General features: G+C 41.6%; 1 protein-coding gene across 1 annotated transcript; it reads right to left on the bottom strand.

Annotated features, from left to right (window-relative positions):
- Positions 1–11,620: 11,620 nt before the first annotated feature.
- TMEM255B (transmembrane protein 255B) lies at positions 11,621–80,253 on the bottom strand. The gene is made up of 9 exons (XM_089688093.1): positions 79,912–80,253; positions 70,510–70,652; positions 66,508–66,570; positions 52,555–52,644; positions 44,959–45,039; positions 37,170–37,255; positions 27,657–27,816; positions 16,259–16,399; positions 11,621–11,951 (listed from the first exon to the last, which is right to left on the bottom strand). The coding sequence occupies exons 1-9, from the start codon at positions 79,952–79,954 to the stop codon at positions 11,784–11,786; spliced, it is 975 nt and encodes a 324-aa protein (XP_089544219.1). The 5' UTR covers positions 79,955–80,253; the 3' UTR covers positions 11,621–11,783.
- Positions 80,254–127,195: the final 46,942 nt, after the last annotated feature.

Raw genomic sequence — 127,195 nt, 5'->3', positions numbered from 1 at the left:
ATTCAACTAGAAACAGATTAAAAACACTTACAAGCATGTGCTGAAATATGGCCTATCAGCGGGATAAAATCATTAGGTGTGTCTCCCATCTAAGGCAGCAGCAACAGCATCCCCAATCCTCTTGGCCGGCTAGCAGCTCTGGATCCATAAGTCGGCAAAAAGGGGGCCTCAGCAACTTCTGGGACCAACATGGAGCGCAAACTGGAAGTGATGTCACGCCGCGAGGGGCAGTTACGCGTTTTAGAGGATGCCCAGTTCTCTTGTTTATCAAAATAAAACTTTTGGCTGCTGTACTTACAGACACTTTTTCTTATATTTCCTTCGGGAGATTGAAATAAAGAACCTGGCTATTTTCTCTGAACAATTCTTGTTTTGGGATTTTTGATTATGAAGCTTGGAGGCACTCAGGGAATACTTTGGCTTTCAGCTTGACTTCCATTTTTTTTTCAGAGATCACAGGTGAAGTACTCAGTGTGGTTCAAGTGGCATGGCAAATTTGCCAGCAGCAGGATTGCAAAGACCTTCATCTACTTAAATGACATTGCTCAATTGCTACACCATACCAGTGAGGTGTCACTCCATTTTAGCTCTCTCAATATTGGTCCAAAGTCAATTGCCAAAGTGACATGGCTCTAAAGTTGACAATGTAAGTCTGCCCATTCTGGGCAAAGTTAACAGGGCTACCTGATCGCCCAGCTTCCAGCAAGGTATACTCACGCATCCACACTCCCTCGCCAACCCATTATTGTAATGGAGCAGGGCGTCTGAGTATAGAGGACGAAATGCTTAGGCCTGAGCATCTACTCGGCAGACAGGGTCACATGAGTGAGGCAAGTAATGTCATCCACAGAGGTAAACCAGAGTTTCATCAGGGTGGTTTTCTGCAGTGGACCTTTGTTTCACAGTGTATATCTAGCTGAGGGATGAGCTATCAAAAGGCACTATCACTCTGCCCTATGACCTATCTTACTAATACACTTGTGTTCTGTGAAAAAACAGAAAAACATATTGCTCATAGCAATTGGTCCAGCTGTCATTATTTAAGCCAGGTCTTAATGCACAGTAGTTGGATTCTGCTTTCAGTAACAACGCCATCTTTCCATCCTTTAGAGGTCCCTGGAGAGCATTGGTCAATACAGGAAATGTGATCTACTATTACTGCTGAGAAATAAAGCAATATTCAGTTGCTGAAAGAACTGTGAGCATTTTAAAAGAAAACTAATATTTCTTAAACCTGCATGATATCACTTAAATTTAATGTGATACATTTAGCATTTTAACACATGAAAACCTGATGTAACAGTTCTATAACATAATATCACATCCAGGGCTGAAAGCCCAGACTGAAATCTGTTGCCAATTCTTTGTATATTATAGTCATTCACATGGGCCCATCTCATTACTGTATATGGACATGTTCCACCAAAACTAGCTTTAGTTTTCAGTGGGGATTTATACTTCTGGCATACCTGCAGACACACCATAAATCTGTATTTATTCACTGTCATAGAAAAAGCAAAGGGTTGATTTTCTAGAACATGGAACAACAAATCAAATTCCAGCTGTTATTCTTCCAGTGTATGACTAAAAGAGGTTTGACTGTGTCTTGCAGCATTGACACTTCTTTCCCCCAGTGTCCAATTTCAATTGTGACTTTAGCTGGCCATACTTTCAGATAATTGTATGACGGTGATAACAAATCACTTTAAAGCCAGTCATACACTGGTTGTTTGTTTTTTTTTTCATTTGTTTTTTTCTTTTTAAGTTCAGGCTGTAGGTATACAGCAAAGATGGATCTCTGGATGAATATCTGGGTGTGCTTATTGTATTTTGATAATGGCTCCCAAAATATCCAAAGAGCAGCTGCTGATTTGATGCAGCCGCTTTTTGGCTGCCCAGCTCCTTCAATTTTTCAATCTAAGGATAGTGTCCGGAATCTCATACAGCAAGTGGTAATTTCAGTGCATCAGGTGCTTATTTCCATATGCAGGGTCATAAGCATAGCCCATAGCACAGGCCTTTGCGCACACGGGCGTCCCCACAGATTCTGGTATCCAGCGGCCTATTTAAACCTGAGATCTGCCTAGCCTCATTGCTGGATTGTCTTCATCTGTGGTTCCTACATTCCGAGTTCTTGAAAGCCTTACCTTGTTACTGACCCGGCTATACCTGACACCTTTCATTGGTTCAATAAACCACTAGGCATTGTATGAAAAAAAGAGAGAAGGGCTGGTCCCACAGCTGCTCCGATGACCATTAGGAGTGATGTGTGAATAAATAAAAACACGAGAACAGAGTGCTCATGGTGAAAGCTAGAATGATAAGGCGATGACATATCCAACCGACAACCAATATGTCCAAAACAAAGTGTTTAATAGTGCAATAAAAGCCAACAATGTAAAAACCATACTCCAGGAAATCCAGTGTAGTGATATGGCACTATGTAAAAACTGGCACAAGTCACGTACTGGTAAAGAGTAATGAGAGCAGCTAATTGCAACGATGACATGGCTATGGAGGGTCCTGATGATAAGCTCAATAGATGGAAAGGTTGGAGAATGGCAGCAGATGGTGATGTGTGAATCCACAAACAAATACCCTATGTTGTATCTCCCGAGAAAGCCACAGTGTCACAGAGGATCGGGCATTGAAAGTGACATCACAGCGTGCCAGAAGTGACCTCAGTGAAGCGCAAGGAAACCAGCAACAGCTACCATAGGACACTAAGATGGCGTAGGACTGGCCAAACAAACAAAAACATTATTATTACACTTGATTTCCTGGAGTATCGTTTTCACATTGTCTGCTTTTATTGAACTATTAAACTTTTGGATTTTGGTTGTCAGTTGGATATGTCATCACTAGAGATGAGCGAATCGAACTTGGCGAAGTGGAATTCGTTTCGAATATTAGGAAAAATTCGATTCGCACCGAATCCGAAAATTAGCAAACTTCGGATGCACGAATCGAATTTTTCCCGATCGGCCGATTTTCATCCCTTCTACAGCCGGCAAAAAGTGTCCCTGCAGAGAGCTCCGCTATTTCTGACAGTTCTCTGACAGTTCCTTCACATTTACAGCGGTTGAAACATTGTATCTATTTGTTTCCATTTAGGATACAGATGTTTTTATTCGGAAACAAATAGATACAATGTTTTAACCGCTGTAAATGTGAAGGAACTGTCAGAGAACTGTCAGAAATAGCGGAGCTCTCTGCAGATACACTTTTTGCTGTACTGGAATTCTTCTTATTTTCATCCTACTTCTTCTTCTTCTTCTTCTTCCTCATCCTCTTCTTCTTCTTCATCCTCTTCCTCTTCTTCTTCTTCTTCTTCATCCTCATCCTCTTCTTCATCCTCATTCTCTTCTTCATCCTCATTCTCTTCTTCTTCTTCTTCTTCTTCTTCATCTTCTTCATCCTCATCTTCTTCTTCTTCTTCTTCATCCTCATCCTCATCTTCTTCATCCTCATCTTCTTCTTCTTCTTCATCCTCATCTTCTTCTTCTTCATCCTCATCCTCATCTTCTTCATCCTCTTCTTCTTCTTCTTCTTCATCATCCTCATCTTCTTCTTCTTCTTCTTCATCATCCTCATCTTCTTCTTCTTCTTCATCATCCTCATCTTCTTCTTCTTCATCATCCTCATCTTCTTCTTCTTCTTCTTCATCCTCATCTTCTTCTTCTTCTTCCTCATCTTCTTCTTCTTCTTCTTCTTCCTCATCTTCTTCTTCTTCTTCTTCTTCTTCTTCATCCTCATCATCTTCTTCTTCTTCTTCTTCATCCTCATCATCTTCTTCTTCTTCTTCTTCATCCTCATCATCTTCTTCATCCTCATCTTCTTCATCATCTTCTTCTTCATCTTCTTCTTCTTCTTCTTCTTCATCCTCATCTTCTTCTTCTTCTTCTTCTTCTTCCTCATCCTCTTCTTCTTCATCCTCCTCATCCTCCTCCTCTTCTTCATCCTCCTCCTCTTCTTCATCCTCCTCCTCCTCCTCCTCTTCATCCTCCTCTTCGTCGTGCCCCGTGACTGCCCAAATGAGTGAAGTGTGCGGTGATTCTAAGATCGACGGCACTCATCTGCATGTCATACTGACTGTCAGTATTATTTCTCTTCCCCAGCAGACTCCAAGGGCATTTAAATTAAAGGTACAGTGTTCTGCACTAATATAAAGGCTCTCTGAAGCCTAGAAACCCTTTTAATAAGTTAAATTCGCAGCAAATAAATTCGCATCGAATCGAATTTATTCCGCAAATTCGGCGAATCAGCCGAATCGAATTTTTGAATAATTCGCTCATCTCTAGTCATCACCTTATCATTCTGGCTTTCATTATGAGTGCTCTGTTCTCTTCTTTCCTTGGATCGCCCTATTTGTTATGCCTGCTGCTCATCTGTGTTATCAACCTGGCCTTGGACTTCTGACCACGTTTCTGCCTCCTGACTTGTTACCTCACCACCAGCATGTTTCTGACCTTAAACTTGATCGTGACTCTGAACCTGGCTGCTGCCATATATACAGTAGCTTGTGACCTGCCACTGGGAAGTTTCCTGTGTATCTAAGCTCAAATTCACTGCTCCCACATCCAGGCACCTACACCCTTTTTCCACCCTTGCAGTCCTTGCCTACCAGGGATGCATAAATGGGTTCTGCTCAAGAGACCACCTTCGTCATCTTGGTCTCCACGTTCTGGTATGTAACAGATAGTAGGCAACAGGTGGCAGAGATTGCCACCCACTGATCACATTTCTACAGGTTCATCAGGAACTGGCCATAATGAATACAGTGTATGTTCAGCCTAAAGTGATGTTAACATGTCACACTTGCCTGCTTTGTGCAGTGGTATTGCACAGAGCAGCCCCAATACTCCTCTTCTCTGGTCTCTCATGGGCGATCCTGGCCCCTCCCTAGTGCCAAGTGCCCCCAAAGCAAGCAGCTTGCTATGGGGGGCACATAAGCAGACTTGCTTATAAGTCGCTGCTCTGTGTGTTCATTCACACACACAGTCATGGCTCAGCCCCGCCCCCTCTCTCCTCATTGGCTGTGATTGCCTTCTCATTGGCTCCCATTGTCAGAGTCCCTGGAGAGCCAAGGCTCTAGTACACATCGCTGGATCACAATGGGGCTCAGGTAAGTATTAGGGGGGCTGGGAGCACTGATGCACACAGAATGTTTTTTACGTTCATGCATAAAATGCATGAAGGTAAAAAACTTGTGCCTTTAAAACCACTTTAAGATATCTTCTTGTTCTACACAAAAAAAATCAGTAGTTTGTATTGTACAGTTGTAATCATTTGCTCATTGCCATGACGAACAATAGTTGTCTTGTACTGTAATATTTGCTGCATGCAAACTCTGGACATCTACTCCAACCAATGCTGACATTTTGAGCATGCCAGTCGGTTGTAGCACGAACCAAGTTCTTTTATTGTAGTGATATTTGCTACAAGATATCTACAACTGATGTTCCAGCTGTCTCACTGTATGAAATGATTCCACTTTTGCCTTTGATGTCCCCAAATGCAAATGAAGGCTAATGCACACTCCTGAGAATGTGCCTTCAAAAAAAATCAATAATAGCTTATCTTTAAAGGATCCTTTTAAGATCTGCCATAACATGTTCACAATCTGATGTATGCAATACATTCCACAGTGAAAGATTTTGTGAAAGTGAAAGAAAAATGCTGAAGGTGATAAAGGTAATATTTCTAAATACATATGATTTGGAAAGAGAAGGGAAAACAATCTGAGACAGAGGGGAAAAATCCTTCTGACCTAAAAAGAGTTGATCAAGAAAGTCCCTGAATAAAAATATCAGCATGCTGTCCTTTTATAATTATGCATATCATTAGGTAAAGTTATTTGATTCTTTAAATTCCACTGGTGATTATGTCAATCCTGCCATTCTACAGCTCAACCACCATAGAGTTCCCTTTTCCTATACTATTGGTAAAGTCTTTCTTCCATTTACAACTTGTGTCCCAATGTATAGCCATTGTGATAAAATATTTAGCCAAACCTTTTTTACTGGCAGTGGAAAATGTTTGCTTATGAATTAAATATCTTCAAATGTTTCTAATTTTTCAGTTAAAGTTGACTTTGTGTCTAGTAATCTCATACAATAAATTACCAGCTGTCATGGTGTTGTGGTGCATCTGTTTTGACACAAGTGGCTCCTCATATGCTGCATAGCAAAGTTGCATAAATAAAAAATGTCTGCATAGGTATGGGTATCAATACATTCACAGGGGCTTATAAGTGGGAAAAAAAAAGTGAGCACAGGTGGGCAGTTGTGACCAATCAAGATCCTTGTTTGAAGGATGAACACTGATTGGTTGCTACAGCAGAGATGAGTCTAGAGTTCAGCTTCTGTTTGTTGTATTGACTATATTGAAATTCCTATAGGATTTCTACTGTTAAAGTATATGTATAGCAAAAACTATTTTGTGATAGAATAGGAAAGGGTTAAAACTTCATGCTGGTTTAATTTTTTTGCTGTCGATGTCCCATTGGGAGAAAATGTCTGTTTGCTTCCTGCCTGAGATACACAACAGGGAGTTAAAGAAAATTTCCCAGAGTGAGGGGAAACCCATTCTTAGACACTTGTCTCTCTTGCAGTTTAAATGGGTAAATCTCTCCATTAGTAACACAGGTTCTAGGCCTTCCCTGCTGTATTCAGCACTGAAAAAAGGTTTTACCTAGAAATATACTTTAAATTATGAAAAAAACATCCAATGTATTAATATTATCACATATTTTTCATTAATTGCTTTCCCGATGCCCTATAGCAGATACGTTAACGGAAATAAGTATTTGATCCCATGCTGATTTTGAATGTTTGCTCACTCACAAAGAAATGATCAGTCTAAAAATTGAATGGTAGGTGTATTCTAACAGTGAGACATGCATTCCTTTTTGTTGTTATTCTCCAACAAATTATGCACTGATTTGCATGTTCATGAGGGAAATAAGTATTTGATCCTCTATCATTCAGCAGGATTTCTGGCTACCAGGTGTCTTTCATACAGAAAACAAGCTGAGATTAGAAGCAGTCTCTTAAAAGGAGTGCTGCTAATCTCATTTTGTTACTTGTATAAAAGACACCTGTCCACAGGAGCAATCAAACAATCAGATACCAAACTCTCCACCATAGCAAAGACCAAATAGCTGTCCAAGGATGTCACAGACAAGATTGTAGACCTACAAAAGGCTGGACTGGGCTACCAAACTATCGCCAAGCAGCTTGGTGAGAAGGTGATAACGGTGCAATCATTCGCAAATGGAAGAAACACAAAACAACTGTCAGTCTCCCTAGGTCTGGTGCACCATGCAAGATCTCACCTTCTGGAGTGTCGATGATCATGAGAACAGTGAGGAATCATCCCAGAACTACATGTGGGGATCTTGTCAATGATCTCCAGGCAGCTGGGACCACAGTCAGCAAGAAAACAATTGGTAACACACTAGGCTGACAAGGATTGAAATCCTGCAGTGCGCACAAGGTCCCTCTGCTCAAGAAAGCACATATCCAGGTCCTTCTGAAGTTTGCCACTGAACATCTGAATGATGCAGAGGAGGACTGGTTGAAAGTGTTGTGGTCAGATGAAACCAAAATCGAGCTCTTTGGCATCAACTCAACTCGCCATGTTTGGAAGAGGAGGAATGCTGCCTATGACCCCAAGAAAACCATCCCAACTGTCAAACTTGGTGGTGGAAACATTCTGCTTTGGGGGTGTTTTTCTGCTAAGGGGACAGGACAACTGCACCGCATAAAAAGGACGATGGACGGGGCAATGTACCGTCAAATCTTGGGTGAGAACCTTCTTCCCTCAGCCAGTTCATTGAAAATAGGTCGTGGATGGGTGTTCCAGCATGACAATGACCCAAAACGCACAACCAAGGCAACAAAGGAGTGGCTCAAGAAGAAGCACATTAAGGTCTTGGAATGGCCTAGCCAGTCTCCAGACCTTAATCTGATTGAAAATCTGTGGAGGGAGCTGAAAGTTCGAGTTGCCAAACATCAGCCACCAAACCTTAATGACTTGGGGAGGATCTGCCAAGAGGAGTGGGCCAAAATCCCTCCTGAGATGTGTGCAAACCTGGTGGCCAACTACAGGAAACGTCTGACCTCTGTGATTGCCAACAAGGGATTTGCCAGCAAGTACTAAGTCATGTTTTGTGAAGGGGTTCAAATACTTATTTCCCTCATGAACATGCAAATCAGTGCATCATTTGTTAGACATGTATTTCTTTAGAATTTTTTGTTGCTATTCTGTCTCTCAGTGTTACAATACACCTACCATTCTATTTTTAGACTGATCATTTCTTTGTGAGTGGGCAAACATTCAAAATCAGCAGGGGAGCAAATACTTATTTCCTTCACTGTATACTGCTACAGGGCGGCAGGGGTGTGCAAAATCAAATGTACATATACGTGATTTTGCATCTCCGCATAGGGGGCGCACGTGAACCCTACCCGCGCCACTGTTCATGGCCTTGGCTGTCAATCACTGGGTCCCGGCTGGTGATTACTCGCCAGCACCCAGTGATCGCCGAGCATTACCCACAGAGGGAGAGAAGTGTATGTAAACAATACAGTTCTTTCCCCTGTCAGCTCCTGCACACTGCTTTGTATGGCTGTGCATAGCACAGCCATACATAGCAGTGTGCTTACAGTTGAAAGCACTAACACAGCACACAGTTAACCCTTTGATCACCCCACATGTTAACCCCTTCCTGCCCAGTGCCATTAGTACAGTGTCAGCGCTTTTTATTAGTACTGATCACTGTCTTGGTGTCACTGGGGATGTCAGTGACACCAAGTCAGTTCCCACCAGTGTCAGAATGCCCCCCCGCAGTCCCGCTATAAGTTGCTTATCGTCACCATTACTAGTAAAAATATTTTTAAACATCCCAGTATATATATCGCCATTTGTAAATGCTATAACTTTCATGTAAACCAATTAATTTACAGGTATTGGGATTTTTTTTTAGCAAAGACATGTAGCAGAATACATTTTGGCCTAAATTTATGATGAAATTTGATTTGTAAAATTTTTTTTACTCGACATGTTTAATAGCAAAACGTCAAAAATATTGTTTCTTTATCAAAATTGTCAGTCTTTTTTTTTTTTTTTTTTTTTTTATAGAACAAAAGATAAAAAATGCAGAGGTGATCAAATACCACTGAAAGAAAGCTCTATTCGTGGGGGAAAAAAAAGGACGTAAATTTCATTTGGGTGCAGCGTTGCACGACTGTGCAATTGTCAGAATAACGCAGCGCCGTAAAACAAAAAATGGCCTGGTCAGGAAGGGGGGTAAATCTTCTGGAGGGCAAGTGGTTACAGTTTATCTGTGGTCCAGATTTAATATCATATATTCATTTCAATATTGTATTTCAGTTATTTCTAGCTTACTCCTATTAATCTGAAAGATCTTGAAGTTTGCAATCTACAGGTGAAACTCGAAAAATTAGAATATCGTGCAAAAGTTCATTTGTTTCAGTAATGCAACTTAAAAGGTGAAACTAATATATGAGATAGACTCATTACATGCAAAGCAAGATAGTTCAAGCCGTGATTTGTCATAATTGTGATGATTATGGCTTACAGCTCATGAAAACCCCAAATCCACAATCTCAGAAAATTAGAATATTGTGAAATGTGCAATATTCTAGGCTCAAAGTGTCCCACTCTAATCAGGTAATTAAGCCATAACACCTGCAAAGGGTTCCTGAACCTTTAAATAGTCTCTCAGTCTGGTTCAGTAGGAATCACAATCATGGGAAAGACTGCTGACCTGCCAGTTGTGCAGAAAACCATCATTGACACCCTCCATAAGGAGGGAAAGCCTCAAAAGGTAATTGCAAAAGAAGTTGGATGTTCCCAAAGTGCTGTATCAAAGCACATTAATAGAAAGTTACGTGGAAGGAAAAAGTGTGGAAGAAAAAGGTGCACAAGCAGCAGGGATGACCGCAGCCTGGAGAGAATTGTCAGGAAAAGGCCATTCAAAAGTGTTGGGGACTTAAACAAGGAGTGGACTGAGGCTGGAGTCAGTGCATCAAGAGCCACCACACACAGATCCTGGACATGGGCTTCAAATGTCGTATTCCTCTTGTCAAGCCGCTCCTGAACAACAAACAACGTCAGAAGCGTCTTACCTGGGCTAAAGAAAAACAGACCTGGTCTGTTGCTCAGCGGTCCAAAGTCCTCTTTTCTGATGAGAGCAACTTTTGCATCTCATTTGGAAACCAAGGACCCAGAGTATGGAGGAAGAATGGAGAGGCACACACTGCAAGATGCTTGAAGTCCAGTGTGAAGTTTCCACAGTCTCTATTGATTTGGGGAGCCATGTCATCTGCTGGTGTTGGTCCACTGTGCTTCATTAAGTCCAGGGTCAACGCAGCCACCTACCAGGAGATTTTGGAGCACTTCATGCTTCCTTCCGCAGATGAGCTTTATGGGGATGCTGGACTTCCAGCAGGACTTGGCACCTGTCCACACTGTAAAGCACCAAAACCGGGTTCAATGACTGTGGGATTACTGTGCTTGATTGGCCAGCAAACTCGCCTGACCTGAACCCCATAGAGAATCTATGGGGCATTGCCAAGAGAAAGATGAGAGACATGAGACTGAACAATGCAGAAGAGCTGAAGGCCGCTATTGAAGCATCCTGGTCTTCCATAACACCTCAGCAATGCCACAGGCTGATAGCTTCCATGCCACGCTGCATTGAGGCAGTAATTGCTGCAAAAGGGGCCCAAACCAAGTACTGAGTACATATGCATGCTTATACTTTTCAGAGGTCCGATATTGTTCTATGTACAATCCTTGTTTTATTGATTGCATGTAATATTCTAATTTTCTGAGATTGTGGATTTGGGGTTTTCATGAGCTGTAAGCCATAATCATCACAATTATGACAAATCACGGCTTGAACTATCTTGCTTTGCATGTAATGAGTCTATCTCATATATTAGTTTCACCTTTTAAGTTGCATTACTGAAATAAATGAACTTTTGCATGATATTCTATTTTTTTGAGTTTCACCTGTACATCCTTGAATTCTGTGGCATGTATTCACGAATCTGTGTAGGCAGGCACTGCTGTGTCACAGAACCTGCCTTCTGAACTATGAGGTGCTAAGAGGAGAAATTTCAGGAGATGAAATCAGTACAGGAATCACTGCTTGCAGGCAGCAAGGTACCATGGGATATGTAGTCCTTAGAGTAAACAGCAGAGGACAAGCTGCAAAGTCTGGGAATTTGTGGAAAGTGATTATCAGCAGATAGGCAGCCATAACAACATGAAAAAAGATTTTTCAAGTAAGCTTATATTGGATTTCCAAAAATGACTATTGTTTGTATTGCTATTTCAATGATTATGTTCTAAAATGACAGTGTATGCCGTGACTATCAAATTCTTTTAAGGAATGTAATACTTGTGAAAGTATAGTACCATTAAATAGGAAACACTTCTTACTCAAATCAATATTGGAATTTTCAAGCAACGTGGATTGTTGTATTTCATAATCCACCTTACCTACATTATGTTGTAAAATAATAGTTAAATATAAAAATGACAGTTAAAAAAAACACACACACACAAAAGGACTCACTGCAGCCAGTAACACATAGTAAACTGTATTGTAAATCTGTTGTCTAGACTATTAAGTTTACACCTGGTATATTTTGGAAGTTGGAAGGAATGTTTCACTTTTTCTCCAGAAAGCCCTTTTAATCCTTGGTTTCCTGCAAGTTACACATGGTCCTTGCATCAGAGCATTGAGCCTAAGGAACATATGGAGGCGGCTTCTCAACAGGTAAGACCATGTTAGAGTCGTACTGTGAATGCAGATTTGAAGCCAATCCATTCACAGAGTTGGAGTGGGGTGGATGAGGAATGTCATCTGATAATGAGATATCTGCAGAGGAAGTTGCTGGATACGAACCTGAAGGCTGTGAAACAGTAACAACATTTTACATTAAACATGCTTGTACACAATATTGCATTTTCTTTAAAAATATTATTACTGAATATGTTGCACCAATAAATTTACACATGCTATTTATGAAGGATAAAGTGCAAGTTCATGTTTCAAGTCCAGCCCCCCACCTTTGGGTCCCTACTTTCTCTGATGGCTGCAGCCCGGCCAGTATAAATTTAGAGCTGGGATGCCAGTGCCTATGCCTTCACATTACCATACCATAGACTTGAATGGGACATACTATCAAGAACCACATCAAATTCAAGCCTATATAATGTTAGTGCACTGACAACCCAGCACTAGATTTTCTCAGATGGCACAAGAGGAGGTAAATAAAGGCCTCGGGGTAAAGGCTGGCCTGCTGGTTCCATTGAGAGGATTAGGTAGGGTGATTGGAAGGACTTTGTCCCAAACTTTAATTGTACTTTTATTATATAGTAGTTTATAATAGAGATCAAAAGTAGCAACATTAAATTAAAAAAAAAGCCTATTAATTTGATTTTGTATATATTTTTCTTTGTATTTTTATATCCAGTCATTAGGTGGGGTTGTTGGCTTTTTTTCAGATGTTTGCCAGGGACTCCTTTGCCCCTCTTTTTAAAGTGGTTCTAAAGTTATAAGATTTTTTTACCTTGATCATCAGTTAAAAAAAAACCTTACACTTGTTTTTAATGTATTCCTATTTACTTATTATATTAACCTATTTATTAACCCTTAGCTAACCCTAATCAACCCTAATTACCTCTGCTCCCCCCTTTAGATATTATTTTTTGATGATTTTTTTTATTTCTTCTTTTTTTAACCTTAATATTTAAACTTTTTTTTTATTTTGTTCAATAAATTGGTAAAAATATACAAAAATAACTGGTCTTTCAAGTACAGTTCAGAGGCCTAGGTTTGGTGCTTGGACATAATAAGGCTGCTGGTGGACTCCCTGGGCCCACCCAGATTATCTGGACTTGCTGTCTCAAGGACCTGTGAACAATCCTGTTTCTTCATGGCTGTGGAAACCCAGGATCTAAACGATGGAGGTCTTTCGGATTTGTTTATTCCTACCCTTCTGAATACTAGGAAGTCACCTTTCTGAAAGATCTACCATCACACTTGGAAAACATACTTTGGGGCAAGGCATAGATGTTTTTCTCCAGGAGTTGTTTGGATCAGTCCTTGCCCTAAGTACTACTAAGGATGAGTTCTCAGCTTCTTCTAGGCCCTCTTTGCATCTCGTTCCTAGGAAGAGTGTTTGCTCAGGGGGTTGTACACATTGTTCTTTCTGTGTGTACTCCATTGACTCTGTGGAACCTAAGTATAGTTTTGCTGGTTTTCAGAAACTGCTGCTGAAAGCCTCCCTGCCCTTAAAAATTGATCTTCCTCATTGCCATTACTTCTGTTTGCAGAGTTTCTGAACTTTTGGCTTTGTAAGGTACAGTTCCTTGTGTTACATAGGGATAAGGTTGCTCTGAGGCCTTGGACCTCCTTTTAAACAAAGGTAATTTCCTCCTTACACCTTAACCATGACATTGTCCTTCAATGTTTCTGTCCTAAACACCCTATGGAAAATTGCTCCTCATTTCTTAACTGTTGTTCAAGAGGTGAGAGACTACTTTTCTGCTACAGCATCCATTTGTCAGTCTGCATCCCCCTTTTTAGCTTGAGGACCCTTATGAGGGGCAGTCCGCTTCTCAATCCACCATTGCTAGGTGGATTCATCTCCTAATCACTTAAGCCTAAGACCTTAGTTTTCTCCTTTTATTGTGCAAGCACATTCTACTAGAAGTCTCAACCCTGCCATAGACAGACTGTATCGGCAGGCTATTTGTACTGAAGTTGATTGCGTGATCGACTTCAGTACAACCAGCCAGAAGTGATCATTGTATTCTGCCGGCTGCTGTCAGAATACAAAAGCTCCGCAGGAGGGATTCCCCCATTGGCACAATGTAATTTTCTTACCTGCAACCTGTGATGGAAGCAGAGAAAATGGCTTAATGTATGGCCTGCCTCAGGGCTTCTTGAGCCCTTCAGCATCAGGTCTCTGTTTCTCAGGACTGTAGGACTGCCACCTGGTCTTCTGTAAATATATTTGATAGTTTTTACCAGTTGGATGTTCAGGCCTCAGCAGATGCCAGCTTGGGCTGCAAGACCTTCTGCTAGCCCTGTAACTGAATCTCTCCTTCTTTTATTTTTTTGGTTTGGAGTTCTTGGGACTGTTGCCCACATCTCCTGATTGCTTTTGGGTGTCCCGGTGATCTAAGAATTTAGCTAATCCTGTGTCTTGTGATGTACAATAAGAAAATTGGATTTTTGACTTACCCGTGAAATATGAAGGACATCACTGGACCCATCCCTCAAAAATCCTATTTTTTACTTTTATGTCTTTTTGTCTATAGATGACATGGAAAATTTAATTTTTGTAAGACACTGGGGTGGAATTATTAAAGGCAAATAGACTGTACACTTTGCAAGTGGGATTGCTCCAGAGCTTAGTACATAAGGTGAAACTTCACTTTGCCAAGAATAACCAACCACATTCAAAGGAAAAAAAAACACCAATTTTGCTTGCACATGATTGGATGATGGAAATTAGCAGCGCTTCCCTCAAAAGCTCTGGAGCAACTGCACTTACAATGTGCACAGTCTATTTGCCATTAGTAAATGAACCTCAATATTTCTAATAGCCTATCCCCAAAACAATTTGTTTTGCTTTTTATGTTTAATAATGGCATGGAATAAAGATATAAGGGCTGAAGTGGTTATTATGCAAAATTTGATATTTACCTGACAAAAAAAAAATATTTTTGTTTAAGTTTTATAAAAACAAAGATGTAACTTGCGAGCCACTCACTGCTATTACAGGATCGCAAACATACAACACATCCTCATTAAATGTGCAAATAATTAAAAAACATAAAAACAATATGTTGCGCTCCTTCTTTGAATATTAAATAAATACAAATTTCCAATAAATATATAAAAAAAATCAATATTAATAAACTTGTAAAAAACAGAAAATCATGTGAAAATGTCATCCCGTGCTCATCATACAAAAAAATATATAATATAAAAAATATAATATATATAAAAATTAATCAGTCTTCAATGAAAAAAATATATGTGACTTCCCAGTGAATCAAATCAATAATTCCAGGTGACGACCCCTGATGAAGCCGCGTGACCAGTGGCGTAACGTGTAGGGGAGGGGCTACGACGTCACTGGCTATTCGAGGACGACAGGTCTACACAAGGCAGGCAGTGTTTGGGATGCTGTTGATGTATTGTTTGGTGATATAAAAGCGGTTTTTACACTATTTAAATGTGAGTGCAACTGGTACTTTAATAAAGCACTGTTTTTTAAAAAAGATAAAAGCACCATTTTTGGCAATTTTCTTTCCACTGAGGGCACTTGCCAAGGAAAGGAAAGCAGGAGATGAGCAGTATAAGAGGGAGATCCCAGCAGGAATAGGAGATGGGAATCAGCCTGAGAAGGACCCACCACTCTTTATATGGTGCAACAAACATCAGTCCCATTGAGTGGACAAAAAGCGTTATTAGCCTTTTACAGGCTAATCTGGAGAGGGCACCTGCCAAGGAAAGGAAAGCAGGAGATAAGCAGTATAAGAGTAAGATCCCAGCAGGAGTAGGAGACGGGAAGCAGCCTGAGAGGGACCCACCACTCTTCATATGGTGCAACAAACATCAGTCCCATTGAGTGGACAAAAAGCGTTATTAGCCTGTTACAGGCTAATCTGGAGGTGAGCGCACATCTTATACTCACTAAGGAAGTTACCTGGATTTGATTCACTGGGAAAAGTCACATATATTTTTTTCATTGAAGACTGATTAATTTTTATATATATTATATTTTTTATATTATATATTTTTTGTATGATGAGCACGGGATGACATTTTGATTTCACATGATTTTCTGTTTTTTACAAGTTTATTAATATTGATTTTTTAATATATTTATTGGAAATTTGTATTGAGTTAATATTCAAAGAAGGAGCGCAACATATTGTTTTTATGTTTGTTTAAGTCTTAGCCATAATAAAAGGCAAAATTGCTAAAAATATTTTCTTGAAATATCCAGCTTACATTCTTTGTATAAGTACACACACACACACATTTGAAGACAACCAGGCTGCTGAAAATCAACACTATGAAAAAAGTGCAATGAACGATGCACATAAAATTAACCATTTAATGGACTGATTTAAATATAACATCAAAAAACTGCCTTTTGGATCCACCTGCTAAAGACCATCAATGATCTGAGGTTACCTGCAGTGGTAGTGGATATGATGCATAGGAAGGAAGGGAGGAGGATGGAGAGCAGAAACCAGTGTACGTCAGGATCTGTTGTGCTGGGTTATAAAGTATCTGTGGCGGAGGTGAATTAAAGTTGAGTTGTGAAATTGGTGCCTAGAAGAGAGAGGGAGAAAAAAGACATAAAATTAGAAGTGCATTATGGAAAATAAGGATAAACAAACATCTTTTGCACACCAGGGAAATGCTTTACTGAAGACTTTAATATATTTACTATCAATATGTACCGATATGTTTCAGGCCGCTTATGATCCCCCTTATCAGGTAAGTTTTACAATATTTAGTATAAAGTATTTTTTTTTTTTAATCCTTCCCATGTTTTAACCTTTTCACGCCTAAGGGTAAAACAAATCTTAATGCCTAAGCACAATTTTGCAACGTTGACATGTGTTAGTAAAACTGTACATATCACAACAACTTTGTACATCCAGGTGAATAATACCGCATTTTTTTCAGGACAAATTGGGCTTTCATTTGGTGATAAATGGTAATGGATATCTCATGATCTTTTTTATTATCAAAGGAAAACTGGCCCAAATAGTAAAAAAAAATAATTTTTTTTATTTAGCTGTGTGTTTCTTGTTACTACCATAACCTACCACCAACGAACAACCCAAAATAAATTCTCCAGCTCCTGATGATCGCAGCGATATCATAAATGTGTATGTTATTTGTTGTTTGTACCCGTAGTACAGCCCAGAAACAATAGAGCGCTTTTTTTTTTTACCCAAAACACACTGACACTAATACCAATTATTTTTAAATCCTGACCTTGACGCAAACAATAACCCTGGCACTGAACTAGATCAAACCTTGATCTAGGTATTTTTTCTTTATTTTTTATTTTATTTTGTAATATTTATTTATTTATCTTTTTTTTTTTTTTATAAAATTTTTTTATCTCTATGCCAGGATTTAGAGAGATACAATGTATCTCTCTTCTCCATTCATAGAGAGAGAAAAAAAACAAGGGGGCCGGGCTGCACAGTGACTGATCACTGTGATAGCCAATCAGAGCCTATCACAGCAATCATGTGACCCAGAATCAGGAGTCCCGGGTCCTGATCGTTAGAACGTGACCCGGGGCTCTCAGTGACACTGTGGTCTTTGTGCTGGGAGCGCGCTGAGCAAATATGCGGCCCCACGGAAAAAAGCCCAGTTCTGTGAGGCCGCATACTTGTGTGATGTCGGCGTCAAGGGGTTAATGATACTAGTTGCATATTTTTGTTCTCACTCTGCTTAAACTGTTACTAAACCCAGGACCCTGCATTCACTATATCTGCTCTCCCACAGAACACACAACATGGAAATGCAATTATTTGGTAAATATAAACTGCTAAATACATTTTCCCATCAGCAGTTTAAGCAGTCTTGTGAATTCTATCAGTGTTCAGCAGAGCACTGGTTAAACTTTGTAGGAGGAATTTTCTTTCTGCTCTAAGAGGATGCAGAACCCCTGACCTCTGTCTGAACAGTGCTGATTTGCCCTGTGCTGATCACATGATCTCTCCCAAGAAAAAAAAAAACCCTCTAGCAATATACACCAAGGTTCCACAGTGAGTATAACAAGCATGCTTTACTGCATATACAGACTGATTTTACTGTTGTGGGTTTAGTAACACCTTTATCAGCCACATAAGCAGTGGGTTTTTTTTTTTTGTTTTTTGATTTGTAGACTATGAAGGAACAGTAAAGTAGAAATGTTGTATAAAGCATAACACAGAGCCTAAGTATGAAATGAACGAATAAGGCTGCCCCCTTGCACATATAAATAACAAACTAAGCAAAAAAAAGGTTTTTACATTATTTACACTCCAGTAACATTATCAAGCATAAATTTTTATCCAAAAAGCATTGAAAACTGTACATTCTCTTTATTGGCAAGTATACAAGAGTTTTGTAAACTCAAAAAAAATTGTAAAGACAATAGAATCTAATGCTTTTTGTGAGTGTAATATGTCAAGAAAACAAAGAGTAGGGGGATGTGATATATATATAGGCCAGGGATAAGTGTGCAAAGTGAGGTCCATTGATATCATGTAAGAAAACAAATCTAGCAGAAACTAAAAAAATCAGCAAAGCCCCAAAGTTTACAAAGTGGAATAAAAAAAGAGAATAAAAATAGAGACCTTCTTTGTCATGAGTGGAGTCTGCACACCACCTGATAGTGCCTGGACTTTGTGGGTAATTATTCAATATGGATGCTGCAAGACCACATTTATTACATAGAAATATTTAATTTGATGTTGACAGACTCCTTTTTTTTTTTTAAGCGAAGTTTATTGAAACAAAGTCAAATCCAGGGTAGAGAAATGACATATGAGAACAGAACAGTTCACAGTGTATGACAAGCCAGAAATGCTACCAATCCATTTTTGAGCAAACAGGTACAGAGCGAATGTCACATCACTGAATGAAAGCATGACTTTTAATAAATCAAGACAGCCTATGAAATAACAGGTCAATAGGGGAGAGGACAATCTTCCATGGTCGCTGACGCTTGCCACAGACAGGGTCTGACATCAAGCACATTTTATGTAGATTAAAGTGTTACTAAACCCAGGACCCTGCATTCACTATATCTGGTTTCCCACAGTACACACAACATGGAAGTGCAATTATTTTAGTAAATATAAACTGAATAAATATGTTTTCTCATTAGCAGTTAGAGCAGTCTTGTGACTTCTATCAGTGTTCAGCAGAGCACTGGCTGAAGCTTGTAGGAGTTTTCTTACTGCTCTAGGAGGATGCAAAACCCCTGACTTCTGTCTGGACAGTGCTGATTGGCTCTGTGCTGATCACATGCACTCTCCCAAGAAAATAAAACCTCTCTAGCAGTACACACTAAACTGAGCATGTGCAGAATGGCTACGGTTCAGCCTGTCTTATCAAAAGATAAGACATGGACATTTGAACAAGAGGAAGAGCAAAGAAGTCCGGATCAAACTGCCTTTTTACACAATGCAGAGGATTAAACCCTTAGGTTCAACAGTGAGTATAACAAGCATGCTTTACTGCATATTCTGACTGATTTTACTGTGGTGGGTTTAGTAACACTTTAATAGGGGTATGATTTTATATGCAGTAAAATGTAAAGCTGGGAAAGTTTTTGGGGGGCACTAAGAGAATGCGAATTGTAAAGCCTCTTCTCGTTGACCATCATCTAGGTCGCCTACATCGGCCTCCCACTTCTCCAGAGCTTTGCTTGGGTAATCATCCAGCTACATATTTAAAGCATGGCATACGACGATGCAGGCAAATGGGAACTTTGTGTCACACATGGTGGCAATGCCCTATAGCAGTGATGGCGAACCTTTTTGAGCCCGAGTGCCCAAACTGCAACCCAAAACCAACTTATTTCTTTCAAAGTGCCAACACTGCAATGAAACCTGAATATCGAGCTTTTGGTTTAGAAAAAACAACTCGTACAGTAGTGCAAACTAATTAACAGTACAGAGATGACCAGAGACTGCGGACACAGTACAGGGATGACCAGAGACTGCGGACACAGTACAGGGATGACCAGAGACTGCGGACACAGTACAGGGATGACCAGAGACTGCGGACACAGTACAGGGATGCCCAGAGACTGCAGACACAGTACAGGGATGCCCAGAGACTGCGGACACAGTACAGGGATGACCAGAGACTGCGGACAGTACAGGAGATGACCAGAGACTGCGGACAGTACAGGAGATGACCAGAGACTGCGAACAGTACAGAAGATGACCAGAGACAGCGGACAGTACAGGAGATGACCAGAGACTGCGGACAGTACAGGAGATGACCAGAGACTGCGGACAGTACAGGGATGACCAGAGACTGCGGACACAGTACAGGGATGACCAGAGACTGCGGACAGTACAGGGATGACCAGAGACTGCGGACACAGTACAGGAGATGACCAGAGACTGCGGACACAGTACAGGGATGACCAGTGACTGCGGACAGTACAGGAGGTGACCAGAGACTGCAGAAAGTACAGGAGATGACCAGAGACTGCGGACAGTACAGGGATGACCAGAGACTGCGGACAGTACAGGAGATGACCAGAGACTGCGAACAGTACAGAAGATGACCAGAGACAGCGGACAGTACAGGAGATGACCAGAGACTGCGGACAGTACAGGAGATGACCAGAGACTGCGGACAGTACAGGGATGACCAGAGACTGCGGACACAGTACAGGGATGACCAGAGACTGCGGACAGTACAGGGATGACCAGAGACTGCGGACACAGTACAGGAGATGACCAGAGACTGCGGACACAGTACAGGGATGACCAGAGACTGCGGACAGTACAGGGATGACCAGAGACTGCAGAAAGTACAGGAGATGACCAGAGACTGCGGACAGTACAGGGATGACCAGAGACTGCGGACACAGTACAGGAGATGACCAGAGACTGCGGACACAGTACAGGGATGACCAGTGACTGCGGAAAGTACAGGGATGACCAGTGACTGCGGAAAGTACAGGAGATGACCAGAGACTGCGGACAGTACAGGAGATGACCAGAGACTGCGGACAGTACAGGAGATGACCAGAGACTGCGGACAGTACAGGAGATGACCAGAGACTGCGGACACAGTACAGGAGATGACCAGAGACTGCGGACACAGTACAGGAGATGACCAGAGACTGCGGACACAGTACAGGAGATGACCAGAGACTGCGAACAGTACAGAAGATGACCAGAGACTGCGAACAGTACAGAAGATGACCAGAGACTGCGGACAGTACAGGAGATGACCAGAGACTGCGGACAGTACAGGGATGACCAGAGACTGCGGACACAGTACAGGGATGACCAGAGACTGCGGACAGTACAGGGATGACCAGAGACTGCGGACACAGTACAGGGATGACCAGAGACTGCGGACACAGTACAGGGATGACCAGAGACTGCGAACAGTACAGAAGATGACCAGAGACTGCGGACAGTACAGGAGATGACCAGAGACTGAGGACAGTACAGGAGATGACCAGAGACTGCGGACAGTACAGGGATGACCAGAGACTGCGGAAAGTACAGGAGATGACCAGAGACTGCGGACAGTACAGGGATGACCAGAGACTGCGGACACAGTACAGGAGATGACCAGAGACTGCGGACACAGTACAGGGATGACCAGAGACTGCGGACAGTACAGGGATGACCAGAGACTGCGGTAAGTACAGGAGATGACCAGAGACTGCGGACAGTACAGGAGATGACCAGAGACTGCGGACACAGTACAGGAGATGACCAGAGACTGCGAACAGTACAGAAGATGACTAGAGACTGCGGACAGTACAGGAGATGACCAGAGACTGCGGACAGTACAGGAGATGACCAGAGACTGCGGACAGTACAGGAGATGACCAGAGACTGCGGACAGTACAGGGATGACCAGAGACTGCGGACACAGTACAGGGATGACCAGAGACTGCGGAAAGTACAGGAGATGACCAGAGACTGCGGACAGTACAGGAGATGACCAGAGACTGCGGACACAGTACAGGAGATGACCAGAGACTGCGGACACAGTACAGGAGATGACCAGAGACTGCGGACACAGTACAGGAGATGACCAGAGACTGCGAACAGTACAGAAGATGACCAGAGACTGCGGACAGTACAGGAGATGACCAGAGACTGCGGACAGTACAGGGATGACCAGAGACTGCGGACACAGTACAGGGATGACCAGAGACTGCGGACACAGTACAGGGATGACCAGAGACTGCGGACACAGTACAGGAGATGACCAGAGACTGCGGACACAGTACAGGGATGACCAGTGACTGCGGACAGTACAGGGATGACCAGTGACTGCGGACAGTACAGGGATGACCAGAGACTGCGGACAGTACAGGAGATGACCAGAGACTGCGGACAGTACAGGGATGACCAGAGACTGCGGACACAGTACAGGGATGACCAGAGACTGCGGACAGTACAGGGATGACCAGAGACTGCGGACACAGTACAGGGATGACCAGAGACTGCGGACACAGTACAGGGATGACCAGAGACTGCGGACACAGTACAGGAGATGACCAGAGACTGCGGACAGCACAGGGATGACCAGAGACTGCGGACACAGTACAGGGATGACCAGAGACTGCGGACAGCACAGGAGATGACCAGAGACTGCGGACAGCACAGGGATGACCAGAGACTGCGGACAGCACAGGGGTGACCAGAGACTGCGGACAGTACAGGGGATGACCAGAGACTGCGGACAGCACAGGGATGACCAGAGACTGCGGACAGCACAGGGATGACCAGAGACTGCGGACAGTACAGGGATGACCAGAGACTGCGGACAGTACAGGGATGACCAGAGACTGCGGACAGCAAAGGGATGACCAGAGACTGCGGACACAGTACAGGGATGACCAGAGACTGCGGACAGCACAGGAGATGACCAGAGACTGCGGACAGCACAGGGATGACCAGAGACTGCGGACAGCACAGGGGTGACCAGAGACTGCGGACAGTACAGGGGATGACCAGAGACTGCGGACAGCACAGGGATGACCAGAGACTGCGGACAGCACAGGGGTGACCAGAGACTGCGGACAGTACAGGGGATGACCAGAGACTGCGGACAGCACAGGGATGACCAGAGACTGCGGACAGCACAGGGATGACCAGAGACTGCGGACAGTACAGGGATGACCAGAGACTGCGGACAGCACAGGGGTGACCAGAGACTGCGGACAGTACAGGGGATGACCAGAGACTGCGGACAGCACAGGGATGACCAGAGACTGCGGACAGCACAGGGATGACCAGAGACTGCGGACAGTACAGGGATGACCAGAGACTGCGGACAGTACAGGGATGACCAGAGACTGCGGACAGCAAAGGGATGACTGCTGACCTTTGGGGAGGGAGGGGGAGCGGGTACCTGAATTTGACAGGTACCCGCTCTTACTTCCGCAGAGTTTTTTTTTTTATCTTACCTGTTCCTTTATCCAGCCGCGCGTTGTCTTCCCGGCTTCTGTAGTGTGGGCGGACAGCCGGATGCCCAGTGCGCATGCGCGAGAAGCGCTGCGCTTTGTGATTGGTCCGGCGGCTTCTGGGATCTGTCATGTGTCCCAAGTACCGCCTTACCATTCACAAAGAGCACTGCTTCTTGTGCATGCGCACTTGGGACCCGGCTGTCACGCACACTACAGCCGGGAAGACAGCGCGCCGCTGGATTCTCCTGGCGTGCCCACAGATAAGGCTCGGCGTGCCGGCTGTGGAACGCGTGCCACGGGTTTGCCATCACTGCCCTATAGTGACTAGAATTTGGATCAGAATATTTAACTTTATCTAATAAGTGACGGGTGTAAATATCCGCAGATCACCAGAAGCAGCCCTTTTTCATAAGCTACCTGATGAGGTTCGAAAGAAATCTGTGAAACGTATTACTTACATGTTCCTGGCAGCACGTATCACTATAGCTAGGCATTGGCAGCAGTTGGTTAAACTATTTGATTATGTAAAGCAAAAGCTCAATCGGATAATGGTCAATGACAAACTCACCTGTACCCTTCATAATAACACTAAGAAATCTGACAGGGTGTGGGACCCATGGATTCGGTACTTGCCAGCTTCATAATCGGCTTCTGGATTACCTCTCTTTTTCTCCACCTTCTTTGTTTTGTCCCTCTCTTTTCCTCCTCTGCCTCCCCCCCCCCCCCCAAATCAAATTACGGCTTGAACTATCTTGCTTTGCATGTAATGAGTCTATCTCATATATTAGTTTCACCTTTTACGTTGCATTACTGAAATAAATGAACTTTTGCACAATATTCTAATTTTTCGAGTTTCACTTGTAGTTGGCATGGGACATTAGGAAGCCAATGCTGGGCAAAGTTACATAGTTCAAAAAAAAAAAAAAGAAAAAAAAAGCAGTAAAAACAGAGCATGATGATGTCACGTACTTAAACTCAGTCCTACACGTTTTTCTGCAAATGGCATCTTCTGGGGCAAGATGTTACTTGGTTTATATAACTGAGAAGCATTTTTACTAGTTTTACACCATGCAGTTCCCCTGGTTTTTCTTTTAACCATTAGCCGCCCGGCCAATGGCCGAATGGTGGCGTGCAAAATTCATTAGCGTTCCGGGTGGACGCCATATGACATCCTCGCAGGCATGCGCAGTTTGCACGCCTGCAGAGCCGCGCAGCGGCACGATCTGTCACCGGCCGTGTACCTCGGATATAGCCGATGACAGATCTGAGTACCGGCACCGTTGCCGATACCATGTGACCTGCTGTGACCAATCACAACAGGTCACATGACAGTTGTATACAATGGATGACTTCATTCATGCCATCCATTGTATACTAGAGTGTGTAGCTGTGATTGGTCACAGCGATCACATGCACAAGCTGGGCTAATCACAGCCCAGCTGTGTCATGTGATTAGCTGTGGCCAAATTACAGCTAAGCAAAAAAAAACCCTGAATGAATCGATGTCATTTAGGTAAATGCTTGCTTATAGCAAAGTATTTCTTTGCTATAAGCAAATTGTGTAAGAAAAAATAAAATAAAAATACTGATCACTTCCCCAAAGTAGTACAATGTTACTATGGTAACATTGTACTACTTTGGTCATAGTGAAATATGAAAAACAAATGGCAAAAAAAAAGAAAAAAAATGTAATAAAAAATTTAAAATAATAAAAAAATGATATATTTTTTTTTCATACTGTCACCAGTCAGTGTCCCTGATCACCGCCATGCCAGTAATATGATGACGCTGTACTGCACTGGTGACAGTATGTAAAAAAAAAAAATAATGAAAATAATTTTTTTCATTTTCCAAAAAATTATGACAAAAAAATACAACTTCAGAAAACTCGCCATGCCTCTTATGAAGTACGTCAGACTGTCTACTCTGCAAAAAGGGGTCATTTGGGGGATATCTGTACTGTCCTGACATTCTTGGACCTCAAGATATTAGATTGGCTGTCAGTACTTCAGGATTGATCAATATTCAGATCTATCCCATAGTTTGTGAACTCTATAACTTTCCTACAAACTAAAAAATACATCCTAATTTGGGTTATTTTCACCAAAGACATGTAGCAGAATACATCTTGGCCTAAATTTATGAAGAACAATAATTTATTTGCAAACTTTTATAACAGAAACAAAGAAAAACGTGTTTTTTTTTTCAAAATTTTCGGCCTTTTTTTGTTAATTTAGCAAAAAATAAAAACCCCAGTGGTGATTAAATACCACCAAAAGAAAGCTCTAGTTGTGTGAAGAAAATGATAAAATTTTAGTTTGGGTACAATGTTGTATGACCGCGCAATTGTCATTCAAAGTGTGAGAGCGCTGAAACCTGAAAAATGGCCTGGGCAGGAAGGGGGTAAAAGTGCCCGGTATGAAAATGGTTAATTATGCTACACTGTTGTATTGGAGGATGATCCGTAAGTCCTGACCTGAAGTGGAGATAGTGGGCAGCTCTGTGGTGGAAGCCTGGCCATATAACAAGCTCATTATTACTGCTCTATAATAGGAGGTCAAAGTGTTCTGGTAAGCAGAAGCCACTTAGTGTTTGGTGGAGGTACACATTGGTGTATGAATATATGGACACTTGCTGAAGATTTCATACTGTTCATATTTGGCACTTTGTTGGACTTTTTTCACTTTCACTGGACTTTATTGATAGAATTAAATTCACTAGTTTTATTTGTTATTTACAAATTGCACTATATTGTATACACAGCACTTTTTTTTATATTAATAACTTTATTAAGCCAGAAGGCCAAAATCTTTGCCAATATTTTTTCATCAGTTTATAGAAAGGAGATACAGTATATTGAGTTAATGAAGTTGGTGAAAAATGTGTTTTGGAGGTGTATATATATTGGAATAGAATCTTACCAGTTCTGCCATTACCCTAGCTTCCCCTCTGGAGTTTGTGCAGCAAACCTCCCATGCACCAATGGCATGGGAGGTTTGCTGAGCCCTAACAATTTTTGCTAAGTAGCATTTTGTTTGCTTCCCTTCTTCATAGAATGCCTGCTCATTAAAAAGAAAAATTTCTACTGAAGAATTGGCCTATCGGACCAGATTGGTTGTGTGGAAAGCTAAGCCTGCTGTGCAGAGACAGTAGGATCGAATATATATTACTACTCAGGTTTTTGCACCTGTTGAGATATTTGTGATTCATGTTCCCTAGAGGTATTTTGAACAGCCCTGATTTTAGAGATAAATACTCTCAGGAGAAATGCTTTGAAAGTGTCCCACAGGAGTAAATAATCAGGAAACTGTGCATGATTAGCAAAGAAATCATCTGTTTCTCAATCACTTCAGGTGAGGGAAAAAGATTTAGCCAAAATGCATTTAATTTCCAGGGAGTTTCAGGCAAATTGATCAATGGTTTGCAGAAATTCATGCTATCAATGGAGAATGGTCATAAATGCCTCTTGGGGCGTAACAGAGGTTAGTTGACAGGGGGAGTCTCTATACATAAGCCTATCCTGGAATAGGTTTTAGAGAAAGTTGACATTCATGAGAGTGTTGATCCCTCCAGAAATCAGTCCAGCCCACTTCCAAAAGAAAATGGTAACGTGTGATACCTTTTATAGTTAGGGCCTGTTTTAACCAGGGAGGAGGAAAGGGGGCGGTTGAGTGCTTGTCCAGATTGGGGTTGATTTACCCATTGAAGTCACTCAAAAGAAAGAGTGGTACATCTGTTTTATCTAGTAGAAAGGACAGTATTTGACTTAACACCATAGTAGATAAGCAAGGAGGAATATACAGTTTGCAATGTATAAATATATCTACCCTCAACCTCAGCAATATAGGCAAGTTCTTGAAAATATAAAGATTTACAGTATATATCAGAACACTGACACCTCTGCAATATTATGAACAAACAGAATGGTATGCATGACCTATCCAAGAGTAATGGAGACAACTTAAGCTATCTTTCATAAATTGAGTCTCTTGGAGCCCACAGATTGCAGGGTGATATTTGTGGAGAACAATGTTGACCATGTGGTCAGTGCACATATCAAGAGTTTATTTTCTGGTTAATGTAACATTATATCTCTTTATATATAGTCAATGGAAAACTCATTCTTAATTATACACCCTATTATTTGTATTGCCCCACATATACTTTAAAACAGAGTTGGACAATGTACAGCAGTGGTCTCCAAACTGCGGTCCAGGGGCACTATTAAAATCACTGACACCAACTAATTCCAGTTTTACCAACGATGGGGCACAATTCCCACCGATGACACCCAACGATGGGGCACAGTTCATCCCAATGATACCAAGAATGCTTAGAAAGTTTGGAGACCCCTGATGTACAGTTTTATAGCCAGATTTCTTAGAAAACAAATCCTACCATATCCTTAAAAGCTCCAAGAACAGCCGCAGTGATACTGCCAAGGAAGAGGCCAACAATATTCAGGACAGTGCAGGTCCACAGCAGACGGTATAAGTGAACAACATCCTGGCAACTGTTTACACCAACAAATTCATAGTAGCTGCCAGATTGTTCTGAACTGCCAAATAAAAGAATACAAAACACTTGTCAGATTACTTCTGAGATGTTAATGAACTTTAAAAATATATCCAAGAAAACAAGCAACAGCATATTCCTCTACCATAATGTTTACCATGGTCCTTGCCATAAAATTTTGTTATATACAGCACTATACAAAACTTTTAGGCATGTTATATGGTAAAACAATATTTGTACTAGATGGGTATTTTATGTCTTCTGGATTAGTGTGTAAAGTGTATTTCAGAGTTCCAAACATTACTTTTGCAACAAGTAAAGCAATGCAGTAAGATATTTGAATATCCCAACACAGCAATGGTAACCTAGTATTAGACGATTTCCAGTTATAAAATGTAAGATCATTGTAGGAATATAGCCTGATGCTTGATTTAGTAAATATCACAGGTGCTAATGATCAAGGACATAATGAGGTAGATTTACTAAAGGCAAATAGTCTGTTCGCTTTGCAATTTTCAGTTCAAATTTAAAATTTTCTTTTAATATTTTCATTTTAGTGAATGAGCTGAAGCTTTGCTGACTTTCATCATCCAAACATGCGCAAGCTGAAAAACTGTGTTTTAAAGTATATAAGAATAAAATAAACAAAACAAAAGGAATACGTTTTGTCGATTGTTCATAAATCTATACATATAGAACACTATAGTGAAAGTTGAGTCGATAATATTTTATAGATTTACTAGTAAAATGTTGGCAGATAGTTTATAGCTAATGGTTATTTTGGTTGAATTTGTAGATTTCAAATAGTAGTACACCCAAAAAATTTTATATTTCTTGTTGATCCCTAGCAGATCCATATCCCAACCTCCATTACTCTTTCTGCCTCTCGCTTCCATTCTTGAAGTGTGGGACAGTGGGTCTGTTTCTGGAATTTTGGTGTAAGACTTTTTGCTGCATTCAGAAGGTGCGGTGTAACACTGTTTTTATATAACTTGAGGAAAAGAAGAGGTGGCAAGGAACAAACAGTGGAGGGGAAAATTGAATGGGCTTAAGTGTGGTTTTCTGGATCCAGGGTGAAAATTATTTGCAGAATTTTTGGAGTTTGGGACAGTGCCACCATAGGTGTAGATATGTGCCTTCCTGGGCGCATCCCTGAAACATTTATGATCTGTTCATGGAACAATTTTGGCCAATTGTGAAGGTGTTTTGTACCAGTGGGAGAAGAGCTCGTAGCAAAATTCTTGAGCCATAGAGCTAATTGAAGATACATGAGATGCAATTTTCACCGCATTCACTAAGCTAATGGAAAATTCTCTTTAAAAGTGCAAATTCGCTTTCAAAGTAAACAGCCTTTTGCCCTTAATAAATCAACCCTAATGTGTAAAGTGAAGCAAAGTGATTTATCCAACTAGAAAAGGCTGTGTACGGGAAATGCAAATGGGAAAGTGACAACTATGGTGAAAAGATTGTTGCATTGATAGTGCTTTATTATAGCAAGATTGACACAAGTTGGTCATCCAACTTCAGCAAGCTCTATCGTAAGCAGGTAGATGTGTTTTCTTTTCTTGTCCGAGTATAACTCTGTTTACCCCAACCATGTTTGAATCCACATGTTGATTGACTCACTACACTTCTGCGTCTATTCCAAAATCAACTACTCTTCTGTAAAATAATATCTCCTGAGAATAGTGTTGAACTTTCCTCTTGCTAGTTTGAGGTCATGTCCCGGTGTTCTTGATCTTAACTTCATATTTAAAATACTGCACTGTTGTGCTATCACAGTTCTTCTACACAAGCACAAATGGAGAAAAATGTAGGGGTAGAAATGTACTTTCATGTCTTCTCCTCCTCCTCTCGCTGCATGAATCAATTTTTTTTTGCAAGATCTATAGGTCTCATTCACCCTTCATTCATTTTACTATTGCTCCCTAGACACATCCAAATTGGAATCAGAAAAAGTGAGTCACATTGAAGTGGAACTCTTGGCAAACTGTTAAAGAAACAGTAATATGTTTACTGTTTAGGACACATGCAGACCGATGCTCTGTCAAAAAAAAAATCACTCAGCTACTTCCAGGTTTAGCATAAGGGTCCTGTCACGTGGGCATTCCGTTTTTTGAATCAGTTCAGTCGTGTGTGTTTTTTTTTTTTCAAAATGGAAGCTAAACGGATCAAGACTTCACTTTTTACCTCCGTTTTCATATCCGTTTACATCCGTTTTTTCAACTATCTACATATGTTTTTAATCTGTTTACATCCATTTACTTCTGCTTACATCCATTTTTCGTCCAGTCTGGTTTTTTTTAACGGAAGATCCAGAGCAGTGGTTCTTAACCTTGTTGGAGGTACTGAACCCCACCAGTTTCATATGCGCATTCACCGAACCCTTCTTAATTGGAAAAATAAAATATGATTTTTAAAATTCAAAACATAGGTCTATATTTAGGTATATATTTATACATAGGTGCACAAAATGAACAAAACCGTTAAGAACAAAGAACAAAACCATTAAAACATGATTTTCACACAAAAACAAAAACATAATAATGAATATTTACTGCACGAATCATATGAGTCGGGTGTGGGTCTTCACCTCCGCCGAACCCGCGAGACTGACTCACCGAACCCCTGGGGTTCGATCGAACCCAGGTTAAGAACCACTGATCCAGAGTTACCATAGGTCACTTGGCTGCTTCTCTGATTAATGCTCTTCTTACCTGGCTTGTTAATTTAAGTGGACGGCCACGTCTTGGTAGGTTTGCAGTTGTGCCATACTCTTTCCATTTTTGGATGGTGGATTGAGCAGTGCTCCCTTAGATGTTCAAAGCTTGGGATATTTTTTATAACCTAACCCTGCTTTAAACTTCTCCACAACATTATCTCTGACCTGGTGTGTTCCTTGGCCTTCATGATCCTGTTTGCTCACTAATGTTCTCTAACAAACCTTTGAGGGCTTCACAGAGCAGCTGTATTTATACTGAGATTAAATTACACACAGGTGGACTCTATTTACTAATTAGGTGACTTCTGAAGGCAATTGGTTCCACTAGATTTTAGTTACAGGAATCAGAGTACAAGGAGCTGAATACAAATACACGCCACACTTTTCAGATATTTATTTGTAAAAAATATTGAAAATCATTTATTATTTCCACTTCACGATTATGTGCCACTTTGTGTTGGTCTATCACATAAATTCTCAATAAAATACATTTACATTTTTGGTTGTAACATGACAAAATGTGGAAAATGTCAAGGTTTGTGAAGACTTGTTCAAGGCACTGTACTCTTGGTGAGCGCAGAAATGGGCCCTGCTGTTAAAAATGTATAATTTTTTTTGTTAATTGTAAAAATTTTTATTACATGCACCTGTCAAACAGGTGCAGAAAAATTGGGCCTTGGGTGTTAGTTGTGCCCTAAGCCAAAAACATTGTTGGAAGCTAGCATAATCAGAAATCAGGAATAGGATAGGGAGCATAGGCAGTCTTCAAGGGATCCCAGATCCCTAACAAATTTAATCAGTTACATCAGCATCAGGGGCTTGATAGCTGCTGTTGATCCAGGACTGATTCATTTCGATAATTGTCAGCCGGTGACAGGATCTGTGGACAGACGCACTCTTTTATCTATCACAAAACCTCCAGCAGCACTGAATGTCTGTTTGGAAAGCATGCTGGATGCAGGACAGGCCAGTAGCTCGATTGCATATTGAGCAAGTTCTGGCCAGTGATCCATTCTCAAGACCCAGTAACCTAGTGGATCCTCAGTTGGAAAGGTCTTCAAGTCTGCACTTTCCCGTAGATCATCCTGCACCATATGATCCAGATGCTTCCAATGGGTGCTTAAACCGAACAGCCCTGGGCACTGAGGATTAAAGAATTGTTTAAAGGCATCAATTAGCCAGCCTTCTTCTCCACCGCTCTTCCTTTGACTGAAAAAAGCCCCAGAAACATGTTGTCCATGAAATGGTAACCTCCCAGTGTATGGAAAGGTGTTACACAAATTTTTCTTCAAGGCGTCCTGAAAATGTTTCATCCTCTCTACCTCTGCGAAAGCAGGATGAGCTCTGCAACTTTAACCTTGTAATGTGATCAAGAAGGGCTGTCAACCAGTAATGATCCCTCTCCTTGATACCACAAATCCTTGGGTCCTTTTGCAAGCGTTGCAGAATTAGGGAGCCCATGTCGCATAAGTTTGAGGAGGCATGAGATTCTGAGTCCTCTTGGTCACTGAAGATGACACTGTCAGAAACTACCTCCTCCCAGCCATGTACTACTCATGGCTGGGTTTATGGGAACTGAAAACCATCCCTTGAAGACTGCCATATGTTATCCTCTACTTCCATGCTGCCACAATCCTCCTCCTCTTCTTCCTTCTGTCTGTTCTGCAGCCCCGCAGGAATGGTATCTGCATAAAGGGGGCCTTGAGAGGAAAGGAAGTCCTCGTCTTTCTACCGCTGTTCTGCTTCAAGTGCCCTGTCCATGATTCCAGGCAGTGTGTGCTCCAGCAGGAAGACTAGAGGGATAGTGTCACTGATACATGCATTGTCGCAGCTCACCATTATTGTGGCCTCCTCAAATGGTGACAGGACAGTGCATACATCCTTTATAAGCAGCCACTGGCATGGCTGCTTATAAGAAGAAGTCAAGCTCCCCTGAACCTGTCCTTGTGCCATACTCACACAGGTACTCATTGATGGCTCTCTGCTGAATGTGCAGCTGCTGTAGCATTGCCAATGTTGAGTTCCACCTGGTAGGCATGTCACAAAGGAGGTGTTAGGTGGGCAGGTTGAATTCAAACTGAATGTCAGCCAGCCGAAAACTCGCTTTGTATGACCACTGGAAATGGCCACAGGCTTTTCTGTCCTGCCTCAGAAGATCTTGTAAGCCTGGGTACCTGTTCAAGAAATGCTGCATTCCAAATTCAGGATGTGTGCCAAGAATGGAATATGTGTCAAGTGTCCCTGTCGAAGGGCGGAGAGAAGGTTGGTGCCATTGTTGCGTACAACCATTCCTGGCTCAAGCTGCTGTGGTGTCAACCACCTCTGAGCCTGCAGAGCTGACAGAATTTCTGGCCCAGTGTTGTTCCTGTCCCCTAGACAGACCAACTGCAGCACTGCATGGCATCTTTTAGCCCGACTGCTTCCATAGCACCTTGAAGTCTTACGGAACACTGCTGGTTCAGAGGACAATTCAGCGGAAGAGGCCATAGAGGAAGAGGAGGGGGTGGAGCAGACAGATGTGGCAGAATCACTACTAGCTGTTTGGAGGCATGGTGGCGGAACAAGTTCCAGCACTAAACCCTGGCCTGCATCATTCCCAGCTGCCAGCAAAGTTACCTGGTGTGCCGTGAAGGAAATGTATTCATCCCGACCATGCCTGCTGGAAGTGGACCTTGCTGCTGGCTGCCCTTTCCAATGAGATCAAAACATTGCCTTCCATATGATGGCACAGAGCTGGAACACTGTGGCCACTGTTGTACAGTACATTCAGCAAATTTACAGAAGGGGCAGAATCCACCAGTTGGAAAGGTAGCAGTTGTAACGTTAGCCATTTGGCCAAGCTAGCATTTAGATGCTGACCATGTGGATGGGTGGGACAGTATTTTTTTTTTTACAGTTCAGCAACTGGGGTAGCGAAATTTGCTTGGTGAAATCAACACGTGGTGTACTGCTAGCAGATTGGGTGTAAGAACTTGTGGCACCCATTGCCATACCATCATCCCTCTCAGTGGAGGCTGTTGAGACAACGTGAGGCATAGTAGAGGTAGAGATCCCACAGCAAGGAGCAAAGAGAAATCTGCACTTTTTTATGTTGTGGGTCTTTTAGGTGCTGTTGCCAATGGGCTGCATGGCAGGTCATCACATGTATTGTCAAGCTTGTGGTGCCCAAGCGGCTGGTCATTTGGCAATGTTTGATCTGCTTCAGACAGAGACTGCAAACAGCAACGTTGTGGTCTGCTGCACATGGGTTGAAAAAACCTACACCAATTAACTTTTGGATATTGGCAGGGAGTCTGCAGTGCCCTGCACCTGTGGAGCTCTGTCGTGTGATGCAGTAGGGTGGCTGCCCTTACGCCTGCCCCTGGAGGACATCCTACCTCCTTGGAGTTGTGCCTCCTCCTCACTTTCCTCCTCTATTCTCTCAGGCACCCAAGTACTGTCAAAGACCTCATCATCCCCTTTCTCCTCATAACTGGAGCCAACTTAGCAGTATGCTGCTGCTGGGAGAATTTTCCTTGTCCGTCATTGGTACCTCCTCTCTTTAGGCTCACATCACTTCCTTCCTCAATCTGGGAACCAACATCGGAGCATTCAAATTGCTGCGCATCCTCCAGCAGCATGTAACTGACACTATAATTGAATAATTCAGGTGACTCCTCTGTGCATGATGGTGGGGCTAGAGAGTAGCTGTGGTCAAGGAGCCTGTGGAATAGGCCGCTTTGGCAGCTTTGGTGGAAGGTGAACTAGTATGAGCCTGGGTGACAGAGGAGGAGGAGGATGGCTTAGTTATCCACTCCACCACCTCTTCTGCATGTTACGACTCAATAACATGGCCAGCACCAGAAAAAAAGGACAAGCATGCTCTGCCTGCAGAGGATACACCATGTCCATGACCACCACTTTTCACTGTGGACACAGAGGCTGCTTGCCCTCTTTTAGCTGCTTGTGAGTGTCTGCCTCTTCTTGTTGCCCTTTCAGACATGATGGGGATTTTTATAACTCTTTATGTAGGATTGTGGGATGGGAAATTGGGTGCAATACTTTTGTACTTGGTGCAATATTACTTTTTTTTTAATAAAGAAAAATAGGGGGTACAGCAATTATGGCTGCTGCTGCTGTAACAAGAAAATTAAAATGAAATAAATGTAAAAAAAATTAAGAAATCCAAAAAAAAAAGGGAACCACTGCTGACACAGATGGAGGAACACCTGTGAAGCAGAAAGGGGAAACCGTTATTGTGCCCAAAATATTTTTGCTGCTGCGGCAAAAAAAAAAAAATTCAAGAAAATTACATTTAAATTACATTTAAAAATTCACAAAGCCGAAAAACCACTGCTGAAGTAGAAGGAGGAACACCTGTGATGCAGAAGGGGGAACAGCAATTATGCTATAACTAGTTTTAGTTTAGTGCTGCTGCGGAAAACAAAAAAAAAATGTAAGCAAAAAAAAAAAAAGGGAAACCACTGCTTATGCATAAGGAAGAACACCTGTGACACAGAGACACAGAAAGGGGAATGGTACTGATGCAGCAACAGAAAAAAAAAAGGGAACAGTGGTGATGCAGAAGTGCTGTAAAAACACTGACACTTCAGTGACACCACTACATTGCTCTTCTCAACCCCGCACTACACTGCCTCTGACTACACTACACTGTCTCCTAACACACCACTAACTAACCTCACTTACTAACACCAACACACTACACAAAGCTGCTGTGTAAGCAACCTTATATAGTGTGGGGCGTGGACTTAGCCGATGAGCCATGATTGGCCAAAGTCACTGAGCCTTTGGCCAATCACGGCTCTCACAGTGCACTGGTGGTCAGATGCATAGCTTTAGCCAATCACAATGCACTGTCAGAGCGCAATGCATTGTAGGGCGCGGAGGGTGAACAGCCCATCGAATGCTCTAACCGTTCATGTGTTTGCAGAAGACACAAATACTTGATGTTCAAGTCGAACTCATGTTCAACTCGAACATCAAGGACATCCCTAATTACAGCTTCTCTGACACACAGTCTTTGTTGGAGTGCTAGCCAGCAGCTCCAGTTGTACTACCCCAGACTCTAGATGAACTCCTCTTCACTCAGTAATCTGAAGGTTTTCTTCAAAAGCAGGGGATCTGGCTCCTGTTCCCTTAAATAAGGTGCACAGTCACTAGCAGAGAGGAGCACTTTGGTTTCCTACCAGAGTGCTCCTTCCCCTATCCACCCAGGGGGCGCAGGTGTACTCACTCAGATCCTCTCCTGTATCACTTGTGGAGTTGCTGCTGCTACCAGGCCTATCAGCTGGGCTTCTCCTTCCCTGCCATACAGGTGGTCCTCTCTCAGGGGGCCAGTGAGTCCTGAGTTTGCCTCCTTTCCAACTCCAGGCTCTCAGGCAGGTGCCATCCCACCAGGCCTCCTGGCAGTCTTCCTCCTCCAGCCTCACATCTTCCTGCTTCTCATGCCTCTCCCACCACCATACTCCTGCTACTGAGCAGGCTCCAACACTTTTAAGGGAAACCAGCCATTTGCCAAGAGCCTTCTAATGGGGATTGGCTAAGGTCCCTCAAAAGTGCAGCCAACCACTCTTCAGATCCACCCACTGCCTCCAAGGCCCTCCTCTGAAAGTCTCAGAGCAGGGGGAAAGTCAAGATGGGCTGGCCTGCAGAGTCTCTCAGTCTTGACCAGAATTTGACCCCTCTGACAAACTCACCTGAACTGCTAATCAGCTCCTCACTAGCCATTAGTGTCTCGCTCCCCCTAGCTAAACTAGGACGGTGCTAAAAAAAACAACTGGTATTTTCTACATTTAAATTTAAGGTGTATCTCCAGTCACACTTTTTTGTACCTGTACTAGATAGAGTTGAGAAGGGTTAGCCTTTGGCAAGTTTTAACTGCTGTCTAAGAAACTCACCCTCTGTTCTGGTGACCCACCTCACTGGGACAGAAGAGGATGGAAAATGATACATGTTACAGTTGTCTCCAAAACAGGAATTGAGCACCAATGGATACACAGTCTTAAAACTGAAAACAAATCAAAGTAACTTATAGTGTATTGAGAAATACAAGGAACTCTTTGTAAAGCTGACCTCCAGGCAAATATAAAAAGAAACACTTTAATACAGTTATGTATTCAAAAAAATGTACATTAGGAATGGGAAAGACAATGCAATGAACAAATCAAGTTCTGTTGCATTGCATAGCCCCCGTGTTTCCTAATGCTAGGTTCACACTTGTGCAGGTCCCTGCGTACTTGTTTGTGCAAGCACAGCAGCTGTACCTGCAGGAAATGCAGCCTTCTGGGGACTGCATGGTGCTATAGTACCATGGGGTTTCACACACCCAAAAACACACAGCATTTCCTATACATGGTGGTTCCATTAATAATTAATGGCAACCCACAAGTCTGCTAAAGAGGCTCAGGAACGTGTGCAGTTATGCTGTAGCTCCTTCATTGCCCAATTAGAGACTGGTCATTTTCCAGACTGGGCTATATTGCTCAACTTAAATAGACTGCAGGAAGGTCTGGGAGCTGGATATGTTATCTGGCAGGGTAGCCTGGATTTCAGGAGTGCCCAAACAGAATAAGTAAGACAGTTCGTATAAACGTATTTCAACTGTCTCCGCTTGCCCGGAGTTCAGCTTTCAACATATGCTCTACAACAGCAGAAAATAAAATTCTATTACATACTTTTCGCAGTCATATAGATCACAACAGTAGCATGTATGAGTCCTTATTCTCAGCTGACATTGACTGCTTGAAGTAAAGCATGTTACCTGCGCCATACAGTGGAAAAAAAAAACTTGTTTGCTCATAATGCATTTTAAATTTATACAAATATCACTACAGTTTAATATTATTTTTTAAAAATGTCTGTTGCCTTGCAAACAAAAATGCACAAAATGTAAGCATGCTTATTTCTTAATTACTGTATCTTGTACTGATTAGATGCTTATAAAAAAACATAATTACGGACAGCTACTAATTATCGTTCTCAGCAATTTACAGTAATCTACAAAACGGTACCATAATCAAGGCAAATGCTTTTAAATACATTGTGCTTTTTCATTTTGGAATTAAGAATATCACAAAAAAACAGTAAATACCTATAGATCATCCCTTCATTATTTAAACTGACTTTGTCTAGGCCATGGCTTAGTCGTAGCTAGCCTACAAAGTGCTAACCAATAGATGCATGGAGATCTACCTGGTTGTAGAAGCAAAGCCTCTCAAGTATGCAACTAAATCCTAAATGTTGTCTATTTTTTGATAGCTAAATAACTACAGTAATTACAAAAGAAAATGGTCTATCAAAAATCATTGTTTTAATTACGTTGTTCAAGTATATGAACCCACAACTCCTACGTACGGTTCTCTCTACAGTGAACATAAACTCTGGTATATCTAGTAAAATGGCACAAATGGTGTCATCATCCAAAAAATACAGAAAAAAACAGTATTTAAATCTGAATCATTCAAACATTACTCTATAGTACAGATGGGAGTTTTTTTTCAGTAATGTCCTGTTTGAGAACTACTAGGCTATTCTTTCTCAAACTCAAATCAGCAGATTCATGGGTTCCACAAGATGTTGCTAGGGGCACTACAATGGCTACCAATGTAAATGGGCACAACAATTACCACATATTTAGAAGGGCATTTCTACACTGACCGCCAATATAAGAGAGTAGTTATCCAGCTATCACCAGTATACATAGCCACTACAATTTTCAATGTCTGTATTTCTTTTCTGACCATTATTATTATTACTTGTTTTATTTCATATTTATCACTGACAATATTTTGGTATCAAATATGCTAGGTATGCAACTGAATAAAAAAATTTTGCTGACATTCCCTAAACATTTATTTTAAAGCCTGAAAGCTAAAATTGACACCATTCATGTTAGGCCCTTAGATGCCCACACTGCAATTAAAGCACACAAGTGCCAGTATTGTAGTATATTATTTGAATGTCCTGAGGTATCTACTTTGTAGATAGTTATTTTATTAGGCTTTTCTAAAACATTTGGATTTTGGGTTGAGATGCATTAGATACACAATTATTTATGACCTTATAGTAGTATCTTAAGTACTAAAACACACAGATTTAGAACATATGTTATCAGGATATATATACAGTATATACACACACTATATTGCCAAAAGTATTGGGCCATCCCTCCAAATCATTGGATTGAGGTGTTCCAGTCACCTCCATTGCCACAGGTGTATAAAATCAAGCACCTAGACATGAAGACACATTTGTGGAAGAATGGGTCTCTCTCAGGAGCTCAGTGAATTCAAGCGTGGTACCATGATAGGTTGCCACCTGTACAATATATCCATCAGTGAAATGTCCTTGTTACTAAATATTCCACGGTCAACTGTTAGTGGTATTATAAAAAAGTGGAAGCAACTGGGAACAACAACAACTCAGTCATGAAGTGGTAGGCCACATAAAATGACAGAGCGGGGTCAGCGCCTGCTGAAGCACAAGGTGCGCAGAAGTCACCAACTGTCTGCAGAGTCAATAGCTAAAGACCTCCAAACTTTGTGTGCCGTTCCGATTAGCACTACAACATTGTGTAGAGAACTTCATGGAATGGGTTTCCATGGCCGAGCAGCTGCATCCAAGCCTTACATCACCAAGTGCAATGCAAAGTGTTGGATGCAGTGGCGTAAAGCATGCCGCCACTGGACTCTAGAGCAGTGGAGATGTGCTCTCTGGAGTAACAAATCATGCTTCTCTGTCTGGAAATGAGATGGATGTGTCTGGGTTTGGCAGTTGCCAGGAGAATGGTACTTGCCTGACTGTATTGTGCCAAGTGTACAGTTTGGTGGAGGGGAGATTATGGTGTTGGGTTGTTTTTCAGGGGTTGGGTTGGCCCCTTAGTTCCAGTGAAGGGAAATCTTAAGGCATCAGCATACCAAGACATTTTGGACAATTTCATGCTCCCAACTTTATGGGAACAGTTTGGGTATGGCCCCTTCCTGTTCCAACATGACTGTCACCAGTGCACAAAGCAAGGTCCATAAAGACATGGATGATGTGATTGTCTGGTTCCATGGTCAATCCACTAAGTTATGGACTCAGTTGGAGAATGATCTTTTGACCCCTGGCCTGACATTCTTGCTGTGTTTGGAACCTGGACAGAGACCTCAAAAGAGAGTTAGTACCCCTTACGGTTCATGCAACTTTAAAAACTTGGGATACTTACGTAAGGGCCTAGTGTCTTCTAGGCCAAGCCCTTTGACCCCATTGTTTGGGCTAACTTCATACCCTGCCACGGAACAGTGTTCTTGATTCCTGTGTTGGCGTCGCCAGGATGGGCCTCTACTGCGCCACACGTTGTGTGGCCGGACCCTTAAGCCTCTTTCCCAAATCCTTCCCTCTTGTCATAGTACGTCACTAGCATCGTTGGAATACACTCAACTGAAACATTATTTGAGTAAGCGGCATTGTACAGATCACCTGACACGATCTTCATCGACTTTTGAATCTCTCCTATCCCAATTGTCTAGACCTGAACACATGTTTTCGCAGGTATACCAGATCTTACTGCGAGAGACCTGTCCAAATCCCCCTCCGTTCCTTTCTAAATGGGAGCAGGAATTAAACATGTTGGTAGAGGGACTGGACTGGGACAAGATACAGGTTGTATCATACAAATTATCTGTCTCTTCTTATGCTCATGAACTCAATTACAAAATCCTGTCTAGATGGTATCTTTGCCCTACGATTTTGCATAAAATTGACCCATCTATCCCTGAGATATACTGGAGATGCTTGGGAGAATCTAGGACCATGGTCCATATTTGGGGAACTTGCACAAAAATGTTACTTTTTTGGGAGAAGATTCTCAATTTGTTTACTACATTAGTGGAAAGCTATATTCCAAATGAACCTAAGATTACTATATTGTTTATGCTGCCAGGTTTGTATAAGCAAATTAAAAGAAGTCTGGTGCAGCACTTTATTATGGCAGCTCGTTCTGTAATCGCCAGACATTGGTGACAGACTGAGGCTCCGTCTATAGCGGGATGAACTTTTGAGGTTGACAGGATTGAGTATATGGAATGGATGATCGTTTGGGATGAGAATAAATCGGAATCATTCAAACTTATGTGGACAGTGTGGTCTCACTTCAGATTGTCAATGGGCTTTGACTCTTTTATCTCAGCTTAGGTTGACACCCCCCCCTTTTTTTTTTAATTCGAATCCCCCCCACCCCCCATTTCCTTTCTTCTATGTTCTCATTATTCTTTCTCTCTTTCTTCTTTCTCTTTCTACCCTTTCTGTTTCCTATTCTTTTGTCCTATCCAATAACAGCTTCACAGTGTTATGATATCACTTATTTATAGGGCGCATTGAGGATCATACCACAATCATCTGCATATATAGTCATGGCCAAAAATATTGGCACCCCTACATTTCTGTCAGATAATGCACCACTTCACCCAGAAAATTGTTGCAATTACAAAGCTTTAGGCATTCTCATATTTATTTCTTTTGTTTGTATTGGTATGACACAAAAAAGTGGAGAAACAAAAAGCCAAATCTGACAAGTTCCACACAAGACTCCAAAAATGGACTGGACAAAATTATTGGCACCTTCTCAAAATTAAGAAATTATTGTATTCCACATTTGTGATGCTCTTGTAGTCACACTGGCAACCAATTAAAATGGTGAAAAATTTACTCAACCTTTCTTTTGTTTGTCTCTGTGTGCCACATGGAGCATGGAGAAGAGAAAGAGCAGCAAAGAATTGTCTGAGGATTGAGAACAAAAGTTGTGAAAAAGCATGGACAATCTCAAGATTACAAGTCCATCTCCAGAGATCTTAATGTTCCTGTGTCCACTGTGTGCAACATTTTCAAGAAGCTTACAGCTCATGCTGTAGCTAACCGCCCTGGACGTGCACGAAAGAGAAAAATTGATCAAAGATTGCAGCAAAAGATTGTTTGAATGGTGGATAAAGAACCTCGATCAAATTTAAGTTGACCTTCAGGCACAGGGTACAACTGTATCAACTCGCACTATACATCGCCATCTGAATGAAAAGGGACGCTATGGTTGGAGACCCAGGAGGACCCCACTGCTGACACAGAAACATAAAAACGTCAGACTGGAGTTTGCCAAAACTTACTCCAGGAAGCCAAAATCCTTTTGGAGAATGTGCTGTGGACAGACGAAACAAAATTACAGCTTTTGGTAAACCCCATCATTTTACTGTTTTAAGAAAAAGAAATGAGGCCTTTAAAGAAAAGACAGTCAAACATGATAGAGGTTCACAGATGTTTTGGGGATGATTTACTGCTTCAGGCATGGGGTGTCTTGACCGTGTGCATGGCATTATGAAATCTGAAGACTACCAAAGAAACTGGGGTGCAATGTAGAGCCCAGTGTTAGAAAGTTGGGTCTCCGTCAGAGGTCATGGGTCTTACAGCAGGGCAATGACCCAAAGCACATGTAAAAAAAAGTCAAACCCAGAAATGGTTTAAGACAAAGAGCTGGAGAGTACTGAACTGGCCAGCAATGAGTCCAGATCTCAATCCCATAGGTCACCTGTGGAGAAATCTCAAAACAGCAATTGGGAAGAGGAACCCTTCCAATCTGAGAGACCTGGAGCAGTTGGTGAAAGAAGAGTAGTCCAAAATTCCAGTAGAGAGATATAAAAAACTGATGGTTACAGGAAGTGATTATTTTCAGTTATTTTTTCCAAGGGTTGTGCTACTAAATATTAACCATTAGCCGCCCGGCCAATAGCCGTTTGGCGGCTTGAAAAGCGCTGCAGCTTTCCGGGTCCACGCCATTTGGCGTGCTCCCGCACATGCGCCGTTTGCGCTATTGCAGAGCGGCGCAGCAGCGGGATCTGTCACCGCCCGTGCACCTTGGACACGGCCGATGACAGATCCGAGTACCGGCTCCCGTTGCCGGTACCATGTGACCTGCCGCGACCAATCACAGCAGGTCACATGACAGTTGTATACAATGGATGGCTTCATTCATGATGCCATCCATTGTATACTAGTGCCTAGCTGTGAATGGTCATAGCTAATCACATGCACATGTCATGTGATTAGCTGTGACCAAATCACAGCTAAGCACAAAAAAAAAAAAAAAAAAAAAAAAAGCTGAATGAATCGATTTCATTCAGCTAAATGCTTGCTTATAGCAAAGTAATTCTTTGCTATAAGCAAATTGTGTAAAAAAAAAAAAAAAAAAAAAAATACTGATCACTTCCCCAAAGTAGTACAATGTTACTATGGTAACATTGTACTATTTTGGTCATAGTAAAATATGAAAAAAAATCTTAAAAAAAATAAAAAAAAATGTAATAAAAAATTAAATATAATAAAAAAATTAAAAAAAATTAAAAAAAAATATAATTATTTTTTTTTTCATACTGTCACCAGTCAGTGTCCCTGTTCACCGCCATGCCAGTTATATGATGACGCTGTACTGCACTGGTGACAGTATGTAAAAAAAAAAATAGTGAAAATAATATTTTTCATTTTTTCATTTTCGGAAAAATTATGACAAAAAAATACAACTTCAAAAAACTCGCCATGCCTCTTATGAAGTACGTCCGACTGTCTACTCAGCAAAAAGGGGTCATTTGGGGATATCTGTACTATTCTGACATTCTTGGACCTCAAGAAATTAGATTGGCTGTCAGTACTTCAGGATTGATCAATATTCAGATCTATACCATAGTTTGTGAACTCTATAACTTTCCTACAAACTAAATAATACATCCTAATTTGGGTTATTTTCACCAAAGACATGTAGCAGAATACATCTCGTCCTAAATTTATGAAGAACAATTATTTATTTGTAAACTTTTATAACAGAAACAAAGAAAAATGTGTTTTTTTTTCAAAATTTTTGGTCTTTTTTTGTTAATTTAGCAAAAAATAAAAACCCCAGCGGTGATTAAATACCACCAAAAGAAAGCTCTAGTTGTGTGAAGAAAATGATAAAATTTTAGTTTGGGTACAATGTTGTATGACTGCGCAATTGTCATTCAAAGTGTGAGAGCGCTGAAACCTGAAAAATGGCCTGGGCAGGAAGGTGTAAAATTGCACGGTATTGAAACGGTTAAATTAAGGGTGCCAATAATTTTGTCCAGTCCATTTCTGGAGTTTTGCATGGACTATGTCAGATTTGTTTTTTTGTTTCTCCACTTTTTTGTGTCATACCAATACAAACAGAACAAATAAACACAAGAATGCCTAAACATGTGTAATTGCAAAGTAATAGGCAAAGTGGTGCATTATCTGACAGAAATGCAGGGGTGCCAATATTTTTGACCATGACTGTATGGCTACATTCTCCTCAAGTCTATGGAGCACAAGGCCTTTAATCCCATCCTCTCCATCACCATGTGCATATTTTGTCAGTATACTGAATCAAACACATTTTCTATATCAAGTGCCACAACACCCCTGGTACCCACATTAGTATGGGAGGCTTGAAGATTAGTGAAAAGTCTCCTAAAGTTAATATCAGTGGATTTTTGTGGAATAAAACCCGTCTGATCGGAATCTACCAAAGTTTCAATGACTCTGGACAGGTGACTTGCCAGGACATTAGTGAGGATCTCAAGATCTATGTTAAGGAACGATATTGGTCAGTAGGTTTCTGGTTTCAGAATATGAAATATATGCGCCAGGTACATGGATTCAGGGAGGGTTGCCTGCCTATGAAATTCTGCATAAAGAACTCGAAGGACAGAAGCGAGATCATCAGCATTCAATTTATACCATTCAGAAGGAATATCATCAGGACCATGGTGTTGACCTTGTCTAGGGTATTGGGGGCATCTAACAGGGCTCTGCCTGAGGGGGAAACAGATGAAAATTGTATATATATATATATATATCTGGTCTCCCACAGTACACAGAACATGGAAGTGCAATTATTTTAGTAAATATAAACTGCTAAATACCTTTTCTCATCAGCAGTTAGAGCAGTCTTGTGATTTCTATCAGTGTTCAGCAGAGCACTGGTTAAAGCTTGTAGGAGGAGTTTACTTTCTCCTCTAGGAGGATGCAAAACCCCTGACCCTCTGTGCTGATTGACCCTCTGCTGATCATATGCACTCTTCCAAGAAAAAAAAACACCTCTCTAGCACTACACACTAAACTGAGCATGTGCAGATTGGCTACGATTCAGTCTGTCTTTTCAGGAGATAAGATGTGGACATTTGAACAAGAGGAGAAGCAGAGAAATCAGGATCAAACAGCCTTTTTACACAATGCAGAGGATTAACCCCTTAGGTTCCACAATGAGTATAACAAGTATGCTTTACTGCATATACAGACTGATTTTACTGTTGTGGGTTTTTAGTAACACTTTAAGTAGCGCTAGTGTTAACAAACAAATTACCGAACACATGCAGATGAGAAATTGATGAAGCTTTAAATATATTAATATTTTTTACGCCAGAATTTTTATTGATGTAGACTTACTTCTGTCTGTTGTGTGTCATAAGCAAGTCCTGATCCACTTGCATAGAAAATACATCTCCCATTATACAGAGGTCTTGGTTCCTAAAAAGAATGTCAAATATAAAATTAATAGTTTTGTTTACACACTTTCGGTTATAGGGTGAAAACACTTTCCCTGTCTCTTTCCCTCTCAATTGCTTTCTTGCATTGTCGCCCTTTCACATGTGCTTCTGCTAGGGACTATAAGTGTCATTGCCAACGCTCAATACACAGGTATGTTTCATGTTTGTCACCATCACAAAGACCTCTCTAAGCAATGGCGGTAGACAGGAAGTAGCTGCTAAAATGCTGGAGGAGGTAAGGAGCACAGAGATCCAAAAAAAAGGTTGAAAACAAGTATTATATAAAAGAACATAGCAATGTTTATACACAATGCTTTCACAAACTAAATGTCATACAGTTAGGGTTTACATTTACTTTAAAACCCAACTTTAGCCAGAACATTTATTTGGATAATATAGGTAAGGGCTGGATCCTTTGTCTATTTTTTTTATTTCTGTCTTGTCCCTATCGTAGAGAACCTCTCTCTTCCTGTCAGTTTGACAGTTGGTAAACAGAAAAAGAGGTGCTCACCATTATCCAATTAGTAGGATGGTGACAAAAGAAACCGCAAAGCTGAAACAGGCAATCATAATGCAACTGACTGGCTATGTGGAGCTGGGGGTAGTTGTTGAAGATTATTTTAATTGTCTGCATTCAACATGATTTCTTCAGCAAAGGACCAGAGAAGGGTAGCAGTAGACCAAGATTGGTAACCTTTGGGAGAGTGAGTGAACTGGACATCGAACACACCACAATATATATAGCATTCAATATGCCTGTCCTTCTCCCCACAAGAATTTATATGCCATTATATTATTGTGGGCTCCTTATTAGATTGTGTAGTGCAGGAAGAAAGATTCTAATAACTTTTGTTCCCTGATATATTCTGTACTGGTTGTTTTGTATGTTTACTATAAATCCTACAGTAGAGCTTTGCAGAATAGGGTGTGCCATTATAAAAACCCTGTGAAAGTACTGTACCTTCATACTGTGAACTCCAAACTGTTAAATGGGTATATATTGCTGTCCAAAATGACACATCCATACAGTTGAAAGCCAGTAGAGGGTTTTTTCTAAGAAAATTTAAAATGGAACTACAAACTAATGGCTAAATACACACTGCTATTTTCTGGTTTATACTTACTGACTTTTGTAGTTGCAGGAACTGTGGAGCAATTCATTGTTAAAAGGTCATGGCACTGAATTTAAGTTCTCTCAATAGCCAAACTCATCCTGCTCTTCCCTCCTAGGCCACTAGCTCTGGACATTAGAGATTAGATGGCTGGAAGACCCCCAACCCACTGCTGGGGGGGAAGCAGTGACAGCTAAGTTGCTGAGAGACTGACTTGACCAACTTTTTAAATCTTTTGCTGTGAATCTTGAGGATGCTTGCCTTTTTCAAATATGGTAATTTCCTATTTAAGAATATAAAAAAAAAAAGTACACTGTCTGACGATAGTTATACTTTAAGCTGTATCTAATCAGCAAGCTGTGCTTCTCCCAAGACTTGGCAGACACCAAGGACCAGAAATTAACATTGCTGTACTACACATGTATACATTTATGGAAAGTATGATTTATGGGAATGGCATGTTCTCTAATTCATGACATATCTGTGATCCTATAATCAGAACTTGGAAAAGACTGATAAAATTCAGCAGAACACATCAGAAAAAGATCTGTCCAATGGCATCAATTTCTGTGCAGAATAAGAGTTGGAGGGCTACAATGCGCTTTTCTTGGAGTTCCTCATGTTAGAACAACGCATAACTTGAAAGTACACTGCGTTCTGTGCTTAGATTTCTTTTCTGCTTTTTACATCAAAGTTCATTAATAAATAATAAACATATATCACCGGTTTAATTCTGTCATCCAAAGATTCACAGGATGTGATATAACTGTTCTTATAACTGCACAATAATAAAAAAAAAGTCTGCCACTGGAAATGTGAATCCTCATTCAGAAACTGCTGGACAGTTTAATAGAGATCTTCCTTCCTTTATACCTATTTTGTAATGAGCAGAGAACTATATAAATCTTTATAATCCCACCAAGTAATCAGAGCAAATGCACAGCTAGGCAAGAATGGAGACAGGTAGATTAATGTCTTCCATTCATCACATTACTTGCTGTGACCTTCTCCACAGTCAAGGAAACCAAAAAAGCTATGGATAATACCAAAGTATAGAGTGTTAGACTCAAATAATGGGGAATTCTAGGTGATCCCTCTGTTTTCAAACTAGAAAAATGTGTAATGCTACATATATATGTTGGTAAAAGAAGACTCAAGATTGGTTACACACCAATTACCTATTAATATTGTTATCTGCAACCTTAAGTTCATTCTTGGTTGCAGTCTTTCATGTCTGCCCCACATTTTCACCGCAGCTGTGCATTTTTAAAATGACACTGACACAGTGGATATTGCAAGTCCCAACACTGATCTGTGCTGGAATTGATGGCTGACACTGTCCAGCACTAAGAGCTGAATCAATCCCGCTGTGTTACAGAGGACGTGCATTGTCATTACACGTAATGTCACAGCACTTTCGCTCAGTTCAAAGGCTAATGCAGAGCTCATCCCTTTCTGTCCTGCCTCCCTGCAGCAGCAGATTCTTACAATCATAATCTGTTGATGGCTTATTATAGAAGACTTTTCTGTATTAGCTGGCCTAGCACCATGCTGGTCATGGTCTGCATGAAATGCGGAACTGGTGAACACCCCTTATCTGGCAGCCAGATAGCTGTAAATTGCAGAATATCCTTTACTAGTAGAATGTTTCAACTGTGCATAATTAGCCAGTTTTCGATTTGTAACTACTGAAATGTAAAAAAAAAAAGCAATAACACACACAAACTACCTATAACATGTCCATAAATCTATAATTTTAATTTGATAATTAATTGGCATCTACATAACATACATTTGTGGGTTTCATTTTACATGTATTAGATACTTATTTTGAATTCAAAGATATTTATAACCAAAGTTAAGTCCTCAGCTTAATGAAATTGGATTTTTGGCTTTTATGATGTATAAACAATGTGAGTTTATTCTAGCTGGCTAAAAGAAAACCTAAATCTACCACCAGCAAGTGATTTGTTACCCAAAGCAGGCAATATCTGCATTGTATACACAGATGAGCTTTCTATTTCAGGCTATTTATTTATGAAGGAGGACCCAAATGTGTAACTATAGTACTTATGGTTGCTTTCATCCGTCCTGCTTTAAAGTGCACCTTTAGGGTTGGAGAAAATTATACAAAGGAGATCGGGAAGTAGACTTTGCCTTTTCAATTTTCAGTTATGACAGTTTTAGTGTATTTTGGAAGGATGATGGTAAGTCTAACCTCTCATACCAGTTACAGCACAATGATTCTTTGAGTACATTTCTCATTTTTAAATACATAGTAAAAAACGACATTTTAACACAAGTCTAAAACCACAAAAAAAGTTTATAAATAGAAACTGGCCACCAAACAACATAGTTTGTAACTTTGCAGTTGTAGACTTTTTTATTAGCCTATGTATTAGTAATTGAGATTAGAGAGTAGAGTGAAGCAGCCAGCTAGCAACATGTGGTGACAAGCAGAGGTATTGAGACACTCATTACACTTGCTGAATGAAAGCACCATATTTCAGTTATAATAGGGTGATTTTCGTATGTTTGTATGTGTGTGTGTATATATATATATATATATACACACACACACATACATTCACACGCGTTCTGTTTTACAAATAAACATTTATTCTAAAATAAAGGATTCACAAACCACTGTGGGTTAGCTAAAGAGATAGAACAGCAGAACTGCTTGATATAAGGCTCAATTTCGACTGACACAAACTGAGTTGCCTGGTGAGAGATGAGACACTGCTGATGGATCTTAGAGCTGTGAGCATCAAAGAAGCAACAGGTAAAATATCAAAATAGGTCTAAACTTTCACCTTTTGGCTCAAAAGAAAAATACAAAATATTACAGTTCAAGTTCAGCTTTTTTTAAGTTAATTGAAGTAGTGTGTGCCAGGGGCGGACTGACTATTTGGAAACTCGGGCACTGCCCGAGGGCCCGGGGTCAGTAGGGGGCCCCATGAGATGCCCCTGGTACCTTTTTCATAGGCTTTTTTGAGTTTGGGCAAGGACACAGGGGCCCCATGATCCCCTATTGCCCGGGGGCCCCATGAGTTGTCAGTCCGCCGCTGGTTTGTGCCCTCTTGTGTTTAAAAGAATTAACTACTTACCTTTTTCATACTCCAGGGATTCTCCCTTTGTACTTACTGTCCCCACATAACAATTGAAAGCAAACTGAATTTGGGCTTTAAAATGCATTAATATAGCATATTAATATAATTAATGTGCTCAATAGAAAAAGCAATAGTAGAAGAAACAGATTTATTAGGTTATAGTCAAGCACGAACTTTATCTATAATAGAATGCCAACAAATGTACTAAAGTCCCTTCATATTTATGTTCGCTATCTCAGAGTAACATTGAAGTGTGAATTAAATAGATAAGAGACAAGTGAAAGAATACTGAAGTAAAGGCAGCTGTCATGGAGGTAATAAGAAATTTATTTTCTCTGTGCCAGGTTTTTTTCACCCCATATCAGCAAAAAAAAGAAAAGGAAAAGAAAACAGGACAGTAAATTGTGAAACCGACTTGTTCTTTAAATATGTCCCTGTTCATTGTTGGACATATGAGGTTACATTGAGTGAAACTGAACACTCTGGGTAAGGGCTACTAAGAGAAGTGAAAAACATTTTTAACATGGAATCTGTAAATTGTCCACAAAGTAAGTTGCCTCCAACGCCACAATCAGTGACAAGTATGACTTTTGATGTCTCATCAGCAGCCATGTTCTAATTGGAGCAGAATGCCCAAGTCACAACCCAATCCTTGATTTAGGGGGTAAGGCTTACGCTATTGTATTCTGTTTGAATATTTGAAAGCAACAGCTAACATTGTCAAGCGGGATCTTGGAAGCTACAAGATCTCTTATCAGGAAACTAAATGCATTCACTTTACTTTCTGAAATGGTAGATACCACGTAAAAAATGTTTTTTTGGCAGGCATGGGGATGGGTAAGAACCTCTTACAGGTTTTATCACTTCGGAAAGCTAGGTAAAGAACACCACACCAAAGGATCTGGCATTTGAAAGTGTTCATTCCAAAATAACACGCCAAAGAGTTTCAGGGGCCAGACCTTTGTCAAGGCTAAACCAACGTAGACACTTTAAATGAAATACAATGAAGATTTTAAATACAAGGGAGACAAAATCTATGTGCAGTAAAAAAATACACATTAAAATGTAATTTTATAGAAATGATAAAATCTTATAAAAAAATCTTTAGCTAACCAGTGATAAAGTGGAATTGAACCTAAAAAATGCTGGAATGCTTTCATGGTAGGTTTGATTTATAAGATAGAAGAGACTCTATTGACTCTCTCTGCCTTTTAGCATTATTGTGCCCTTAGCCACACATGAGCAATTCAGCATACATTTATAGCACAGTTCTGTGCCATGATGATGTGACTCCAGTGCACACACACGGAAGTGATGTCTTCACGGCTTGGCCAATCAAGTGGATGAACAGTCCAAACCTGGAAGGAAGACCAGGAGAAGATGAAAGCACCCCTGACAGTGGGAGCACTGTCAGCACAGTACGATTGGTGATCATTTGACAGGTAAGTCTGCCATAATGTGCTAATATGTTGTGCATACTAGCAGATTATGGCTAACAACTCCTGGGGGACCATTTTAAAATGCAACAAAAATCTTGAGAAATCTATACATACTGTATGCTCGCTTAATGAACATAAAAGATACAATACTTTTGTAATACAATATATCTCTATTGTGATGTAAAAAAACAAAAAAGGTGTGTGGATTCTGAGTGATGTTCGGGCACTAAGCCACTAGGTAAAGGGAAATAGGCATATTTAATAAACGGTGATTATAAAATACTCCAAATATTTACTGCTGGTGAATCTTCCTAGTGCATGGGTGTTAAATTACAGGACATGATTAACCACCAAGGAATGTTTGGTGACTGTCACATTCAATCCCCTTTAACTTTGTCCCTAATGCTCAGTACTCATGGGGAGTTGTTTTTTCATTCAACCCAGCGGGTTTAACTAAGCAATGCCCTCCCCACCAGAACACGCTGATCAGCACTCACAGCCATTGGCAACCCTGTTCGGTAAAAGCTGGTTGTGCTGGAATTTTACCCCTTGTGCAGGTGGTCAGTGGAACTTTGCCCCCTTGTGCTGGTGGTCAGTGGAACTTTGTCCCCTTGTACTGGTGGTCAGTGGAATTTTGTCCCTTGTGCTGGTGGTCAGTGGAGCTTTTCCCGCTTGTGCTGGTGGTCAGTGGAACTTTTCCCCCTTGTGCTAGTGGTCAGTGGAACTTTGCCCCCTTGTGCTGGTGGTCAGTGGAACTTTGCCCCCTTGTGCTGGTGGTCAGTGGAACTTTGCCCCCTTGTGCTGGTGGTCAGTGGAACTTTGCCCCCTTGTGCTGATGGTCAGTAAAATTTTGCCCCCTTGTGCTGGTGGTCAGTGGAGCTTTGCCCCCTTGTGCTGGTGGTCAGTGGAGCTTTGCCCCCTTGTGCTGGTGGTTAGTGGAACTTTCCCCCCTTGTGCTGGTGACAGTGGAACTTTGCCCCTTTGTGCTGGTTGTCAGTGGAAGCTCTGTTATTGTGTTTTTCCTTAAAACAAAAGATGGTAATGTATGGGTTGTTTTTTCCAAACTAAAACCTCAATATTCAGGTTTAATTGCAGTGTTGGCACTTTGAGATAAATTAGTGGGTTTTAGGTTGCAGTTTGGGCATTCGGTCTCTAAAATCTTCACCATCACTGCTCAAGAGCATCTACAGATAACAGTAAAAGCCTGACAAGGATTTAAATCCTTCCCTACTCTGTCCAAAGAAAAACACATATGGCTGAACATACATTTTAATGGCTGCAAAGCTATTAGCTGAATGTCCAGCCTTGATAATAGTGCTGTAACTTCCCTGCCCCTTCCTGCTTCTTGCACATTTCTATTGGGCAGTGAGGCTGCCCATCATAGTGATGGTTCAATAAGAATGTGTGGGGGTGGAGTTTAGTGGCAAGACGTGGTACAGTGGTTAATAATGAGAGAAATATGAAAAGGAGCCTAAGGCTTCCCATGCCTCTTGGATAAAAAAACTACATACAATTCTTATGCAGTATTTCATATTTACATGCCAAAAATAATGAAAATATTATTTCTTTAGGGAAGGAAAACAAGAAAAGAAAAGGAAACAAAGAAAGAAAAGGGAAAGATAGTTAAAAATATGGTACACCCCTGAATTTAGCTGTATATAGAAGGTAATTTCCCAATACCCAAACACATCCATCAATAACCAATACATTTACAAATGAAGTGGTTGGCTGACTATACAGTATATAACAATTTCTATTTCAAGTGTGTTTGTCCTTTTGCATAACTTAAAAGTAGAAAGCGTTTAAAGCATTACCATTAACGAATACTCACAATATGTCGGGCTGCAACCACTCCATCAACTATAGCACAGCAGAACGATGCTACCACACCAAAGCTGATAAATACAATGGCGGCTACAAGCTAGAAGAAAAAAATAGACTGGATCAGAAAAAAAAGCTTGTTTGTGGAAAATATTTACATTTAACCACTTGCCCTCCAGAGGATTTACCCCTCTTCCTGACCAGGCCATTTTTTGAGATATGGTGCTGTGTTACTTTAATTGACAATTGCGCGGTCATGCAACACTACACCCAAATGAAATTTATGTATATTTTGTCCTCCACAAATAGAGCTTTCTTTCGGTGGTATTTGATTGCCTCAGCGGTTTTTATTTTTTGCACTATAAACAACAAAATGCTGACAATTTTGAAAAACCCCAGTATTTTTGACTTTTTGCTATAAAACATATCCAGTAAACAATGTTAAAAAATCAAATTTCGTCAGAAATTTAGACCAAAAGGTATTCTGCTACATGTCTTAGCTAAAAATAAATCCCAATACATGTAAGTTAATTGGTTTACATGAACGTTATAGCGTCTACAAATGGTGGTATATATACTGGAATTTTTTTTTTTTTTTATACTAGTAATGGCGGCAATCAGCGATTTATAGCGGGACTGCGGGACTGTGGCGGGCATTCTGACACAGGGGGGGAACTGACTAACTGCCACTGACATCCCAATGACAGTAATACAGTGATCAGTGCTAATAAAAAGCACTGATAGTGTACTAATGGCACTGGGCAGGAAGGGGTTATCATCTCGGACGATCAAAGGGTTAACTGTGTGCTGTTTTACTGTATGTGCTGTGTGTGCTTTACTATGTAAACATTCTACTGTGTATTGCTCTGTTGTGCAGAGAAGCACACAGCAGCATGTTACTGCTTTCAGTAGAGAGACCTGTATTGCTTACACACAGGTCTCTCCCCATTAGTGTTCCTTGGCGATTGCCAGGTGCTGGTGGGGAATCTTCAGCCGGGATCCAGTGATCGTCATCCTTAGCCACCAATGGTGGCGTGGGTAGGGCGGTGCGCGCCCCCTACCCGGAAATGCAAAATCACGTGTATATATATGTACCCTGTAGCAGTAGTTCTGCTATTTGGCAGCGAGGAAGCAGTTAATAACTTTTCATGCAGATACATTTATTTGTATAGCAGATGCATAGAACAGCACCTCCAACTTTGGTGTATGAGCCCATGCAGACACATTTGGGCTGATTTACGAACGGCAAATAGGCTGTGCACTTTGCAAGGGAAGATGCTTTTTGAAAGGGAATTTTCCCCAGAGCTTAGTGAATGGGGTGAAATTTCAGCTTGCAAAAAATACCCAACTGTGTGCAAGGAAAGTTAACAGAAACATCATATTTGCTTGCACATGATTGGATTATGAAAGTCATCAAAGCTTTGCCTCATTCACTGAGCTCTGAGGTTAATTCCTTTGCAAAGTGTAGTTTCCTTTGCAAAGTGAACAGTCCAATTTCTTTTAGTAAATCAACCACACAAAGTGAGCTACCTTAGGCAGCCCACCTCTCTTGGAAGAAAAGAAAATCCCTTCCTCAGCGCTATTGTGTTCTGCTAGTGTTGAGCTTTCCTTGCTGGAAGAACACAATGATCACTGCTGGCAGCTAAGCCATCTATGGCCAGCTTTAGACTCAGCAGAGAATTTTGACTTTTGCCCTGAGTTGTAATCACTGATACTGGGCCATGCTGCAGCAGAAGAAATTGCATGTCTACAATATCAGTATATTATAGAAAAATGATAATTGCAGCTTGCACATTCACTTATCCTGCTGGTTGACAGTATTAGTACTGGGAACAAAGGCTATGTTGATTTACTTATATTTGTCAAATTAATGTTTACACATGTTGATGATAAATTTTGGCACACTTTGTACAATTACCATACACCATCTATGTCAAAGCCTGATCTAGGACTGCATTTCAAAAGCAGTAAAAAAAAGAGCCACGTATTCATTTCATGCAATATTGTCTTAGTGAACGTATGTTATACAAGCAATGACCATATTAATATGGAACACGAGATAAAAAAAACAACTGCTCTAAATAATCATTGATTCAAAATAAAAGGTTTGGACCCCAGTTCTGATCCAATCTACTCATGTCTTTACAGCACATTCCTGGGACAATGAGAGGACTTCTCTAATACCTTTCAAAAACTAATGGTAAGGATAGTGCCAAAACTGTGCAGGCAGGACATGTACCACTACATCCACAGCAGTGCAGTGTGAATAGTAGTATTCACTAGAAAGGGTTGAAGTTTGATTGCGCTTTCTGGTGAACGGTTAGCAAATCCATTTGCCAGACACAGGCTATGTGAATAGAGGTCTTCAAAGGGATTACCATCTATTAGCTGTAACCAACCTTCGCCTGTTGACCACCAACCTATAACTGTTGACAGAAGTCACTTGGGGGTCAGTTCTGAGGAAGGCTATATTAAAAACTACCAATTTAGAGGAAGACTTAATGGCATTGTAAACATTCAAATGCTTTCTTTGTTTTAACTTGGTATTAGTACAGTAATATTTCCTGTGCCATTTGTTTGCTCTACCTAGTAATAATGGGCTCACATGTTGTGGCTGCAGTTTGTAGCATCATATTTGATTGATCCCCCTGTGTCCATGTATTGCTGTGTGAGATGGGGAAACAGCTCTCATTGTTTGAACACTGTATGGAGTAAATTAAATGTTCATTGGACTGACATTCTGCGGTTTAGCCACAAGATGCCACTGTTTTCCTAACACAGCCTCAGACTGCATAGACATTTCTATATTCATGAAGAGGTGGGGTTTTCACACAGGGCTGGGAGGACAGGAAGAGGAGAGAGAGCAGCCATGTCTGGAGGATGGTGAATGGAGGGGTCGTGTGAGCAGAGAATCTGATGGCATCCAGGTGTGAGAGCATCCCTCAGTAGCCAGAGCTGCAGCTAAGTGAAGCTGATTGTGTCCAAGACCCTGATCCTGTTCAGAGAAAGGAAGATTGCTGCCAGTAATCCTGATGAGAGCAGAGGAACAAAGCAACATACACTGCAATACCGCATGCTTGTTGGAGAGACATTTGTTCTGTTCAGAGTCACCAGCAGATGCAAAGCAGACCCGGGTCGGTAAGATCGTGCACACACCTCATTTCAGTGTTGGCGCCTAGAGACTGAGGCCAGGCCTATAGTTAGTTAGGGTCTCTGTTTGTGTCAGGCCACAAGTGTTATTACTGATCATTGTAAGGACTCCATAACTTAAAGTGACATTTCACATTGGAGAGCTGATAAAATTCCAAAAACTCAAGCCAGACTGGCGTTTTGCTCAGAAGGGATACTCAGGCATGTGCTACAGGACCAGTTATGGGAGGGGGAATACTGTAGATTTGTGTAAGATTGTAAGCTGTTGTGCTGCACCGCAGGCTAGCCCATACCATACACCCATACACTGATTCCTGCTCTTTTAGGGTAATAACGGGTAAGGTGTGGCAGCTTAGTTGTGCCTGCCAGTAGGTAAATTTCTACACCTTCTACTTTCATCCATCAGGAGGCTGTGCAGCACAAGGGTCTCAGCCTTTGGGCTGGGTGTATGTAAATTTATTGTATGTTTTCAGCATTTGTGTTTGTGTTTATTTGCCACATCTAAGTAAAATTCTGTTGTGGCAAAAGCTGGTGTTGGGGTTGCTTTCCTCGTTCGTGACTTCACTGTATCCTGGCGAACCCACCCCGGTACACGGCTTACAGCTTCAGCTAGCCTGTCCCTATCCACTAAAAGGAAAAGACAACTTCTTGTTCAAGGTTACAGAGTATCCAATGCATGGCTTGCCATTTAATCTGTGTTGCATCACACATGTCGGAGTACAAATTATATGAAACATGGCATGGCAATCTTTCTGTTAATTGATCTGCCTGTTGTGTCTATATCAGATCTAATTACTGTGTAGCTGTCACCTGCAGAGCATGAGACTGACAGACCCAGGGATTGTGGGATATATAGTTGCTTTCCAGGAAATGTCAGGTCTCACATTACAGACAAAGGACATGCATTAACCTGTGCAGTGACATGCCACAGACAGGGGCATATTTAACACAAGGCATTTGCCTAGGGTGGCAATTTTCAGGGGGGCAGCACCCCCCCAGGAAGAAGGGAAATATGCAGCATGGGTTTGAGGTGGGATTCGACAGAGGCTGCAGGCTGCTTGATGGTATATGCGGAGCCCAACTCTTGTTCCTGGGGATGTCCAGAGCTGTGAAAGGGGGGGGGGGGTTGGCGAATAATCAATGCACATTTTATGTAGATGAAAAACACAAGGTGCAGGTAGGAAGGTTTCTAATGCCTTTAAAGCAAAGGAAATCCAATCAGCAGGAGGGAAAACACTACTGTGTCATTGCCTTTTTATTATTCTGTAGATTTCATTCCAACAAGTGTACATCACAAAACACGCAGAATAGCTTACACTTGGTTTACTCTATAGCTCTTTTCTTTGTTGTGTTCAGTTAAACTGAAGATACAAACTTTACTGTAATCAAAAGAAGGAGTGTAATCTTGCTCCACTCCTATGTTCATGTATCCAAAAATAAAAATACAGATGCTTTTTCCAGAATTCCAGCACCAGGGAAATGTGACCTATAATGGTTTCCATTTACCCAGTGCTCTCCAGAAGCTGTTATTACATTAGTGTTAACAATAAACGTTGTTTTGAGTTTTATTGCATTCATTGAATTCAATTTGTTGTTATATTTGTAAATGAGAAAGGATGTCTAGCTGAACAAAATGGAGTAAACCAATTAAAATGATACAAAATACAACAGGAAGACAAAATAAAAATATTTTAAAAGGCCTTGAACTAAGTCTCCCCTTTTCCTGTAAATAACAGTACTTCTTTTCTCAGATAACTTTAGTTGTTGACACAAGGGTAGTGGGGTTGATTTACTAAAACTGGAGAGTGTAAAATCTGGTGTAGCTGTGCATGGTAAGCTTCTAACTTCAACTTGTTCTCATCACCTCGTCTTCAAACACCTATCCCTCCAAGCAGCAAACAATTACCCGCCAAAACCTTCACAACAGTAACCCTTCTCTTTTCTACTCTGCAACTGACCGCTTCTATGACAGAATCTCTCCCCTGTCCTGCCCTGACCTGGCCACTGCTGTCTACAGCAGTTCTCTTTTATCCACATTAGACTCACTTGCTCCTCTAACAACACGAAGTATCAGGCCCCGACCATTACAACCTTGGTAGACTGACAACACCAGAAATCTTAAGTGACGTAGTCGTGCACTGGAGCGAATGTGGCGTAAAACCAAATCACACCAAGCTTTCATCCATATAAAGCTGCTTTCTTAACATACAATTCCTCCCCCCATGCTGCAAAACAAGCCTACTTTGTCACTCTCATCAATACCTTGTCATCCAGTCCTCATCATCTCTTCTCTACTTTTAACTCTCTACTTTCTCCACCTTCACCTCCACCCAGTACCTCACTCACTGCTTACGAGATTGCAAATCATTTCAAAAACAAGATTGATGCAATTCGTAGGGGCGTCTCCACTGCACAGACATCCATTCCACTTAGCATACCTTATACTAAACCTCCCTCAACACTTTCCTCTTTTGACCTTGCTACTACTGAAAAGGTCACTAAGGTTTTCTCAGAAGCCCGTCTAACTACCTGCCCCCTGGATCCTGTCCCCTCACAACTACTACAGTCACCCTCTTCTTCTATCCTATGCTCCCTCACTCACATCTTCAATCTCTCCCTCTCTAATGGTGCCTTCCCCACCCCTCTAAAACACTCCAATACCTAAAAATCCCTCCCTGGACCCCACCAACCTGAACAACTTAAGACCCATCTCCCTGTTCCCGGTTACCTCGAAACTCTTAGAACGCTTAGTCTACAATCGCCTGAGCTCCTACCTCACTGACAACAACCTTCTTGACCAATTGTGTAAATATAGTAAGCGCTCTCAGTAATTAAGCAGCTGAACATTCAAGGAAAACGCATAAAAAGTCCCAAAGTTTATATATGTACAAAATGCAGCGCTATTGGTAAATAATGAATGATAATAATAAAACACAGTCCGATAAAAGGTGCTCCTTGATTCCCAGTGCAAATGATAGGAATGCGCACTAACCAGAAAGCGTATAAGTAATACACATGTGAATATATATCCTGAGGATTCCCCTCTCCTTTCTGGTCTGGTCTGGTCATGGAAATAGCTGGGAAAGATGAAGATCAAGCGCCCTCATGTGGTAAAGGAGTGGTCCAGCAGGTCAAAGCAGAATCAATCAAGAAAAATTCCCCCTCTCAGGAGCTGACACAGGGATCACTCGGGGCTGTGAAAGTTGAAGAAGCTCCTCACAGGAGACACAGGGAAATACTCATAGTGTAGTAGGTAACAGACTTTTATTTAAAGAAGCATAGGTGCATGAAAAACACAATAGTGCCAAGTATGAGTGAACACACTGACCCTTTAAAAATCAAGATGTCCGCCGGGCCTCCACGTGGCACCGGCGGCTTAGTGTCAACGGCGTCCTGGGCTCCATCTGACGCGTTTCGTGCGCACGCACTTCTTCAGAGGTAGAGCATGTTCTAGCGCAGTCGGGGTCCGGTTCCGTCACAATCGCCTAATCTGCTCACTTAGGCGATCTCTGAAAACCTATCTCTTCAGGGAAGCCCATCCTGCCCTCAGCTAATAATGGAATCTTCTACTCCTCCTACAAGTCCATCCCCCACAGTTACTACCTTTTGTACCACTAGCCACTCCCTCTTAGATTGAAAGCTCCAAGGAGCAGGACCCTCCTAACCCTCTTGTATTGAACTGTATTGTTGCTCTATTGTCTCCCATTATATTGTAAAGTGCTGAGCAAACTGTTGACGCTATATAAATCCTGTATTATAATAATAATAATTGTTCAATTAAGCTTTGAGAAAAAAAACATGCAAGCCGATTAGTTTCTATGCAGAGCTGCACCAGATTTTTCACTCTCCAGTTATAGTAATGTAGCACTACTCTTGTAAGGGCGGTTGTATTTGAATGGGTCCCCCTATGCTCTGCACGGCCAGGCAACACGCATTTCCCACACTTTGCACAATGGAGTCAGTTTTGTGCTTGGTTTTGTGATATTATTGAGGGGTTAAACTTGAAAAGGTTCTAGAGGTATATGGTATGCCCAAGGAACTGTAGAACGTGAGGACAGCTCCTTAGCAACTGCTTACAAAGATTCAGATTAGCACTAGTTTCTTCTTGAAGGACACTAAAGGCTCTTAGGTGTACCTCCTCAGACCCCAGATGATTCCTTCTCTTCACCCAGCTGCCTGAGGGTATCCGTGAGCAAGGGGGCCCAAGAGCTACTGTTTGAACAGTCCCAGATGAGAAGCTAGTTGGGCATTGCACTTGACCACCCTCTGCCCTTGTCAAGGTCCTACCTTTTCCCAGAGGTTATGTTACTCCATGTGCTGGCATCCATCTTGGATTTATGCTGAGCATGGTGGGAATCTTTTATGCCTTCAGGTCTCTGAGGTCCATCCCCCAGAGGGGTGTGGCTGAGTACATATATGCCTGTGATGCGCACATGCTCTTTGCACTTGTGTCTTGTGTCTTTGTCTTGCTACAGCTCTGTGTATACACTTGTGACTCTTCTGGTATCTGACTCGGCTTGTGACTAAGACCATTCTCTGTGTTTTCCTTCGATCTGACCTTCCGTTGCTGAACCCGGCCCGTGACCTGTGATTCTCTGTCTACTGTTCTGTACTGTTTTGTCCTGTTGTTGTCGACCCGGCCTGCCTGACTACGCTATTGTCATTCTTACCAGCTACACGCCATTGGCGGCGGCCATTACCGCAGCCGGGGTGTCTCGGGGGCCGCGACCTGGTTCCTGGCTGCGTCAAGTCCATCCCCACCATCAGGGGCCCTGGTGAAGGGCAGCCTGGGACTTAGACTCTGTGCCCTGAGGGACTTCGGTCTGTTGGTGGTGGTTGTTGTCAGCCAGTGCGCTACCCTGCCACTAGGCCTACCTGTCTGTTCCACAGCCCTGCCCTGACAGCCCTTATCTGCCCAGGGAGTGTAAGAGTACTCACAGTGTCCTCTCCTTTTAGCTTGGTGGGTTTGTGGCTGCCTTCAGGCCTTACAATGGGCTGGCTCCTTCCCTGCTAAACAGGCAGTCCTCTCCAGGAGACGTTGAGGCAGTCCTCTCCAGGAGATGTTGAGGCAGTAGAGATCCTTTTCTCCAGCAACCTCCCTGTATTTAAGGTCCTCTCTCTGGAGCCCCCTCCTAGCCTCCATCAATCCATCTTCCAGATGACACGGAACACTCCCCCCAGGCTCTGACACATTTGAGGGTTTCCCTAGTCACCATGCCCAGCCTTCTGCCAGGGGGTTGGCCAAGGTCCCTAAAACATGCAGATTTGGGCCTCCTCCCCTCCTTCACCCCTCTTCCAGAAAGCTTTCAGGTTTCTGGAAAGGTAGGAGGGCTTCAGAAGCCTTGATCTGTTAGAGCCTCCCATCCTGTCCTGAGGTAACCTCACTAACTCACTCCCCAGGCTGACTCATCCCCAGGCTGCCACTCAGCCTCTAACAAAAACTACCTACTGTAACTAACGTGGAGGGTGTTAAAGTAAATCAACCCCATTGTGTTTATTGTGAAGGAGGGGCCTATGCCAACAATAAGCTAACAAAATGGATGCTGCAGACTATCAGCCAAATGCTGTATTTCTTAGAAACTTGCAAATACTGTAAGTGACCCATTTATGGGAAACATGTTTTCTTTCTCTCCTTTTATCTGCTTCAATATACTTAGGTGGGTTAAACAACACTGCCTGCTGCTTCTTTGGCCAGTGCAAGACCTGCAATTTTAGCATTTGTGTTAAACAGACTATACAAATACCAGTAGGGATGCATTGCAAATAAAATGTGCCACCGGCTACCATAGCTTACATAGAACAAATAGAATAGATACTGGCTAACATAACAGTAATACAAACCTGTCTTTGTTTTACTATGCCTAGAATTGCTAAATCACATTGCTTCCTCACAGCCAAAGAAACTTGTCCTGACATTGCAGCAATGTAACTGACCCTTTCTGAAGAGGTCAGAAAAGGCATTCCCCATATTTCTCTTATGACAGGTTTACTTTTAGTTACAGGCAATTCTTTCTGAAGAATTACAAACTTGTTGAATGGGACCATGAAAAAGACCTACAACATACTAAGTTGTATTAAGCAATGAAAGTCTTTTGAAATAAAGACAGCACAGTACATTCTACTTAAACACCGCCGAAAACAGATATTGTTATAACTGATACATATAAGTCGAATTAACCACTGGTTCCTTATATCACTTGAGGACTGTGGTGATAACCTACTAGATCTGCCATTGCCATAGTCATTGCATTTCAATAGATTGCAGTAGGGAAACTTCCACCAAACTCCACCAAACCTCCACCAAATACAGTTCTCCTGGCAGCCACCTAACCCAGACTCTTCCATCGGATTGCCAGACAGAGAAGCGTGATTGGTTACTCCAGAGAACACGTTTCCACTGCTCTAGAGTCCAGTGGTGGCATGCTTTACACCACTGCATCCAACACTTTGCATTGCACTTGGTGATCTAAGGCTTGGATGCAGCTGCTCGGTCATGGAAACCTATTCCCTGAAGCTCTCTACGCACTGTTGTTGTGCTAATCTTAAGGCCACACAAAGTTTGGAGGTCTTTAGCTATTCACTGTGCAGATAGTTGGTGACTTCTGCACACTGTGCGCTTCTCCACTAACAGTTGACTGAGGAATATTTAGTAGCAAGGAAGTTCATGGATGGACTCCTGAGAGCGACCCGTTCTTTCACAAATGTTTGTAGAAGCAGCCTTTATGCCTAGGTGCTATTTTTTACACATGTGGCCATGGAGGTGATTGGAACACCTGAATCCAATGATTTGGAGGGCTGGCCCCAATACTTTTGGCAATATAGTGTATGATGCTACAGAAAATATGTAGGTTCCTAATATGTAGCTACCACTTAGACTCCCTAGCTATATTTTTATATACTTTGCAATACTGACTACTACCTCAAATAGTGTGGTCCAGAAGCCAACACATGAAACTCCCAAGTCAAGGCACGGTAGACTTAGCCTTTGAAATATATCCAAATACCTTGCTAGTAATGCAAAATTCCCTACTTGAAAAATACATATATTGAATGCTACAGCTTTAGTGTCTGACAAACTGCAGGAAAGGATTATAGCAGTGCCAATATTGTTTTGAATCCTCAAAGTACAGTACATAAGAAGACAGTGTATGATTCATTTGTTTCTACCTATTACTGAAATATTTTTAGGGTAGATTTAAGCCTGAAAGTTTATCAAAATCTAATAAGAAACTTTTCATATATTGCAGCTTACTACTCACTACGTTTGGTGGCTGCATTAGTTTTCTTTTTTTTCAGGCTTTTTACTTTATGTTTAAATGGTTATTCCTCCAGTACCACATTCAATCCTATAGGGAGAACCCATTGAAATTTATCTATGGAGAAGCAGCCTTGTCACCCTAAAACAGGAAGTCTACACATAGAACTGATGGGCTGATGGAAAAAAAAATCTTCAAAATAAAATCTGAATAAAAAAAAGACAGGGCTGATGACAATATTTGACATTTCAGTGTAGCATTATCAGATCACTACAGGAAGCTCACAGGATTTCTGGCAGGATAAGTGTGTATTTTTTTGCACTTCATGAGCAGTGTTTATTTAATTTAACAAATATTATAGCAGATTCCTACATTTTGTTGCTGTGAAAAAATAGCTGTTTGCTTCACCAGACTAATTACATACTCATGAATGGGAGGGTCTGGTTCATTATAGTGAGCAAGTGTACTTTCTGTGTTCCTTTGAGAAAAGCTGCAGTGTCTGCATCCCTTTAGACTTACTGTAATTAACCCGTAAGGAGTATCCCACAAAAAGTGAAAAACCAAAAATCCAATGTATTGCAGCTTACCAATCCTTTGGTTGCTGCATTAGTTTTCTTTTTTAAGCTCCTTCCCTCTCACCTATTGATCTGGCCAGGAACACACGTCCTGTGTTAGAGTGCCTCCACTCTGAATGAAGGAGCTCAGGAGCGCCTTTGGACAGCAGCATTGTCAGTCTGGGGAGAGGGGAGGGCTAGATGTACTAGCAGATTTAGATACACTAACACATTGAAACCAAACTCCAGCTAATATGTCATAATCAGCAGTTTTTTTTCCTTTTGGGATAAAGGTTTCACATAAATAAAAGCTGATCATTGTAAGCACTTCTGTCAGTGTTAAAGGGTTTGGCTCATCCCTGTAAGCAGGGATGCTGTTAGAAACCAAGGGGCCCCAAACAGCCAATCTGACAGGCCCCCCCAAAGAAAACAAAGTTTACCATGCTTCAGTTATGAATCACAGTGAGTGATCGGTAACAATCACTCATTGTGTTAATTCATGAAAAAAAAGGGGCTGGTAAATGTGAGGCGGGAAGCCAGCAGCACTGTGGGGGTTGTGGCACACAGGAGGGCTTGGACAGCAGGGGGAAATGTATGGTGCACAGGGAGGGTGATGGGTGCGACGGGGGGGGGGCAATTACTGGTAACGATCCCCTGTATGACTCTCTCTGCAGCAACTGAATGCCAGCGGGTGGGAGAGAAGAAGAAGCAAGATTTTTAAATGGGGGATCGCTTCCAGTAAAATTGCCCCTCCACCATGCCGATCGACCTCCCTACTTAGATCCGATTCACCCAACTGCTTGGGCCCCATACAGGAAGACTGGTGAAACCCCCTTATCCACGGCCCTGTCTGTAACTACTATATCGCCAGGAGAGTTTGTTCTTTTGAAAGAACAACAGACTTACTGGCAGGATCACAAGGTGAAAACATAAGAAAGACAGCCTGAAAAAAGAAACAAATGCAGCCATCACATCTAAGAATTGGTAAGCTGCAATATAATAATTGTTTGCTTAAGAAGTTAAATAATGCTTGAAATTCCTATTGCAGGGAATGCCTAAAATCTCACTTGTATCTTGGTGCAAACTTCTGGAAAAATCAGTGAGCCTATCACAGAAGCCAAAAATTACATTTTTGGAGGCATGCCGAGGAGGTTGCCCAATGACAGTCCTAGAAGTTGAAAAGGAAAGGTAATTATTTTAGTAACAATCAGGGGCGGACTGACTATTTGGAAACTCGGGCACTGCCCTAGGGCCCGGGGTCAGTAGGGGGCCCCATGAGATGCCCCTGGTACCTTTTTCATAGGCTTTTTTGAGTTTGGGCAAGGACACAGGGGCCCCATGATCCCCTATTGCCCGGGGGCCCCATGAGTTGTCAGTCCGCCCTTGGTAATAATATATTATAAAATGGCTTGTGTAGCACTTTTATAGGCTATATTAATTGTATTTATTTGCAATATATTTTTTCTACTAAAGTATAGTTACTCTTTAAGTACTCATTTTAAAGTGAAGCCTGGGGTAGAGGAACCATGATCTCTAGCTCATTTGTTAGCAAAAGATGCACTGGGCTGGTTTCACTGGGAACCCTGTAGAGCTTGAGGAAGGATGGATGTGAGTGTGATAGGAACCTGTTTTGTAAACTGCTGCCATTCCAGAAAGGGACATTACCTGGAGCACATGACTTTACAACTTTGTTCAAGACATGAAATAAATAAGGCTCAGTTGAGCAGACGTTTTTGTTTAAGAAAATGGATTTTGTGCCTCTCCTATGAGCCTAGTCCCCACAAAGCAAATAACAAATGTTCATTGTTGGGCTTCATTCACATTGACATTTAGCTTTTTCAAAAGCCATCTGGTAAGGATAGACAAGTCGTATGCCTCCCAGATCACGTTACTGCATTTAGAGGTTCCTGATGTGCCTAGCCGCATTTTCATGCATTTACAGTTTGTAATCAGACACTGGATGTGCAAAATTCTAATTTTCTATGCAGCTAAACTCACCTAAAGCCAGGTAAACATTCAGTGTGAATGGCACCATTGAAAAATCATTATGTGTTTCTTAGTGTGTTCAAATGTCCTCTAAATGCATATAAATGCAGGTTTAACAGTGCCAGGGTGCATAAGACCTTAGAGTTTACAATCACCTTAATTAATGCAGAAAAGCACTAAATATGATGGAAAGCCCTAAATATAATTTCTAATTAACTGGACAGAATAGGAAACTACCAGAAATGTTTGTGTCAAATTATTGTTATTTGCATGGTGCAGATTCAGATGGGAAACTAAAAGTGTTACTAAACCCACAACAGTAAAATCAGTCTGTATATGCAGTAAAGCATGCTTGTTATACTCACTGTGGAACCTAAGGGGCAGGGGCGGACTGACAACTCATGGGGCCCCCAGGCAATAGGGGATCATGGGGCCCCTGTGTCCATGCCCAAACTCAAAAAAGCCTATGAAAAAGGTACCAGGGGCATCTCATGGGGTCCCCTACTGACCCCAGGCCCTCGAGCAGTGCCTGAGTTTCCAAATGGTCAGTCCGCCCCTGCTAAGGGGTTAATCCTCTGCATTGTGTAAAAAAAGCTGTTTGATTCTGTCTTCTCTGATCCTGCCCTTATTCCAGTGTCCCCCTCTTATCTCCTGATAAGACATATGTGCAGAGTCACTCTGCACATGCTCAGTTTGGTGTGTATTGCTAGAGAGGTTTTTTTTTTTCCTTGGGAGAGTGCGTGTGATCAGCACAGTGCCAATCAACACTGTCCAGACAGAGGTCAGGGGTTTTTGCATTCTCCTAGAACAGAAAGAAAACTCCTCCTACAAGCTTTAACCAGTACTCTGCTGGACACTGATAGAAGTCACAAGACTGCTCTAACTGCTGATGAGAAAAGGTATTTAGTAGTTTATATTTACTAAAATAATAACATTTCCATGTTCTGCGTACTGTAGGAGACCAGATATAGTGAATACAGGGTCCTGGGTTTAGTAAAACTTTAACATAGTACATACCATTTGTTTTCGGTTTTCTACTAGATGAATTCCAATAATACCTAGAAAAGATCCAAAGCCGAGCTGAGAAAGAAAAAAAAGAAAATTGGAAATCTGAAAAATATAATAGTTACATATTACATATTTGTCACAAATGTCATTATACTTTTTGGCATTTACCGTAAATAGCCACATCCATGCTCATGTCAATGATTGGCCTAAACTCACAAATAGGGATGCACTGAAATTTTGGTGGCCGAAAAGTTTCGGCAGATATGAAAAAAAGCACTGATACAGGTGCTGAAAAAACCCCGCCCCATCACCGCCGGCCGGCACTCAGTAGTTCTCAGCCTTACCTGAGAAACCATCGAATGATCTCAGCACTGAGCATAGAGATTAGTGAAGGAAAGATGGCCTCCACTCATCTCTATGCCCTTGGAGGACCGGAGTGATGTCACTTCCGTTTCCGGCCATTTTTTTCTTTTTTTTTTAAGCACTAGATCACTGCTTTTTTTTATCCAATGCTTTACATTGCAGAGGAGAGATGTGGGGTCTTATTGACCCCATATCTCTACATAAAGAGGACCAGTTACTAATTATTTCTATCACAAGAGATGCATGCATTTCTTGTAATAAGAATAAAAGTGATTACAATTTTAAAGGGACAACCCCCCCCCAAAAACATTAAATAAATTTAAAAAAAAAGTTTAAAGTGCCCCCGTGCCCCCCCATGGTCGCACGTAGTGGTGAGGTATCGCCATGAATGTCAGAGCAAGAGCAATAATTCTCGCACTAGACCTCATCTGTAACTTTACACTGCTAACCTGTAGACATTTTTAAAGCATCACCCATGGAGATTCTTAAGTATTGCAGTTTCACGCCATTCCACAAGCGTACGCAATTTTAAAGCGTGACATGTTGGTTATCTATTTACTCACCCTATTATCCTCTTTCATATTTTACAAAAAAATTGGGGTATATATTTTTTTTTTGTTTTTTTTTTAATGAAAGTGTATTTTTTTCCCAAAAATATATATTCATTTTTAAAAACTGCGATTTCGTTTTCGTTTTTCGGACAAGTGCATTTTGAATTTTCGTTTTCAGTTTCGGCAGCAGAATTTTCATTTCAGTGCACCACTACTCACAAATGTCTCAATTTTTGATAATTTCTAAGTGCTAATTTTGTGTACACCTACTGTATAAGTACACAATTTTAATGTATGGCTAGAATCACATTTAAAGTGTATGTTGTAATCATACGATGAAATCTCTATGTTCTATGGCGGTATGTGGTAGGTGTAGCTATAGCCATAGCAGTTCATGTGATGTTTGTTAGGACCAGACGTGTGTGTGTGTAGGGGTTTGGTAGCACGGCGTGGCTACAAAGTGATTTATGCAAACAATAGCAAAAAATGGAAAAAGTAGAAAATGGATAAATTGACAAATAAGATAAAATGAATGTGTAAAAATATTTTGGGAAACTCTATGCAGTTGCTTTATAGAAGAATAGCCTTTGAAATGGAAATTTGAGAGGCAGATGACCCTTTAATGGTTATAGGGCCCGTACAAAGTTGCTTGGACAAGAATTGAAAGGCAATCTCTTTAATAGGAATGTATTCAGCAATAATGTCATGCTTTTCATATTACAGTAGGGAAGGATTAGAATCTCTGTGAAATTTTACTGCTGTCTATTTTATGTTGTGGAGATTCCCCTCACGGTTTCTGTGGCCACATAAGTAGTAAGTGAGAGGTGACCCCATCAATGGGGACAGAGACAGCACTAAAAAGATAAAGAAGTTCTAACCTCCTTTGTGCTATCATACACTGAAAGAATCGTCTGTATATGAAAGACAGACCGATGTATTAACTAAACTTTCTGCACCATTACGATGGCATAGGAAACCATCAGAAGTGGTGTATGCCACATTAACTAAAGCCTAGTACACACGATCAGAAAATCGTATGAAAAATACTGCATTCGAAGCAATCATACGATAACCTGATCATTAGTACACAGTTTTCATACGAAATTATTCGAATGGACAAGCACGGACATTTTTCTCATACGATACCATATCATACGATTTTCATTTAATCAGTACAGTTTTCTTCCAAAAATACAATACAAATACATTACATCACTTTCTAATTTTTATTCTGTCGTACAAGAATTTTCATAACTTTAGTAACCTCTTCGCTTATGATATCAGACTAGCATACAAAAAATAAACCAGATGATAATTCGTCTGATGTTGTCATCTTGTGTATGGGGCTTAACACCTTCCCGCCTGCCTATAGCAGATTGACAGCCAGGCAGGACACTTGCCGTTGTGACTTTTTTATTTATTTTTTGATTTCAGGTACTTATATAGCACCATCAATTTACGCAGCGCTTTACATATATATTGTACATTCACATCAGTCCCTAACCCTCAAGGGGTGTACAATCTAAGGTCCCTAACTCATATTCATACATACACATACTAGGGATAATTTAGACAGGATCCAATTAACCTACCAGCATGTCTTTGGAGTGTGGGAGGAAACTGGAGTACCCAGAGGAAACCCACACAGGCACAGGGAGAACATGCAAACTCCAGGCAGGTGGTGCCATGGCTGGGATTCGAACCAATGACCCTAGTACTGCCAGGCGGAAGTGCTAATCATTTAGTCATATGATGTCCAGTCAAAATGAGCCACTCACGCGGCCACGGGACACAACCGATGACATATCACTACATCAGCCCGTTGCCAGTGTCATGTGACCGCTGTGACCAATCACAGCATATCACATGTTGATTGTATACAATGGATGGCTTCATGTCATGCCATTCATTGTATACAATTGCATTCACATGATACAGACAAGGCCAATCACAGCCCATCTGTATCATGTGATCAGCTTTGCCCAATCACAGCTAATCACAACAAAAAACTAAATGAATCAGTTTCATTCAGTATCAATTATTGCAAATATCAATTAAATACATTGGTATTAGCAATCGTAATGTGTTAAGAAAAAAAAAATCCTGATCACTTGCCCAGAGTAGTTCACTGTTACTATGGTAACATTGTATTGCTTTGGTCACAGTGTGCGGAAAAACAGCATAGTAAAAAAAAAAATAAAAAATGTAATAATAAAAAAAAAATAATAGAAACATTTGAAAAAAATACAAATTCAATTATTATTATTATTTTCACCAAAGAAATGTAGCAGAATACATTTTGACCTAAATTTATGAAGAAATTTTATTTATTTGCAAAATTTTATAACAGAAACGAAGAAAAATGAGTTTTATTTTCAAGTTTCAAGTGTTTTTTGTTTTATTTAGCAAAAAATAAAAAACTCAGTTGTGATTAAATATGACCAAAAGAAAGCTCTATTTGTGTGAAAAAAATTATAAAAATTTCATATGGGTACAGTGTTGCATGACCGCGCAAGTGTCATTCAAAGTGCGACAGCGCTGAAAGCTGAAAATTGGCCTGGGCAGGAAGGGAGTATAAGTGCCCGGTATTGAAGTGGTTAAGTAGATAGATCTGTTTAGGATCTATCTGTGCCACCCACACCAATTTCTAGTGCACAGTGAAGAAAAAGCAACTAATTGACAAGGGAATGCAGCAGTTTTCCATATAGAAAACTGCTGCAGAACCCCCCCTCCCCCTGGTGTGGCCTTATCATGGAGGGTGTGCGCTGTCAGAAGACAGAAGCATGGGCTGCAGGGTTGGCAACTCTGCATGCAGCTCAAGCTCTCTTGTCCTCTGTGCTGTGCTTATCACAGCTATGGCAGCAGAGAACGGATTTCTCCTAATTAGCAAAGTGGCATACACCCCTTTTGTTAAACAGGAGCAGCATCTGCTCCATTTTTTGTATTTAGAAGAGTGGTTCAAGCACTGTGCTTGCAACACTCTTTGTTAATTTCCCCCATTATGCCTATATCTTTCAGACAGTTTAAAACATATGAAAAGAAACAGTATATGTGAAGCAGCTGAATTTATAACATGAAACTGGGAGGTAGAACTTACAATGATCCCTGGATAGTAGCCTCCAACTGTTATGTTCTCTGTCCTTGTGGTTGCAGCAAGGCCGATTACCAGTATAAAAATTGATACTGCAAGAAGTGCGATGGTAAACCACAGGGAAGTCTTCTTTCTTTTAGCAAAGTGGCCTAAAATTTAATTTGGAGTTGGAATTACAGTCCACTTTTAAAAATCAAAAGATACAAATACATATCCACTTTATGACAAGATGTATTCAATAAGGCAATAAACAATATTAACTAATCAGAAATCATCCTTCACTGAACTGACTGCAGTAAATTGACATTTTGTTGGCTGAGCACATTATTTTTACTATATAATCTTTCTTTTAAATTGTATCAATGCCCACAATAAAAGAAGGACATACAGGGGTTAGACGAAAAAATGAAAACAATACAGGATTTGCAGATGTGAAAGTGACAACATGTTTCACATTGAAAGTGGAAGTGATGTAACATTCTTTTTTTTCCGCTGTGTGATGACACACCTATGGTGGACTCAGAAAAAAGAAAAACTGTTAAGTTCATGCTAGTGGAGGACTGCATCATCTACAAGGGTTGGACAAGAGAAATGGAAAAACTACATTATTTGCAGGTGTGAAAGTGACATATTTCACATTTAAAGCGGAAGTGATATACTATTCTTTTGCTTCCGCTTTGTGATGAAACACCTAGCTAACACGTGAGAAGCCTTACATTTGTCATTCACTGCGTGTGCTGCTAGTAATACAGAGTCATGTCAGAGCTTAAAGAGCTTCGCAGAGGGCAAATTGTTGCTGCACACTTAGCTGGTGCCTCTATGACTGAAGTTGTTAATTATTCGCCGTGTCGCAAGGTACCGTATCAAAGGTTGTGATGGCATATAGAGTTTCCAGGAAAGTGTTGTCTCACAAGCATAAGTGTGGTTGACATGACAAGAGAGACAAAAGTTCATTGCACAGGATTGTGCCTGCAAAAGTGACTGCAGATTTCAATCCCATTCCCTTGAGGACTGAGATTGAACTCTGCAGTCACGTTTGCAGCAGTTGTTTTCTTATTCCAGATCTTAATCCTGCGCAATGTCCTTTTGTCTCTTACAGTCTGTTGACCATGTTGACCACACTTATGTTTATTAGATGACACCAGAAGCTGTATATGCCGTCATAACCTTAACCATAACGTTCTGGCCAGCTCAGTGGATTGCTTTAAAAAAGGCCTGGATTCTTTCTTGGATACACAGAATATAACTGGATACTAACATTTATAAGTAAAGTTGATCCAGGGAATATCGGATTGCCTCTCGGGGGATCAGGAAGGAATTTTTTCCCCTGCAGGAGAAAATTGGATCATGCTTTGCTGGGTTTTTTTTTGCCTTCCTCTGGATCAACTGTGGGTGTAGGATTGTAACTTCTTTTTTTTTTTAATGGTAGAACTGGGTGGTCTTTTGTCTTTTTTTCAGCCAGATTAACTATGTAACTATGTATGTAACCTTTGATACTGTACCTCGCACCACAGCAAATAAAATGGCAACTTCAGTCACAGAGGTGCCACCTAAGCCGGCACCAACAATTTTCCCTCTTTGAAGCTCAGTAAGCTCTGACAGAGCATGCAGTGAATGACAAAAGTGAAGCTTCCCACCTGTTAGCTAGGTGTCTCATCACACAGCAGAAGCAAAAGAATGTTATATCACTTCCGCTTTCAATACAAAATGTGTCACTTTCACACCTGCAAATCATGTAGTGTTTCCATTTTTATGTCCAACCCCTGTAGATGTTGAAGTCTGCTACTAGCATGAACTCAACAGTTGTTCTTTTTTCTAAATCCCCATGTAACATATTTTAATTACTTGTTGATCCTTCCAATAGATACAGTCTTTTTCCATTTCCTGCCATAGGGTGACAGTGCAGTAAAATTGCACAGCAGTGTTGCCACCCTGTAGATACAGTACTCTGAGATGGACACCTAGGGGGTTATTTACTAAAGCTGGAGAGTGCAAAATCTCATGCAACTCTGTATAGGATCCAATCAGCTTCCAATCAGCCAAAGCCTCGTTGAACAAGCTGACGTTAGAAGCTGAGTGGCTACAATGCACAGCTGCACCAGATTCTGTGTGCACCAGTTTTAGTAAATCCCCCCTATAGTTTTAAATTGACTTTAGATAAGGAAGAAACAAATTAAAGCCCAGCTACAGCTAACATTTCTAAGCAATTGCAGCAACAATTGTTTTCTTTTAGAAAACAATATTTAAAACATAGAATAAAAACTGATAATTTTAATCACCCCCCTGAGTGTTAAATGATTTGTCCCAATCCTGTAACTTTTACTGGACAGCTTGCCTGGTAAATATAGTAAAAAAAATTTCTCTACTGACAGGATCAGCATGTAATAAAACTATGTTACAGGTTTTATGACATGATGATGTATGCCAATAGTTCCTCTTTCAAGCCTAGGTTGCTAATTACCAGTTATAGTTTTCCTGAACTTTCAGTCTTTCAGTGCCAGTGTTTCATTTAGAGACCAGTTGTTTTTTTTCATATAGCCCCTTTCATTTCTTTCTATTTGGGAGTTTGACAATAAAGGCAAGAATCTGATTCACTGTGGGCAACACACCATGTTTGTCATTTACAATGTGGCTAGTATATAACAATACATTTCAGAACAATGCAGTGCAATGCATTATATTTAACAAATTAGACATTTGACCCAACGTGGTCCCTGAACGAACTACTTCTTTCTGATGCACTTCTACAGACACTTGTTCACTCACACATTCTAGATCAGGGGTAGGCAACCTTTGAGAGGTGGAGATCTACCTGGACAACATTGAAGAGATCAAAGATCACTGGGGAGCAGCACCCTTTTTTAAAAAAATTAACTAGCGTAAACCCCCCAGTAAAAAGCATAGACGGCTTGAAAAAAACTTTCAAATTAGAAAAATCTAATAAAACTAATGTCACTGTAAAAATATAAATTTAGCCTACCTATATATAAGCTTCTTGGACATGCTTGCTCCTTTATTACAGAATGCATTTAACAACCTCTGTAACCTCTCTTAGCAAGATTACAGTGATTCCCAAACATAACACAGATGAAATAAACTGGTCCAATTTTATACCTATTTCTCTATTAAATGTCGACCTAAAACTCTTTGCTACCATTGTGGCAAAGAAGGTTAAATCAAGGTACAAGGGAACTCATTCATCAAGACCAAGTCGGCTTTCTGCTAATCAGTCAAGCCAGCGACAACATTCACAAACTGGCTTTTCCTATTGAAGCTTCCAAGCGCAGAAATATTACACTCATGCTTCTATCATTGGATATTCTAAAAGTATTTGATCCTGTGTCATGACCATGTCTCTTCTATACCCTAGAAAAATGGGGTTTTCGCCAGTATTAAATCTTCCTCATGCTCAATCTTATGAGGCACTAAACATGGGATTAGTCACTCTAGCTATTAAGCCTCTAGCCCAGGGGTCTCCAAACTTTCTAAACAAAGGGCCGGTTTTCTTCAGCCTTTAGGAGGGCTGGAATGGCCAGTGGGAGTAGAAAATGTCCCAGCGTCAGTAGGAGAAAAAAAAATGTCATAGTGCTTGTAGTCAGTGCAAGGAGGAATAGTGTCCAGTCATTGGTATTATTTGAAGGAACAGTGCCCCATCATTGGTATTAGTGGAAGGAATATTGCCCCATCATTGGTATTAGCGGGAGGAATAGTGCCCCATCATTGGTGTCAGTGGGATGAATAGTGCCCCATGATTGGTAACAGTGGGAGGAATAGTGCCCCATCATTGGTGACAGTGGGATGAATAGTGCTCCATCACTGGTGTCAGGGGGAGGAATAGTGCCCCATCATTGGTGACAGCGGGAGAAATAGTGCCCCATCATTGGTGACAGTGGGAGGAATAGTGCTCCATCACTGGTGTCAAGGGGAGGAATAGTGCCCCATCATTGGTGACAGTGGGAGAAATAGTGCCCCACCATTGGTGTCAGTGGAAGGAATAGTGCTCCATCATTGGTGTCAGTAGGAGGAATAGTGCCCCATTACTAGTGTCAGTGGGATGAATAGTGCCCCATCATTGGTATCAGATGAAGGAAGAGTGCCCCATCCTTGGTATTAGTTGGAGGAATAGTGTCCCATCCTTTGTATTAGTTGGAGGAATAGTACCTAATTGTTTATATTAGTGGGAGGAATTGTGCCCCACTATTGGTGTCAGTGGAAGGAAAAATGCCCCATAATTGGTGCCAGTGGAAGAAATGGAATAGTAAATGGAATAGTACTCCGAGGGCCTGATAGAGACAAGCAAAGGGCTGCATTCTGCCCACAGGCCGCAATTTGGAGACCACTGCTCTAGCCCAACTAATCGTGGAGTCCCCAGAAATTTCCAAGATAAGAAAAGCTGAAGACCACTATAAACTCAATCTCTTTGCAGATTATGTAATTCTTAGGAAAATGCAGGAGGTGCAAGGGGATGCACTATAGCTCTACAAGGAAGCATTAAAACGTGATTGCTACATCAGACTGGGAGTCAGAGCACCCAGGCTACAGAATAATAGATCTAAAGGTGTATGCAGGCATTTTAAGCTTGCAATGTAGTGTTTGAAGGGTACCTCCACTTTTGTGGAAAAAAATATAGCAAAAAAAAAAAAAGAACAAAAATAAATAAATAAATAAATAAATAAATATATATATATATATATATATATATATAGGATATACAGTACAATTGCTTCACACGCTATATTGTAATTTAATGTTATTAAAATTACCTTTCCTTTTCAATCTGCAGCGCTGAAATTTTCTGTAACAATCAATGCAATATGGCGACCTGGAGGTGCCCTGTACACTGCTGGCACACCAAGAGATACCAGCCCCTCCCATTCAGATTCACTCTCCATATTCTGAGGTAAAACTATTTCTTCAGAATAACAAAAGGTAGGCTGCAAAATGTGTTGAAATCCCTGCAATGCAAATCGACCACCCAGAGGGGATTGCATTTTTCCTCAACAAAAGTAGAGTTACTCTTTAAGCATTTCAGTACCACTTGGCAGGCTTACTTAAAATGAAATGTTAAATGTTTAAATGAATGTTAAACAGACAAAACCTTGTGTGCTTGGTGCCTTTGGGGCATATTTATGAAGCGGTGAATGTGACATTAACTGTAGGTGAATCAATCACTGTAATTCAAAGGATGCACCCAAAATATTCACCTGCAGTAACTGTTTACTAGATATCACATGCACTGGTTTATAAATATCCCTTTACATGACAATTACATTACAGCAAAAATAAATGCACTAAAGTGATTTTTTTTTAAAAGGGAATAAACACATGTTAGTAGCATACTGTACATTCTGTAAAAATCTGACAATGTCATAAACGTTTGCTACTGCATAGGTATGAAAGTAAATGTATCTACACATGGAGAGATTAACTTAAATGATTCATAAATAGCAAGAATAATTATTCAGGATAAAAGGCAAAAAATGTTTTCAAAAGGTTTAAAAGGATTACCAGACACTCAAATGGTCTTTTAAAGAATACATGTAAGGGCTTGATATTAATCTACAGTATATAAGAAAAGATACCGTGTCAATGTGCATGATGACAGAACTCCTTCTGGGGTAACTTCTACTACAGGTAAAAATGTACCAACCACTGTAATGGGCAAAACTAAATATAACTTACATTTTGCTTCGTCTCCAAGCAACTGGATTGTGCAGGGGACAATAGCAATGATCATATATGGATCACAAACAAACAGCAATGTAGCCCTTATAGGATCACATCTTCTGTAACCCCCCATATGTTATGCAGGCAAATATTTTTCCCCCAAAAAACCCATAAACATACACCCTGATTATCTTCTGACTAGGTTAGAAATGCCCCATTGCAGGGGTGGACTGACAACTCATGGTGCCCCCAGGCAATAGGGGATCATGGGGCCCCTGTGTCCTTGCCCAAACTTAAAAAAGCCTATGAAAAAGGTACCAGGGGCGTCTCATGGGGCCCCCTACTGACCCTGGGCCCTGGGGCAGTGCCCGAGTTTCCAAATGGTCAGTCCGCCCCTGGCCCATTGTATACATGAATATAACTGAAATAATACTTGGGTAACTGGTAACTACATCCTTACATTACTGAGGCAAATTGCATACTTTGGGAGTTATAGTTCCTCTAAATAATGTCAAGCATATAAGCCAATATTAATAAAATCAAAAGGAGTTGCACAAGATATTAATTTAACAAGACAAGAGTAAAGTCATTTTTTACAGTAGCAGGTTGCAGACATGTCAACACTCAGTGATTTGTTGGATCAATGAGAACAGAGGCTTCAGATGAGATTCTCTAATTAAATCACAACTGCACATTTCTAGACAGATGATAATGACTGATTGGCAGATCCTGCTTAATAAAAGTCCTTATGTTCAAAAACTTTTGTTTTAGCAATGTAAGATAAATAAAAAGTTATGCATGCTATTAGGAAAAGTTTATCATTCATTAAATACAGATTTCTTTTTGTTGTACATAACCACCTATTGGTTAGCGCATACAAATATTTGTATTCATTTAATTTTAATCTTACCTACTAATGTAAGGATAGAAATAGTTTTGTGATTTCAACAGTTCAAACAATGCTTTGAATTGTAATTATATTTGAGAGAAATACCTAGCTCAAAGTTAATGAACAGATTAAACTTTGTTAAAGATAGCTTTCTATTTATGAGAAAAAGTAAACTGATTCACAAATGTTTTAAAGTTTAACTAAAGGTAAAACTTTTTTTTTAGTTTTGGATGAGAGTGGAGAGGGTTTAGAACACCGGTCAGTTTGTATTGTTTTTTGTGCCCTCGTTAAGGAGATTCATCTTCTCAAATTTTGGGTGGTCCCCAAAAAAGTAACAGAGGGGAAATTTTCCAATGGGGACACTAGTTCTGGTGACCTGGGGGCCCCAAAGAATTGCCTTAATTTGCAGGAATTTCTTCTCCCTTCCTGTTAGACTATGGGACAGAAAGTGAAGTGAAATCTCTGCAAAAGGACACAGATGGCGAAAAAAAATCTTATGGGTTATAACCCTCACTTGCTGTATCCAAAACGAAAAAAAAATGTTGCCTATAGTTCTAATTTAAGTAACCTCTGTGTACTGAAAAATATCAACATTACTGGTAATGTATTAGTGAGTAACAAAATAGATATTCATCTAAATTTTGTGATATTAGTCAGTGCTGTATTGTATTGTAAAATAATATAAAGCCATGTTTCCATTTCTTAATTTTTTGGGGACTTTAAGACATTCTTAACACACATCATTAAATTCTAAAAAAAAAATGGATCAAATTGTTTATTTGATTGCTATCCTTCCATCTTTTTTTAAATAGATCAAAATTATGTCTCTATTCAAAAATTCTTAAGTTTCGTAACCTCTTAAGCCTTCTGGATATCCCTGGTATTTTAAATATTGTGAAAGCTGGGCTTATCGAATTGCTTAAACTTTGGTCCAGTTGGGTTATTAGATGATACATTTGAAGAATTCTGACCAGTTTAGAAACTATTTTAAAATGAGATACCTTACATAGTTATTCTGGCTGAAAAAAGACAAAAGTCCATCCAGCTCAATTATAAAATCATTATCTAACCATTGAAAATCTTTATCTAAAGGGATTGATTTACTATAGGCAAAGAGGTTAACTTTGCATGGGAATCTTTTTTTTATAGCTTAGTGAATGAGGTGAAGCTTTGGTGACGTCCACCCTCCAATCATATGCAAGCAATGCATGCATGTGATTGGGTATTCTTTCCAAAGTGAATTCCCCACATTCAGTAAGATAAGGGAAATTTCTCTTTCAAAGTGAGCAGCCTCCTCAAAGCAATAATGTTTTCGTTTATTTTGCAAATGTTCTGTAACTATTGCACGTGTATAATCAAACTGGCAATGACCAGTTTGACGTCACCAGAGTTGAAGCTCTGATGACATCCACCCTCCAATCATGTGCAAGCAATACATGCATGCTTCCTTGCATGCGATTGGGTATTCTTTCCAATGTGAATTCAACACATTCATTAAGATAAGGGAAAATTATCTTGCAAAGTGAAAAGCCTCTTCAAAGCAATAATGTTTAAATTTATTTTGCAAATGTTCAGTAACTATTGCATGTGTATATTCAAACTGGAAATGACCATTTTACCACTCAACTTGGATTAGTCACTACTGCAGGACAAAGATGATGTGCAAAGTGTCATGGTCTGTAGTACTAATTACATTTCACTTTATAGGAATTAGGCATTTACGAGATAAATTATTTAAATGGCTTTTGAACTTCTCCACTTTACACAGAGATCACTGTCTTTTATAATAGGCCCTATTATATCCTCGGTTAGTGTGGATCCCACATTATGAACAGGAAATATACAGTTAAAGACTAGAATGGCACACAACTGTATTATAACTATAAATTTAAGAAAAGGTCTGTCTGATGGATAATGAATTTTACCAGCTTTTTAAAATCTAGTTTTATATGATAATAAGCCATAGCAGAGTATAAAATGTAGCAGGACTTTCCAAACCCAGTCATTAAAGAATTTGTAACATGTAGAATGTGTATTTGTGGTGCCTGTAAATGATAGGGTGAAGTAACTGTATAGCAGGAACACTAGTGCTACTATTGAGTGCTAAATAAATCATTTATGGACTATCTGATCACGGGGTTTGGATGGCAGTGTTCTCTATATCAAGCAAGAAGTCCTATTTATTTTCCTAGCTCACAAGTTAGAAAAGTCTAACCTACACTGTGTCAAGGATCCCATAAAAGGCCTTTGCTGTTCCTAAAAAAACTATGAGTGTAGGAAAGCATGCTAACATTTGATCGATATTCATGAAGTCATAACAAAATATAATTAAATAACACACATTTTAATTTTATAAATATACAACAGAAAAATCAATATGTCATGGTTGACTATCTGTCAATAAATCCTAATCACATATTCACAGCTAAAGTCTGGACTGCAAGGTTTATAGATTGGATTTAAACATGTTTCTGTGTTTGTGATGTTTATGGTACACTTACTAGTGAATGTTGTACAACAATGATCATACAAGCGGGTACAACACATTATTGCAGGAGGAACAATTATTTTTTACTAAACATTCAATTGTCACCATTGGATGTCTCTGTTACAGTTTAAGCATCCTGTAAATGAATACATTTTACTGCTGAAAACACCTAAAGTCTAGAAATACACCATTATCTTTCATTTCTAAAGCATTATGTTCAACTACATCAAACTTAAGTAAAATGTTCACAGTTACACTAAGAAAAGGAGAATATAGTAGAGAAATGTTTTCAAAGCCATACAATCTGCACAGAAAAAGTAACATATTCAAACTGCATCAGTAGGAGACCATGGATAAAATTTACCTGTGGCATCAATTGCAGCCGTAGAAGCCGAGACTGGCTGCATCTTGCCAGAGATATACACTGATCACATTAACATCAGCTTTCAGTGTTCCTCTTCTATCTGTCCCTCCTAGACTACAGCTCAACCAGTCCTGCACAATTCACAGACACAGCCTGCCATTGGATTATGTTGCCTCTCTCAATGTGACCTGCTGGGCAGACAGGTGTGATATGTTACTGAGAGTGATGCTGGCTTCTTCTATTACTGTCCTACTTAACCATACAGCTTCCTCTCCACTTCAATTCTTTACATTTAAAATGCTCTTGAGCTACAGAATGCTTGATTGCAGATTTCAAATCATGAACACAATAAACAGGTTTCTGACTGTATCCTGTAGAATTAAACAAAGGCAAGTATTGCTATAGACCTTATAATTATATTAGAGTTATCACCTTATACTGTATTGCCATCTCTCATGCAGAAATCAATTCACTAAACTGTCGGAGTTATTTTAATTGCATTACTAATTTTGATTAAAGAACAAAAAATCTCATATATCCTCTTTAGATATCATATAGTTGTGACATTAGTTTAATTGTACAAAATAGTTCTTTCAACTGGTGTGATCTGGCACCATTTAAAAGTCAGTGCAATGTGAATGGTTTTATAATGGAATTAAATGCTTTTTAAGGATAAAGCACTATTTTAAGTTTTTATTTCTATGATACGGAGTGGTGATTGTGAAGGAGGGGAGCGGAGCTGTGTGTATTGATCGAAACTAATAACCAGCATCTACAGTGTCCAAGAAGGGGCAAAAAGCGTTATATGACCGAGCAGTGATGTGAGGTCATATATTTAAAGTGAGGACATCTGGTGGTGGTGTGATCACTGTGTGGTGCAGGATCAAATACAGAAGGTGGCTTGAATTAGAAAAAGTATTATCTTGTGGTTATCATGAACTATATGTTGGATTTCACCAGTATCACTTTATATTGAGTTAATATTTATTATTATTATTTATTATTCATTCTCAATTTGATATATATGAATTAAACATAATAATTTTTATTGGCAACTATGTATTTTTAATTTATTATTATGAATTTTTATAAATGTATTAGTACACTTTGTTACATAAATCTGGGTTTATTGCGGAATGGTACGAGATTCGCATTGGGTGCATGGCAGCTTGTTTTTTATGTTTTTTCTTGATATAATTTGGCTTTGTACACTATTAGTAAGGGAGGTTTTGTTTGTGTTTTTACATAGCAGTTCACAGGATTGGTCACTTCACAAAGTTAATTTTTAATTATTTTATCTCCACTTTGAGTGGTTCCATTGTCCACTCTTGGATGCCTGGGAAAGCTGACCATTAGAAGCTTTCGATACTGTAGTAGTAGTAACAAGAACACATTCAATAATTTGTGCATTTTTTTAACAGAAATGTAGCATTATCCCCTTAGGAGTTGTTGGATCATTTTCGAGCTCCCTGTTGCTATGGACTCTTCTCTCAAAGCCCAACCCTTGCTGACACCCCCATTTCCTCTTAACCAGAATACATCACCACCAGAAAGTAAACTCACACACAGATTGTACTAAACTGGTAGGAGGTTGTAGTGAATTTCAATGAAGCTTGGGTACACAGCATAGATAAGGTCAGTTGTTACTTGTGACAACTTTAAACAGAAAAAGGCAACACTTATCACAGAGTTACAGCTAGTGTTAGCAGGCCTACTTTTTCAGAAACTATCCCCAATACCTTCAACCTGAGGTGGCTTTACCGTCCCCAGTTAGCACAAGAGCCATCAAACAGGTGCACTAGCTCACTTTGGGCCCTCAGGATCTCATGGCAGGGAGATAGCCTGAAATGAGAAAAGAACTCTTTATCTCAAGACAACCAATATTCTCTTAAAAGCAGTGAAGAATCTTATTTGCGCCTCATAGGGCCCACTTGGTGCACAATGAGAAGAAATGTAAATAATGGCTCTCTGAAGAACAAATGCACTAAAGGAAGGGAGGAACAGCACTCCCCCTGCAGGAAGCAGTTTACTGCTGTAATATTCCTTTAAAGCACTGGTCCCTAGTAGATCCAAAACAATAAGATGTTGAACTGAAAGAAGTGATTATTGATACAGGGCAGCTCCTCTTTGACCGCAAGATTATTGGCACAATTGGAAAAGGTCTCTTTAAAAGGGTAAATTGATGATGTAGTGACTCGGCCATGATTCGATCTGCAGGATGGCTGTCCTGCTATCAGTGCTGGTGTAAAGACTGTGTTAAGCATGTTCAGGCAATAGCAGCTGGAGGAACTAGGCCACAACTTATAATGGCTATATGCTATGTCCGCACTGCATGGAGGAAATGGCAACTGTGGAGCAAATGTCAGTGTTCTTTTCCCTAGGCAAGGCTTTGCACTCTCTCAACGAGGTATGGCATCTGGTGGATCCTTGCAGTCTTTCCATTTCTCCAGATGGGACACACTGTAACTCTCTGATCTCGCCTGCAGCATTCCATCTGGTCTCCTGCTGGCAGATCAGCTCTCTGGATCAAGCCGCAAGGTTAGCAATCAGCAGATTCTCTTTGTCTCTCTTCTCTCTCCTTCCACGGCCTAGTCCAGTCCTCAGGTGGTCAGCACGCTCTTCTCTTGAGATCTCTCCCCTCTCACTTCCTGCCCAGTCTCCCAGGCATTGATATATATGCCCCCGTCCATACGCCAGCTCCTCTGGGAAATGTAGTTTCCAAATGCACTGCTCCTTAGTAAAGTCCTGCAATTCAGCATACAAGTTCCATATGGCTGTTTTTCAACATGTAAACGCTACTGTTCTACAGGACACTGCCATCTAGTGTTGACTTCAACATCCTGCATTAGACATTTATAGCAGGGCGTTACACATATGCCGTAGAAATCTATTATATGACAAGAAAGAATAACAAACACCATAAAAAACATGACCCATGCCATAAATTATTTTGTAAACTGAAATGTACTTTTCATAACATCTAAAACATGCCTGTATGTAAAAACATGACCATATATGTGTATTATGCTGTAACTTGGCATGTATTTTCTTTATGCCAGGAAGCAGTGGTATGTACGTATAATAGAGGTGATTCTCTGCTACTAGTCAGATGTCTTGATTTAACAGACTGCACATGTTGACACATTTATATTCAAGCAAATTATAGAATTCCAATTCACTTGCAAGGTATCTGATCTGTCTTACTAATAGCATACTGTGGACTGATTTGCGTATCTGTCATTTCCATGTGTGATTTAGAGTATATATTCAATACAAAATGCAATAATCTTGGTTGTTGTAATTGGTATGCTGTTATTTCTGTAGACAGTATCCTTGTTGAAATTGAACTTGTCTCCAGTAACCTCTTAACAGTGTGTATGGATGGGTGAGCAGCAGCAGGTGAGTAAAATCTCAATGTCACATTCTAGACTCTGGGCCAAATTACTGTTGCTGTTTTTGTAGAACAGTTTTACTCACAGAAGGGAGAGGTATGTGAAATAAAAAACTAAACTAAGATAACAGTTATTTTCTAGATGTTGGTCCTCCTGACCAATTTTCTAAAGAATGCCATGAATGTCTAAGGGAAAAATCTGTGATGGACATTTGATGCAAAAAACTACCTTGAGATACATTTGTAATCAGCTTTATGTTACCTATTGCTCGCTGAGATTTTTGTAGGCAAAATGTATCATATCTGCTGTTCAGACATGTAGGTGTTAGGATCATTTTACCTTTTTTATTATATATTGGGATTAATGTATTGTCACAAGTAAATAGCAGTGTGTCTGGCATGGCTTGATTGAAAAACCAGTAGTCAGGAATATTAAAAAAAAAAACTTACTATTATGAAAATTATGCAGCTGGATGGCACTTCAAATGTCATTATGGGGGGGAGATCAAGATACAAAATAGAGGAGCTCATCATTAATCGCTGCTAAGGAGTTAATAAAGCAAGGTAAAGTTTTCACTTTTAAGCCAGGCACTAATATAGCACCCCTCAAGTTTAGCTAAGGGGAGCTAGTTAGTTTTTTAGGTAGTGGGGGAGTACCAGCCTGGGATGGGTTATTGTAGGTCAGGGCTGAGGGCTCTGCAGGTCACTTCCCTGATACCCTGCACTAGAAGCTGGAGAGGTTTCTAGAAGGCAGTGTTTGGGTGTGAGGAGGGGCTGATCTGCATACTTAAGGGATCTTGGCCAATCTCCAAGCAGGAGGTTTGGCATATAACAGGACAGCCCTTAAGTATGAGAGAGCCTGATCAGCAAGAGGAGTAGTGTTGGGTGGAAAATGGAGTGAAGGCTGGAGTGTGGAGCCTGGGAGGGGGCTCAGGGATGGGGTCTACTTACAGGCTGGTGCTGTACAATGGAGTTTCCACTGTACCACTGTCTTCCAGAAAAGACAGGCTGAACATCAGGGAAGGAGTCAGCTCAGTGAAAGGTCTGAAGGCAGCCACCTACCCATTGAACTATCAGGAAGGACAGTGTGAGTAACCTTACACCCCCTGGGTGGGATAAGGGGAGAGGGTAGTTAGGTGGAGAACCCAGTTAGCTCCTTATCTGGGACTGTTTCTTAATTTGGCAATTTCTGTGTTTCCTTGCCCAGGGATACCCTCAGGCAGCTGGGTGAAGAGTAGGATTCATCTGGGGTCTGAGGAGGCACACCAAGTTAAAAAACCCTTAATAAAATAAAAAAAACAAGCTCGAGGACTGTTTACTGTCTCCAGCTTGCAGGTGTGGAAGAAAATACCTAAGGGGGGAGTGCTACACTAAATTATTTATCCTTTAAAGTTGGTGTAAAATGTGAATTTGCAGTGCAGGGAAATGTATTCCGAAAGCATGGTAAAAATGAATCCTTGTTGCCAACAGTAGATGGCCAAGGTTTAGAGCCTGTATTTACAATTAACTGCCATGAAGCAGGCTAGAATTTGTGTGTCAGCTTGTAGACTGGGGCCCTTAAATATGCCCATAATCAAATGGCCAGGCAAAGTATTATATAGCAGACCAGTGTAGTCAATGACCCAGGTGAAAGTTTAAGGTAGGTGGCAGACAATTCGGAACTACTGTCCATGCTGAGTTGTGACTAGGAACAGCCAAACAGAAGCAGATACAAGAGGACAAGTGGTAACCAGAGTAACAGAACAGGACAGTCACAGGAAAGTCCCGAATGACAGATGTTTGATCTTGCCACGTAGATTGAACCAGACTTAAACAGCACCAGAAAAGTGTTACAAGGGAGCTGCAGTGTACCCATGCCTGGTAAAAAGACCCACCTAAAGCACAGAAGGCACAGGGGAAGAGATACAGTAGTGTGGAAATGAAACACTGGCAGGTTGCAAAGGTGAGCAAAGAGCTGTGGCTTGTTACTTTGGTTAAGCATTTTCTGCATAAACTGACTCAAAAGACAAGAATGCAGGCCATAGCAAATCCGAATTGTTCCTTGTTTGAACTATACCATCCATAGCTACCACAGTCTACTACATCTGAAGTACATAGCACCATGGCACAGATTTTTTTTATCCCAGTGGGCTTTAAGATCCAGACAAACTTAATATATGTAGCTTCTCCTTTCTAGAAAAAAATTGGGATCGTATTTGGATAATGCTGGATGGTAAAAGAAGAGGGATGTTTAAGTAGAACAGTATATGAAAGAGACATTTTTTAGAATGCTAGTACCTACTATATATACAGTTGTACTCAAAAGGCTACATACCCTTGGAGAATTGGCAATATACAGTATTTACCATTTTTTAAAAAACATGAGTGAGCTGGCAAAACACATTTCTTTTATATGTTATAGGATTCATATTCAACTGTAGGTCATAACAGAATGGCACAATCACAAAACAAAACAAAACATGGCAACTAGTAAACAAATGAAATGGCCTGTGTTCAAAAGTCTACATACCCTTAGTTCTTAATTATGTGTATTGCCTTCTTTAGCATCAATGATAGCATGCAGTCTTTTGTAATATGAGGCCCCGAATTCTTGCAGGTGTTATAGCTGTCCATTCGCCTTGGCAAAATGCCTCCAGGTCATGCAAGGTTTTTGGTCGTCTTGCATGAACCGCACGTTTGAGATCTCCCAAAAGTGGCACAATGATATTAAGATCAAGAGACTGCGATGGCCACTCCAGAATCTTCACCTTTTTCTGCTGTAACCACTGGAGGGTCAACATGACCTTGTGCTTAGGGTCATTGTTGTGCTGGAAAGTCCAAGAGCGCCCCATGTGCTGATTTCCTGCAGAAGGATGCAAATTGTCCACCAGTATTTTCTGATAACACACTGCATTCATCTTGCCATCTATTTTCACAAAATTCCCCGTGCCTTTAGAGCTCACCCCCCCCCCCCCCCCGAAGACATCAGTGAGCCACCACCATGCTTCACAGTGGGGATGTATTCTTGTCACTATAGGCCTTTTTTACTCAAATTTGGCAGTCACTCCAGATTACAGTGTGGCAGAAGCTGTGAGGTCTGTCAAGGTGTTGTCAGGCATATTGTAAATGGACTTTTTTGTGGCATTGGTGCACTAAAGGCGTCTTTCTGGAAACTCAACTATGCAGCTAATTTTTGTTCAAGTATTGTTGTATTGTGCTTTTTGAAACAACCACAACATATTTTTCTAGAGCAGCCTGTATTTCTCCTGAGGTTATCTGTGGGTTATTCTTTGTATCCCAAACAATTCTGGCAGTTGTAGCTGCAAACTTTATTGGTCTACCTGACATTGGCTTGGTATCAAAAGATCCCCGAATTGTCCACGACTTATTAAGTTATAGAACAGTACTGACTGGCATATTCAAGGCTGTGGATATCTTTTTTATATCCTTTTCCACCTTTATAAAGTTCCATTAACTTGTTACACAGGTTTTTTGACAGTTCTTTTGTGCTCCCCATGGCCCATCTAGCCTGCTCAGTGCATCCATATGAGACCAAAAAAAACCCTTGACTATTTATACACAGACACTAATTGCAATTTAAAAAGCCACAGATGTGGGAAATTAACCACTTGCCCTCCTGAGGATTTCCCCTCCTTAATGACCAGGCCTCTTTTTGCTACTTGGCGCTGCACTAATTCAACTGATAATTGCGCGGTCATGCAATGCTGCACCCAAACAAAATTTATGTCCTTTTTTTCACAAAAATAGAGCTTTCTTTCGGTGGTATTTGATCACCTGTGCGCTTTTTATTTTTCACGCTATAAACAAAAAAAGACCAAAAATTTTGAAGAAAAACGATATTTTTTACTTTCAGCTATAAAAAATATATAGTAAACTCAAAGTTGGTTATAAATTTAGGCCAAAATGTATTCTGCTCCATGTTTTTGGTAAAAAAATCCCAATAAGTGTATATTGATTGCTTTGTGTAGAAGTTATAGCGTCTACAAACTATGGTATAGATACTGCAATTTACTCCATTTTTTGCTATACAGCGCTGCACTAGTTTAACGGACAATTGTGCGGTCATGCAATACGGTACATAAATGAAATTTACATCCTTTTTTTCCCACAAATTGAGCTTTCTTTTGGTGGTATTTGATCACCCGTGTGTTTTTTATTTTTTGCGCTATAAAAAAAATAGTCTGACAATTTTGAGGGAAAAAAAACAATATTTTGGACTTTTTGCTATAAAACATGTCTAGTAAAAAAAAATTAAAAAAATCAAATTTAGTCATAAATTTCTGCCAAAATGCATTCTGCGACATGTCTTTGCTAAAAGGAAACCCTAATACGTGTAAATTAATTGGTTTACGTGAAAGTTATAGCGTTTACAAATGGTGGGAAAGATACTGGGATTTTTAATTTTTTTTTATACTAATAATGGCGGCGATCAGCGACTTATGGCGGCGATCAGTGACTTATGGCGGCGATCAGCGACTTATGGCGGGACTGCGGGACTGCGGCGGACATTCTGACATTGGGGGGGAACTGACTTGGGGTCACTGACATCCCCAGTGACACCAATACAGTGATCAGTGCAAAAAAAAAACACTGACACTGTACTAATGGCACTGGGGAGGAAGGGGTTAACTTTATTATGCAGTGAAAGGGTTAACTGTGTGGGGGGAGTGTTTTACTAGGGGGCGGGGTGTGTACTGCACAGGGAAACACTGATTGGGAGAGATAAACTCTTCTTTCCCGATCAGCCTGTCAGGAGCTGTCAGGGAACTGACAGAAAGCACAGCTACTGCAGCCCTGCTCTCTGTCAGTGATTGCCGCTAATCGCCGGGACACAGCTGGTAACGATCGGCTGTGACCCGGCGACTGACATCCTTAAATAAGAGACATTTTTTTGGCATGATCAGTCATATTTGCAATATCAATGCTAAAATTTCATGATTTCTGCCAGGGTGTACAAACCTTTGAGCACAACTGTGTATATACTGTATGTATATATGCTTTTGTAAGGAATGAAGGGTGATTATGTTTAAAGCCATTTTTTTTCAAATATTTTCAGACCAGTAACTCCCTTCTACACCATCGTGACTTATGTCATGTCAAAGTGCCACCATTAATGATGCTTACCATGCTCCTAAGCATAACCTTGGAGAGCTCTGCTCTGCTTCTCCTGCTGGATATCTGTAAGAGAAGCCCCTGTCCTCACAGAGATCCTACATCCAATTCACTGTGCTTTCCAAAAAGGCCTCAATTTGGAAAGAACAAATTTTTAGGTAAAATACTTCTAAAGTTGTGGCTGCTAGGTAGAAAAAGAACCACAGGTATTTAGGGTACTTGCACGCAGTACTGTGTGCATATGCATGTATGCGAGTGAAATACTGACTGGCAACCCAGATTTCTATATTTTTGAACACATTTTTCCTCAGCTCATGTTTTCACACTTGTGTGCACAGGCACATTGAAAACAATGGTCTGTGTTTAGATCGGTAAAAAAGAACGGTCTGTATGCCTGGAAACACTCTGTACTTTGGCAGTAGAGTGCAAGAGGCCTAAAGTGGTTGTAAAGGCAGGTTTTCTACCTTCATGCATTCTATGCATGACGATAAAAAACCCTCTGCATGCAGCTCCTCCCAGCTCCCCCCTTATACTTACCTGAGTCTGATCTCTACCCAGCGACGTGCAGGAGAGCAAAGGCTCTCTCTCATTGGCTCAGACACAGCATTGGCTCCCAACACGGTCAATCACAGCCAATGAGGAGGGAGCAGAGGACATGGCCAAGTCGCGCTCTATGTGTTTTATTTTTTTTATAAACACACAGAGCCGACGCGGTACAGAGTACACACAAGGGCAGCCAGAGCAATGGGGGCACTCGGTGGGGGGTGGGGGAGGAGCCACGAGCTCTGGTGGGGAACGAGAAGAAGAGGATCAGGGTTGTTCTGTGCAAAACCATTGTAAGAGCAGGTAAGTACAACATGTTTGTAATTTATTTAATTTTCTTTTAATATCTACCTTTACAATTACTTTAAAGTGTGCAATGTATCTTCTTCTGGCCTATATCTACATAGCGGGTCCTACCCTTACTTACACAAAATGATTGTGTACCTCAGTAGTAGAGAAAGCACGATCTGAGAAATACTGCCTTTATCAGGTTCCCCTCACCCTAACTCAAGGTTAAGGTAAGTCCAACCAAAAGCGATATTTCAGGTACAGATTGAGACTAGCGAGCTTATTATGCATATAATTGTGCAGCTTAAGTAAAATTAAAGTAATGTAATGACACAGGATATAGGGAAAAATGTTTAAAAAATGCACAGTAACAGGTATCAACATGCATAAAAATGCATGTAAATCTGAACAGGCTATTACTGGCCTCTTAATCTCCCGCAGCTAGATCTCCTGGCTCTTTCCATCCACTATGAGGTGTATCCACTTTTTCTGTCATTTTTCCATTTTATAAAATAATTTGAAGCTTGAAATGGAGCAGTGGGACCCCAAAAGATGGAACACATGGAAGTGCAGAACTGGGAATTCAAAATGTACAGTACTTGAAAAAGAAAGTGTTTGTGTAACTTCTTAAACCGATAGACACGATAGAATATCAGACGAATGATCTTTTTTTCCTTTTGCATGCTAGTCTCATATCGAAAAATGAAGAGGTTACTAAAGATATGAAAATTGTGGTATGACAAAACACAACTTTGAAAGTGATGTAATGTATTGTGTTATATTATAATGTATTTGTTTATTTCCAAGCATGCGTGGTCTTGGTCTTCCAATTTTTTTAGACAAATACTGTACTGATTAAACCAAAATCATTGTCTCTGCTATTGTCCAAGAAAATATCTGTGCTTGTCCCTTCTGATACTGTTGCATGAACTTTCGTGATTGGCTCTAAAAAGCTGTGTACTAATCAGGTTATCGTACGATCCCTCCGAAAACAATTTTTGTCATCTGATTTTCTGATTGCTTGTGCTAGGTATAAGACTTGCCCAACAATGAAAAACATTAGTTCTGGGTATAATGACCCTTAAAAGATGTTACCTTCTCTTCTAGGTTGAGCTAAATTTTACTGCTAGCACTTTGTTAAACAAAGAAGTGTTTTCCGGTTGGAAGTTGGGTGCTTCAGTGGGAAAGCAAAGTGCATTTTCAGTGAGCACATTATTTTGATTCATTATAGAGTGTTTACTCTAAATTAATTTTTATGTGAATTTCACATGTTTACAAGCTCACTCTTATTTATTTCAGGTACTTATATAGCACTGTCAATTTACACAGCACTTTACATACATATTTTGTACATTCACATCAGTCCCTAACCCTCAAGGGGTATACAATCTAAGGTCCCTAACTCACATTCATATACTAGGGCCAATTTGGACAGGAATCATTTTTACCTACCAGCATGTCTTTGGAGTGTGGGAGGAAACCAGAATACCCAGAGGAAACCCACAAGCACAGGAAGAACATGCAAACTCCATGCAGGAGGTGCCATGGTTGGGACACAAACCCATCACCCATTTACTGCAAGGCTGACGTGCTAACCATTAAGCCACTGTGCCGCCAACACTCTTCCATTGGTTTTCCTGTTCTTGCTCAATCGTGTTTATTGACAATTTCTTATGTAACACAAAAACAGCAGGGCTGAGGCCCCATAAAAATGATACACAACAAAATATAAGGAAATATTAAAGTGATTGTAAATGCTCATTTTTTCACATAACAAACTGGTTTATACTTACCTTCTCTGTGCAATGGAAAAGCACAAAGTGGCCCTAAAGCTCTTCTTCTCGGGTCCCGGCTCCTCCCCTCCACTGAGTGTCCCCATAGAAAGCCACTCTCTATGGGGGCACTCATATAGGCTTACTCCCGATCCTCACTGTCTGCATCTATTGATGGGAAGATAGATGGGAGTAAGAGGGAAGGAGTTCTCCCGACAGATCTCAGAAAGATATAGACCACTGAAAGAGCACTTTGGTTCAGCTGGAAATATGAGATCAAGGGTGACCATATTTTCAGGAACCTTTTGTAGGTGCCCGATGAAATAGCTGATAGCTTCTCAATAATCATGGTTCCATTCAATCCTGAAGGAACTTCAGAGAAGTTTAACACAGAGGACTTCCAAGAATTTGCTACCGTCTGCTTTGTGGTGGCAACTATAAAAGTGATAAATTTCGCTGCAGGCCACAAAATACCCTCAAGGGGCTTGTTGGTGTAGATCAGGATATACGGGAATCTGCAACCTTGTCTTTTGGGTTTTTTTTGTGTTCTAATATGTTGTAAATAAAGAAGGATCCAACAGAGGGAGATCTTCATTTCACTCTGATCCTTCCCTGTTGAGATAAAAATTATTGTATTTACCATGTTGGTAAACCAATAACATACAGACTGGCACAACTGAGAAGGCATGCAGTGGCATACAGTATATTTAGAATTAGCTTTTGGTTAAAGTATGGGAGAGTTAATTAGAAACTGAAAGTTTGTGTTTTTTTAACCCTTGTATACTCATACTCACTTGTCCACATGTAAGGCATTTGAAGTAATTGTACCCCCATTAGTAGGTTACCAGCCTTTCTTTAAGGCGAGTCACCTGCTTCTGGGCACAAAGGGTGTGCATCAGCTAAACCCTTGTAAGAATAAATACATATTTTGCACATTTACTGCTGGCTTACTCATTTTAGGCAGTTCAGTTTGTATCCCTAGGCTTAACATACACTATATTGCCAAAAGTATTTGGACGTCTGTCTTTACACGCACATCAACTTTAATGGCATCCCAGTCTTAGTCCATAGGATTCAATATTGAGCTGGCCCACCCTTTCCAGCTATAACAGCTTCATCTATTCAGGGAAGGCTGTCCAAAAGGTTTAAAAGTGTGTCTATGGGAATGTTTGACCATTCTTCCGGAAGCGAATTTGTGAGGTCAGGCACTGATGTCAGACGAGAAAGCCTGGCTCGCAGTCTCCACTCTAATTCATCCCAAAAGGTATTCTATCAGGTTGAGGTCAGGACTGTGATTAGGCTAATCAAGGTCCTCCACCCCAAACTCGCTCATCCATGTCTTTATGGACCTTGCTTTGTGCACTGGTGCGCAGTCATGTTGGAACAGGTAGGGGCCATCCCCAAACTGTTCCACAAAGTTGGGAGCATGAAATTGTCCAAAATGTCTTGGTATGATGATGCCTTAAGAGTTCCCTTCACTGGAACTAAGTGGCCAAGCCCAACCCCTGAAAAACAACCCCACACCATAATCTCCCCTCCACCAAACTTTACACTTGGCACAATGCAGGCAGGCAAGTACCGTTCTCCTGGCAACCGCCAAACCCAGACACATCCATCGGATTGCCAGACAGAGAAGCGTGATTCATCACTCCAGAGAACACATCTCCACTGCTCTAGAGTCCAGTAGCGGCATGCGTTACACCACTGCATCCAACACTTTGAATTGCACTTGGTGATGTAGAGCTTGGATTCAACTGCTTGGCCATGGAAACCCATTCCAGGAAGCTCTCTACACACTGTTGTGCTAATCTAAACACCACATGAAGCTTAGAGGTCTTTAGCTATTGACTCTGCAAACAGTTGGCGACTTCTGCGCACTGTGCACTTCAGTATGCGCTGACCCCACTCTGTCATTTTACATGGCCTACCACTTCGTGGCTGAGTTGCTGTTGTTCCCAGTTGCTTCCACTTTGTTATAATACCACTAGCAGTTTACTGTGGAATATTTAGTAGCAAGGAAATTTCACAGTTGGACTTATTGCACAGGTGACAACCTATCATGGTACCACGCTTGAATTCATTGAGCTCCTGAGAGTGACCCATTCTTTCACAAATGTTTGTAGAAGCAGTCTGCATGACTAGGTGCTTGATTTTATTTACCTGTGGCCATGGAGGTGATTGGAACACCTGAACCCAATGCACAGTGACTAAATGGCTAGCACTTCCGCCTGGCTGTACTAGGGTCGTTGGTTCAAATCCCAACCACGGCACCATCTGCCTGGAGTTTGCTTGTTCTCCCTGTGCCTGCGTGGGTTTCCCTCCACACTCCAAAGACATGTTGGTAGGTTAACTGTATCCTATCCAAATTGGCCCTAGTATGAATGTGAGTTAGGGACATTAGATTGTACACTCCTAGAGGATTAGGGACTAATGTGAATGTACAATATATGTGTAAAGTGCTGTGTAAATTGATGGCGCTATATAAGTACCTGTAATAAATAAAAATAATACATTTGGAGGGGTGTCCCAATACTTTTGGCAATATGTATGCTAACAGCAATGAAACAAACAACAAACCAAGGTTCATTTAAAAAAAATGAAAATACAATTCCAGCTAATAGCATTTTTTTGCATTGCAAATAGTAAGAGATCTTTTCTCACAGATTTAGGCTAAATGTTCTAAATGTACTCATAGACATAGTTACACTTCAAGAAGTAACATTCATTGTGAGACTTTATGGATAGATTATTGTCCTTGTCTATAGCTCTCTTGCACTTGCTGTAACACCCTTGCAAATGATAGGTCTGTTAATCATAAACAACCATGAAGACATATTACGGGCACCCTGTGGTCTCTGTTATATCCTGTATTTGACAAATGTTTTGTTTTTGAGCATCTGGTCATAGCAGACAGCGAAAATTACTAGAATTCAATTGGGAAACTATTGAGAAAGTAATTAAATTACTGGCTCCACAAGGAACATTATTCTTGGGAATAATTCTACTGGCGGTTTATGAAATCCATGAAAAGGTGCACTTTTACTTTGCTAATGTGGCTCTTTAACATGAAGTCTCCAAAGTTAAATAAAAAACACAATTAAAATTTACTATATCAAATTCTTAAAGTATGTCTCAATCCTTACTGCATGACCTTCAGTTCACTAAAGCACTGTGTACCATAAAAAAAGACACAAAATAAAATACAAATTTTTGCCGATTCCCCTCCCTTCACACCGGGAGGTTGATTTACAAAAGACAAAATACTCAACTACATGAAAGGACAATAAAAAAAACAGTATTTTGGCTTTTGCTCTTGATTGGATGATGAAAGGCAACAGAACTTCACCTCATTCACTAAGCTAAGTGAACAAGAACAATTGAGTACTGTCCTTGGTACTTGGCACAATTCACTAAAGCTTATCGCATGAGTTAAGTCAGTCACATGATCACATATGCGATACTGAAAATGTCAATTCACTATTGCTAGTGTGCGGTATTTACCGAAAATAGCAAAAACACTCAGTAAGTACCGCATAAAAAGACCTTAAAGTCAATTCACAAAAGGAAATAATTAATTAAATGCATGCGGTAATTAAGTAGTGGTCCAGGCTTGCGGTACAGGTATCTGTCAGTACTGTCATGGGTTGTTAAGGAACGGGTGGCTGCCAAGTCCCTAACAACCTATGAGTCATCAGGGTTTCCCACTGACAACTGAATGTAAAAAAAAAAAAAAAAATTGCCGGCGATTAAAAAATATTTAAAAAAACGGCGTGGGTTCCCCCCTCCATCCATACCAAGCCCTTCAGGTCTGATTTGGATTTTGAGGGGAACCCCCCTGCCAAAATGTAAAAAAAATGTAAAAAGAAAATTTATTGGGGTCCCCTCCAAAATCCATACCAGATCCTTATCCGAGCTTGCAGCTCGGCAGGTCAGGAATGGAGGGGGACGAGCAAGTGCCCCCCCCCCTCGTGAACCATACCAGGTCACTTGCCCTCAACATGTTGGGGTGCTTTGGGGCAGAGGGGGTTCCCCCCAAAGCACCTTGTCCCCATGTTGATGGGGACAAGGGCCTCTTCCTCATAACCCTGGCTGGTGGTTGTGGGGGTCTGCGGGTGGGGGGCTTATCAGAATCTGGCCTCCAGATCTGGCCTCCAGATCCCGCCCCCCATGTGAATCAATATGGGGTAAATGGTACCGCTACCCATTCACAAAAATAAACTGTATTGTGAAAAAAGACAGGAGACAGTCTTGGACAAGTCCTTTATTAAAAGAAGGAAAATAAAGAATTTCCCCCAAGTAGATCCAAGGTCAATCTCGATGCCCGCTGCTGCCACTACCCGAATAAAGGGGAAAAAAAAGGCTCCGCTCCCGACCGTCTGACTGCTCTGCTGGTTTGACAGTTCCTAAATATGTAAGGGGTGGGGTCACCCAGTAACATCACATATGTGACCCCACCCCCATGTGACATCATTGACCTAGCATGACCCGGTCGATGATGTCACACGGGGGCAGGGTCATACACGTGAAGTCACCAGGTAGCCCAACCCCTTACATATTTAAGAACTGTCAAGCCAACAGAGCAGTCAGACGGTAGGGAGCGCAGCCTTTTTTTGGGGGAGTCGGACATCATGACTGACATTGGATCTACTTTGGGGGACATCCTTTTATTTTCCTTCTTTTAATAAAGGACTTGTCCAAGACTATCTTCTGTCTTTTTTCACACTACAGTTTTTTTTTGTGAATGGGTAGTGGTACCATGTACCCCATACTGATTCACATGGGGGGCCGGGACCTAAGGGGCCCTCTTGCTAAAAGGGGCTTCCAGATTCCTTTAAGCCCCCGCCCGCAGACCCCCACGACCAGGGGCGGACTGACAACTCATGGGGCCCGCGGGCAATAGGGGATCATGGGGCCCCTGTGTCCTTGCCCAAACTCAAAAAAGCCTATGAAAAAGGTTACCAGGGGCATCTCATGGGGCCCCCTACTGACTCCTGGCCCTCGGGCAGTGCCCGAGTTTCCAAATGGTCAGTCCGCCCCTGCCCACAACCACCAGCTAGGGTTGTGGGGAAGAGGCCCTTCCCCAAAGAACCCCCCCATGTTGAGGGCATGTGGCCTGGTATGGTTCAGGAGGGGGGGCCACTCGCTCATCCCCCCCTTTCCTGACCTGCCGGGCTGCATGCTCAGATAAGGGTCTGGTATGGATTTTTGGGGGGACCCCATGTCATTTTTTCATTCAGCTGTCAGTGGGAAACCACGCTGACAGCTGAAACATTAACGCATGGTTTTCACTACTAAATTACCGCATGACTCGATAAAACAACTTAACCAGTATTTTAGTAGCTTTTTTTAGTGAATTCAGATATTTTTTTTTAAATGCTGTGCGGTAAGATACCGCTTTGTGAATTGTGCACACTTTTTTATTTGCGCTAACATCCAAATGTTTAGGACAAGCCTTTGGGGTGTGCCCCCTTCTTCAAGGTCTAAGCAGCACTCAATCACCTCATGCACTAAGCTAAGGAAAAAATTCAAAGGATTTGTCATTTTGGTGAATGATGTGAAGTTCTTCTGACTTTCATCCTCCAACCATGGGCAACAACCAAAATGCTGTGGTTTTTAAATTCCTAGCATGTAATACTGTACATTAAATACTTCGAGACCAGGGGCGGACTGACCATTTGGAAACTCGGGCACTGCCAAAGGGCCCGGGGTCAGTAGGGGGCCCCATGAGATGCCCCTGGTACCTTTTTCATAGGCTTTTTTGAGTTTGGGCAAGGATACAGGGGCCCCATGATCCCCTATTGCCCGGGGGCCCCATGAATTGTCAGTCCGCCCCTGTTCTAGGCCAACCACTTTTTACTGCATGCTACACACTCCTGACCACTCCATTTTGTATACTTTACTGTATATTACATACTCTGTACTATTTACACTGTGCACCATTCTATATATTACATTGTACCTTGCACCTTATGTTACATATTACTGACCGCTCTGTCCTGTAGGATGTACACAGCAATACATATGCAGAAATGTGCCACTCTGTACTGTATGTTCCATACTCGTGGCTGCTCCACCCTGTACATTGTTCTGTAGATCACAAGCTCTAGCCCAGTCTGCACACTGTCCTGTACTACACTCAGTATACCGGGTGTCAATAAAGTCTGGACACATGGGCAAAATGCATATTTTCACTAAATTTCAATACATTTTTCAGCAACATGTTATTTCATTGGAATATTAATCAATACCATCTTCAATGTGATTTCCAGCATTTGTGATGCAAAGTTCCATGCTTTTTGCAAGATTCAAATGAACCCGATGCTGTAACAACATTTCTGTCAGTTTGAGCGCATTCGTTCATGATGTTTTCCTTCAGGTGATTTTCATTGAGTACTCCTTCTCCTTTAACATACCCCCAAAAAAAGAAGTCAAGGGGATTTGGATCTGTTCAGTTCATATAGTGATATATTATACACATATAGTGATATTTCCTATGTGTCCAGACTTCAGGGACACCCTGTACTGTGGTGTTCTTTATGTATACTATAGGTTGCTTTATTTTGTACTTTTATGTTTCATATTTCTGATCACATAATTTGTATGCTGTGCATCCTTGGGCAGGTTCCTACACTATTTTTATTAGGTGGTTTTTTTTTAGGGGGGGCACCCATTAGCACTTCACCCTAGGCCCACTTCCGGCTCTCCTCAATCTTTTCCTTTGCATGCTATCCACTGTCATATATTTTGGCACTCCTCTACTGCGTGTGTTGTTATAGTCTTCTATACACTGGCTGCTGCTATGCCCTTTCATGTATGTACTCTTTGACCATGTATACTGTGCTTTTTTGTGCACTCTTTTCCTGCACTTGATGCCACTTGTCATAATCTCTGCACTCCTCTCCTGTACATACATCCTACTATCATACCTTCTAGAACTTTTCTCACATACTATCTATGGTCGGATTATCTGGCACTGTTCACTTGCACATACTACCCAATATCATATCCTAAAACAGTCCTCTCCTAGTCCCACATGTACCATCTACTATAGTACACAGTGCTGGATTAAACTCTGTGGGGGGGGGGGGCTTGGCGCATGGCATGGTAACATCTCCTACAGGCAGGCTCCTGTCCACCTGGATCTTTTCATGGTCACAGTGGGGCTCAGAAGCTTCAGGTTTACAAGCAGGCTGTACCAATGGGGAGGCACAGCACCAGGGAAGGCAAAAGGGGTAACACTTGCACCCCCATTAACAATTTATTCACCCGCTCTGCCTCTGACTCCCGTTGCCAGCTGCCATCCAAGATAGCACTGGCTCCATCATCTCCTGCCCATTCTGACTCTGCTTCAAAGGTGCGTTCCCCACACCGCTCTCCCTCTCCACCAGGCTTCGACAGGCTATTCACCCACTCTAGAATTGCCTCCCCGAGCTCGGCCTGTTCTAGGGATGGCTGTAACATTGAAGCCTATCTGAAATTCCTACCTACTAAGCGGGACTTTGATTCACTGGTCACCAGACTAGAACATATTTACAAACAAGAGATTGCTGACCTTAAAAATTATATCGGCTTCAGGCTGGAGGACTTAGAGCAAGTCTCCGAGGAATATGCTAGGGCCCAGAATGCACATGAGGTCACTCTGAAGGAACATACAGTTCTTATTCATCAGTTGCTTTTTCAACAAGATGACATAGAGAACCGAAATAGATGCAATAACATTCACATACATGACTTACCGGAATCTGTCAACACTAAAGATCTTTCATCCGCAGCCCATGTCATATTTAATCAACTCCTGCAAAAACCCAAGGATTCCCCTATCGATATCGACCGCATTCATAGGGCCTTGGGCTCCAAGAATCCAGACGTAGCATTTCCTAGAGACGTTATCTGTAGGATTCATTTTTACAAGGTTAAGGCCGAAATCCTCCAAGTGGCTATACAAGACACAATCTTGTTCAATGACACTTCTGTTATGTTATTACCTGACCTGTCTCATCTCACCCTGACCATGTGTAAGGCGCTCATACCTATTACTACAGCTCTACTCGCTAAGAACACTAAGTATTCCTGCGGCTTTCCTTTTCATCTGAAAGTGAACCACAATGGTAAAACTGCTCTCTTCCTCACCTTAGGAGGGCTGACAGATTTTTTGGGAATGCTAGCCCTCCCCGCCATCAACTTACCTGATTGGCCCATGAAAACCACATGCCCTTGTCTACCTTTGATCTTTTCTGACCAGCAGTGGCAACGCCAATCAAGGAAGAAACGTTCTCACTAATTGGATTCAGCTTCCTGCACCCTCTGGTCCACCAAATCCACTTCCGCCAGCTGTCTGACCTGCAACCCCCCAATCAGGGTCCGATACTGTCCCCTAAGGGTAGCCTTAGAAGCCTCCCAAGCAGTATCAGGCTCTGCAGTATCCTCATTAAAGTCCCAGTATTGCTCCAATGCCTTCCTTATAGTGGGTTCTACATCAGGATCAGTAATCCAGTACTGAGATAACCTCCAGAGTTTTTCAACGGGGGCACCATTAATACTCAAGCTAATAAGAAGTGGAGCGTGATCAGAAATCCATCGTGGAAGGATGGAAATCTCCTGAATCCTCACCAAAAGTGCAGGTGTTACATAACAAAGATCAATTCTAGACATTGTTCTGTGCGATGCAAAGTGACAGGTATAGACCCTGGTCTTAGGATTTTTCGACCTCCATACATCTGTAAACTGGTAAAGCCCCGCACACCTGGCCAATTCCGACTCCTTGCTGGTGTCAGGGTATAATTTGTCAACACTAGGGTCTGGAGTAAGATCAAAATCACCAGAAAGAAGAACATGGGATGTGGGATATGAGGCCAGGAGCAGGGCTAAGGCAGCAAACAAACGTGCGGAAGCAAAAGGCGGAAGATAGAGTCCAACAATTACCATTTCAAAGCAGTTGATCATTGCATGAATCATATTTACCCTCGGGATCCAGTCTGACATGGAGAAGATTGAACGGCAACGATTTGTGTATCAGGACACTGACACCTCGAGCATAAGTAGAATATGTGGCATTATAATAGTGACAAACCCTAGCTCTCTTTAGGCCCAATACTCTACGGCCCGTTAATATGTGGATTATAGGATTTGAGAAATTGGAAGACCAAGGAATGTTTTGTGGGAGAGTTGAGGCCCCGCACGTTCCAGGAGATACATTGCAAATCAGGAGGCGCCAAAAAATAAGTATTCGAAAACATAGCTGTCACGACTCAGGCTGAATCCCGGGAAGAAAACATAGAACTGTAAAATATGCAGCAGAAGAATCAGTATATTAGCTTGATACCATGCACAGACTGAACCACAAAAAAGATCAAATGTACCTTGCAACAAAGGAAAAGGACTAAAAACTCCCAAAAAATATAATAACCCCCTCCCCGACCCCCCCCCCCCCAAAACCGGGAGAGTCATATTTCCCTGAACAAAAACAGGCAACATGCCATAGAGATGTCCTTGGAGTGAGTACCTAGAGCAAGTCAAAAGAGCTCATATGTCGTAGAGATGTCGCCTCATATTTAATGGGGTAGGTCACTTGGCTATTGACGGTGCTAGCTTAAGTTATAACTTGAGAAATGGATGATCCAGGAGTCCCGATTCAATATATAGACTGGGACAGAGGTAGCAAATTGCCTAATCATCCATTGGTATAACAAGATTAGCAGTCGTAGGGTTTCCAACCAGGAAGCTGCCTCCTCAGGAACAGTGAAGAAGAATATGGTTTCACCATCTTTAACTCTGAGCTTCGCAGGGAACAGCATGCCATAGGTAAGGCCTTTGCACGCAATTGGGCCTTAACAGCATCAAAGGATCGGCGTTGCCGTTGGGTATCCACCAAGTAGTCAGGTAACAACATCAATGTGTGGTTTTCATAGCTCAGTTCCCCTTGAGCCCTAGCCGCCCTCAGCGCCAGATCTCAATCAAGGTAGTTGGGCAGCTTAAAAATAAAAGTACGGGGTGGCGAGCCAGGTGGGCTCCAAGCTACTGGCATTCGATGGGCCCTCTCGACCATAAAGAAGCTACAGAAGGTGGCTCAAGGCAGCACCCGCTATCTTCTCTCTCCTTTACTATTCTTTTTCTTCCTCTTTTCACCCTTTTCTGGGTAAGCCTGGAATTCTCTCATAGGACCACTTGTATCTCTGATTCTACCCCCCATGGCTAACTTACATTTGTATTTTTCTTCTCTTAATTGTAGAGGGCTTAACTTTCTGGAGAAGAGACAACAAATTATGTAACACTTCCATAAAAGCAAAACTAAGATCCTATTCCTGCAGGTAACACACTTCACACTTACTACAATTAACTTTAAATACTATCCTCTATGGTTTCATAGTTCTAACCCTGTGTCCAAATCTAAAGGTGTGTCAGTGTCTTTCCATAATTCTTTTACTCCTGATATTATTGACCCTCTAATAGACGAAATGGAAAGTTTTATCTTCCTTAAATTGTAAACAGATGAGGTTATTTATACTCTTGCTAATGTTTATCTCCCTAACAAGGATCAAGTTAGTTTTTTTACCATCATCACTTGGAAACTTGAGACCTTTGGTACTCACAATTTTATACTGGGTGGAATCCTGAACCTGGCATTGGCCCCTGTGTTGGATTCCACTTCTGGTAGGATGTCCGTGTCCTGTTCCTCGCTGCAACAATTTAAGACCCTTTTAAACAGGGAACATCTTGTTTATGTGTAGCATATCTTGTACCCCTCTGAGAGGGTCTACATTTATTATTCCCCTTCTCATAATGCCTACAATAGGATTGACTATTTCCTAATTTCTAAATCTTTACTTGACTCCTCCCCCATGCTGGTATAGGGCTACGACTGTGGTCTAATCATGCACCAGTCTCACCTACTTTTGGTAGATTGTCCCCTGCCCGAAGCTCCGCATTCTGTCTTCTTAATGACAATCTTCTACTTGACTCGGTCAGCGTAGCTGACGTAATTCAAACAATATGCACTTTTGTGTGCACACACGCTCAAGATGACATTCACTCCCTGATCAAGTGGGAGACTCCCAAATGCACTGTTCACAATGTATTTATTAGACATGGGACATGCCTTAAAAAACAACGAGCACATGATATTTCTTCACTGCTCTCCACCGTAATTCGCTTTGAAGCCCTCCATAAAAAGGACTTAAACGCCTCTACTTTCTAATGCTCGCCGTGAGCTCCTCGGTCTTACTGAAAAATACTCCCTAGCAGCTAGGAATTGAACTCGTACAATTTATTATGCCCTTGCAAATAAATATCACCAGCCTCTATCTAGGTTCTTACACCCAAGACATCCTAGGACTTCTATCCCCTTCATTATGTCCCCTGCAAATGCTAAGTGACATAACAATTCTGTCATCTCAAAGACGTTTTGTTAATACTATTCTTCCCTCAATAACTTTCTTTTGTCCCTAACCATCTCACCTTTCCAGAATGTTGGTTGGTCTCCCCTCTGATGACGTGCGTGGCACGAAAGGCCTCAGGAGGAACCAACACACTGTGACGTCACTGCCGTCGGAGCCACGTGCAGGTCCGATGGCCATCTTTTAATCGGGTCAGTGCTGCGTTAACTCTGCATTACTATATACCCTGTTTTACCTTATCCTTTGGAATAAAAGTTTTTTACGTACTACACTATGGGCACTTCTTTTGTGGCTCTTTCCTGGAGCTATTAAGCCTACAGATGATTCTCACCTAACAAGCACCCAGAGGAGGGAAGCCCTGTAACCAGGCTGAGCACCCATCCATCCTAAAGGGGACCTCTGGATGAGCAGACGTCCACTTAAATCCCAAGATTTACTGCTGTGCTGGCCCATACCCTGAAGGATGCCTGACATACCCCGCCTGCCTAAGTGGTCCATGGTGGATACATTTATATGCGCATTACCTATGCACTTCTGGTGAGTGGGCAATCTTACCATTACTTCCAAGCACAAGCATTTGAATTCTGCTACAGTGGGGATCATTCATCTATACCTATTATATGAACTTTTATGAACTTTTATTATCTTATTATCCTATTATCCTATGAGTTATTTTATTAGCGCTGCACTTTTTATTTATACACCTTCCCAGAATGTCTCTACTCATTTGTCTCCTTATATACAGGAAACAGTGCTGTCAACTGTTGACCCGGAGCAAGCGGCTGAGTTGGATACTCCTCTCTCTATTCCTGAGTTCCTCACCACTATTAATTCTTTGAAAATTGGTAAATGCCCAGGCCTTGATGGGTTTGCACCTCGATTCTACAAAAAATTTGCTGATCTTCTCACCCCTTTCATGGCCCAGACTTTTAACTCCCATGACAATGTCCATTCTCCATCTTCTCAACTACTATCAGCCAACATAGCTCTCAAATCTTAAACATGGGAAGGATCCCTCTAGCTGCAGCAGTTATAGGCCCATCTCACTATTGAATGTAGACCGGAAAATCTATTCAAAGATAATGGCGTCTAGGTTGTCTCCCTTCCTTCCCAAAATTATCAACCCTGACCAAGTTGAATATGTCCCTGGTCGCGAGGCCAGAGACAATACGACTAAAAATTTGAACCTCATAACCTACATTAGGAAACATAATCTCCAAACCTGTATCCTATCATTTGATGTCGAAAAGGCCTTTGATAGGGTTAGTTGTCTTTTTTTACGTCTCTCTTTAGAACAAATTGGCCTGGGTCAAAATTATATCAACAAAATTCTGGCTGTCTATTCCTCCCCATCTGCATCAGTTTTAGCTAATGGAGTACGCTCTCTATTACCAACGGCACTAGGCAGGGTTGTCCTCTTTCTCCCCTACTATTCGTTCTTGTTATAGAACATTTGGTTCAGCCATCAGACAAAACTCTTGTATAGTAGGCATCCCCATATCCACGAATCAATATAAAATATCTCTCTATGACGATGATCTACTTTTATATATCCAACATCCCCATACCAGCCTACTGTCTCTTTTTCGTGAGTTCCAACGCTTTGGTGACCTCTCTAACTTTAAACTCAATATATCTAAGACAGAAGCCCTAAATATCCCCCTTTCACACCCCACTATTCAACTCATTTGTTCTAATTTCCAGTTCCATTGGTCGTTGCTTAGTTAAATATCTGGGCACTGCGATTCCTGCCCTACAGACTGAGCTTTTTTTACTCAATTTTAGCCCTCTACTGTCCCAGATTTGTAAGGACCTAGATATGTGGCATACTAAACCCATCCCATGGTTTGGGAGAATCAACGCGCTTAAGATGGATACGCTTCCCAAACTCCTTTATCTTTTTCTAATTCTTCTAGTAGCTCTTCCCTTCTCATTTTTTCAAATGCTCCGTACGCTCTTCTCCCATTTCATTTGACGCAAACAAGTTTCCAGACTTAGACTACACACTCTTCAGTTACCTAAATCCGCGGGCAGCCTAGGTTTACCCGATTTTGACTGCTATTACGCTTCTGTAATTTTGGCATGCATTCCGAACTGGTTCACAACTCCGTCCACCAAGGCCTCCCCTGTCATTGAAAGGGAACTATCCCCTTTTGATCTTCGGGCTCTGCTTTGAGGTTATGACAAAACTTACTCATCCCTCTCTTCCCGCTCTCCTCTCATTGCAAATCCCTTACACATCCAATATAAATATAGATCTGCTCACACTCTATCAACAGATCCTAGTCCGTTGTCTCCATTATTTGATAATCCTACTTTTCAAAGAGGTTGTCACCTGCAAGCTGTGAGGGGATTTCATAAATCTATGTGGCCCCAAGCACATCATCTATTGTTGTCTGCCATTGCAGACGACACACGAACGGGGCTAGACTGGTTAACATCACATCAGTTTGTCTTCAAATGTCTTCACTCTTCACCTCATTCTCGGCACCCCCTTACGGACTTCGAACGGTTGTGTTCTCTTTTGGAGCCCCCCAGACACATATTTTCTACAATTTATAAGATCCTACAATCTTCAGTTTCCTCGCATCCTCCTTCTTTTGTTGCAGTGTGGAATCGGAACTTGGGCCGGGAGCTGGACTCTGCCAAGTGGTCCGGGGTCTTCCATTTCACCCATAAATCCAGTGTATCCTGCTATGCTCAAGAGAAAAATTTTTAAGATTATCTCCAGGTGGTACAAAGATCCGGTTTCTCATTTCATCAGGTCTTGGAGAGATGCTGGCGGTACTTACCTCCATATCTGGTGGGACTGCCACAGGGTCAAACCGTTTTGGAAGAAAATCTTTGATGTCTATAATATCTACGGTGAGTCACTTTCTGTCAAGGTCCTACCTTTTCCCAGAGGTTATGTTACTCCATGTGCTAGCATCCATCTTGGATTTCTGCTGAGCATGATGGGAATCTTTTATGCCTTCAGGTCTCTGAGGTCCATCCCCCAGAGGGGTGTGGCTGAGTACATATAAGCCTGGGATCTGCACATGCTCTTTGCACTTGTGTCTTGTGTCTTGGTCTTGCTACAGCTCTGTGTATACGCTCGTGACTCTTCTGGTATTCTGACTCGGCTTGTGACTAAGACCATTCTCTGTGTTTCCCTTTGATCTGACCTTCCGTTGCTGAACCCGGCCCGTGACCTGTGATTCTCTGTCTACTGTTCTGTACTGTTTTGTCCCGTTGTTATTGACCCGGCTTGTCTGACTACGCTATTGTCATTCTCACCAGCTACACGCCATTGGCGGCGGCCATTACCGCAGCTGGGGTGTCTCGGGGGCCGCGACCTGGTCCCTGGTTGCGTCAAGTCCATCCCCACCATCAGGGGCCCTGGTGAAGGGCAGCCTGGGACTTAGACTCCGCGCCCTGAGGGACTTCAGTCTGTTGGTGGTGGTTGTCGTCAGCCAGTGCGTTACCCTGCCACTAGGCCTACCTGTCCGTTCCACAGCCCTGCCCTGACATTACACAAGTGCCATGAATCCTGACGGTGCAGGTACGCCTTCACTTCCAATGTTGGTCACCAGACTGGATCAACAGGATCTCCTGTTGGATCAGTTCGCTCAGGCGTTGCAAACTCTGCTGGCACGCACCGCGCACCTTACTCCTGGTGTTATTAGGCCGGTGGTCGCTCCCGCGGCTGTTCCGCTTGCTGTGCCTACCGCCGCGGCTGATGCGGCACCCGCGGTGTCCAGAGGTATGTCCGGTTCAGCCCCTCTTCCACAGCGCTTTGGGGGTGAGCCGAGTCAGTGTCGTGGGTTCCTTAACCAGGTGGGGATTTACTTTGAATTAATCCCCTACGCTTTTCCGACTGAGAGGTCAAAGGTGGGTTTCCTCATCTCACTACTCTCAGACAAGGCCTTGGCCTGGGCGAATCCCTTATGGGAGAGGAATGACCCAGTGATTCACGAGTTTTCCGGTTTTGTCGATGCCTTCCGTAGGGTATTCGATGTACCGGCTCGCTCCGCCTCGGCTGCCAAGCTGCTCATGTCTATGCATCAGGGTTCACGGACCGTGGCCGAGTACGCCATAGAGTTTCGTACCCTGGCAGCAGAGGTGGGTTGGAACAATGAGGCTCTGGTGGCTGCGTTTTCTCAGGGTCTTTCTGATGCATTGAAGGACGAGATCGCAGCCAAGGAATTGCCTGTGGAGCTGGAAGCACTAATTTCCTTCCTGATCCTGATTGATACTAGGCTCAGGGAGAGGCCTTCACTCAAGGAACGCCTGCGGAGGCCTTCCAATCGACTGGCACCTGCGTTTTCTATCCCACCCATTCCTCCCTCTCCTCCCACGCCTCCTGGGGATAGATTGTCTGGTGGTGAGCCCATGCAGCTGGGGTTTGCTCGCCTTTCCGAGGGAGAGCGGGCCGCTCGGCGTCGGGAGGGTCGCTGCCTGTACTGTGGTCTTGGTGGGCACTTTCGGCAGTCCTGTCCGGTCCGTCCGGGAAACGCTCGCACCTGAGATCCTGTCGGGGACAGATCTTGGGTGGAGTCTCCTCGTCCCCGGCGTTCCGCAGAGATAAGCCACTGATCACCGTTGTCCTCTCTTGGGCGGAGGGCTCGGTGACGGCCCAGGCGTTGGTAGATTCTGGGGCCGGCGGGTTGTTTATGGACAGCTCGTTTGCTGCCCAGCACTCCATTCCCCTGCAGGCTCGAGTTACCCCATTGGTTCTCGAGGCGATAGATGGCAGGCCCCTGCAACCACCGCAGGTTACCCACGAGACTATGCCAGTTGAAGTAGCTATTGGGGCTGTTCACAGGGAGTTGGCATGTTTCCAGGTGATTTCTTCTCCGCACTATTCGGTGGTTTTGGGGTATCCCTGGCTCCAGATGCACAATCCAACCTTCAATTGGCAAACTGCCGAGATTCTCTCGTGGTCTCCACAGTGTGGGGCCGGGTGCATCCGTGGGCCGGTTAAGGTGTTGTGTGCCTCCTCGGACTCTGCGTTGCCCACTGATTATGGGGAGTACCAGGACGTGTTTGATAAGGTACGCGCTGGTGCCTTACCTGCTCATCGTCCTTACGACTGTGCCATATCCTTGCAACCCGGTGCCACTCCTCCGCGTGGCAGGGTGTATCCTCTCTCGGTTGCGGAGAATAAGGCCATGGAGGAGTACGTTGCGGATGCACTTTCCCGGGGGCACATTCGTAAGTCTACTTCCCCAGCAGGAGCGGGCTTTTTCTTTGTAAAGAAGAAGGGTGGTGAATTGAGGCCTTGCATCGATTATAGGGGTCTCAATCGAATCACCACTAAGAATGCATACCCGATTCCCTTGATTACTGAGTTGTTCGACCGCCTTAAGGGGGCAACAGTCTTTACCAAACTTGACCTTAGGGCGGCGTACAACCTCGTACGGATCAAACAGGGGGATGAGTGGAAGACCGCGTTTAACACCAGAACCGGGCACTACGAATACCTGGTGATGCCCTTCGGGTTGTGTAACGCGCCCGCAGTGTTTCAGGAATTCATAAATGATGTCTTTCGTGACTTGTTGCAGCAGTGCGTGGTAGTTTACTTGGATGACATCCTGGTTTACTCTGCCTCCATGGAGTCCCATATCCAGGATGTCAAGCAGGTGCTGCAACGATTACGTGAGAACGAACTTTTTTGTAAACTTGAGAAGTGCGAATTCCATCGATCCCAAGTTGCCTTTTTAGGCTACATCATTTCTGCGGAGGGATTCTCCATGGACCCTCAGAAGGTTTCGGCAGTTCTGCAGTGGCCTCGTCCCAATGGTCTTCGGCCCATTCAGCGCTTTTTGGGTTTTGCCAACTACTATCGGAAGTTCATCAGGAACTTCTCCACGCTGGCAAAACCTCTCTCAGACCTAACCAAGAAGGGCAGCAATCCTCACGAGTGGCCATCCGAGGCCATCGTAGCTTTTGAGGCTCTGAAATCCGCCTTCACTTCGGCTCCGATACTGTCGCATCCCAATCCTGGATTGCCCTTCATCCTTGAGGTTGATGCATCCGAGACGGGAGTAGGCGCTCTCCTGTCTCAACGTCGGTCGCCCGATGGACCCCTACTTCCCTGTGGGTTCTACTCCAGGAAGCTTTCCTCTGCAGAGTGCAACTACCAGATTGGAGATAGAGAGTTGTTGGCAATCATTCTGGCTCTCAAGGAATGGAGGCACCTGCTCGAGGGCTCCGCAGTTCCGGTCCTCATTCTTACCGATCATAAGAACCTGACTTATCTTTCGGAGGCCAAAAGATTGACACCCCGTCAGGCCAGATGGGCCTTGTTCTTGTCGCGGTTCAACTATGTGGTCTCCTATTTGCCTGGTTCCAAGAATGTCAGGGCTGATGCATTATCGCGGCAATACTCTGAGTTGTCCAGGGAGGACTCTGAGCCAACCTCGGTCATACCTCCGGATCATATCCTGGCTGCCATTCGTACCAGTCTGACTTCTCCCCTTGGGGAGCAGATTTTGGCGGCTCAAACTGACGCTCCTCCCGAGAGACTGGAGGGTAGATGTTTTGTACCCGAGGGGTTGCGCACCCGTCTGCTGCGTACCTACCATAACTCCAAAACTGCCGGGCATCCGGGGAGGAACCAGTTGTCTTGGGTCGTCTCTCGGTTGTTCTGGTGGCCAACTCTCCGTGCCGACATCGCCTCTTATGTAGCGGCATGTTCGATCTGTGCCCAGAATATTCCAATGGGTCTTCTGCAACCCATTCCCAATGGGGAGCGTCCTTGGTCACACCTGGGCATGGACTTTATTGTAGACCTCCCTGTGTCTCGGGGTCATACGGTCATCCTTATGGTCGTCGATCGTTTTTCCAAAATGTGCCATTGTATTCCACTCAGGAAATTACCAACAGCGCAAGAACTGGCCACGGTCTTTTCCAGGGAGATTTTTCGCCTGCATGGGTTGCCCAAGGTGATTGTCTCGGACCGCGGGAGTCAGTTCGTGTCCAGATTCTGGCGCGCCTTCTGCTCCCAGTTGGGCATTAGTCTCTCCTTTTCTTCAGCCTACCACCCGCAGTCCAATGGGGCTGCGGAGCGTTCCAATCAGGCCTTAGAACAATTCCTTCGGTGTTATATCTCGGACCATCAGGACGATTGGGTCGATCTCCTGCCTTGGGCAGAGTTTGCCAGGAACTCAGCGGTCAACTCCTCCTCCGGGATGTCCCCCTTCATGGCCAACTATGGGTACCAACCCGCGGTATTACCTGAGAGGTTCTCACCACAGGACATTCCGGCTGTGGAGAACCATCTTGCTGCCCTGCGTTCTTCATGGGGGCAGATCCAGAGGGCTTTGAGGGACTCGGCTCAGCGTCAGAAGTTCCAGGCTGATCGCAGACGGTTGCCCGCTCCTTCATACCAGGTCGGCGATCGGGTGTGGTTGTCTACTCGTAACCTCAATCTTCGGGTGCCCACACCCAAACTAGCTCCCCGTTTTGTCGGTCCTTTTCGCATTCTCCGCAAGGTGAATCCGGTGGCCTATGCCCTTGCCCTTCCACCTGGGATGCGGATCTCCAATATCTTTCATGTATCGCTGTTGAAACCTCTGATCTGCAATCGCTTTACTACCTCTCTGCCTCGGCCCCGTCCCATTCGGGTTGACGGTCATGAGGAGTATGAGGTGAGCCGGATCCTGGACTCTCGATTGGTGTGCGGCCGATTACAGTTCCTGGTTCATTGGCGTGGTTATGGTCCCGAGGAGCGTTCCTGGGTTCCTTCCGCGGATGTCCATGCTCCTGCCCTCCTCCGCGCGTTTCATACCCGCTTTCCTCAGAAACCTTTTGTTGAGCCGCGGAGGGGGAGGGGCCCTTGAGGAGGAGGTACTGTCAAGGTCCTACCTTTTCCCAGAGGTTATGTTACTCCATGTGCTAGCATCCATCTTGGATTTCTGCTGAGCATGATGGAAATCTTTTATGCCTTCAGGTCTCTGAGGTCCATCCCCCAGAGGGGTGTGGCTGAGTACATATAAGCCTGGGATCTGCACATGCTCTTTGCACTTGTGTCTTGTGTCTTGGTCTTGCTACAGCTCTGTGTATACGCTCGTGACTCTTCTGGTATTCTGACTCGGCTTGTGACTAAGACCATTCTCTGTGTTTCCCTTTGATCTGACCTTCCGTTGCTGAACCCGGCCCGTGACCTGTGATTCTCTGTCTACTGTTCTGTACTGTTTTGTCCCGTTGTTATTGACCCGGCTTGTCTGACTACGCTATTGTCATTCTCACCAGCTACACGCCATTGGCGGCGGCCATTACCGCAGCTGGGGTGTCTCGGGGGCCGCGACCTGGTCCCTGGTTGCGTCAAGTCCATCCCCACCATCAGGGGCCCTGGTGAAGGGCAGCCTGGGACTTAGACTCCGCGCCCTGAGGGACTTCAGTCTGTTGGTGGTGGTTGTCGTCAGCCAGTGCGTTACCCTGCCACTAGGCCTACCTGTCCGTTCCACAGCCCTGCCCTGACACTTTCTCCTTCTCCAGATATTGCTTTGCTATTCATGTTACTGAGGTCTATTTGTCAATAAAAAAAGAGTTTGTTTCGTTTTTTCATGTCCATTGGTAGACAGTTGATACTCCTGTGGAAATCATCTGACACATCTTACCTTTTACATTGGGTACATGTTGTGAATTAGGCCATGAGAATGGAGGAACTACTGGCTCAGGATAATGATACTTCAGATTAGTGTTTTCCTCTTTGTTGGTTGTGGAGAGTTTTCTCATCTTTCACCTCGTTTAAACGATACATACATGAAACATGAACAGGGGACAACCAATCCTTGCCCTTTTATACATTGAATTAGCCATGTCTGTTGTCATTATCCCCAGAGATCCTCCAGACACCCCCTTGGTTCTTTCTTTCACCTACCCCCCCCCTTTTTTTTTTCCAGCCTTTGTTTACTTTCCTCTTTTTCCCTTTTCCAATTACCTCTTCATTCCACTTCCTGTTAGATTGGTTCAGGATCACCGTGGTATGGTTTACTGTTGTCAACCTCTCCATTAGCCTCCCTTGGGGTTAGGTAACTGGACTTTGTATAACTCCTTTTCCTGAATGATCGTAAAGGTGTATACAGCTTGACATGATGTCTATGGTGGGATCCCACTGCACCTACTTTATAGCATTCATATATTTCAGACTGTCTACATTATCATGATGTGTAACTTCTTCTTTCCTTTTTGACCTGTTACGTGATCCCCCACACCCCTTTCCTTGTTTGTGGGGTTTACGATTATTGTTTTAAGTGGTACCTTGTGGTCTACTGTGTTTCTAATTGTAAAATCTAAATAAAATTATATTCATCCATAAACTCTGTGGGGGCCCCTATGCATTTGAACCCTTGTGGCCCCTCACAGGTTTTTGGAAGTTTCTTGTGTGTGTGCTTTAGTGGGATAACATTGAAGCCCAAGCTGTTTTTTTAATTTAATTTTGGATGGAGTTGAAAGGAATTTTTCCCTCACTTTCCCTTTGTTAAAACATTGTTTCGAGAAAGGGAAAGTAAGGTAAAATTTCTCTAAGACCTCATTCACACCATACTTATAGAAAAACTGATGGAAACTGATGCGCAGATTTCACTTGCAGAGACATCAGTTTACATCAGTTTTCATATGTGCCTCAATGAGTTTTATACACATTGCAGATTTCATTGTGCCTTTGCAAAACACATGCAGAAAACTGATGTCTCTGCACCATGGTGTGAACAAGCCCTAACAGAACACTGGAATGCAGTAAAACCCGACAGAGGTTCTAATCCTTCTCTACTCTATCCAAAATTAAAAAAAAAAGTTTGGGCTATTGATACACTTTAACTTTACCCAGAAGCAATTGCTTGAAAAATCTGTTTTGCATTTCTTCTTTTCCCATTAGTTGTAGTAAAACAGCAGGGGCTAGCATATTTTAATCTTTCAGTCCTCCAGTGTTCAATTCTCTAATTTCATCTACCATTCCGCTTCTAGACTAAAAAGCAGTTCAGGCACATAAACCTTACCAGCCCACATTTCAGGAAAAAAATAATAATGGAGCATTTCAGTAAGGCCAAGTTGACATCCACACTATCTGTGTCTATGTTTATCTTTTTTAATCTGCATTTCACGCATTTTCATTATTCTATTGGGAATAATAGCGCAATGTGAAAACGTACAGAAAAATAGACATGCCTCATTTTTCTAACCTGCACTGAAAAGATCTGAACAGCTTTATTGAAAAACATTTCTTCCTAAAGTGTTACTAAACTCAGGGCCCTGCATTCACTATATCTGGTCTCACACAGTACACAGAACATAGAAATGCAATTATTTTAGTAAATATGAACTGCTAAACTGCTTTTCTCATCAGCCATTAGAGCAGTCTTGTGACTTTTATCAGTGTCCAGCAGAGCACAAGTTAAAGCTTGTAGGAGGAGTTTTCTTTCTGCTCTAGGAGGATGCAGAACTCCTGACCCTGGACAGTGCTGATTGGCCCTGTGCTGATCAGACGCACTGTTCCAAGAAAAAAAAAAATCTGTCTAGCAGCACACACCAAACTGAGTATGTGCAGATTGACTCCACGCATATATCTTATTCGGAGATAAGAGGGGGGCACTGGAAGAAGGAGAGGATCAGAGAAGTCAGGATCAAACAGCCTTTTTACACAATGCAGAGGATTAACCCCTTAGGTTCCATAGTGAGTATAACAAGCATGCTTTGCTGCATATACATACTGATTTTACTGTTGTGGGTTTAGTAACACTTTAAGACATGTTGTTTTTCTTTGCTACACATACTGTACATTAAAATGCAAAGATGTGAATAGGGCCTTGGGTAAGGGCAAACTTGCTCTTCCTTACATATAAATAAGGATAACCAGACACAACTGAGCACTGGCACCATTGTTATCTCTATTCCAACTTCTTAGCAGACGTGAACAGGGGGACAAGACAAGATATGTATTGCTCAATAAATAGAATGCTAGCACCACAATAGCCTATGCTGAAAACAGCAGATCATTATTATTATTATAATACAGGATTTATATAGCACCAACAGTTTGCTCAGCGCTTTACAATATAACAGGAGACAATACAGCAACAATACAGTTCAATACAAGAGGGTTAGGAGGGCCCTGCTCCTTGGAGCTTACAATCTAGGAGGGAGGGGCTAGTGGTACAAAAGGTAGTAAAAGGTGGTAAGGGGCAGCATAAAATCAATCTTTTTAAGCTCTGGCATTGTAATCTTAGGCCTCTTTCACATGGGCTGTTAGTACTTCAGGACCTAATTGGATGGTCCATGAATCTCTAGAGGCTTGTGTCCATTTACACCTGCCTACCTCCAATTCGATCTGGTCTGCTGAAAAAAAAAACAAAAATTGAATGGAATGGAATTGTTCCCCCTCCATCTAGGCAGGTCGGATCAAAGGGCAGCTGGGTGTACATGGACTGCATAAACTGAGTTGACACAGACCTATCATCCACTCGCTCTGCTCTGGTGAGCAGGGGATCAGTGGACAGATCCCCTGCTGAACAATCAGATCCCCTTCCCCCTACACCCATGAAAGGTGCCTTACTTGAATTGTGGTGTGTTTTGTACATTTCTTCTAGTAATGTGCAGTAATACAATGTAGTATTTTATCTCTGTATTATAGTTTCCAGTAATACAGACAACCCACTGCTGCTCTCTCTCTCCTTGTGCAGTGTGACCAGGGGTGTATTTACGACAAGGCAAACAAGGCATTTGCCTAGGGAAGCATTTTTCAGGGGTAGGGCAGCAGCATTTTTCAGGGGGGGGGGCAGTGCCCCCCTGAAAGAAGGGATAGAAGAAGGGACACATGCAGCATGGTGACCAGGTGGGATCTGAGAGAGGCTGCGGACTGCTTGATGGTGTCTGACTCTTGTTCCCGCGGATGCCCAAAGCTGTGAAGGGAAGTGTCTTATCTCTTGCCAGGGTGGGGGTTGCTAGTGTATAGGATGCAGTGGTAGTGGAAGGCTTTCTTGGGTGGGGAGTTGGGGTATTGTTGGTCAATGTCAGGCTCTCTTCGTGGGGGAGAGAGGTCTTGGTCAGTGTCAGGGTCTCTCCGTGGGGGGGAAGCCAATTTTCGTGTTGCCTAGGGCAGCACGAAACCTAAATACACCATTGAGTTTGACTGATCTTGTATCAGCCCCCTCCTATAATTTTCTTCAAGCAGCATGTAGTGGGAGTTGCATGATGGGCCAATCCCATAGCTCTGCTCTTTGCATGGTATGTATGGCACAGTGATGAGGTCACTGCTATGATTACAAGGTAGTATCTGGATTTGCTAAGATATTTGCTATACTTAAAGTGGATTTATATCCTTTGTGGTTAATGAAGAGTATATTTAAATACATTTTTTGAGGCCAGAGTTCAGCTTTAACATTGCTAAGGCCTTATGTACACTGGATGTTTTGGCCATCTCTCAGAGACACCTCTCAGCAGTGTTTTGTCAGAAAAAGGCTTGACGCTTATAGCGCATTAACGTGGTTCAAGCGCTTGGGCGCCAATTCATTTAATTGGCCAGAATAATAATTTATTCTGGCCTTTAAAATTAATTAACACTCAAGTGCAAATTGTACCTAGCACTAACTTGTATTTACATGCATTTACACATGTCAAGCGTTTTTCTGCCAAAACGCCACTGCTCCTGAACATGCTGGCAGTAAGTTTTTCTGTTTGTAAATGCTCCTACCTATGGACACATAGGCTAATACGGAGGGGCATTTAGAGGCAGAAAAAAATGACAGATGCCCCTAGAAGCAGCATTAAAAACGTCCAGTTTGCAGGACACCTGCGCCTCCTGGCCCTTTAAGGGGTTTCAGATGTCAGGAGGCAGGGCGGGGTTTTAGGGTCATGTGACCACTGCGATTCGCTGTTGCGGCGGTCACATAATCGGAAAAGGTCCCAATCGTCAGGGGGAGATCAGGACCTTTCCATGAGACATCGGCATGCGTGCTGGGAGCGCGCAGGGCGTGCGCACTCAGCACATATGTGTTTTCAAATGGTATGGAAATGCCACTCGGCATCAAGACCCATATTTGCATACAGTTGGCATCAAGGGGTTACAGTAATTCTGTACATGTGTTTATTTTTGCTAAGTATTTACATTAATAGTAGTATTAAAACACAAGTAAAGGGGAGGTTAAATATACCACCTTAGGACACTGACCTATGGACACTACAGGCAGTCCCTGAGTTACAAACGAATGACTCCTACTTACGAACAGAGGGAGAAATAGAAAGTGAGAGGAAATCTACCCCTAGGAAGGGAAATTTACTCTTGTAAGAGTTATCATGGGAAAAAGGGGTCTCCACTGAAGGTTTATCACCAATCCCTGTTTAGTAGGGTGTGTGGACTCACCAATTGGCCAAAAAATATGCAAAAAATATCATTACTGGAGTTTAGCTTTAAAGGAATGTTATACAGAAACCATACAAAAGTCTGAATTCTATATTACACTGTTCAAAAGTATTTCTGATTGCTTATGAAGTTTTGAGATTGTCTTTTATAATATTGTTTTAAGGTGTAGTATATGTTTCCCTCTAGTGGTTCATTTCAAAAGTACTGTGAATGATCATTGTAAATTGCACACATTCCCTGCACAGAACATGTACACTTGCAGTCTCCCTACAATTCTATCAGTGATGGATAACCACAGTCCAGCAAGATATAACTTTTAGACAGCTTTACATAGCATTACACAGTAATTTAAGAAATTGTTTTCATTAACTACCACCAGTCATTAACTACCACCAGACATTTCTGGCACTTTTTGTGCACATGTAACAATCTTTTTTTTTTGCCAGAAAACTACTTAGAACCCCCAAACATTATACATTTTTAAATTAGAGGCCCTAGAGAATAAATTGGTGGGTTTTGAAATTTTTATGTCACACGGCATTTCAGCAGCGGTTTTTCAAATGCAATTTTATGGGAAAAAATCCACTTTTTAAAATTTTATTGCAAAAAAACCCCACAATACATAATCCATTTTTTGTTGTAAAATATAAAAATATGATGTTACATCGAGTAAATAGATACCAAACATGTCATGCTTTAAAATTGTGCATGCCCGTGCAATGGCGACAAACAACATAAATTGTACTATCCGTAGGTGACACTTTAAAAGCCTTTACAGGTCACCAATTTAGATTTACAGAGGAGCTCTGGCACTAGACTTACTGCCCTCAATCTGACATTTGTGGTGATATCTCACATGTGTGGGTCAATCGCTGTTTGCGTGCGTGCGTGACCAATGCACGCATTCGTCTCTGAGTGCAAGTACGGGAGGATAGAGGCACTTTACTTTTTTTCAATTATTAATTTATTTTAAATTTTTATATTTACACTGTTTCTTTAATTTTTTTTTTAATAACTGTTATTGCTGTCACAAGGGATGTAAACATCCTTGTGACAGCAATAGGCACGTATGTAACATAGTTAGTCTGGCTGAAAAAAAACAAAAGTCCATCCAGTTCAACCATAAAAAAAAAAATTATAATCCTACACCTACAGATGATCCAGAGGAAGGCAAAAATCCCAGCAAAGCATGATTCAATTTGCTCTTGCTGGGAAAACAATTCCTTCCTGATACCCCAAGAGGCAATCGGATATTCCCTGGATCAACTTTACCTATAAATGTTAGTATCCAGTTATATTCTGTGTATCTAAGAAACAATCCGGGCCTTTTTTAAAGCAATTCACTGAGCTGGCCAGAACCAACTCTTGAGGGAGTCCATTCCACATTTTCACAGCTCTCACTGTGAAGAAACCTTTCCGTGTTTGGAGATTAAATTTCTTTTCCTCCAGACATAAAGAGTGCCCCCTTGTCCTCTGTGATGACCTCAGGGTGAGTAACTCTACACTGAATTCACTATATGAACCACTGATGTATTTATACATGTTGATCATATCCCCCCTTAATCTCCTCTTCTCAAGAGAGAATACATTCAGTTCCTCTAATCTTTCCTCATAGCTGAGCTCCTCCATGCCTCTTATCAGTTTGGTTGCCCTTCTCTGTACTTTCTCCAGTTCCCCAATGTTCTTTTTGTGAATTGGTGCCCAAAACTGAACTGCATATTCCAGATGAGGTCTTACTAATGATTTGTACAGGGGTAATATGATATCTCTCTCTCTGGAGTCTATACCTCTTCTAATACAAGAGAGGACTTTGCTCGCTTTATGAACCGCAGCTTGGCATTGCATGCCATTATTAAGCTTGTGATCTACCAGAACTCCCAGATCCTTCTCCACCATTGATTCCCCCAGTTGTACCCCCCTAGTATGTATGAAACATGCATATTCTTAGCCCCCAAGTGCATAATCTTACATTTATCAACATTAATCCTCATTTGCCACATAGTTGCCCAATTAAACAGTGCATTGACAGGTACTCTTTAGGGAGAAATCTGGGGCCTATAAGACCCCAAATCCCTCCTCTGCACTTAAAGGCATTGAAAAAAACACCAAGATGGGTGTTCCTGAATGCTTTTATTTTTTTAAAATGGCTCTGTTTACTTCTGAGTAAAGCAGACGTGATGTCAGGTCATCGCATCTGGTTTACTATTATGGAAAGGGGATCAAAGCCAATCCTGGCTTTGTTCAGCTCTCTCTCCAGTCTCCTGGTGTGATGGAAGAGCCCGAGAGTGGCCAATCTAGTGGCTGGAAAGCCTCTCTGATTGCTATTCCAAGAGAGCAGACCGCTGGCTCTAAAAACGTGGTGACGCCTGCAGCGGCAGACATCACTCCGGTTTAAAAACCAAAAGTCCAGCGACATACTGGTACGTCGCTGGATGGGAAGTGGTTAAAGGAAACATTTCCTGAAAGAAACAAAGAGAACACTATTTCTGACTTTTCATTCTGGAAATGTTACTTGGTTGTCATGTTGACCTTTTTAATATTTTCAGCCACTAATCCTGAAGTATGTTATATAACGATTTCTGGCTTTTCTCCAACTTTCCTGATCTGCATACTTGGTCTAGGTCAGCACAGTAAAGGCATAATGTGTTAGTATGCATCACATACTAGCACATTATGCAAAACTTACCTTAAAACAAAGCCCTCCAGCGGCTCGCTGTCACCGGGGCACCTTTAGGAGATATTCATTTTACCTATAGGTAAGATTTATTATAAGCTAACCTACAGATAAAAATGAACAAAGTGGCTTTACTACCACTTTAATGACCAATGGATCAATGCAATATCTAAAAGACTATAATTTACAGAAGGGAAAGCAATGGAAGCCCCTGAAGTTTTTTTTGTTGTTTTTTAGGATTTTTAATAGGCTCTAGCTTTGGAATTTAACCAATGTGTAACTTCTCCCCCCGCTTCCAACCCATTTCTTATTCCTTATTACAACTTCCCTTGTATAAAATACACTTCCTTGCTCAGCCATTTCTTTCCTGCTTCTTCTACAATTTGTTCTGCACTATACCATTCTTGCGCTGGCTGGCTGGATGGAATGTACCTGCATAAAATGGCATTTATGGCAAAGTTGTCAGTATTTGGCCAGGTCATCCCCTGTGTTAGAAAAGATAATAGGCTCTGTGCTAATGCAGTCTTTAGATACATAGAGGTTGTTCTATACCGCATATACCAAACAAATTGTATGAGAATGAAGCCATTTTTCACTATATATATATATATATATATATATATCAAAACCTAATCAGGAGAAAAGTGGAATATTGACAAAAGTTATTTTTAAAATAAGGTTAATAAGATTTCTAGAGGTGCATTCACTATTGTGCCTGCTGATGGTATAACAGTGGTTACTGCCAGACACCATTTTTCCAGCTGTACCTATAATGCCTTGAAAAAGTATTCATACCCCTTGAAATTTTCCACATTTCGTCATGTTACAACCAAAAACGTAAACGTATTTTATTGGGATTTTATGTGATAGACCAACACAACGTGGCACGTAATTGTGAAGTAGGAAAATGTACAAAAAAAAATATCTGAAAAGTGTGGCGTGCATTTGTATTCAGCCCCCTTTACTCCGATACCCCTAACTAAAATCTAGTGGAACCAATTGCCTTCAGGAGTCACCTAATTAGTAAATAGAGTCCACCTGTGTGTAATTTAATTTCAGTATAAATACAGCTGTTTTGTGAAGCCGTCAGAGGTTTTTAGAGAACATTAGTGATCAAACAGGATCATAAAGGCCATGGAACACACCAGACAGGTCAGGGATAAAGTTGTGGAGAAGCTTAAAGCGGGGTTCGGTTATTAAAAAATATCCCAAGCTTTGAAAATCTCACAGAGCACTGTTCGATTATCATCTGAAAATGGAAAGAGTATGGCACAACTGCAAACCTACCAAGACATGGCCGTCCACCTAAACTGACAGGCCAGGCAAGGAAAGCATTAATCAGAGATGCAGTCAAGAGGCCCATGGTAACTCTGGAGGATCTACAGAGATCCACAACTCAGGTGCGAGAATCTATCCACAGGACAACTATTAGTCATGCACTCCTCAAATCTGGCGTTTATGGAAAAGTGGCAAGAAGAAAACCATTGTTGAAATAAAGCCATAAGACGTCCCATTTGCAGTTTGCGAGAAGCCATGTGGGGGACACAGCAAACATGTGGAAGAAGGTGCTCTGGTCAGATGAGACCAAAATATAACTTTTTGGAATAAAAGTAAAATGCTATGTGTGGCAGAAAACTAACACTGCACATCACCCTGAACACACAATCCCACCGTGAAACATGGTAGTGGCAGCATCATGTTGTGGGGATGCTTTTCTTCAGCAGGTACAGGGAATCTGGTCAGAGATGATGGGAAGATGGATGTAGCCAAATACAGGGCAATCTTAGAAGAAAACCTGTTAGAGTCTGCAAAAGACTTGAGACTGGGGCGGAGGTTCACCTTCCAGCAGGACAACGATCCTAAACATACAGCCAGAGCTACAATGGAATGGTTTAGATCAAAGCATATTCATGTGTTAGATTGGCCCAGTAAAAGTCCAGACCTAAATCCAAATGAGAATCTGTGGCAAGACTTGAAAATCGCTGTTCACAGACGCTCTCCATCCAATCCGACAGAGCTTGAGCTATTTTGCAAAGGAGAATGGGCAAAAATGTCACTCTCTAGATGTGCAAAGCTGGTAGAGACATCCCCAAAAAGACTTGCAGCTGGAATTGCAGTGATCTGTGGCTCTACAAAGTATTGGGGGGGCTAAATACAAATGCCCACCACACTTTTCACGTATTTATTTGTCAAAAATCTGGAAAACCATTTATCATTTTCCTTCCAATTCACAATTATGTGCCACTTTGTGTTGGTCTATCACATAAAATCCCAATAAAATACATTTACATTTTTTGTTGTAACATGACAAAATGTGGAACATTTCAAGGGATATGAATACTTTTTTTAAGGCACTGTACTTCCATGCATAGAACAATAAGGTGTTGACTTTAGTGATGTTTATGCATACCATGTATATGCATGTATACAATAGGGACACAATACCATGTTAAAATGGTTTCAGGTCTCAAATTCAGTATCAGTGCAGGTAAAATGCACGTGGTTCATTTTAGATACTGTATATGGATGGCACTATATATGAATTGGCAGATTTTTGCAAAGGTCACACAAGTAGCAGAAACAAGTTGGTGACACTATAGCTTTTAAATATTTAATTGTTAAAGGTGAAATCTATGATATTGCATTTCCTTGGCCAAGTAGTAATTCCAACCTATCTGGTCTACTTTTCAGAAAATCTTTTAGGTCCTGCACCTACCTCTTGCTGTTGCTTTTTTGTTAATGGTATTACTTGTCAATGTCAATTGTCAATGTTATAAATGTGTAAAAAACATTGAACTTCATTCACAGAGTGCCGTATCGACCACTTTAAGAAATGCGGTGAATAATATACTAATAAAACCAATAAAAATACAATGTTTTCTCTTTTTATTGGTGGGAGAAGGGTGTTTATATATGTGTGTGGTTTTTGTATACTATTTTCATTCAATATTTGACATTAAGAAAGATATTTTGTATTTATTTAAAGTATAACTACAGTAGATAAAAAACTTTTTTCTTTTTTAGTTTTGGATAGTATGGAGAGGTATTAGAACACCTATTAGATTTTACTGCTGTCTGTCCCCATTAGAGAGTTTTGCTCTCTCTATTTGTCTTGTTTACCATTATCATTGAAAGTGAAATGAAAACAAAATCGCATATTTTGGGTTGTGCCCACAAAAGTAATAGAGGGGACATCTTCCCATGGGGACACATATGGCAAAAAAAAAATTAATTACAGGGGTTCTAACCCTCCATTACTCTATCCACAATTAAAAAGAACGTTTTGCCTTTAGTTACACTTTCAAGCAGCCTTTCTCAACACTTTCAGCACAGAGGAACCCTTGAAATAACTTTCCAGTCTCAGGAAACCTTGCTAAAAATTACTATAGCTATCCTGGTACATAGGATCTCTCCGCCTTGGAGGCTCGTTAATATCAAGCCAAAAACAATGGGGTGTTAAAGAATAGTTAAAATGGCCACCGGCCTTCCATGCGGCCATCTGCGACGTGATGTCACTACGGCAGGCTCCCCCTGATGCATTTCGTGCTTGAGCACATTGTCAAAGGGATCTGCCTGCCATTTGACGTCCGCCACTTATATAGTCTCGTGCGCATGCGCAGACAGACGCCATATTAGCATACCACGCATGTGCGAACGGTACAGACCAGCAGGAAAGACTCGCATACATAACCCACTGATGCGAAGAAGGAAATTAACCGTTATTCATACCAATAGCCAGTTTTAAAGCAAAAATGGGAAAAAAATATATGTTTATCAACAGGGGTATATGGAAAACTAAATCAGAGAAAGGAAAAAGTAGATGGCTGCCATATTATTGGAGTACATCATAGGGCAAACAGCCGCCATTTTTTCATAGACAAAAAAAGGGGGAATTGATCGATGCCGATCGTATGTGTAACCCTGAGGGACTACAAGTCACAGCCAAAAGAATATAAATAATCACTAAACAGAAGGATTTATATAGTGATCAAATGAAAAGAAATAAATGGAAAATTGAAGACAACTTAATGAAAAAGTACATTCATGATTCAATGTACCATGTAATTATTATACAAGATATCTTTTCCCCAAAAAAAGGGGGGTAAACTGGTTACTGAATGAAAGAGGTAATAAATTATAAAAAATTTATATATATATAATGAAAATAAAAATGAAGAAGGTATCATAGTAAAAGAGTGCTCAGGTTGAAATAATATACATAAATAGCAATATAAACACAGAAACATAAATAACAAAATGTAAAATAAATATTCAATATGATAAAAATATACATAAATGAACATAAAACATCCTGGTCATAAATAATCACTAAAAACCTATGTCCATAAAGCACCTAAAATCAATGTGCATAAATGGTTACAAAGTCAAAAAAGTCACTAAGGACCAATAGCCATAAAAGATATATAAAAATAGTAAAAGTCCATCTAAGAACAGTATAGTAGAGTATATAAGAGTAAAACTACATATATATAATGAATAAAGATAAAAATATATAAATAGATCTATTTGACCCAAAGAACACTGAATGTAAAAAATGACATAAACGCATATAAATGAAACACTGCATAAAAAACGCATAAAAAATAGGAAGAGACGTATAACCTAAAAAACAGAAATTATCCATATCTAACTCAGCTATTGTCTATAAAGCAATTGATATCCAAATCGATATTCAAGCCATTTGGAGATAGGAATCGCATTTCAATAATCCACCTGGTCTCCAACATAGACACTGCCCTGCGTTTGTGGCCTCCTCTCCAGTGGGGTTTAATGAGATCGATACCAGTGAACTTTAAATGTGTGGGGTCTCTATGGTGGTGATCTCTAAAATGATTGGAGAGAGAATGCTCCTTGAGCATAGTGTGATGGTCAGTGGGAAGAATGCTCCTTACACTTGTGCTCACTGGGAGGAATTACTTCTTATCTATCTATCTATCTGACCCTTGGCGATTGCATGGACCTTCACTTGTAAGCAACTTTTTCCATGAATTCTCTTAGCAATTATTTTACAGGGTAGGTTGCCAGCTCTTTCCCCAACCCCTACCATGCAGGAAATCCCACGTAGCCAGGGATGAAACTAGGACAATTTAGACAGGAGCAAATTAACCTACCAGCATGTCTTTTGGAGTGTGGGAGGAAACCCACATGAACACAGGGAGAACATGCAAACTCCATGCAGGAGGTGCCATGGTTGGGAATTGAACCCATGACCCAATTACTGCAAGGCAGAAGTGCTAACCACTAAGCCACTGTGCCGCCCTTACTTCTTATAGATAGCTAAAAAGATCAATGATGTTAGTGAGAAGATGTCTCTAAAAATAAAAATAATTGTGTAAAAGTAAAGTATCCCCACTACAAATATGACATATATAGTATGCTCTAACAAGGGTTTAAACACCTTAGATTAGACAGGAAAAAATAGGTTTATTTTACTACATGTAATGGGGTGGATTTACCAAATGTAATGAGGATGATTTACTAAAGGCACATAGAGTGCAGTTGTTCCAGAGCTTAGTAAATGAGGGGGAGCTCTGCTGACTTCCATCATCCAATCACGTGCAAGTAAAAATGCTATTTATTTTCCTTGCATGTGCTTGGGTATTCTTTGTAAAGTGAAGCTTTACCTCATGTATTAAGTTCTGGAGGAACTTGCAAATTACACAGTCTATTTACTCTAAAGTAGAACTATAGGCAAAATTTGGGACTTCGTTTCACTGTCAAGGATAATCTAATTTTAATACGTCTCCACACTATTCAAAACTAAAAAAAAAGTGTTTCTATTAGTTATACTTGAAGAATAATTAAATAAAACTGACAGGGGTTATAACCCTCCCTTACTCTATCCAAAATGAAAAAAAAAACAAAAAAACATTTTGCCTATAGTCCTACTTTAGAGCAAATAGGCTGTGCACTTTGCAAGTTTCCCCAGAGCTTAAAAAAAACAGCATTTTTGCTTGCACATGACTGGATGATGGAATTCAGCAGAGCTCCCCCTAAGCTCTGGAACAGCTTCACTTGCAAAGTGCTCACTTTATGTTCCTTTAGTAAATCCACCCCATTACTTTCTAGTAACCACTTGCCGACAGCAGATAGCCAAATGACGGCTTCACTGCGGCCAGCCAGTTCTGGGAGGGCGTCATATGACGTGCTCCCAGAACGCACCCTCCTGTGCGCTCCCGGGGGGCGTGTACCCGGCAATCTCTGTGATTGCTGTGTCCTATGGACACAGCTGATCACGTGACGTGGCAAAAGGCCAATCACAGCGGCCTATTACTACATGATCAGCCGTGTCCAATGACACAGCAGATCACCGGTAAATGCAGTTGCTGGTTTTCGGCTGCACTTTCCTCACGCTGTAACAGAGTGAGGAAAGTACTGTTGATAACCAGCAATTGTCAGAGGAGGGACCAGCACCAATCATCAGGGAACTGATGATCAGTGCCCAGCAGTGCCACCCACCTGTGCTCATCAGTGCCAACCACCTGTGCCCATCAGTGCCCAGCAGTGCTACCCATCAGTGCCACCCACCTTTGCCCATCAGTGCTACCCATCAGTGCTGCCCAGCAGTGCCACCCATCAGTGCCCAGCAGTGCCGCCAGTCAGTGCCCATCAGTGCCGCCAGTCAGTGCCACCCATCGGTGCTGCCTATCAGTGCCACCTATCAGTGCCCATCATTGTTGCATATCAGTGCCAGCTCATCAATGCTGCCTATCTGTGCTGCCTATCAGTGCCCATCAGTGCTGCCTATCAGTGCCCATCGTTGCATATCAGTGATTAAAGAGATTAGAGTATTACAAAACCCACAACAGTAAAATCAGTCTGTATATGCAGTAAAGCATGTTGGTTATACTCACTGTGGAACCCAAGGGGTTAATCCCCTGCATTGTGTAAAAAGCATGTTTGATCCTGACTTCTCTGTTCCTCCCCTTTTTCAAGTGACCATCACCTATCTCCAGACTGAACCGTGGGCATGCACATGCTCAGTTTGGTGTATATTGCTAGAGAGGTTTTTTTTTTTCTTGGGAGAGTGCATGTGATCAGCACAGGGCCAATCAGCACTGTCCAGACAGAGGTCAGGGGATTTCCATCCTCCTAGAGCAGAAAGAAAACTCCTCCTACAAGCTTTAGCTGGTGCTTGGCTTGACACTGATAGAAACCACAAGACTGCTCTAACTGCTGATGAGAAAAGGTATTTAGCAGTTTATATTTACTAAAATAATTGCACTTCCATGTTCTGTGTACTGTGTGAGACCAGATATAGTGAATACAGGACCCTGGGTTTAGTAACACTTTAATATCTCCTGTCAGTTCGCCAGATTTTAAGAGGTTTTTGTTGTGTATATGCAAGCATATACATCCTTTGCTACATAAAACCTCCCAACCACTGTAAACATAATACAATGCGCATGCATGTCACAATGATCTAATCCCTTGTTAGAACATACAGTATACCGTTTTTCATTTATTTCAATTATTTTTAGAGATATCTTCCCACTGACATCATTGATCTTTTTAGCTATCTGTAAGGGGGAATTCTTCCCAGTGACCACAAGTGTAAGGAGCATTCTTCCCACTGACCATCACACTAACGTATCATGAGTTGTAGATATAGGTAATTAACCAGAAATATAGAAAAAAATGCTACAGTGAGCGCTCCAAACTGTCAGCAGCTGAACATTCAAGGAAAACGCACATAAAAACCCAATATAAATACAGATATGTAAAATGCAGCGCTGCATTTTACCTATCTGAATAGGTAATTAACCACTTGCCCAACTGAGGATTTACCCCCCTTAATGACCAGGCCTCTTTTTGCTACTCGGCACTGCAGTAATTCAACTGATAATTGCGCGGTCATGCAATGCTGCACCCATAGGAAATTTACGTCCTTTTTTTCACACAAATAGAGCTTTCTTTAGGTGGTATTTGATCACCTGTGCGCTTTTTATTTTTCACACTATAAACAAAAAAAGACCAAAAATTTGGAAGAAAAACAATATTTTTTACTTTCAGCTATAAAAAATATATAGTAAACTCAAAGTTGGTTATAAATTTAGGCCAAAATGTATTCTGCTCCATGTTTTTGGTAAAAAAAATCCCAATAAGTGTATATTGATTGCTTTGTGTGGAAGTTATAGTGTCTACAAACTATGGTATAGATACTGCAATTTACGTCATTTTTTTGTTATACAGCGTTGCGCTAGTTTAATGGACAATTGCGCGGTCATGCAATATGGTACATAGATGAAATTTACATCCTTTTTTTCCCCACAAATTGAGATTTCTTTCAGTGGTATTTGATCGCCTGTGTGTTTTTTATTTTTTGTGCTATAAAAAAAAGGCTGACAATTTTGAGGAACAAAAACAATATTTTGGCCTTTTTGCTATAAAACATGTCCAGTAAAAAAAATTTAAAAATCAAATTTAGTCATAAATTTCTGCCAAAATGCATTCTGCAACATGTCTTTGCTAAAAAAAAAACCCAATACGTGTAAATTAATTGGTTTACGTGAAAGTTATAGCGTTTACAAATGGCAGGAAAGATACTGGGATTTTTAATTTTTTTTTATACTAATAATGGCAGCAATCAGCGACTTATGGCGGTGATCAGCAACTTATGGCAGCGATCAGTGACTTATGGCAGTGATCAGCAACTTACGGCAGGACTGCAGGAGTGTGGCGGACATTCTGACACTGGGGGGGAACTGACTTGGGGTCACTGACATCCCCAGTGACACCAATACAGTG

This window comes from Staurois parvus, unplaced genomic scaffold, assembly GCF_062004578.1.
Source record: "Staurois parvus isolate SC_StPar_1 unplaced genomic scaffold, SC_StPar_1.0 ptg000446l, whole genome shotgun sequence".
NCBI lineage: Eukaryota > Metazoa > Chordata > Amphibia > Anura > Ranidae > Staurois > Staurois parvus.
Note: the sequence above shows the minus strand (reverse complement) of the source record. Positions and strands in the feature narration are given on the sequence as shown.

Coding starts and splice junctions, on each gene's coding strand:
- TMEM255B (XM_089688093.1), bottom strand. CDS start 79,954: ATGCAGCCAGTCTCGGCTTCTACGGCTGCAATTGATGCCACAG. Junction 70,653..79,911: donor GGCTGCAATTGATGCCACAG/GTAAATTTTATC, acceptor ATTAAATTTTAG/GCCACTTTGCTAAAAGAAAG. Junction 37,256..44,958: donor ATGACACACAACAGACAGAA/GTAAGTCTACAT, acceptor TGTATGGCGCAG/GTAACATGCTTTACTTCAAG.